Source organism: Misgurnus anguillicaudatus, chromosome 14 (genome assembly GCF_027580225.2).
Source record: "Misgurnus anguillicaudatus chromosome 14, ASM2758022v2, whole genome shotgun sequence".
NCBI lineage: Eukaryota > Metazoa > Chordata > Actinopteri > Cypriniformes > Cobitidae > Misgurnus > Misgurnus anguillicaudatus.
This window is the reverse complement of record NC_073350.2, coordinates 4,338,281-4,473,190: the sequence shown is the minus strand read 5'-3', so window position 1 is coordinate 4,473,190 and position 134,910 is coordinate 4,338,281. Positions and strand designations below refer to the sequence as shown.

Sequence of the window (134,910 nt, the reverse complement as noted above, 5' to 3'; positions counted from 1 at the left end):
ATGTAGACCATGTATCCCGGGATGAGGACCATGGATGAGAGGGCCATGCACCACCCAACACCCTGTCCCCACTTTGGGAACACATAATTATTCATTGTCAGCGGCACCATTTGAACAGCGCTGAAAAGAAAGACGCCCTGCGACAGAAAGAAGAAACAGTTTGTGATAAATTTGACCACTTTAGAGGCGCTTAATGCACAAAGACAGGTTGAGAAACTATTTACCGCCACAATCAAAGGGGTAAACGCAACCCAGCAGAGTTTCCACCAAATGCAGGGCTTGTAGCCAATCATCTCCTCGATATTGCCGTAGAACTTATTGACGCCTGCAGCAGGCACAACGTAAGAGAGTTACTGTTTGAGAATGCATTAGCGCTTCATTTTGTGTTATTGTTGGGCTGGGGACTGTTACGTGCGCCCTCTTGATGAATGCAAATAGAGAATCATGCAGTAGTTTGCATAATCAAGCCTGCCATGCAAAACAATTAAGATTCGACAGGTTCACGTTCATTCAAATGAAATGACTGTGGAAATGAGTCTGGCAGTCAGATTAGCATGAATTATAAAGATCTTTGATAATAATGAGCATGCGCTTTGCGTTACGTTTGGATGGGCATAGCAATAGAATGAGTGAATAACTGTAAAATACGTAGGCTAAATAGTGTTTTGGGAATAAAAATCTACGGTATAACAAAAGACTTAATAATGTTTCAAAACAAAAATAAAAATATAAAAATGTATATGAATGTATATAAGAAGGGGGTTATCTGTACTACTGTATCTGGTCACCATTTTATTTAGGTTTATCGCTATTTATTTTGAGCTACATATCATATGCTTGAAATTGCGGCAAGATTAACTTGATATTTACCATAGAACCAGGATATTGAGACGCATTCGAAGAACACCAGGAACAGCAGACACATTCCACTTGCAGAATAGTAGTCAAACAGTTTAAACACATATAGGCCACCCTGTAAATTAAGCAAAAATCACATAATTAGTAAAACATTTGATTCTTTTAGTCTATTATAGAAAGCTGTAATGCAGTTATATGGGAAATGCATGATCAAAAATATCTGGCTATGGTCAAAATAAAACCAACCAACAATCAAACCTGTCATCAACTGTACCATAAATTAGATCTTGTAAGCCATAATTGCATTAAAACACCATTTTCCGGTTGCTCCAGGTACACTTTTTACTGTTTACTTTTTGAAATGTAATGCTAGTATGCTAACTAGCTAAGCATAGTAATTTGTAAACACAGTAGCCATTGGATATTCGGGATGTTCAGGCTACTCTGTTGTTATATTAACTGTATTTCATGTGAAATTAGCATACTGATTATTCTAGCCTTGCGGAAGTCTACGGGGGGCTAGGGGGTATATCCCCCAAGGTTTTCCCTCTGCCCCCCTAAAAATGTCCAGCCACGCAGATTGCATCCCTTGATGGCAAACACTATTTATATTAGCTCCACCAGAGTCTGTTATATCTTGGCTTTATGTGAATTGATGCCACATATTGAACGTAGTTACCGCATTATCATATCTATACAATGTTGACATTAACACATACTTATACTGTTAGACTTAACTGTAATTTCTACAGTTACTTACAACAAAATGCCCAGTAAAATACCATCATTTTCTTTTCCAGTTCATTACTGTAATATGCATTGCATTATGGGTATTCAAATTTAATTTACAGTGATTTACTGTATATTTTGAATTTGCAGTAGACTGCTGTAAAACAACAGCAGTAGTGCTACTCTAGTTGAATAAAACAGCTAGTGTTATAAAAGCATATAAAATGGAAAAATAAAATATATCTATGAAATGAAATACATTTTATTTGCTATGCTTTTAGCAGTGAAGCAAATTTCAAAATGTGAATTGTTTTTCAGCAGTGTAAATAATTTATTGAGAATTGTAGATAGAAACAAGAAAGGGATTATGGATAAATGCTTGACCGTCAGATTTGAATTTGACCTCAAGACTTCAAAACACTAGTGACGCCAATATTTCACTCCTTGAAGTGTTGGGAGAGTGACAGAAGAGGCAACTTCAGGAGTGTAGCGAGTAACTTTTATTTAGTGACTCTGTGGCACTGTGGTGGTGTTACAGACCTATGACACAGGTGACCTGTTTGATTCCCCTTCAAGGCAGTATGTTTTTTAAAACTAGTTTACAGTAAGGGTATTATACTGTAAAATGGAACTGCGGTAAAGGCAGCATACTGTAAAAAACATGTACAGTTATGGTACTGTAATGGGACATTTACAGTAACAGTTACTGCATATATACAATAAAAAGTCTAACAGTGTAGGTGCATATTGTCACCTAGGTGACTTTTTAATATATGCCAAGCTACAGACGTACATCTTTCTTTATATTCAAAAACATACGTTTTTTGTGAATAATCTTATGATTTCTAGTGTTGTAAATGTGTTGACTGAGTAGTAGTGTACAAACTGTTAGACTAAACCACTGTGAATGATTTTCTTGGATTATCCTAAATGGTAATACTCCCCTTGACTTCTCCTTATCGTGACTATAATGTATGCTAGATAAATACATAAAGGGCTTAGATTTACTTTATTTTTAAAAGAAAAATAGCGGATCCTTGATCAAGAAGTTCAATGATATATACATTTTGTCGTATTCATTCTGAAAATAAAGTTTAAGTTGAAAACAATTTGTGCTAAGTTAAATACAAATAGGTTATGGATGGATTCAGGTTGTCTTTATGTTCATGACTGGCAACTGTATTTAAATGAATCATTTTTAGGTTTTTGTTTTCATTCTGCAGAGTTGTTTTATTCGCTTTCATAACAGTAATATGAAATATCTTGTTATCTATGCATGTTAGGATCATCACTGTCAGCCTCTTTCAGATGGCCATGTTAAAGATGACATCAAATCACTGGTGATGAACTGTAATAGGGAGAATAAGGTGTATTTACCTGGGTGATGTTTGACAGGCCAATCACATAAGACACAAAGCAGACAATGGCGATGAAGATCTCTCGTCTTCCTCGCAGCAAGCGAGGGAACTCATCCACCAGAGCCGTGATAAAGCCTTCCACAGTACAGAACTGAAAGATAGGTTTGAATTGAAAGATTACAGAGGGACTGGTTGTGCTTTATCAATCTTAAATGGTGCTTCTGATGATATAACAAAAACACTTACACTCGAAAATTATTATTTAGTATGAGCGATCTGTAAGATCAGGTAGAAATATGCACCAATTTGTTTTCCATTTAACAATGTGGTACATTTACATTTACTCATTATTAAGTAAACGACAATAAGAGAGCATTTAACATTTTATAAAACTTTGTTTTGGGGTACATATTTGCGGTTGGCCTTCTGTTTGATGTTTTGGTTTAGACATGAATGTACTTACAGACATAAGTATCTTAAAAGGAGATTTTATATCCATATGATGTTGTATCCATCAATTGCAAATTTGCCATCAAATAACTTATTTGTGCTAAATATTCGGTAAAATAATGTCTACTTCTAAGGGATGAATAACATATGTGGGCATAGTGTCTAAACCAGTATTAAGCTTTGAACCTCAGTGCAATGTGCTTTACCTGACTGTCAATGCCAAGCATAAGCAACATTGAGAAAAACAAAATTGCCCAAAGTGGTGAGACGGGCAACTGTGTGACTGCCTCTGGGTAGGCCAAGAACGCCAGCCCTGGCCCTGGGGATAAAAAAAACAACAAACATTAGTTTTCTAATATCTGTATTATGACATAAAATTGATTTGTTTTACTGTATATAATCTCACCTAACATTATAAAACGAGTATAAAAATTGAGTAATCTGCTAACATTAAAAACACAAATACTATACTGTATAATATTTTGGCATGTGGACTTAATAAATAAGTGTCATTCTTTGAATTTTACAGTTAAATTTTAGAGTTTGTAGCAGAACTGTTGTGATTTTACTGATATCCATCATAATTACCTGAGGCAGCCACATCTGCTATGGGTCGCTTTGTGATGTGGGCCATGAACCCTACGATAGAGAAAATGACAAATCCAGCGAACATACTGGTGAAAGAATTGATGCAGCAGACGATGATTGAGTCCCTGAGAAATAGATGAAAACACGTGATTGTTTAGTTATTAATCATTTATCTATTCTAAAGGTTACAAGAATATATATTATGTTTTAGATAAAACACTTTCAGACGTGCTTGACCAAATACCAAAAGAAAATTCAATAAAATTAATGAATTCGAAATCTTCAACCTTATGTTTTTGCTCAGGTATGTACAAAATTAAAAACATCATTCAAATGCCTCTTAAATCTTACAATTGCTGCATACTTGTAAACGTTATTGTTGAAGGGGTTGTAGCTCCCGAGGGCGATGAGAGAGCCCAGGCCCAGACCGTACGAGAAGAAGATCTGAGTGGCTGCGTCAAGCCACACCTACGAGGACAGAAGACACGATAAAAATTCACCAAATTACACGCCTGTGAACACATGTCTATTACCGTATGGTAATTACAAAGCGCTCTACCTCTGATTCTTTTAGTTTGCTGAACTCAGGCGTGACATAGAACAAAATGCCCTCTTTCGCTCCTGGCAGTGTCACTCCACGAATGAACAGAATAAATAGCATGAAGTACGGGTATGTGGCCGAGAAATACACCACCTGAAAAACAGATGACAAAAGCTTGTCAGATTTAGTTTTGGGCGTTCAAAGATTTTGATATTGTGCAGAATGCACTGTGGTTCTTTTTTTTCAAAATATCTTATTTTTTTTTTTTTTTTTGGGTTTAACGCATTTTGAAAACGACAGAGATTTTAATCCCGAAACCTTTCAACAGATTAGGTAGAGTAGTCACATCTTATATTTTTATAAGACTGCTTCCTTTATTGCTTTATTAAAATAGCTTTTTCCACATTCGTACCTTTCCAGTCCAACCTACACCCTTCCAGATACAAAAATAGACCAGAACCCAGGCAATAGCCAATGTTATTGCCAGTGGCAATCTTATCTCTCCTGGCTTTTCCAAACCGTCGGTCATCTGATGAACGTTACGTCTGAGGGAAGAAAGGAGAAAATATTAGAGAATCTAGGTCTAGATTTTTTATCTGTCAGACCACGTATCGCACAAACCATTCGAAGAGAGCTCATCTAATTGCTCATGCAAATCATTCAACTAAAGGGTTGTTTGCCAAAAATTCACAATAGCCGCATTTTTGTCAGACAACAGTGGTCCTTTTACACAGCCTAGGACAAAAGGCAGTGCCTGTATCTTGCTGGAATACGAATTTCTCAAGTGTTTCAAAAATAGATGCCCTTACTCCCAGAACTCCACGACGGCGCTTGTCATATTGGCGATGTTTGCCGTGCTGTAGTTTGAGAAACATTTGTCTGTATTCCAAGGGTTGTCGCAAGTTTTCCAGGGGAGCTCCTGAAACAGGACATTTAGAAAACAGCAATGTTGTATATGTTGTTTATTCTATTCTATGTTTCTTTTATTCTTGTTTTTAGCTATTTTACAGCCAAAGTGCAAAACGGTAGTGTACTTACTGTAGTGAGGGAGTTATAGAGATAGTAAATAGCCCATGCAATTATGACAATGTAGTAAATGTTAAGCCAGAAGGACAGGACTGCTGCTGCCAGGCCAACACCTATGAAAAGTATATACATTATAATAATTCCATGTAATTTTTTTTACAGACTAAACATTGGGCTGACAAAATGACACAGTTACTTAAATTTACATAATTCAAAATTATTCATTGATGCTATTATTGGTCCAGTCTATCAAAACGACAATGATTATTTTAACAGTTGTAAGTGCGATACATGTTTATATATGGTTACCTTTAAACATAGGAGCAAGTTTCCACACTCCAAGACCACCAATAGACGTGTATTGACCGAGGGACGTTTCCAGAAGAAACAACGGGACCCCGGCAAATATAAGGGTCAAAAAGTAAGGAATCAAGAAGGCCCCTAAACAGACAGAAGAGTAATAAATGTGAAAATGAGACATTAAAAAAGCTTTTCGGTTTTTACATCCAAGATTAGGGTTATATTCAGGGTCCAGTGAATGCGTACTGCCCACAGACCGGAGCAGAAATATACATTTATGTGAATACGGTGCTCAATCAGCAGACAGGCTTTCGTCCATTTAGAGATTTTTAAACTCCTTTATTTTCAGGGAAACATGTAACTGCTGCGATTCGTCTTTACCTCCTCCGTTTTTCCCGCACAGATAAGGAAATCTCCAGACATTGCCAAGTCCAATGGCATATCCAACACAAGACAGAAGAAAGTCGAATTTTCCCTTCCAATTTTCCCTTTCCGGAATCTCCTTCTTTTGAACTTTAACCACTAGAGTTTTTGGTTTGTCGTTGGCAGTGGGCGCTTCGTTGACCTCTGTTAAAACGTGTCCATCGGAGGCTTTCGTGCCGTTCGTGGCCATGTCTCTGGGTTTGGTCCTTGCGGTCGGACGGGAGAGATCAGCACCGGTCCACGTAGACAGCAGCTTCGCGGTTCGGTTAACCAAATACTAGAGGCAAACGACCCTTGACAACGACCTAGGGATGAAGATAAGTAAGTAGGTCGTTACTTTCATGTTAGCATAAATTTAGATACATTAGAAAACTTTTTGACACTCACCATAAGGTGGAAAGGTGTCCCAATTTACCAAAAACGTACCATAAATTCTGTTAATTTGTAATAATAATAATGATAACTAGAACAATTATTCAGAAATTATTAAACATAACAATTAAACAAACATAAAAACACAAATTGGCGCACGTTTAACGCACGGCATAACAGGTAAATAGTTTGATCGTGTTTTGTTCACATTGTTTGCGAAGATTAAATAAACACCTATGTTTATTTAAAATCGAAATGTTACTTATTAAAAGCTATTTAAACGTTAAATGATTTTAAATTGTTATTGAATTAAAATCAAAAAGTACCTTTTATATCCTTTCAGTCGAATAAAAAAAACTGTCCTCTATATGTTGCTCTATTTGATAGCAACAAACTTTTAAAATTGATATTTACATTACACTTATATTACATCTGCTTTGCTAACGACGCAACTCGACGCAGCTGTGTGCGCGCAGAAGTCCAGAACACCGAAGCGCGCGCGCCCCAACAATCGCGTGAAACTGTAAACTAAAGGCAACGCTTTTATTTGTCCACTTTGATATGATATTAAACGCAAATATCAAGTGCGCATGTTAGTTTTGGTGTTAAGTGAAACCACAAAGGACTGTAGACGTAGGCCTACTACAAATTAAGTGAATTTATTGCGGTCAAATGTCAAGAAGTTGATAATCAGAAGTAAACGAACACTTTTGAATAAAATATAAAATGCACATACGGCAGATGTCGAAAACCGAATTTATTCAAAACGGTCATCTGGAAAACAAAACTTTTTCGGTGCGTTACCGGCGCTGGATTCAAAATTCTTTAAAAAAAATCCTAAAAGATTATTTGTCTGTATGTATGGTTCCAAATAGAACCGTTCTGCAGCACAAAATGTTATTTGTAGTGGAATAAAGGTTTTAAATAGTATAAAAGGGTAAAAAAAGTGTGTTGACTGAAAGGTTTTTGACGAACCAAAAATGGTTCTTTTATGGCATCTCCGCGCAAACCCCTTATGCCACCTTTATTTTTAAGAGCATATAACTGCTTACAAATCTCATGCTTTACTCACAATGGAATAGTTTATCCTGCCAGAACGGTTGTGACGGTGTATCCGTTGGTTCCGCTCCAAGATGAACACTTGTAAATTTACTTGTCCAAACCAGTGCAAAATGTTTCCATAAAGTCAAGTGAAGTAAAGAGCTATCCTGAGGGTAAAGGTGAAGGAGGGTCTGAATGCCTGCTGCTGTCCAAAGCCGTGGTGCTGAAGGGGGAAAGAGACACGAGCAGCTCCGTTTACCATGTGCGTCCAGCAATGTTCCTCAATCTCAATGTCAGCTTAAAGTCCAGCCTCCCCGAACACAACATCTCCACCACTGAGATCCCAGACACTGAGCATCAACTCTCCTCAACGCTTTTTATATGCTTTCGGTTTTTTCCACCGACGTTGCGTTTGTCTCTGTGTGAGAGGGATTATGTGCGCTTTGTCAATTGACGCTTTCTCTTGTTTTAATTTGTCCGTTTTAATTGCGCATCAACTCTTTATTATAAAATAACCGAGTTGTGTGAAAAAATGGTAAACTAATTAAAGTAAAGCAAAATAGGTCTACTACACTCTTAGGAAAGAAAAACGACAAAAGCTGTCAATGGGGAGGTATAAAAAGTACACCATTGTACCTACAGTAATGAGTGAATATTAGTATCTCAAAGGTAGGCTAGACATTTGTACAAAATGTGCACATATCTTTACGTAAATAGGACTTTATATACCAGTGATAGCTTTATTTGATAGCATGATACAGTATTTTGATTTACGCACACATTCATGTAATAATTTTTTATTTGCAAAGGTGCGAAATGTGAGTTATGTTGAAAAATTAATTGTCATATGATTTCAGAAATTTGCATCAAATTTTCTCTCACTAAGAAAAACCATTGTAAAATGCCGATAAAAGCATAACTGTGATTGTATATTATTGACAGCAAACAGTCTAAAGTTAGTATAATGTGTTTTTGACAGTATGACAGTGTGTTTTTTCCATGGCTAAGGGGTGAAATGACGTACTGCCTGTCCTGTTTTTTTTATTTATTTATTTTTATATCCACCATTGTTTACCCTGCTCTCTGGATATCTGTAACATCTTTAGATTTTGAAAAAAAAACATATATAACCTACAGTATCAATGATGAGTTTATTACATGTGATAATGATTATGTGTGGCAGTATAAGGCCTATTAATAATAATAATAATATAAATGTAGCCATTAGAATGAATTACTGTATATATTAAATGCATATTCTCCTTATGTGTATTGTCTGTTCATACTTGCATATACAATAGTCATTTAACGTAAGACCTAACAGGGTATTTTGCCCTGTAGTCAATTATTTTCATTGTGTTTTCATCGTCTGATTCAATAGATTAAACAATATAGCAAACAAGTTTTGGGTCGAAACAGCCTGAACTCATTTACTCTCCGAAAACTAGCGGTTTCCAAAATGTCAGATTGGGATGACGATGCCAGTCATTCTCTGGAATCTGGAAAACAGTGATAAGAAAGTCAGTCAATAAGAAGAGTCTGGGGGTGGGAGATAAATTGAAAACTGGTCTTATAATCTTCTTAGCTGACTGTCTGCCGAAATAAAATACCCTTGTGGGGAGACCTAAAGAAGCACAACAGTTAACTCTAATACAATGATAAAATGTAGTAGTCTTTAATTATACTGTAATGCATTTACAGATGGAGGTCTTCATATGAGGATCAATGATTACAGATGACAGTCAAAAAAGCAGAAGCTACTGCATCTACAAGATCTCTTACATCCAGCAGTGATGTTTTGCATGCAATGTGCAGGTAAATCACTATATAAGAACACCTGTCAAGGCTTTTGACTATTCAGTCCACAAAACCATTTTAATAATTAGCAATAATTGTACCTGAATTTTAAAGGTGCACTTGAAATGAGCCTCTCATAAAAAGGTTATTCTGAAAGTATTTCTTAAAGATGTATACTGGTCTAATTGGTTGTTAGTGGTTTTAGTGCAGGTTGGTCGTTCAAGAGTATAATTTTCATTTCTAAAGTTAAAACAACTAGATCGCTTAGTAATCTAATACTAAAAATGTGCTTGCTGTAATGTTTAGGTCATGCTCAGAAATGGTTTCTGGATTGGTGTCAACACAAGATGGCTCAAGGTGTCATGGCAGCATCACAATTTAACGGTGGCAGTTTAAAAAAATCAGGATGATGTTTTTGCCTTAATGAACATATCAGTTCGTACATACTTTAGTGCTGACACTCTCACAAGAATTCGTACATATTTTACGAGTTGGCTAATTTTGTATTAATTCATACGACTACATTCGTAAGTTTTGGTACGATTTGCCTTGACCCCTGTGAATTTGGGGTTAGGGATTCGGTTTTGTTGTTTCTTTCATGATAATCGTACGTTTTTGCACGATTAACTTTTTACAAATTCATACGAATTAGCCATCTCATAAAAAATGTGTACGAATTCTTGTGAGATCAGGCTGGACACTCTTAAGTGCATTATTAAACTTTAAAGTGAGTCATAATGTAAGCCATTGTAATAAATCCTCCCAACCAAACATTTATTTTGTGTCCCACAAAAGAAAGTCAATTTTAGGGATATAAGTAAATAGTATGAGAATTTCAGCCTGATCTTACGAGAATTCGTACAAATTTTACAAGTTGGCTTATTTGTATGAATTTGTAAGAAGTGAATCGTACAAAAGCATACGGTTATCATAAAATCCCCAGCCCATAACTCCAATGTCACAGAGGCATAAGGAAATCAAAATGATCTCACAAAGTTCCGTGGGATAGTCACATATTTTTTCGTGGCATTCTCACAAATCTCCGAATTTTTTCGTGGCATTCTCACGGATTAATTACTCAACTGCTATTTTCAAACCATTGACGCTTCGGTTTAGATTTGGTGTTTGCGTTAGTATGTCACTTAAAGGTGCAGTGTGTAATTTTTAGCGGCATCTAGGGGTGAGGTTGCGAATTGCAAACAACGGCTTAGTCCACTGCCCCTCACTTTTGAAACACATAGAGAAGCAACGGTAGCCACCGGACAAACATGTCATCGTCGGAGACAACTTAGTAAAAAAATTGTCCGTTAAGGGCTTCTGTAGAAAAATGGCGGCACAAAATGGCGACTTCCATTTAAGGGATGTATGTAGATAAAAAGGTCTCATTCTAAGGTAATACACATAACGGTTCATTATGAAAGGTCGTTATACACCCCTGATAATATAGTTTTGTATATTATTTTGCATTTCTGTCAAGAGATCCTTCTAAAAATTACACAGTGCACCTTTAAGTATTGGTTTATAAAAAAAATTCTGCTTTATTCTTTTATATTTTCTAAACTTTAAACAATTCTGGCGTTGGGGTTAGAGTTGGGTTTGGGTAGCGATGTCATTTTATGTAAATCTTACCATGAAAAAGAAAGTCTATGGCATGGCCACAGAAAAATGCGGAGATCCGTGAGAATGTCACGAAAAAATAAGCAAAAAATTATGTGACTATGCCATGGAAATTCGTGAGATCAGGTTAAAGGAAATTATACGAAAATGTACGAATGTGGCTATGCGAATTAGCCACCTTGTAAAATACGTACAAATTGCCATGAGATAGCCCTGAGAATGACACTGAAAGCAAAGCAGAGAGCAAAGTCGTCTATGTGTGTTATCTCATTCTTTGTAAATGTATCATAATAATTAATAAAGTGTGAATATATATATCACAGTGATGTTATGGAGAAACATCTGTATCTGCAACTAAACAACTAAAGGTATAGTTCACTTTTATATAAACATGTTTCTTTTCTGGAACACAAGAATCAAATCTCAAAGAATATTGATGCTGCTCTTATGCAATGTAAGGAAATAGTGACTGATGGCCGAATTAAGATTTCATTAACATACTCAATTAATTGGCAGAATTATGCTAATTCAATAACTGGCCCTTGTTCATACCGTAGGGTCTCGTTAAAATATAACGATACATTCATGAATGATATTAAACAGATGTACAATCTGACCACCAACCCTTTGTTTCTAGCGGAATGACTTTATAACAAAGTCCACATTATCTTGTTCCACTTCACTAACACCATGTCACAGAAATCGTCGGTGTCTTTGAGAGGCATCAAAGCTAAGGATCAAACTTGTCGGCTTCAACTGCAGTGTAGTGGAGGGATGAATAGCCTGACTTGATGGCAGATGGTAAGCCAATGAGGGGTGAACTAACCTACTAATGATACAAAATGAAATTTTGCATTTAGAGCCCCATCTGGTTTATTGAGCCTCTGGGGACAAAGACACGCGCTTGTGTGGCCCTGTGGTGAGAATCTGAATGTCTGGCAATTGTTGGTGGCACACATGATTACTCAACTGTGCACTGGATCTCAAAACAGCAAAAGGTGGCAGTCATTTCCACATTCTGGACCAGGCTATCTCTGTACATCGTCGACCATTGAGTTACTTTACAATGGAAAAATGTCCCTGTTAAGTCAGATATTAAATGTTCAAACATTAAAGCAGTTTGTCACACCACAGAAAATACACAGACCAATAGCCACACAGACAAATTTGAATGATAAATAAGCATCAATTACATAAAATAAGTTATCAAAACCTTGGAAAAATATGCAGGATTCTCTGCTGTCAAATGGTGGGAGCGTGTCCACCAGAAATGCAACAATACCGTTAGTCCACGGTTCAATACGTATCTCGTTTACGGTTTGGTTTTAGAACTTTAATAAGTGTTTTTACTTTAGGCAACAGGAACAGAGATGCAATTGCTGGGTACACACCAAAAGTTAATCGGGCTGATTTTGGGCCAATTTCCCCCCTTCCGACAATCCTAGCTATGTCCCGATTATCTTGATGGTTCTAAAATTTTTCTTATAAGATTTTCCCTTGGTGTGAGGTGTGTTAAGAGTGTCCGAACCTGATCGGAAGAACTTCGGAGCCTCCCCAATCACGAATTGTAAATATTAAACATGTGTAATATTTACGATCAGAAATCTTGATGTGTGGGGAGAACCCAGAGGACATACGCGCGAATGCTCTTGAGATTATCACGTGAAACGAAACAATATCCAATCAGAAAGCTAGCTGATGGAAGACAAAACCATAACAACTACAGTCATGGCACAGCAGGCACAGTCCAAAGTGAGATAAACATCAGAGATGTTCAAAATCACATTTTATGTCATTTCTTTATACCCGTTGTTCGTCATGTTTGTTTACCGTGAAGTCATGTTTGGCCATGAGAAACAATCGCAAGATCTCAGTGAGATTTCCTGTGTTCACAGTTGAGACTCTGATTAAAAAATCTGTTCATGTGGGGTGTGCTGTCTTTGACACATCATGGCACGCCACACACTAAATCTAGGATTTTTTATCCTCATGTTTGTGGCCTATCACATTTTGAAAATCTTATACGATTTTTTGGCGTGTACCCAGCATAAAAAGAAAACAATACTTTAAAATGCGTAAATGCAAAATCTACTTTTGATCAATTTATAAAATAAACATACATGAAACTTAAAATGTACTGGAGTACAGTAGCTTTCATTTAAATGTGAAATGTGACACCAGCATCGCAAGCATAGTTAGCCGCCTGTAGCCCATAGTAAACTAATATTTACTGGCGGGAAGGCGCATGGATTTGCAGACAAAGGAACAGATGCACCGGGAATAATAAAACGGATGGATTTGGATGCATAAACCGAAAAGTCGGTATGTGTTTATTGAACCGGTTCGATATCATATTAAGAATTGTGGCATCCTCAGTTTCCACTGTCTGCGCTGAAACCATGCCCACTCGCTAGAAAGCTGCCATCTCTCTCAACTTTCAAATACCGCTAGACCCTGAATGGATGCCATGCTCGGTGGCTCCGGTGCGTCATATAATAATCCTGAACTTAGATATGAGGAAAACGGTGTACTCCACAATTCAGTAATACATGGTTCACAGTCTTTATAGCATGTTTCAGCAATACATTTCTAACATTTATGATGAGTTTAGAAACAATTGTCGAAATTGACTTTACCTAGTATTTAATGTTTCATCAATACATACTGTACAGTTAGTGTACTCCACTTCGCGTCGTGCCACATTACCACTTTAGGTGTGCATTATTTTTGAATAATTCAACGGCCCGTCATCAATTATTCCTTACATAACCACCAAAGTGATGGTAGAACGGTTTTGACTGAAATTTGGACATATCACGCTGGCCCGAGAATTTCAGGTGTTTGTTGTATCAGCCCCCACATCTACAATGGCTGCACTGGAACAATCCTTACTAAAATGCATTAAACTTTCGTTTACAAAGACGTGAAGCTCACTGAGTGGTCAGGGGTGTTCACTGATATGCTCTGACTTGTATTAGATGTGCTGTGAGGTACGGTATTACTCCGCGCTAGGAACGTTGTTTGTATTCCTTCAATTGGCAAAGGTGGATCCCTTACGAAAATTAACCATGGTTTTTCTACAGTTAAAACCAAAAAACCATGGTTACTGTAGTAAAACCATAGTAACTACAAAATTACCATGGTTGTAGTAAAACCATGGTTATGCTGATAGTAATCAATACACCAAAAAAACATGGTTACTACACTTTTACCACAATAAAACCATGGTTAGTTTTCTTAAGGGATTATTCCACCAACTGGTCTGGAGTGTTTATTATTCAAGCTCTCAACGGAATAATGTACGAGTGTGAGGCGTTTGGAAAAATAGGTCCCAAAGTTAACAACGAATGCTAAAACAGCTGTTGGAAAGCATCTTTTGCAGTGATTTTTGTGTGAGCTTATCAGTGAACACCCCTGACCACTCAGTGAGTTTCACGTCTTTGTAAACGAAAGTTTAATGCACTTTAGGAAGGATTGTTCCAGTGCACCTATATAGCCATTGTAGAGGTGGGGGGGGGGGGGGGGGTGATACAACAGAAACCGAAAATTATCGGGCCAGCATGTCCAAATTTCAGTCAAAACCATTCTATTTCATCATAAACAATCTGAAAACAGGGCTTTAAGTGTAAAATACCCAACTTGTCCTTTAAATAAAAATGTACCCTGGCATAGACCGTAACTGTAACACAGATGGACTGGCCAGCTATTTAAAATGTATTATAGCTGAGCATATGACATTTTGTGTTCAGCTTTGTATTAGATATTGATTTTAGAATATTTGTAATCAGTGCTTTAAGTGGGCCAGTACGCTCCGGTACACAGTACCGCCACTTCCAAATATAGCTCTTGAGCGTACCACCACCTCTCCGTGTGCCCAAAACATGCTTTTAGCAACCCGGAACGCTCATTTGCACATCTGTTTAAATCAGAGGTTTAATTTAATCCTTTAGCTGTGCTAACACTTTTCAGAGAGCCCTTCACAATGCACGCTTCCTAATACGTCCCACCGAGAGCAGAAACTACATTACCCATACACCCTTGAGTTTTACAAGTTAAAAGCGCATGCGTCTCTTTTGCTGCTGTCAGTGTCAACGTGGTCTGGAGAGGTATGCATTTGTGTGTGAAACGCGCAACCATAGCTGCTCGGTTAAAATGAAAATACAATGAACACTTAATATGGCCTCCTGGTTTTAGACTCTGAGTAGTAAAATTACAAGGTCAGAATCAAAGGGGTTGCACACCGGACGCGCAGCTCAGCTCAGCGCCGTGAAGCACCGTTTTAAAAAAATCGAACACATTGTTTTCTATGAGTTTACGCACACAGGCGCCGACAGGTGGCCACTCACATAGTTTAACATTAAATAACATCATATTTGTCCCAAATCATTAACGATTAACAATGGCTGCTAACGTATATTTTGCATTTTGAAGTAGACGCTATCTGACTAAGCTCGCACTATTTAATGTGCACTTCCGGTTTATGATACCTCCGAGTTGTCCAAGACGCGACTCGATGCGGCGGACTCGCTGGCTGACATCCCACCAAGCCAGAATGATATAGCTGCAGGTCAGACGCAGCTTTTTCCAATACCCTTTTGTAGGTACGTGATAATATCCGCTGTCGCGGCTGTCAGTTTGGTTCCCCTTGACGCAACTTCGGATTTCCTCAGGCGATGTGCGCAGTAAAAACATTATTGAAATTGTAATATACATTTAGTTTAATTGCTAAACTACAAGTGAATGAAATATCAATGAATTTGACGAAAAGCGCACAGGAGTTTTACCACCCGCAAAACGGAAAACAATGGGACAAAGTAAAATTATGACTTTCTAGTTTGAAATGGCCAGTATTTTGTTATTCTTGAACCCATAGACATTTTAAAGTTTTTTTCAAGCTCTTTCTATCTAAACAATTAGTTTTAGCATTTAACCATGTTGAAAATTTTACTTGCACATTTTATTTCTTTTCAATAGCTCTTTCTACAGTAGCTCTTTCTAAGGGTAATTTTTCAAAATCCTTCTGCACATTTTATTTATGTTCAGTAGCTATTTCTAGCTCAAGCAAATCCTCAAACTTATGAAAGTTTTTTTTACAAGGTCGTCTGTTGACTGCTGTATATAAACCCCATGCTTGACGAAAATAGATTTACTTACTGTGTTTTAATGTTTAAAAAAAATGCTTTCAGAAAGACAAGCCCCTGAAAATCAATTCCGGGAAAAATTGCTCAATGAATGCTCAATGAGGTGAAGAAGAATCCTAGAGTGTCAGCTAAAGACTTACAGAAATCTCTGGCACATGCTAACATTTTTGTTGACAAATCTACAATAAGGAAAACATTAACCAAGAATGGACTTCATGGGAGGACACCACAGAGGAAGCCTCTGCTGTCCAAAAAAAAAAAAAAACGTTGCAGCACGTTTGAAGTTTGCAAAAGAGCACCTGGATGTTCCACAGCACTACTGGCAAAACATTCTGTGGACAGATGAAACCAAAATTGAGTTGTTTGGAAAGAACACACAACGCTATGTGTGGAGAACAAAAGGCAAAGCACACCAACATCAAAACCTTATCCCAACTGTGAAATATGGTGGAGGGACCATCATGGTTTGGGGCTGCTTTGCTGCCTCAGCCCCTGGACGGATTACTGTCATCGATGGAAAAATGAAATCCAAAGTTTATCAAGACATTTTGCAGGAAAACTTAAGACCATCTGTCCGCCAACTGAAGCTTAACAGAGGATGGACGATGCAACAGGACAACGACCCAAAGCATAGAAGTAAGTCAACCAGTTATTAAACCCAAAGGTTCACATACTTCTTCCACCCTGCACTATGAATGTTTACATGTTGTGTTCAATAAAAACATGAAAACGTATAATGTTTGTGCGGTATTAGTTTAAGCAGACTGTGTTTCTCTATTGTTGTGACTTAGATGAAGATCAGAACACATTTTATGACCAATTTATGAAGAAATCCAAGTAAGCCCAAAGGGTTCACATACTTTTTGTTTCAACTGTATGTTTGTAAAGTCTGCATGGGGACCCGATCCAGACCACATTATTTCTTTCCTTCATTCAGGCAGAGAAAAGAAGGCTTGAGATGTCACATCTATTTATGTGTGACACCCCAGGCCTCAGAATGTGGACTCCCCTCATTGGTAGGACAGTCAGGTAGCCTGTATTGGGTCTTGAAGAAGAGGCTCAGAGCTGGGTTTCCGCTTTAGCTGAAAGACCGGGGACAGACTGGCGTGTCTGTTGCCGGGTGATCAACAAGGTGCTCAGGGGTCGGTTCAATGGAAGGAAAAACTGGGAATGGGCACAAAACAAACAGATACCTCTTCCCACAATGCCAGAATAGAAATGGGAATATGAGTGCAACGGGAAACTTGGTGTCAAGATGTTTTTCTTTTGACTTTGGGATGTTATACACAATTGCATATGCAAAATGGACATGCAGAGTATTTTCATCACCCGTGGCTATGCAGTGTGTGACCTCACAGTAAATGAAAACAGAGAGATAAAGACAATATTCAAAAGTCATTAACAATACCGTCCAACCATTACCATACCTTATGGTATATACATAAAAGGCAATGTATATATAGATAGATATAGATGTATTGGATATGATAAAAATGTCCTGCTCTTTGAAGGGTTAATGCAAATGTAATGTAAATGTAATGCTAATGAGCATGTGCTAATGAACTGTTTCCTTTTGTATGTTCTTTTCACAGTACCCTAAAATATAACAGACACTGATAATAGACTCATTTACCCTTGATAAAAGAAATAAAGACTTATTACATGGCTGTTCAGTCAAGAAAGGAAGATATGATGTTGTCAGCGTAAATCTATCATGTAAGCACACAGACACACTCCTTATAGGTTAGTAAGTGTACAATATAACTAAAAATGAATTAGTCATTTTTGCTGGTGTTGAAGGAAGGGAAGCTTGAAAGGCAAGATTGTCTGTTTCAATTTATTTTACTGTTTAAATGAAGCCCCTGTTTGTATATAATTTTTCAATGACCTGAAGCTAGTGTATCTCTTCAGATGTGGTCAGAGGTACATGAACCCAAACATATTTGACCTTGTACTTTTTTGAAACAGCTCTGACTCCCAGTGCACAGGGCGTATGATGAGGTTAGGCAAAGCTGCATGAAGTAAAATAGGTAGTTTTAAACATCCTGACAGCACTATGACTTCTATGGTTCCTTTAACTATACAGGTACATCACTGCTTATAAGGTAACAACAAGAAGAAAGAACTTGGTAGTAGGTGCAAATACTAAGCTATCTATTAAACACATACTTTGCCAAGAGAAACACTTGTACTGCATCCGAAATTACATACTGTGACAGTTATCAACCGTTAAAACAGCACAATCTATAGTATGAATATGGGTATTATTCAAAAATTTGTACTACAGCCGCCATTGATGCATTATGTGACATACGTCACATATATATACGTCACATATAGTAAAGTGTCCATCCAATGCACACTTTAAAATCTTGCTGGAAGTAGTAGGTCATCCGGGTACTTTTCGCCTACTGTTTTTTCAATACTATGGAACCTTAAAGGTAGGGTAACACATTTTGAAAAATGCTAACGGTAGCAATGAAATCCCGATCCCACCCTTGAGTAAAATCGCCATCCAAAGTCACGCCTCTTTCCAAAAACATGAACACGCACAGATCACACGGTCACATCTCATGTCTCATTCACCAGTGAGAAAACTTTGCAGTACAAAGTGAATAACACTTCCAAAAAAAAAAAAAACATAAACAACTGGTTTACATCAGAATTAGTTTAAGCACACGTTCGGTTGTGTAGAAGTAGTAACTATATTGTTACGCTAATCCGTAAACGAACACAAATTTCATAAGCAACACAATGTTTCATCAAAGTAGAATATCTGAATCTATCTCAATACAAACATATCGCGTACCTACCTTACCAAAATAAACAGTGCAACGACCCTTTCAGACCCTTTGCCTCCTACAGCTGTTTGCATCTCGTGGTAAAGCAATAAAGTTACTGATGTTCATTTGGGTTTTTGCTCTTTGCTGATCCAGGCAGTTTTTGCTGTTGTTATTATAAAAGATGTCTTTAGTTTTGTTGCTCCTGTACAGGTTGTCAATTCAGCAGAAAAGTTTGCCATTCTCACTGTTTACAGACAGGAGGTGAGCACAGGGGAACGCGCCGATGACGTATGGTGTCTGCGTGGACTCGCTGCGCGGTGGGCATTCAAATTACGCTTACGTATGAGGAACAAAAAAGGAAACGTCCGTTCTGACCGAAATCTATGATTTGTTGAACATTTTTTGGTCCTACGCCTTTCACAGATGACATAAATTTCTACAAATACATTTAAACAACTTAAAGGCATTCCATGCAGTTTGACGTTTTTGTCAAACAGCGACCCCTAGAGTCACTGGGGAAAACTTGCAACTGTCGTAATTTGCACCCCCACTCTGTACGTACCTGTAAGGATAGTGTTGGGCGTGAATATGCAGAGATGGACTCCGAAGATAATGACCAGGGAATGTTTCACAATTTCATACAAATATTAGGCTACTGCATGTCTACTAAACTACAGATGATGGTAATAGGATAATAAGAAGTTTATGCCAAGTGTAGAGTAGGCATATAATAATAAAGTAGCCTACCGCGTTTGCTGGCTTATTACGTTTTTATAAGATTGCAGCTTAATCACAAGTAAACAGTCTATAGTCTAACGTTATGTCTACTGTATAATTTCATTTGTTATTTAATTGTAAACATTACAAAATGCATTGACAAAGTTAATTGTAATGTATACGTTGCATTATTTCATAACATTGGCCGTTATTCGTTGGCCATAAGAAATCGAAATTAGACAAATGACTACGTACACATCACAACACAACACTTGAGTTTAGATGGCAAAAAAAAAACATGTAAGAGAAACGAGTGTTTGTTATCAAGTCTGCTAAATGCTCTTATGATCGTAAGCTAGCTAGACCCATGTTGAAGTTATTTTACTGGTCTAAGTATCAACACTGGATGAATGAACAGCTTAGTAAAAAAATACACACTACAAGCAAGCGCAACCACATACAACATAGACCGCAAACAAATTTACAAATAAGAGATTTACTTACTTGTCCATCAACAAGATCGCCAGATCAGCATCCCTTTTGCATCAAGTGCTGTCTATTAGCTCACGCCAACGAGTAAAAACCTGACCGAGTGGGACTCTTGTCCAGTTCCTATCTCGGTCAGATTCTCTTTTTCGCTTTCTACTCTCTTCCGAACGGGTTTTCTTAGCTGTTTCCCTCATCGAGCATCACGTCTCAAATGCGCACGTGCAGTTGTTGTTACAGGCTTGTTTGACTTCATGCAGCGCTGCAGGAACCGGCAGCCGGATGACGTCAAAGTGCCGTCTTGGATCATTCTCGCGGTACTTTTACGTCATCCGACTGCCGGTTCTTGCAGCGCTGCACGAAGTCGAACAAGCCTAACGTGTGTGACGTCGTTGCCGTAAAGCAAGTCGTGATTCTCGCGAGATTTGTCAGGGGCGGTTCTCTCAAGCTTGCATTGGTGGTTTTACTAGCAGCGTCCTTCCCGAGCTTCAACAGAAGGATGATTCGCCATACTATGACTTCGTTTACCATCGAAATGACTTTGAAGCTGTTATATTAAGGTAAAATAACTGCATAGTGTGTCTTTAACACAGTGATTGTTATCAGGATGTGAGGAGACTTTTAACCAGCATAACTAAAAATGTTTCAGGATCAAATCTGTTACTCTACCTTTAAGGCAAGTCGTGGTATAGTCTCGAAATATTGGATTTATATATTCATGTTCATGGACATGCTTTTTCACCTTTTTCGTGCCATTGAGCACAAACCTCTATAAATAGTTCTTCGTGTTTGTGTCGCTTGGGGTTAGAACCACTTTCTGTTACATTTCAGACATCCTTACCCCAACTCTAATCCCAACCCCAAGTGAAAATAAAAAAATCTGACAAAAAAACATGTAGAAACCAATACATAAAATTACATCCTAACCCAAACCCCAAATCTAAACCCAAGCGACAGTGATTTTAAAAATAGGAAAAAACAATGAGAACACCAAATATAAAATGAAACAAAAAAGAAAGTTGTGTAACGGATAAGAAGAACTATTTATAGAAATTTGTGCTGAATGAGATGAAAAAGACATTCATGCTCAATGGCACAAAAACGGAAAATTGTCTCCAAGAACACAAATAAATAAATCAAATATTTTGTGACTATACCACGACTTACCTTGAGATTGTATTGGAATTCGGACATACTACTCGCCTCGCCTACTGCTTTTCCCCTACTATATAGTATGTAAGTATACGGTTTCGAACGCAACATTGGTCATTTATTCAAATACACCCTACTGTTTATATTGTTAAAGTCTGCATGAAATCAAAACTGACAATTCTTTTTTTATCTAATATTGCTCTGTTTATTATGAAAATGTCTGTGTGGGTCATTACTCTTTTAAAAATTCTTGTGTTTTCATAAACTTTAATTAAAATCTAATAGTGTACGCCCTCTTGTGGCGATCCTTTTCTGGCTGCCTTTCCATTACCATTTAAATTGACATTGCGAATTGAAAATACGGCCAATGGAAACATGTCAATTTCACAAAAACTCCCATATATCGGCAAAAACTTTATAGCCTTGCATGAGGTGGTTTTGCAGGCAATTCGGAAAAGGCGCATTTTACAAAACTGCAATGCAAACAGTTTATTTGCATTCAGATTATATGAAGATGAAGCGGTATGTACTAAAACCTTTCAGAAACACCTCAATACATGTCTTCTCCCAAAAATAATAATGTTTTGATAACACTCCTTTATCTCGTTAATAATGTACTATTACCTCCAAGAAACACTTATAAGTTGCCTTGATCTCCTAAGTATAGGGGCTTTCCTTGCAATTAATGTTTGGATAATACCTCTACGTCTCTTTTGGTTCAAAATAATGCCTAGTTTGATGGATGTAATATTAGTAAACCTACCAACATCAGTCGACGTAAAGTGGAATAACTTATTGTGAGAGGAAAAACATGCCATCATTTTTCACTAGTCTTTTGTCTACATTTAGAAAACAATGCTAAAGTTTTGGACAAATCTGCAATGGAAAAGGAGCAAGTGATGATGTCAGCTAGACACTTGGGCAGTACATTCGTTAACCCCGCCTTCTCCAAATGTCAGTCTGCTATGAGTTCCATTTCTGAATGAAACACCCATTTATATATCCAATTAATTCACAGTTGAAAAAACAATCCACACCAAACATTTTTCTTGTGTTCTATAGAGGGTATGTATGTTTTGTCTTATGTCATGTTCATGTCTTTTATTATGAAGCTCCATGTTTCTCATGTTCATGTCTTTTTTTATATTGCCATTGCCATGTTTGTCTTTTGTTTTATGTGTCTTGTTCCCATTGGTTTCCTGTCCATCTGCAGATTTTGTGGGTGCAGTTTTACATGCTGCCATACCCTTTGATGGCAAGTCTATCATGCCAGAGACCGTTCATGTCATGCCTGTTATACCACATGCCTGCTATACCAGAGCAGTGTTGCCCATGTTACTTTAAAAAAGTAATTAGTCATAGTTACTAGTTACTTCTCAAAAATAGTAACTGAGTTAGTAACTGCGTTCCATCATTATAAAAGTAACTAATTACCAGGCAAAGTAACTATTGCGTTACTTCGCCAAATACGCCAGAAAAGATCGCTAGATTTGTCCTAAGCACTATTCGGACGGGATTAGTTTTCCAAACGACATTTCAGTTTCAACGTGTCCCCCAGGACTTCTGTAATTTTATGTACCGATTCGGACGGGATTAAAATGATGCAGGCTATTCCAGAGATGGGATTGTCTGTTTCATGCATTTGGGCGTTGCAGTAGAACGTGCTCTGGATACGCATGTTTGTAATGTTTCATATTTTGCTTTAAATGTAAAATTATGACAGAACATGTAATTTATTAATTTAATTTTAACAAATAAAATAAAATATACAAATCCTACTAAAGTAACGTTAGCCTACGTGTTTTATATAACTGTCTGCTTATAATAAACACAAAGAAATTAAGGAATAATGATTAATAAAAATGTATTATCTTTATTAATTAACATAACCATTCCGGAGTTGAACAACTTTGAACGGAGTTTCTTAAAACGTTAATGATATTACAGTGTTTTAACAGTGTTTGATATTCAGCTCGTCTTGATTTAATTATTTTATTTTGCCGAATGCGAAAAAACATCCATATCTGAATGAATGGGACTCAGGAAATACAATATACGCGCATTAGTAAGACCTTACAGCAGATCACGTTGGCCAGAACACGAAATGAACCGCGTTTTCAAAAGATATTGCGGGCAAACACAGACATTTGCATTCGAACGGGATTAAATTTCTCAGAGGACCTCTGAGTTCGGCGAAAAACAGTAGGTAAATTGCTCTGGAATTCTTACGAAGGTCGTCAGAGAAAAACACAGACATGGCCGATTCGGACGGGATTAAAAACACAGAGGACCTCTGAGAAGCACGATTTTCTCAGAGGTCCCCCTGTAATACTAATCCCGTCCAAATAGGGCTCTAGTCTCTTTTTGTAAATAAAGTCGTTAAAGGAACATGCCCACATTTTGGGAATTTAGCTTATTCACGGTATCCCCCAGAGTTAGATAAGTCCATACATAACTTTCTCATCTCCGTGTGTGCTGTGGCTCTGTCTGACGCAGCCCCCCGCTGGCTTGGCTTGGCACAAAGACTGGAGGTGGATGGCTCCAGCTAGCAGACTGCTCTCAATGAGTGGCAAAGTGATGCAGACATTTTCCTGTTTGTGTGTTGTGATTTGTGTAGTCACAGCGTGTACAAATAACAAGGTGATATGAGACACAGCCATCTTTTAACAGTATACATACTGGGGACTATATTCTCAGAAGACGAAGCACTGCTACTTGGGCGGAGTGATTTACACAACTCTGACCGAACTCTCTGCTCCTCACCAGGGGGTTTCTCGGGTGCTGCGAACAGGTCGCTCTGCCCAAGTAGCAGTGCTTCGCCTTCTGAGAATATAGTTCCAAGTATATATATTGTTAAAAGATCGCTGTACATTAAAAGACCTTACATAATGAACTGTATTGCTTTTATTACCATAGAATGAGCCGTTTTTATCTACATACAATTACTTCCATGTAATGCAGGGGTGGGTCCTGGAGGGCCACTGTTATGCAAAGTTTAGCTTTAACCCTAATAAAACACACCTGAAAGTCATTTCCAAGTCATCCTGCTGCCTTTGATTAGATTTTTCAGGTGTGTTTGATTAGGGTTGAAGCTAAACTTTGCAGGACAGTGGCCCTCCAAGACCAGGAATGCTCACCCCTGCCTTACATGGAAGTCACCATCTACCCTAAATGGACAAACTACTCTAAATACCATGTTTTGTCCCTACGTTGTCTCAAATGATGACACGTTTGTCCCTTGGCAGCTATTACTGTATTTGCGTTTTGAAATGCTGCTTTGAGCTGTTGGATGCAATTTTCAATCTCACCACTAAATCCTGCTAAATTTTGTTATTTGCCCTACTTTTGATAAAATCTAAAGCTGCAATCTGTAATGTTTTCATGTAATATAAACAAAAATTAGTTATTGAGTAAATACATAAAAATATGTGTTCAAAACTGTTTCCTTACACCGATTTGCAACAGTAAGGGGGCGTGCACATCAAAGCTTTTACTCCCATGGCCGGCGCATGTTTTTAAATGTTTGCAATGGAAGCTCAGCGTTTTTTTTTCAGCGCTGAAAACCGGCTGAGCACTGAGAGTTGAAAAATATTCAAGTTTGCCTGAAATGCTCCGCTCGTCAATATCAGTTCTCACACGGCTGTCCAATCATAGTGAAGGAGGGGCAGGACATTACCACAGCAACCAACTGGCTCACAGCTGAAATATCAGAGCTACCAAAGAGCTCAGCTGAAAGAAAGCTGGCACTCAACTGAAAAACAGCTGACATTCGGTGTTCCCCAGGCGTTTTCAGTCACGTTTAAAAGTTTTGGTGTGCACAACCCCTAAGCTTATAATAATGATTTATAATTTGCATGATCGGGTTGTGTTTTGCAGAAAATATAACTTTTTGAACTTATTTGAATGATTGCGTCACATCCATCACAACAGTAAGAAAATAACCTGACTACATCATCACATGTGTGTATGCTGCAGATTGAAAGCTTGTAGCTTGTTCAACAGTTGCTTAATTTTTAAACTTGTCATCCAGATGATCTGTACTTTAAATTTTAAGCAATGATTATCTGAAAAATATGATGTAAACATGTCAATTTTTTACGTTCTTACATCTGTGGAATCATTTACAGCTACATGACTGCATCCTTTTAACATAACGTAATTTATGCTAAAACATTTACACTTTCATTTAGTCTGAACAAACGCGTCAGATATATTACTTGTTTAGATTACTTTTTTTTCAGATATTTGTCTTTCAGGATGTACTTCTGACTGTTATGATGGCAACAGAGAGGCAAAAGTTGCTGTGTGCACTCTTGAGAAATTAAAAGTGAGATGAGTTGAGGAGGGGTGCTGATCTTACATCTTACAGGTTAATGAATAAAATAACCATAACTCTTGAGCAATCAGCAACAGAATGATGTTTTAGAATGTCATATGAAACTTTGAAAAGGAAACAATGTCATATATGTTGATATGTCGAAAGTATATGCATAGCAGCCTTTTTTACAAGCAAAACCTCAAGCTAAGATGTTCTGTATTTTTTTTATCAAGCATTTGTAAGACTCATGAATCATTGTCAGTCTAACTCAGCGGTCCTATGGTGTCAATCATCACAATTCATCATGCTGTTTGTCAGAACAACAGTCATGTTACTTCTCTACACTTCAACTCACAGCAGGGCAAAATGATTTCAGCTTAGGACACCCAACTGTGATGTAATAGTTTAAATATTCAAATGATCATCTGATCTTTTCAACGAACCACGAAACTGAATGGAGACAACATTTTAGGTTATTTCAAATGTAGCTAATATAAAAGACACATATGAAAGGACCCATAAAGGATAAACACATTAAATTAAATTTATAATGATGCTATTATGTAAAATGTTTACATTCATTTATGTTTTTTGTTTCACTGTGTTCTTATTGTAAATTGTGATTCATTGTTTACTAAAAACAACATTGAATTCTATAGCATATAAATATGGACTTAAATACTGCACCAGTACAATATTTATTTAATATCTTGTCCGTGTTCTAGTTCTGGATGTGACAAGTTAATGGGTTCCCGGGATGACCACGATTGTTGTGTCTCGTGTCTGGGTATACTGCACGCTGATGCAGCGTTCGTGGAGGTAGGGTTGCGGAGCTCGTGTTTGACCCTGAGATTGCGGCTATGCTCGCTTGGGTGGTGTCGGCGGTTGGCTTGGTGTGGACTCAACCTCCCCGCCCAAACCGTTTCGCCTCAACTATTGGTACTTTGGGGCTGCCCACACATTGCAGTCCCACCACCTGTGCCATTCTTCCCCGAGGTGCATGATGAGCTGACTCAATCGTGGAACACCCCATTTTCCTTCCAGAAAGAACTGTATCAGCCCTCTCCCCTCACCTCTCTCGACAGCAGAGTTTTTAAGGGTTATGCTGGTATCCCAAGGGACCAGCTGACTCTTCCCTTACGAGCCTGCAGTCTCTCGTCAGCTCTACGCTGGGCTGATAACCCATCTCTGACGGGGTCTGGCTACCGGGCTTGTGGGGAGGCAGCTTCTGCCCTGCACGTTTTAGAGTTGTTGCAGGTTCATCAGGCTTATGCCTCTGAGAGACCTGCTTGAGGGAGGTCAATACCTGCCAGTCTTTTCTGACTTCTGTGCGGCTAATGACGTGGTGGTTCGTGCGCCCAAATCATCACACAAGCTGTTGGTCGTGCGATGTCCACCCTGATGGTCCTAGAACACTACATCTAGCTGTGTCTTGTGGACATGAAGGAGGTTGACAAGATTCGTCTCCTGAATTTTCCAATTTCTTAGACTGGCCTTTTCGGCAATGCAGCTGAGAGCATCATTCAACTTCTTTGCCGCCCACCTAACTGTTCCCTCCGCTACCCCTCAGCCTGCTCCTCACTGAGGGCGTCCTGCAACAGCCATTTTTGTTCCTCCATCCTGGCAGTGTAGAGGAACCCCGCCACACACACACCGGTGATCACCTCTGCTCCCCTTGCTGTGGGTACACCAGTAGTGCTTTTAGTCACTCTTGCAGGGTATCTGGGGGCGTGGAAACAGCTTCACAGCCCATTGCGCTATCAGTTGTTTTTTTCTGTCATCCAGTTAACCTCCTTAGGAGATGCCTTCCGCAGTGTTCCTAGTTCCGCCCAGACTAGGTCGCTTCCCCAGTTTGCTGGTTCACTATTGTGAGTTAAGGAACATGTAGTGACTGGCCTTCTGCAGTAAACGTTAGGTTCTGCCCCTTACGTGAAGCGTAAAAGCTTATGCAGGCATTGGAAGGGTCCAGCTTCAGTGGCGCTTTGGTAGGGATTTCCAATTCGTCGGAGTGACCAACTGAAAGGGAACATCTCAGTTACAGATGTAACCCTTGTTCCCTGAAGGAAGGGAACGAAGATGTCACGTCCCGTCGCCAGAGTTTGCTGTTACATTGCTGTTACCAGGCCGGGCACTGATTCTTGGCTTTCTCATCAAATAATATAGCTGATTTGGTAATGCACCTTCTCCGCATTAAATAACCGCAGGGCAGAGCGGCACCAGCAGCAATATCATTGATAATACTTACAGTGGTGTGAAAAGTGTTGGCCCCCTTCCTGATTTTTTTTGCATGTTTGTCACACTTTAATGTTTCAGACCATAAAACAAATTTACATATTAATCAAATAACCAAATCGAAAACCACTGCTGAGCAAATGAAACATTAAGGCTTGTCTCACTTTTGCCAAAAAACATCTTGATGATTTTCAAGAAATTTGGGAAAATTCTCTGTGGACAGATGTGACAAAACTTAAATTTTTTGGAAGGTGTCTGTCTGGTGTAGAAGTAACACAGCATTTCAGAAAAAGGACATCATACCAACAGTAAAATATAGTGGTGGTAGTGTGATGGTATGGGTCTGTTTTGCTGATTCATGACCAGGAAGATTGCTGTGATAAATGTAACCATAAATTCTGCTGTTCTACCACATTCTACCAAAAATTCCTGATGGATAATAACCAACCATCTGTTCGTAACCTCAAGCTGAAGCAAACTTTGGTTTTGCACACCAGCAAAACACACCAGCAAATCCACTGCTGAATGGATGAAGAAAACAGAATGAAGACTTTGGAGTGGCCAATGTCATGACCTCAATCCTATTCAAAAGGCGGTTCATGCTAGAAAACCCTCCAGTGTGGCTGAATTACAACAATTCTGCAGAGATGAGCACTGTAACAGACTCATTGGAAGTTATCGCAAATGCTTGATTGCTGTTGTTGCTGCTAAGGGTGGCCCAATCAATTTTTAGGTTTAGAGAAACCTGGGGTCTCATTTATAAATCTGTGCGTAGAATCCTTACTAAAAGTCTACGTACGCACAAAAGCAAAAAATGGCATATGCCCAAAACTATTAAGGCTTATAAAACAAAGCAATTCCCTTTATAAAAGTTCCCTTTATACTTCAAAGATCACCTGCAAGTGTGTGTACACGAATCATCCTCAGATCCCACCCTGCAAGCCCATTAAGTTTGTTTTTTATAAATCACAACTTTGCGTGGAAACTGGCATATGCACGTTTCCAGCCCCGTTTTGTGCGTACGCACGTTTTATAAATAAGACCCCTGGTCATAAGGCTCCCCTAAGGAACCTAATGACCAGGTTGTGCTGACCAACTGACCTACTTTCTATTAGGTCATGGCTAGCAGAAATGGCAGTGATGTATACTTTAATGGTGGAGGGGGACAGCCTCCTCACCAACCGATGCTGCAGAAAAGATAGCACGACATTGATCGGGCATTTATGGGGGTGTTCTCGAAGAGAAGAACACCACTTCGACAAACAAGTTCCACCTCGGCGCATAAGCTTGTCTCAAAGACAGTGCTCGCTCCGAAATTATTTTGTTAACTACCTCCTTGGGTAAATCACTTAGAACCTCTGCGTCCCATCCAAAGGCCACACATGGAGTTTCCAGAGGTCCCGACGTGGGTGCCATATAGTGCCTCCTCCATGAGAAAGAAGGTCCTTCCTCAGGGGAATCGGCCAGGTAGGGGCTAACCCGGGGAGCATGAGTTCTGACAGGCCAATAAGGAGCCACTAGTAACACCTGCTCGTCATCCTCTCTGACTTTGTCTGTGCAATTAGGCTCACTGGAGAAAATGCATATTTGCAAAGGACTCGAGACCAGCTGTGTGCCAGCTTATCTGTACCAAGTGTTCCCTTAGTCAGAGAATAAAATAGATGGCAGTGAGACACCTTCGGAGACGCAAACAGGTCTATCTGTCCGGTACCGAAGCGTCTCCAAATCGGCTGGACCATCTGGAGGTGTAGTTCCCATTCGCCGGGGTGCGCTGCTCATGACAACGCACTGGCTGCACAATTGAGCGTGCCCGGTATGTGAATGGCAACAAAGTCACCTTAGATGCTTCTGACTTCACAGGTAGAGATGACGGGCAAGTTGGACATGCAACGCGAGTGCATACCACCTTGATGCTTGAAAATAATTTTGGTGGAAGCACCATCTTTCATTTGAATAAATTTAAGCAGTTCAGCACCAACTGTGCACATTCCTGTGTGAGGCATGCCATTAGTTTGACTGAATCCTGTTCCATACAGAGAAAAGAGATCTTCTGCACTGGACAGAGTTTGATGTAAAACCACCCGTGGACACGAGAGAGTGCTGTTTTTAAAAAGACGGACAATCAGCTCATGCCTGCACTTAATAAAGCATACAGAAATACACAGCGATCCGCACACTCAATGAACAGAAGATTGAGATGACCGCTGCTGCGCCTTAACATCAGAGAAGTCTCATCTCGCTCTCATCCAAACACACACTTCTCACAAGCAGATGTCTGCTGGCTTTGGAAGCAAAAAAGCTGATTGTGCAGTGCACCTGCTGCTTATTTTATACTCGGGTGGCGAGGCGGTGCTATCAGATTTAAATTGGCTCTTTTACATACACTCGAAGCGGATTTGTCCCTCTAAGAGAATACGTTGGTCATAGACATGACGTCGAAGTGATCGACTGAAAGGGAAAATTACTGTTTTTTTATGATAATCCAGCCTGATCTCACAAGAATTTGTACATATTTTATGAGTTAGCTAATTGGTATGAATTCATACGAAGTGAATCATACAAAAACATTTGATTATCATAAAAAAAAACTATAAGGAAACCCCACCCCTATAGGGCCGTTCACATTATAACATTAACTATAAAAATATAGTTTTAAAAATGGTTTTATGTTAAAAAGAATAGTGGAGTTCACACCACAACTATAACGATAAAGATACAGGGAACAATATTGTTGGGATCACTTGCTGAGCATTTTTTTCCAACTGATGAACGATAAACCAATGACAGCCAATCAAATCTATTTGAATCTAAAGTGCATGCCATTTGAAATGACAGATGACACTGTGGAGACCCCTCCATTACATATACACATATATACTGTGCATTTATTATTTGACTACACTGACTATGCCAATAGGTAAGATATTAGATTACACAAGCTAAATTCACTGTTTAGAGATACACAAAACGCAATTTGTTGAGGACATCTGCTGGTTATATCATCTGTAAATGCAACAAGAACAGCATATTTATACATTTAATGAGATAGCGTTGGATAATCATATGTTTTTGTACGATTCACTTCATACGGATATGAATTAGCCAACTTCTAAAATATGTATGAATTCTTTTGAGATCAAGTTGGTTCATCTTATCACAGCTCTGATGTATATTGCGAGTCTATAATATAAATGAGTCTATAATATACAGGACCATGTGCATCTTTTGGGACGAAAAAAACATGAGTTTTACATGAGTTTTACTCTTTTTTTTTTTTTATCTATCCATGTGCACTCCTATATAGCTTAGTGGTAACACATTGCATAAGCAATGCAAAAAGGTCACATGAAAAAAAAATGTATACGTGTTAAGTGTCAGCCAAAATGCAGAAATGTAAATTATCCAATATATCAGAAAGGTCCTCCCAGACAAACAACATTCCTCTTTTTTATTTTATTTACATGAAAGTGTGTGCACATTTGATTGGTTGACACAAAGCTCCCTGTGGGTGAGTCTTGCCTGGTTTCTGTATTTGTGGTAATGGATGTGGACACAAATGAATTCACCAGTCAAGGCGAATATCAGGAGTTAATGACTTTGTCTAGATCCAACACTACATACACCTGCCCTCACAGCTTGATAAACATACAGAGTGAACTGGGATGCTGCTCTTTTTTACTTATATTATTCTCAAAGAATATTATATTATAAATATTAGTACAATTATATATATTTTATATTTTAAACAATATGTACAATAAATATAATACATCTGTATATCTGTTACGATCTGTACTGAATCACTACACTCACACAAATCAATTTCTTTCTGTTTGTTTTGGATCCAAAACTTTATGTGCTTACTTGAATCAAAATGTAAACATTAACGATCAAAATCAAGACTTGAATCTAGACATGGCCCATTAGAAATATTTGTGAATGGGTTGCTAGGCAACAGAGCACTCGATGTGATGTCTATGGCCTCCCGTGGTCGCTCTCTAGTGCAGCTGCTCAGATGGCTTCATTAAGTTTGATAGAATTCCACTAAATGCTGAGATTAAAGCTCAGAGGTTAATACACATCCAGACAAGCCCTTGCTCTTTCTTTTATAGTGTATTGACACATATGTACATCTACCTGTGATTCATTCTCCTCAAGATATGCATTAAAGTAATGTTGGAAATCCAAAAGAAAGACAGATTCATGGAGGTTTGAATATTATCTGCTTTCTTTCAATTAGAAGTATTTTGCTTTGAAACTGTCCTGTACTAAGGTTTTAATATTAATGATGATAATAAATCATTTTAGATAATTCACAAAACAAAACACAGCCGGCTTGTGTTCAAATCTGTTGCTGCGAAAGATGGTCAGTGCTTCAGTGCAGATCTTATACTGCTTACAAAGTGTCTGTATCCAAAATCGCATAGTGTGACAATAGGTACTGAATTAGATGAAGTTAAAACGGTATAATTTATAGTATGAATATGGATAGTATGAATGAATTCAGATGTACTAAATCCACCATATTGATACATCAGCTGACATACGTCGTCATAAAAACAAGTTAGTCATTAACTGGAATGGCGTTAAACAAGCGTCATTTGAACAGCTGTTTAATATATGTATTTGCATTTGAATAGAGCTGTGTTATACTTTCGGGCATTTTTGAATAAAACTACGCCCCTCTTCTTCTTGGTTGGATAACTCCTCTCTCAGGGGCTCTTGGGATAGTAAAGTGTGCATCGAATGAACACTTTGGGATTTTTCCGGAAGTAGTAGGCTATCCGGGTACTTTTCGACCTTCTGTTTGTCGAATACTGTGAAAACGGACATACTACTCGCCTCGCCTACTGCTTTTCACCTACTATATAGTATGGTATAGTTTCAGATGCAGCCTGTCACTTTAGGCCTCTATTTAACATCAACATTGTGCACAGTGGTTCAGCGGGTAGCACTGTTACCTCACAGCAAGAAGGTCCCCGATCCGATTCCTGGCTAGGGCAGGTGGCCTTTCTGTGTGGAGTTTGCATGTTCTCCCTTTGTTTACGTGGGGTACTCCGTTTTCCTCTCATAGGTCAAAAACACAAGTTAGGCAAAGTAGAGATGCCAAATTGTCCCTCCCCCAACCTGTGAATGGACCAACTTGTCTGAATAAAACTTGTGTATGGATTAATTGGTTCTTGCCATGAATATAGCTGTAGATGCTGACATGGCATAAAGAAAGAAGTCGTTGTCTTGTATAGACGGTTTCAGCAGTAACAACATAAACAAACTGCATGGAACAAACATAACTTCTGGTAAGAATCAATAATCAGATGCGTAACTGCGACAATGCACTTGTGTCTGATGAAACCGTCTATATAGGAATTAATATGGTTTGAAAAATAATAAACTTAAATTTTGTTCTTAATAAGAAGTAAACTCTATTCATGTTTATCTTTCTTATTTAATGTCAGTAGTCATCATAGCTCCCTCTGCTCATTCATCCTACCACCAGGTTGCACCCTCTCCACAAACCAGACATTGGACACTCACTCTGCTTTTGCTTTTCCTGTTCTTTGTGTATATAACCATGCCACTTACTCATTCACATTTCAAAGTATTGTCAGTTGTAACCTGGACTACCAAGCCTTGCCATTGTTTGTGTCATTGTTTCATGTTGCCTTGTTTTTTGTTATGACCTGTTTGCCGAATGTTGGATTACGTCTTTGGATTACCCTTTTGTCTTGTTTGTCTGGCTCTATTAATAAACTTCTGCACTTGGTTTCTACCACAAGTCTTAGCATGTTACAGAATACTTCGCCCAACATCCAGCGGAAGTTTCAACAGTCATGGACCCAGCAGCTTTGATTTGCCCTATAGAGGATTATGTTCAGGATTTCCTGTGTCTGAGTAACCAGCTGGACTTCAATGATGCTGCACTCAAAGACGTCTTGGACTCAATGAAAGGATTTCGTGTCTTTATGCCATGGGGTTTTGAGGTAAAGGCTTTATTGGAATTCATAGATATTGCCTTGTTGTTAAGTGGCTCTCGTTTTACTGTTGGAACTGTGGATGAGGAGCTCCACAGTCCCACAGTGATTTCCACACCTGAGCCTCCACACATCGTAACTGCTCAACCTGAGCCTACTCATGTCATGCCTGTACTACCTGAATCTCTTCATACAATGCCTGCCCTGTTCCCAAGATGGCCGCAGCCATACCTGCATCTGTTTCTAAGATGGCTGTCACCATGTCTGTTCCTGTTTTTAAGTTGGCTAACGCCATACCGCCACCTGTAGTTAAGAAGGCTGTCACCGCGAGCACACCTGCTCTTCAGAGAGCCATCATCACACCTGCACCTAATCTCACCAACCTCGCCAGTTTATGTCAGGACCCAACGGTTGATGTCTAGTCTGGTGGATACCCAGATGATATCTGTATGGGCGGCTGGAATCCTAAGTCCAGTTATGTCTAATTCTATGGTCCCTATGGTATCAGAGGTATGTCCTTTGAATTCTGTGCTCCCTGTATTTGCCATGGCCCTGTGGTATGCGTGATCTGTTTTCTGCTCTTCTATTTCACGTGATGATTCTCAAGCCCATGAAACTGAGTCCTGTGAATCGCCAGAGTCACGTGAGTTCTCTGCACTTCCTATTTCTGCTGAGGGGTTAGAATCAGAGTCCTCTGAGCTTATCGTCTCAACCAAGTCTGCTGAGCCTAAGTTTCCTGAATTTCCTGTCATGACCATAAGCCCAGCTAGAAATAAAAAGTTCTAAGAACGTTCCCTGAAAGTTCCCGAATGTTCCCAAAAACATTCTGCCAACGTCAAAAGCGGCCAGCTCTGTTTCAAGTTCTACGAACGTTTCCGCTGTCTGAACGCTAGAGCAATGCCACACCTCACCACTCCCAAACGCTATGACAATGTCACGCTTCAATGCTCACACAATGTTCAAAACAACAACTGTTTATTATATTGACTTGTTTGATTGTTATGTAAATGATAGAGAAACATTGCATTTTATTATTTTATAAAACATTATTTCTGTATGCAGTAAATATATTGCTGTAGAAAACACAACACTAGGTTTAGATGTTGATGTTTGTTTCATTCCAAGTCACCCTCATTGTGATTAGTGTTTGTTCTAGTTGGACTCTTGACACTTGACTTTTGGCTTGCTGGTTTTTTCCTGGTTGTGTTGGCTTTGTGTTGGTGCACAACATTTGTTATGAACATGCCAAGTTAATAGTGTTATTCTGCGGTTGTTGGCACACAATGGCAAAGATCATCACCCAATCCATTCACCAATCAAAAGTCCATTCTCTGTCAAAAATGCAAATGAGATCCAGTGCTTTCACAGCAGTTTGTCATTAAGGAGTTTTAGAAACTTTGGACAAAAAATATCTGCTGTAAAACTGGGATGCACAAACATCAAGAATCAGACTATGAATCTCAATCATGGTGACAATTAAATGATAAACTTCATGCTGCAATGCATGCTGGGTATTAACAAATTACAAACCTCATTCAGGACTCCCAGCATGCACTGCAGCATGGATAAATAAGGATTTTTTTAACAATTTTAATTGTCACCATGGTTGAGATTCATAGTCTGATTCTTGATGTTTGGGCATCCCAACTATACAGCGTATATTTTTTGTCCAAAATTTCTAAAACTCCTTAATGACAAACTGCTGTGAAGGAGTTGGATCTGGTATACAGTATTGGCAGAGAATAAACTTTTGATTGGTGGATGAATAGGGTGATGATCTTTGCCATTGTGTACCAACAACCACAGAAATACACTAATAACTTTTCAAAACAAATGTGGTGCATTACCACAAAGTTAACACAACCAGGAAAAAACTAGTAGGCAAAAAGTCAAGTGTCAAGAGACCAACTAAAACAAACACGGATCACAATAAGGGTGACTTAGAATGAAGCAAAACATCAACATCTAAACCTAGGAAGTTAATTGAGTTTTCTACAGCGGTGTATTTGCTGAACATTCAGAAATAATGTTTTCTAAAATAATATAATGCAATGTTTCTATATCATTTACATAACAATCAAACAAGTCAATATAATAAACAGCTGTTGTTTTAAACATTGTGTGAACATTAAAACATGACATTGTCATAACGTTTAAAAATGGTAAAATGTAACATTACTCTAACGTTCAGACAACAGAAACGTTCCTAGAACTTAAAAAAAACTGGACGCTTTTGGCGTCGGCAGAATGTTTTTGGGGGCGTTGGGAACTTTCAGGGAATGTTCTTAGAACTTTTTATTTCTAGCTGGGAGGCCTGTTTCTAAGTTCCCTGAGATTCCTGTAGAGGCTGAGATGATTACCCCTGAGTTCCCTGTGTCCTGTAGGTCAGCTAATATGGTCACTCCCAAGCTCCATAGACTCTCTGCCCTTGCCAAAATGGCCGCGCATGACTCCCATGGACTCTGGCTGAATCAGAAATTGCATACTTACTGAGTAGGTACTGGATTTCACTGAGTACCTACTTAACGTGGGCAAAGGCAGTATGTACGTTTGCGTTACTATGGACAGCATCCGCCATGTTGATGTTATCATGTGACCTCTGACGTAGTAAACTTGTTCAAGTTCATGCGGAACCACAAGAACTGACAGGAGGACGATATCACAATACTGCGAGAGCGACTCGAAATTAGACTTCTCCGTATGATTTCTGGAATTGCTCTCATGGTACTTTGATGTCATCCGCTTGTTGGTTCTTGCAGCAGTGCATGAATTCACACAAACCTGATAACAGGCATGAAAACGTATGCGTTTGTATAAGGGACAGGTGCACTAATACCTGATTGCATCAGTAACTTGACAACTCTACTACGGTCTCTGTCAGTGTTACAGATATTATATACACATTATTTTTTAGTGGACAAAAATAAGTAAAACAAGCAGACTGTAATTTTATATGTATTGCCAGATGACAGCTGTTCTTGGATACAAACAAGATAATGCAGGCCATGTGATTATATACTTTTTAGTGAAGCAATGATGCTCTTGTATCTACTTAAAACAACAGGAAACATGAAAAAAATGAATGAATAAAACCATCACTATAAATCAAAACATATAGAAGTGAAGACTATATGAAACAAAACATTATTCAAATGTATTTTTGTAACAAACTATCACATATTTACTGCCATCTCAACACAGCTTTGACAATTATGCAGCTTTTTTTCCATGAATCAGCTGAGCACTTTGTGGGATATCTTTTTGTCTGGAATCCACTCCTAGGGGTGGGGATCTGTCAGTAGTCATCATGGCTCCCTCTGCTCATTCATCCTACCACCAGGTGGCACCCTCTCCACAAACCAGACATTGGACACTCACTCTGCTTCTACTTTCACTTTCTGTTCTTTGTGTATATAACCATGCCACTTACTCATTCACATTGCAAAGTATTGTCCGTTGTAACCTGCACTACCAAGCCGATGTAGTGGCATTGTTTGTGTCATTGTTTCATGTTGCCTTGTTTTTTGTTATGATCTTTTTGCCTGTATATTGGATTACGCCTTTGGATTACCCTTTTGTCTTGTTTGCCTGGCCTTATTAATAAACTTCTGCACTTGAATTCTACCACAAGTCTCTGCACGTTACATTCAATATTTTTCTTTGTTTAAGCATAAACTCATTTAGTTTAGATCTTAATATCTTCAATTGTTTTGTGTCTCAAGTAAAAAGATTGTTATTGTAATCTGTATCGTAACCCCCTCTTTAAAGCAGCCATGGTACCTAGACTTTCAGTAGGAGAGGCTACATGAGACTAGGGAGACCCTGGTAAAGAGTTTACGTGTGAATTTAGTCTTAGGAAAAACTTCATTCGAACTTGTGATACAGTGTGTATGGAACCGAACTGAACTACTAGTTGTTGATGGTAAGAACATACCAGTGTATTGTCAAGCAGCTAGTTTTTACCCCAGATTTGGCAGAATGGTGGAGAGAGGTATATTTGTGGAGTGACCAAGAAACAAAATGATTGATTTTTATGGTGACCATACGTGCCATTCTTCCCGGACGTGTCCTGTCCAGGATTTCGGGTGTGTCTTCCAGAAGTAATATTTTTCGACCACATATATCATTGAGGTTTATTATTTCAGGTTCTATTTCAGAAAAGCAACCATTACATTTTAAGGTAAGAATGAAACTACGATTGTATGTCTTATGTTTTTAACTGAAATGTGAGAACTTTGATGACGGGTGCGGTCGACAAATACAACTTTCGGAAGACACACCCGAAATCTTGTCAAGGACCCGTCCGGGAAGAATGTCACATATGTTCACCCTATTGATTTTAGTATGGGCCAGCAGAGGTAAGCAGAAAGAAATAGATCTGATGACGGAGTATGAATATAAATGTATCCATCATAACAGATGCAGAGTCTGCAATAGGATGTTTGTTATAATAGAACCATTTATAAACCATTAGGTCCATTGAGGTGTACGTCACTTTATTACCGTCATTTAAAAACGCTTGTTGCCTGATTAATGTGTCTTAAGTTTCATTCTGTTTAAGATGTCATCTTTCCCACCCCTTAATTGCCATTTTAAAACCTTTAAAGATGATAATGTGTTGCATGAACAAAGCTTTTATATGCATTTGAAGTTTTAACTTTAAACACATGCTGTTTGACTTAATGTCAAAGAATCATTATTGATCACTTTCATATTTCGTCCATTCAATCTGATACATGCATGGGCAGCTATTTGATGGTTTTCTTTTTGTAAGTATGGTTAATTGGTCGTGTAATGATTTAACCTGACCTTGTTTCACAGATCAGATCCACAGAGGGCAAACCAGATGAACCAAAGACCCGGCCTTCAACATCAGAAAGACGCAAATGAAATAATGCTGACCAAAACAGTTCTTCTGCAATTTTTTTTATAACTGATCTGCGTCATAATTACATAGAGTAACCACCAGAATATATACATACATAACGTAACCAGCATATAGTGAAAACACACTATATTGCAATTATAGTCTTTTTTCATACACAGGTGTCAGCAATCTGTCCCTCACTCTCCAGCACTCAACCTCTGCTCAACCCATTCATCACTATGGAAACGGGCTGGATGGATCCCTTCATTGCTCTCTGATTGGTGTGACATCACAAATGACAGTGTATGAAACATGACATGGTACATTCAGCATTTAAAGAACCAGAGAGTAAACCAAAATACCACAGCTCATAAAAAGCACATTTATCTTGGTAAAGTGTGCACCATGATCTCCGAGCATGTTGTTGTTTTGTTTTTGTTTAAATGATTAATTAAATCCAATTTTGTGAGGTTTAGTTTCAAAATATGTAGAAAAAATGCTCATATGTGTATTAAAGTGATGAGAATCTTAATAAAAATATGGTAAACTTTTACAATAGAATTCCATTTATTAGCATTATTTAATGCTAATTTTAGCAAAAATGTATTAATAGTATTTGTTAATCTTAAAGAACTAGTTCACCAGAATTTGAAAATTCACTCATAATTTACTCACTCTTGTGGTAACCTAGCTGTTATGACTTAATTTCTTCACCCAATCAGTTATATTAAACGCAGATAGGGAGGTCTAATGGTTCACTTAGACATTATCATGACAGCTTTAACTGTGAAGTATAACACATGATGCTTTTTCAATTCTTTAGCCACGTGTATTTCATAGGGGGTATAGCCAGGGGTGCAAATAACTTTTTTGTCCTGGTTCTCAAAGGAGCACCTGGAGATGCTGCCGGGTGCTCACACTATTCATAGCACCGACATCTTACGTGCTGTCATCATCACTAATCTCCTGACTACTCTCTTCGCCATATCACTGTGGTTTAAACATGATAGACGATGTTGTATATATTATAAAATATCCCTGGTTATTGTTTTAAACCCATGTAACATTGACTGCTAACTCATAAATTTCAGATATTGTTAAGTAAATGGTCAGAAAAAAAATTATGAGCAATACCACAAATAAATGCAATAGAACAAACATACAAATGAAATAAACAGTGCTGTTAATGTTTTCAGGCTGGTCTGTAATTTTCACACATTTTTTTCTCAACTGCTTGTATTTATTTAATGTGTAAAAGACTTTTACTACTATAATCACAGCATTTTGAGATGATTTTGTTTTAAAATGTCCGCTCAAGTTCAAGAAAAAAAACTCAGGCCTGCTGTCAGTTACTAGCAAGCTATCTGAAACTTTGAGATGTGGATCGTGCTTGCACAAGAGGTGCGCGCAAACAAAACTTATCAAACAACACGTGAGTGAAGAGATCGTGTGAGATCTGTTTCACGTCTTGTTGTGCTTAAATATCTAAATTGGCCAAACTGGCCAGTGACTATTGCACCTCTGCTAACACACATTAATGTTAACACGTTTGTAATAATTATCTTACCAATGATGGATGTAGCAATCCCTGAAGTTCCAGCAGTACGCAAAAGCACCTTTTAGAGTAGTGTCTGGTGCGCATTTTTTCTTTTAATCCCCCATGAGCAACTGCGCACCAGTTATGTGCACCCCTGGGTATAGCTCAGTGGTAAAGCATTTGACTGCAGTTGAAGAGGTCTCCGGTTCAAAGCTGGATGCTTCTTGGCTGTAAGCCTGTGTCTGTAGCCTTTTCCGGTACCATGTCAACAGCGGGTGACGCCTGTGGATGTGGCTGCAATAAAGATAATGAAGTCAGCCAGGAAAAACGGTACTCTCTTTACTTCAATGCAGATTATATAAACAGGCAATACTTGTTTTCGATTATAATTAAAAGTTTAAAAGTAGACATTTCAGGCTTTCTTTGGATATGTGTATCATGTTTGTGTGATGAGTATTCGCAGAGTTTCAACTGGTTACGTGTTTTAAGAGACAGCTGGTGGAGACAGAAATGTCTGGATGCGCACCCTGCTTATTTTCTTTATTTGACAAAAACACAAAGATCTGTTGTTATTGTGAATGTACACAAATTAAAGAAGACCCTTCACAGTTTCAAATGATGTCAAACACGCAAGTCTATGATTATTAATGATGGAGTATTTTAAGTTGATTCTACTATTATAAGGAGAAAACAAGTCAAAACGCGGTGCGCATTTTTGGACCCCTGGGGGTTAATCAGGGTTGGATATTAAATCTGCAGGACTGCAGCACTTCAGGACTGGCGTTGCCTACCCCTGTTCTAATGCTAAAGACGAGCATACACTGTGCCATTTCAGCACAGTCGTGGCTAAATGCCAACGTACACTCAACGAGTAAAACCCATGCGACGTGAAGCCAAAGCTCACGACTTGTCTGCTCACACTATACCAGTGATCTCCGACCCTGCTCCTGCTGAGCATCCGCCCTGCAGATTTTAGCTCCAAGCCCAATGAAACGTAGTTTCAGAAGAAGCGAAATGTCCAAAGGCCGGGTTTCCGAGGAAGTTTGGCATGATGAGGTGGCTGAGTGGTTAAGGCGATGGACTGCAAATCCATTGTGCTCTGCACACGTGGGTTCAAATCCCATCCTCGTAGTCTGTCGTTGTGATGTTGAACTGTCTTTGCCGCAGATTACGTTGTTTCATACGCCTCTAGGGGTGGTCTGCCACCCAGTAGAGAAAGCAATGTGTTTTCTTTGCACCAGTTTTGAAGTGCTTACAATACAGAGTCTCTGGGGGACACTTGAGTGTTTTCAGACTCTAAAGTCCGTGCTATGTGCCAGCTGTCTAGAAAGTGGGAAAGACTGGGTTGAGCAGTTACCTTTGTTGATGTTTGCTGTAAGAGGAACACATAACATCATAACAATTGAAAAACATTAGCGGAATGATTGAAAACATACGTTGGCTCTAGCACAATTGTTGTAGGTCAGCGCTAGAGCGTTTAAACGCAGATAGGGAGGTCTAACGATTCACTTGGACATAATCACCACAGCTTTAACAGTGGTAACACATGATGCTTTTTCAATTCTCCAGCCACGTGTCTTCACATAGGGGTATAGCTCAGTGGTAGAGCATTTGACTGCAGATCCGGGTGCCCCCTTGGCTCTAAGCCTGTGTGTCTGTAGTTTGCCGCTCTAATATTTCTGACTCAAAGTTTATCCTGGATCCTTTTAACGTAGGGGTAGGCAAACGTCGGTCCTGGAGTGCAGCAGCCCTGCAGAGTTTAGCTTCAGCTCAAATCAAGCACACATGAACAGGCTAACCAAGGTCGAAAGGGTCACCTGAGAACTACAGGTGGATGAGATTTAATTTAATCCCTTACACTATACCAGGGTTCTCCGACCCTGCTCCTGGTGAGCTTCCGCCCTGCAGATTTTAGCTCCAACCCCAACGTAGCTGAAGCAGCTAATCAAGGTATTCAGCTTGATAATTACAGACAGGTGTGTTGGAGGTGGGTTGAAACTGAAGTCTACTATTCGGTCAGATCGCAGAGCTGCAACTTGACTGCTCACACTTCACGTCTGAAACAAATCGGTGAGATACCCGAACTAAGAAGTGTGTGGCTGTTTGCCAGTTTCAGAAGAAGCATCCATGCATTCCTGGGAAATGCGCCGCCTTTCTCATACAGTTTGAGCGGTTCCTTCAAACAATCGCAAAAAATGTGACAAAATCGGTTAATAACACCAAGTGTCAGAGCGTGCAGGTTTCTGTAGTGTAGTGGTTATCACGTTCACCTAACACGCGAAAGGTCCTCGGTTCGCAACTGAGTATTCGCTTCACGCATGAAAGGTGGCCAGTTCGCAAGTGGGCGAAAAAGCATAGCCCCTTTGAGGAGTGTTGCACAGACGGAATATGTGTGGCCAAATCCATCAAAATAACCAAAAAAATCCAAACAAACAGGTTTCTGTGGTGATGTGGTTATCACAAAAAGTCCTCAGTTCGACTGAAACAAACACTTTCTTGCAGATATGACAGGGTTTTGGTCATGTTGATTTAGTTAACTCAACAGTTACATCAGTTTGATGCACGTTATTGTAAACCTGATCGTCGGTTAGTGTTAGTTGAACGTACGGCAGGTAAATGTACTGAGGTTTAGTCAACATTACCCAGCCAGTTGACTGTGTAGATAAGCCAATGAAAACCTCTTGTTCCCTTTACATAAAGTCTTGAATGTCTCGTTTGGTTTTTGCCTGTTTCATGTTGAAATCCGTTGAAAACCATTTTGAAAAAGAACCCCAATCAATTAAAGGTCAGTCCTTGATTTTATTTCTAAACATGTCTAAGGCGATGGATTGCTCATGCACAGTTCTCTTCAGGCGTTTACCTTCCGTTAGGCCAAAATGAACCCTTTCTAAAAGATAACGTTTAATTACATCAACAAAGGAAACCATTTGATGCAGGCTACAGTGTACTTGCTGGTAATTTAGGAATCGCAAAATCCCCAACGGCCGGGGTTCCGAGTAAGTTTCACGTGACGAGGTGGCCGAGTGGTTAAGGCGATGGACTGCTAATCCATTGTGCTCTGCACGCGTGGGTTCGAATCCCATCCTCGTCGTCTGTCGTTGTGATGTTGAACTGTCTGTGCCGCAGGTTACGTTGTTCCATACGCCTCTAGGCGTGGTCTGCCGCCCAGTAGAGAAAGCAACGTGTTTTCTTTGCACCAGTTTTGAAGTGCTTACAATCCAGAGTCTCTGGGGGACACTTGAGTGTTTTCAGACTCTAAAGTCCGTGCTATGTGCCAGCTGTCTAGAAAGTGGGAAAGACTGGGTTGAGCGGTTACCTTTGTTGATGTTTGCTGTAAGAGGAACACATAACATCATAACAACTGAAAAACATTAGCGGAATGGTTGAAAACATACGTTGGATCTAGCGCAATTGTTGTAGGTCAGCGCTAGAGCGTTTAAACGCAGATAGGGAGGTCTAACGATTCACTTGGACATAATCACCACAGCTTTAACAGTGGTGAAGTATAACACATGATGCTTTTTCAATTCTCCAGCCACGTGTCTTCACATAGGGGGCATAGCTCAGTGGTAGAGCATTTGACTGCAGATCAAGAGGTCTCCGGTTCAAATCCGGGTGCCCCCTTGGCTCTAAGCCTGTGTGTGTGTAGTTTGGCGCTCTAATATTTCTGACTCAAAGTTTATCCTGGATCCTTTTAACGTAGGGGTAGGCAAACGTCGGTCCTGGAGTGCAGCAGCCCTGCAGAGTTTAGCTTCAGCTCAAATCAAGCACACATGAACAGGCTAACCAAGGTCTAAAGGGTCACCTGAGAACTACAGGTGGATGAGATTTAATCAGGGTTGGAAATAAAATCTGCAGGACTGTGGCACTTCAGGACCGGCGTTGCCTACCCCTGTTCTAATGCTAAAGACGAGCATACACTGTGCCATTTCAGCACAGTCGTGGCTAAATGCCAACGTACACTCAACGAGTAAAACCCATGCGACGTGAAGCCAAAGCTCACGAATTGTGTGCTTACACTATACCAGGGGTCTCCGACCCTGCTCCTGGTGAGCTTCCGCCCTGCAGATTTTAGCTCTAACCCCAACGTAGCTGAAGCAGCTAATCAAGGTATTCAGCTTGATAATTACAGACAGGTGTGTTGGAGGTGGGGTGAAACTGAAGTCTACTATTCTGGCAGATCGCAGAGCTGCAACTTGACTGCTCACACTTCACGTCTGAAACAAATCGGTGAGATACCCGAACTAAGAAGTGTGTGGCTGTTTGCCAGTTTCAGAAGAAGCATCCATGCATTCCTGGGAAATGCGCCGCCTTTCTCATACAGTTTGAGCGGTTCCTTCAAACGATCGCAAAAAATGTGACAAAATCCGTTAATACAACCAAGTGTCAGAGCGTGCAGGTTTCTGTAGTGTAGTGGTTATCACGTTCGCCTAACACGCGAAAGGTCCTCGGTCCGAAACCGGGCAGAAACAGCACGGTCCTTTTGATACGCTGCGAGTTAAATGCCTTTCTTGAGACACGTTACTCCTTGTGTCATGAAGCACTTTTAAAGTTACACACAGTTCCGCCTGTCACATTCGCTTCACGCATGAAAGGTGGCCAGTTCGCAAGTGGGCGAAAAAGCATAGCCCCTTTGAGGAGTGTTGCACAGACAGAAAATGTGTGGCCAAATCCATCAAAATAACCAAAAAAATCCAAACAAACAGGTTTCTGTGGTGATGTGGTTATCACAAAAAGTCCTCAGTTCAACTGAAACAAACACTTTGTTGCAGATATGACAGGGTTTTGGTCATGTTGATTTAGTTAACTCAACAGTTACATCAGTTTGATGCACGTTATTGTAAACCTGATCGTCGGTTAGTGTTAGTTGAACGTATGGCAGGTAAATGTACTGAGGTTTAGTCAACATTACCCAGCCAGTTGACTGTGTAGATAAGCCAATGAAAACCTCTTGTTCCCTTTACATAAAGTCTTGAATGTCTCGTTTGGTTTTTGCCTGTTTCATGTTGAAATCCGTTGAAAACCATTTTGAAAAAGAACCCCAATCAATTAAAGGTCAGTCCTTGATTTTATTTCTAAACATGTCTAAGGCGATGGATTGCTCATGCACAGTTCTCTTCAGGCGTTTACCTTCCGTTAGGCCAAAATGAACCCTTTCTAAAAGATAACGTTTAATTACATCAACAAAGGAAACCATTTGATGCACGCTACAGTGTACTTGCTGGTAATTTAGGAATCGCAAAATCCCCAACGGCCGGGGTTCCGAGGAAGTTTCACTTGACGAGGTGGCCGAGTGGTTAAGGCGATGGACTGCTAATCCATTGTGCTCTGCACGCGTGGGTTCGAATCCCATCCTCGTCGTCTGTCGTTGTGATGTTGAACTGTCTGTGCCGCAGGTTACGTTGTTCCATACGCCTCTAGGCGTGGTCTGCCGCCCAGTAGAGAAAGCAACGTGTTTTCTTTGCACCAGTTTTGAAGTGCTTACAATCCAGAGTCTCTGGGGGACACTTGAGTGTTTTCAGACTCTAAAGTCCGTGCTATGTGCCAGCTGTCTAGAAAGTGGGAAAGACTGGGTTGAGCGGTTACCTTTGTTGATGTTTGCTGTAAGAGGAACACATAACATCATAACAACTGAAAAACATTAGCGGAATGGTTGAAAACATACGTTGGATCTAGCGCAATTGTTGTAGGTCAGCGCTAGAGCGTTTAAACGCAGATAGGGAGGTCTAACGATTCACTTGGACATAATCACCACAGCTTTAACAGTGGTGAAGTATAACACATGATGCTTTTTCAATTCTCCAGCCACGTGTCTTCACATAGGGGGCATAGCTCAGTGGTAGAGCATTTGACTGCAGATCAAGAGGTCTCCGGTTCAAATCCGGGTGCCCCCTTGGCTTTAAGCCTGTGTGTCTGTAGTTTGGCACTCTAATATTTCTGACTCAAAGTTTATCCTGGATCCTTTTAACGTAGGGGTAGGCAAACGTCGGTCCTGGAGTGCAGCAGCCCTGCAGAGTTTAGCTTCAGCTCAAATCAAGCACACATGAACAGGCTAACCAAGGTCTAAAGGGTCACCTGAGAACTACAGGTGGATGAGATTTAATCAGGGTTGGAAATAAAATCTGCAGGACTGTGGCACTTCAGGACCGGCGTTGCCTACCCCTGTTCTAATGCTAAAGACGAGCATACACTGTGCCATTTCAGCACAGTCGTGGCTAAATGCCAACGTACACTCAACGAGTAAAACCCATGCGACGTGAAGCCAAAGCTCACGAATTGTGTGCTTACACTATACCAGGGGTCTCCGACCCTGCTCCTGGTGAGCTTCCGCCCTGCAGATTTTAGCTCTAACCCCAACGTAGCTGAAGCAGCTAATCAAGGTATTCAGCTTGATAATTACAGACAGGTGTGTTGGAGGTGGGGTGAAACTGAAGTCTACTATTCTGGCAGATCGCAGAGCTGCAACTTGACTGCTCACACTTCACGTCTGAAACAAATCGGTGAGATACCCGAACTAAGAAGTGTGTGGCTGTTTGCCAGTTTCAGAAGAAGCATCCATGCATTCCTGGGAAATGCGCCGCCTTTCTCATACAGTTTGAGCGGTTCCTTCAAACGATCGCAAAAAATGTGACAAAATCCGTTAATACAACCAAGTGTCAGAGCGTGCAGGTTTCTGTAGTGTAGTGGTTATCACGTTCGCCTAACACGCGAAAGGTCCTCGGTCCGAAACCGGGCAGAAACAGCACGGTCCTTTTGATACGCTGCGAGTTAAATGCCTTTCTTGAGACACGTTACTCCTTGTGTCATGAAGCACTTTTAAAGTTACACACAGTTCCGCCTGTCACATTCGCTTCACGCATGAAAGGTGGCCAGTTCGCAAGTGGGCGAAAAAGCATAGCCCCTTTGAGGAGTGTTGCACAGACAGAAAATGTGTGGCCAAATCCATCAAAATAACCAAAAAAATCCAAACAAACAGGTTTCTGTGGTGATGTGGTTATCACAAAAAGTCCTCAGTTCAACTGAAACAAACACTTTGTTGCAGATATGACAGGGTTTTGGTCATGTTGATTTAGTTAACTCAACAGTTACATCAGTTTGATGCACGTTATTGTAAACCTGATCGTCGGTTAGTGTTAGTTGAACGTATGGCAGGTAAATGTACTGAGGTTTAGTCAACATTACCCAGCCAGTTGACTGTGTAGATAAGCCAATGAAAACCTCTTGTTCCCTTTACATAAAGTCTTGAATGTCTCGTTTGGTTTTTGCCTGTTTCATGTTGAAATCCGTTGAAAACCATTTTGAAAAAGAACCCCAATCAATTAAAGGTCAGTCCTTGATTTTATTTCTAAACATGTCTAAGGCGATGGATTGCTCATGCACAGTTCTCTTCAGGCGTTTACCTTCCGTTAGGCCAAAATGAACCCTTTCTAAAAGATAACGTTTAATTACATCAACAAAGGAAACCATTTGATGCACGCTACAGTGTACTTGCTGGTAATTTAGGAATCGCAAAATCCCCAACGGCCGGGGTTCCGAGGAAGTTTCACTTGACGAGGTGGCCGAGTGGTTAAGGCGATGGACTGCTAATCCATTGTGCTCTGCACGCGTGGGTTCGAATCCCATCCTCGTCGTCTGTCGTTGTGATGTTGAACTGTCTGTGCCGCAGGTTACGTTGTTCCATACGCCTCTAGGCGTGGTCTGCCGCCCAGTAGAGAAAGCAACGTGTTTTCTTTGCACCAGTTTTGAAGTGCTTACAATCCAGAGTCTCTGGGGGACACTTGAGTGTTTTCAGACTCTAAAGTCCGTGCTATGTGCCAGCTGTCTAGAAAGTGGGAAAGACTGGGTTGAGCGGTTACCTTTGTTGATGTTTGCTGTAAGAGGAACACATAACATCATAACAACTGAAAAACATTAGCGGAATGGTTGAAAACATACGTTGGATCTAGCGCAATTGTTGTAGGTCAGCGCTAGAGCGTTTAAACGCAGATAGGGAGGTCTAACGATTCACTTGGACATAATCACCACAGCTTTAACAGTGGTGAAGTATAACACATGATGCTTTTTCAATTCTCCAGCCACGTGTCTTCACATAGGGGGCATAGCTCAGTGGTAGAGCATTTGACTGCAGATCAAGAGGTCTCCGGTTCAAATCCGGGTGCCCCCTTGGCTTTAAGCCTGTGTGTCTGTAGTTTGGCACTCTAATATTTCTGACTCAAAGTTTATCCTGGATCCTTTTAACGTAGGGGTAGGCAAACGTCGGTCCTGGAGTGCAGCAGCCCTGCAGAGTTTAGCTTCAGCTCAAATCAAGCACACATGAACAGGCTAACCAAGGTCTAAAGGGTCACCTGAGAACTACAGGTGGATGAGATTTAATCAGGGTTGGAAATAAAATCTGCAGGACTGCGGCACTTCAGGACCGGCGTTGCCTACCCCTGTTCTAATGCTAAAGACGAGCATACACTGTGCCATTTCAGCACAGTCGTGGCTAAATGCCAACGTACACTCAACGAGTAAAACCCATGCGACGTGAAGCCAAAGCTCACGAATTGTGTGCTTACACTTTACCAGGGGTCTCCGACCCTGCTCCTGGTGAGCTTCCGCCCTGCAGATTTTAGCTCCAACCCCAACGTAGCTGAAGCAGCTAATCAAGGTATTCAGCTTGATAATTACAGACAGGTGTGTTGGAGGTGGGGTGAAACTGAAGTCTACTATTCTGGCAGATCGCAGAGCTGCAACTTGACTGCTCACACTTCACGTCTGAAACAAATCGGTGAGATACCCGAACTAAGAAGTGTGTGGCTGTTTGCCAGTTTCAGAAGAAGCATCCATGCATTCCTGGGAAATGCGCCGCCTTTCTCATACAGTTTGAGCGGTTCCTTCAAACGATCTCAAAAAATGTGACAAAATCCGTTAATACAACCAAGTGTCAGAGCGTGCAGGTTTCTGTAGTGTAGTGGTTATCACGTTCGCCTAACACGCGAAAGGTCCTCGGTCCGAAACCGGGCAGAAACAGCGCGGTCCTTTTGATACGCTGCGAGTTAAATGCCTTTCTTGAGACACGTTACTCCTTGTGTCATGAAGCACTTTTAAAGTTACACACAGTTCCGCCTGTCACATTCGCTTCACGCATGAAAGGTGGCCAGTTCGCAAGTGGGCGAAAAAGCATAGCCCCTTTGAGGAGTGTTGCACAGACAGAAAATGTGTGGCCAAATCCATCAAAATAACCAAAAAAATCCAAACAAACAGGTTTCTGTGGTGATGTGGTTATCACAAAAAGTCCTCAGTTCGACTGAAACAAACACTTTGTTGCAGATATGACAGGGTTTTGGTCATGTTGATTTAGTTAACTCAACAGTTACATCAGTTTGATGCACGTTATTGTAAACCTGATCGTCGGTTAGTGTTAGTTGAACGTACGGCAGGTAAATGTACTGAGGTTTAGTCAACATTACCCAGCCAGTTGACTGTGTAGATAAGCCAATGAAAACCTCTTGTTCCCTTTACATAAAGTCTTGAATGTCTCGTTTGGTTTTTGCCTGTTTCATGTTGAAATCCGTTGAAAACCATTTTGAAAAAGAACCCCAATCAATTAAAGGTCAGTCCTTGATTTTATTTCTAAACATGTCTAAGGCGATGGATTGCTCATGCACAGTTCTCTTCAGGCGTTTACCTTCCGTTAGGCCAAAATGAACCCTTTCTAAAAGATAACGTTTAATTACATCAACAAAGGAAACCATTTGATGCACGCTACAGTGTACTTGCTGGTAATTTAGGAATCGCAAAATCCCCAACGGCCGGGGTTCCGAGGAAGTTTCACTTGACGAGGTGGCCGAGTGGTTAAGGCGATGGACTGCTAATCCATTGTGCTCTGCACGCGTGGGTTCGAATCCCATCCTCGTCGTCTGTCGTTGTGATGTTGAACTGTCTGTGCCGCAGGTTACGTTGTTCCATACGCCTCTAGGCGTGGTCTGCCGCCCAGTAGAGAAAGCAACGTGTTTTCTTTGCACCAGTTTTGAAGTGCTTACAATCCAGAGTCTCTGGGGGACACTTGAGTGTTTTCAGACTCTAAAGTCCGTGCTATGTGCCAGCTGTCTAGAAAGTGGGAAAGACTGGGTTGAGCGGTTACCTTTGTTGATGTTTGCTGTAAGAGGAACACATAACATCATAACAACTGAAAAACATTAGCGGAATGGTTGAAAACATACGTTGGATCTAGCGCAATTGTTGTAGGTCAGCGCTAGAGCGTTTAAACGCAGATAGGGAGGTCTAACGATTCACTTGGACATAATCACCACAGCTTTAACAGTGGTGAAGTATAACACATGATGCTTTTTCAATTCTCCAGCCACGTGTCTTCACATAGGGGGCATAGCTCAGTGGTAGAGCATTTGACTGCAGATCAAGAGGTCTCCGGTTCAAATCCGGGTGCCCCCTTGGCTCTAAGCCTGTGTGTCTGTAGTTTGGCGCTCTAATATTTCTGACTCAAAGTTTATCCTGGATCCTTTTAACGTAGGGGTAGGCAAACGTCGGTCCTGGAGTGCAGCAGCCCTGCAGAGTTTAGCTTCAGCTCAAATCAAGCACACATGAACAGGCTAACCAAGGTCTAAAGGGTCACCTGAGAACTACAGGTGGATGAGATTTAATCAGGGTTGGAAATAAAATCTGCAGGACTGCGGCACTTCAGGACCGGCGTTGCCTACCCCTGTTCTAATGCTAAAGACGAGCATACACTGTGCCATTTCAGCACAGTCGTGGCTAAATGCCAACGTACACTCAACGAGTAAAACCCATGCGACGTGAAGCCAAAGCTCACGAATTGTGTGCTTACACTATACCAGGGGTCTCCGACCCTGCTCCTGGTGAGCTTCCGCCCTGCAGATTTTAGCTCCAACCCCAACGTAGCTGAAGCAGCTAATCAAGGTATTCAGCTTGATAATTACAGACAGGTGTGTTGGAGGTGGGGTGAAACTGAAGTCTACTATTCTGGCAGATCGCAAAGCTGCAACTTGACTGCTCACACTTCACGTCTGAAACAAATCGGTGAGATACCCGAACTAAGAAGTGTGTGGCTGTTTGCCAGTTTCAGAAGAAGCATCCATGCATTCCTGGGAAATGCGCCGCCTTTCTCATACAGTTTGAGCGGTTCCTTCAAACGATCGCAAAAAATGTGACAAAATCCGTTAATACAACCAAGTGTCAGAGCGTGCAGGTTTCTGTAGTGTAGTGGTTATCACGTTCGCCTAACACGCGAAAGGTCCTCGGTCCGAAACCGGGCAGAAACAGCGCGGTCCTTTTGATACGCTGCGAGTTAAATGCCTTTCTTGAGACACGTTACTCCTTGTGTCATGAAGCACTTTTAAAGTTACACACAGTTCCGCCTGTCACATTTGCTTCACGCATGAAAGGTGGCCAGTTCGCAAGTGGGCGAAAAAGCATAGCCCCTTTGAGGAGTGTTGCACAGACAGAAAATGTGTGGCCAAATCCATCAAAATAACCAAAAAAATCCAAACAAACAGGTTTCTGTGGTGATGTGGTTATCACAAAAAGTCCTCAGTTCGACTGAAACAAACACTTTGTTGCAGATATGACAGGGTTTTGGTCATGTTGATTTAGTTAACTCAACAGTTACATCAGTTTGATGCACGTTATTGTAAACCTGATCGTCGGTTAGTGTTAGTTGAACGTACGGCAGGTAAATGTACTGAGGTTTAGTCAGCATTACCCAGCCAGTTGACTGTGTAGATAAGCCAATGAAAACCTCTTGTTCCCTTTACATAAAGTCTTGAATGTCTCGTTTGGTTTTTGCCTGTTTCATGTTGAAATCCGTTGAAAACCATTTTGAAAAAGAACCCCAATCAATTAAAGGTCAGTCCTTGATTTTATTTCTAAACATGTCTAAGGCGATGGATTGCTCATGCACAGTTCTCTTCAGGCGTTTACCTTCCGTTAGGCCAAAATGAACCCTTTCTAAAAGATAACGTTTAATTACATCAACAAAGGAAACCATTTGATGCACGCTACAGTGTACTTGCTGGTAATTTAGGAATCGCAAAATCCCCAACGGCCGGGGTTCCGAGGAGGTTTCACGTGACGAGGTGGCCGAGTGGTTAAGGCGATGGACTGCTAATCCATTGTGCTCTGCACGCGTGGGTTCGAATCCCATCCTCGTCGTCTTTCGTTGTGATGTTCAACTGTCTGTGCCGCAGGTTACGTTGTTCCATACGCCTCTAGGCGTGGTCTGCCGCCCAGTAGAGAAAGCAATGTGTCTTCTTTGCACCAGTTTTGAAGTGCTTACAATCCAGAGTCTCTGGGGGACACTTGAGTGTTTTCAGACTCTAAAGTCTGTGCTATGTGCCAGCTGTCTAGAAAGTGGGAAAGACTGGGTTGAGGGGTTACCTTTGTTGATGTTTGCTGTAAGAGGAACACATAACATCATAACAACTGAAAAACATTAGCGGAATGGTTGAAAACATACGTTGGATCTAGCGCAATTGTTGTAGGTCAGCGCTAGAGCGTTTAAACGCAGATAGGGAGGTCTAACGATTCACTTGGACATAATCACCACAGCTTTAACAGTGGTGAAGTATAACACATGATGCTTTTTCAATTCTCCAGCCACGTGTCTTCACATAGGGGGCATAGCTCAGTGGTAGAGCATTTGACTGCAGATCAAGAGGTCTCCGGTTCAAATCCGGGTGCCCCCTTGGCTCTAAGCCTGTGTGTCTGTAGTTTGGCGCTCTAATATTTCTGACTCAAAGTTTATCCTGGATCCTTTTAACGTAGGGGTAGGCAAACGTCGGTCCTGGAGTGCAGCAGCCCTGCAGAGTTTAGCTTCAGCTCAAATCAAGCACACATGAACAGGCTAACCAAGGTCTAAAGGGTCACCTGAGAACTACAGGTGGATGAGATTTAATCAGGGTTGGAAATAAAATCTGCAGGACTGCGGCACTTCAGGACCGGCGTTGCCTACCCCTGTTCTAATGCTAAAGACGAGCATACACTGTGCCATTTCAGCACAGTCGTGGCTAAATGCCAACGTACACTCAACGAGTAAAACCCATGCGACGTGAAGCCAAAGCTCACGAATTGTGTGCTTACACTATACCAGGGGTCTCCGACCCTGCTCCTGGTGAGCTTCCGCCCTGCAGATTTTAGCTCCAACCCCAACGTAGCTGAAGCAGCTAATCAAGGTATTCAGCTTGATAATTACAGACAGGTGTGTTGGAGGTGGGGTGAAACTGAAGTCTACTATTCTGGCAGATCGCAGAGCTGCAACTTGACTGCTCACACTTCACGTCTGAAACAAATCGGTGAGATACCCGAACTAAGAAGTGTGTGGCTGTTTGCCAGTTTCAGAAGAAGCATCCATGCATTCCTGGGAAATGCGCCGCCTTTCTCATACAGTTTGAGCGGTTCCTTCAAACGATCGCAAAAAAATGTGACAAAATCCGTTAATACAACCAAGTGTCAGAGCGTGCAGGTTTCTGTAGTGTAGTGGTTATCACGTTCGCCTAACACGCGAAAGGTCCTCGGTCCGAAACCGGGCAGAAACAGCGCGGTCCTTTTGATACGCTGCGAGTTAAATGCCTTTCTTGAGACACGTTACTCCTTGTGTCATGAAGCACTTTTAAAGTTACACACAGTTCCGCCTGTCACATTCGCTTCACGCATGAAAGGTGGCCAGTTCGCAAGTGGGCGAAAAAGCATAGCCCCTTTGAGGAGTGTTGCACAGACAGAAAATGTGTGGCCAAATCCATCAAAATAACCAAAAAAATCCAAACAAACAGGTTTCTGTGGTGATGTGGTTATCACAAAAAGTCCTCAGTTCGACTGAAACAAACACTTTGTTGCAGATATGACAGGGTTTTGGTCATGTTGATTTAGTTAACTCAACAGTTACATCAGTTTGATGCACGTTATTGTAAACCTGATCGTCGGTTAGTGTTAGTTGAACGTACGGCAGGTAAATGTACTGAGGTTTAGTCAACATTACCCAGCCAGTTGACTGTGTAGATAAGCCAATGAAAACCTCTTGTTCCCTTTACATAAAGTCTTGAATGTCTCGTTTGGTTTTTGCCTGTTTCATGTTGAAATCCGTTGAAAACCATTTTGAAAAAGAACCCCAATCAATTAAAGGTCAGTCCTTGATTTTATTTCTAAACATGTCTAAGGCGATGGATTGCTCATGCACAGTTCTCTTCAGGCGTTTACCTTCCGTTAGGCCAAAATGAACCCTTTCTAAAAGATAACGTTTAATTACATCAACAAAGGAAACCATTTGATGCACGCTACAGTGTACTTGCTGGTAATTTAGGAATCGCAAAATCCCCAACGGCCGGGGTTCCGAGGAAGTTTCACTTGACGAGGTGGCCGAGTGGTTAAGGCGATGGACTGCTAATCCATTGTGCTCTGCACGCGTGGGTTCGAATCCCATCCTCGTCGTCTGTCGTTGTGATGTTGAACTGTCTGTGCCGCAGGTTACGTTGTTCCATGCGCCTCTAGGCGTGGTCTGCCGCCCAGTAGAGAAAGCAACGTGTTTTCTTTGCACCAGTTTTGAAGTGCTTACAATCCAGAGTCTCTGGGGGACACTTGAGTGTTTTCAGACTCTAAAGTCCGTGCTGTGTGCCAGCTGTCTAGAAAGTGGGAAAGACTGGGTTGAGCGGTTACCTTTGTTGATGTTTGCTGTAAGAGGAACACATAACATCATAACAACTGAAAAACATTAGCGGAATGGTTGAAAACATACGTTGGATCTAGCGCAATTGTTGTAGGTCAGCGCTAGAGCGTTTAAACGCAGATAGGGAGGTCTAACGATTCACTTGGACATAATCACCACAGCTTTAACAGTGGTGAAGTATAACACATGATGCTTTTTCAATTCTCCAGCCACGTGTCTTCACATAGGGGGCATAGCTCAGTGGTAGAGCATTTGACTGCAGATCAAGAGGTCTCCGGTTCAAATCCGGGTGCCCCCTTGGCTCTAAGCCTGTGTGTCTGTAGTTTGGCGCTCTAATATTTCTGACTCAAAGTTTATCCTGGATCCTTTTAACGTAGGGGTAGGCAAACGTCGGTCCTGGAGTGCAGCAGCCCTGCAGAGTTTAGCTTCAGCTCAAATCAAGCACACATGAACAGGCTAACCAAGGTCTAAAGGGTCACCTGAGAACTACAGGTGGATGAGATTTAATCAGGGTTGGAAATAAAATCTGCAGGACTGCGGCACTTCAGGACCGGCGTTGCCTACCCCTGTTCTAATGCTAAAGACGAGCATACACTGTGCCATTTCAGCACAGTCGTGGCTAAATGCCAACGTACACTCAACGAGTAAAACCCATGCGACGTGAAGCCAAAGCTCACGAATTGTGTGCTTACACTATACCAGGGGTCTCCGACCCTGCTCCTGGTGAGCTTCCGCCCTGCAGATTTTAGCTCCAACCCCAACGTAGCTGAAGCAGCTAATCAAGGTATTCAGCTTGATAATTACAGACAGGTGTGTTGGAGGTGGGGTGAAACTGAAGTCTACTATTCTGGCAGATCGCAGAGCTGCAACTTGACTGCTCACACTTCACGTCTGAAACAAATCGGTGAGATACCCGAACTAAGAAGTGTGTGGCTGTTTGCCAGTTTCAGAAGAAGCATCCATGCATTCCTGGGAAATGCGCCGCCTTTCTCATACAGTTTGAGCGGTTCCTTCAAACGATCGCAAAAAATGTGACAAAATCCGTTAATACAACCAAGTGTCAGAGCGTGCAGGTTTCTGTAGTGTAGTGGTTATCACGTTCGCCTAACACGCGAAAGGTCCTCGGTCCGAAACCGGGCAGAAACAGCGCGGTCCTTTTGATACGCTGCGAGTTAAATGCCTTTCTTGAGACACGTTACTCCTTGTGTCATGAAGCACTTTTAAAGTTACACACAGTTCCGCCTGTCACATTCGCTTCACGCATGAAAGGTGGCCAGTTCGCAAGTGGGCGAAAAAGCATAGCCCCTTTGAGGAGTGTTGCACAGACAGAAAATGTGTGGCCAAATCCATCAAAATAACCAAAAAAATCCAAACAAACAGGTTTCTGTGGTGATGTGGTTATCACAAAAAGTCCTCAGTTCGACTGAAACAAACACTTTGTTGCAGATATGACAGGGTTTTGGTCATGTTGATTTAGTTAACTCAACAGTTACATCAGTTTGATGCACGTTATTGTAAACCTGATCGTCGGTTAGTGTTAGTTGAACGTACGGCAGGTAAATGTACTGAGGTTTAGTCAACATTTCCCAGCCAGTTGACTGTGTAGATAAGCCAATGAAAACCTCTTGTTCCCTTTACATAAAGTCTTGAATGTCTCGTTTGGTTTTTGCCTGTTTCATGTTGAAATCCGTTGAAAACCATTTTGAAAAAGAACCCCAATCAATTAAAGGTCAGTCCTTGATTTTATTTCTAAACATGTCTAAGGCGATGGATTGCTCATGCACAGTTCTCTTCAGGCGTTTACCTTCCGTTAGGCCAAAATGAACCCTTTCTAAAAGATAACGTTTAATTACATCAACAAAGGAAACCATTTGATGCACGCTACAGTGTACTTGCTGGTAATTTAGGAATCGCAAAATCCCCAACGGCCGGGGTTCCGAGGAAGTTTCACTTGACGAGGTGGCCGAGTGGTTAAGGCGATGGACTGCTAATCCATTGTGCTCTGCACGCGTGGGTTCGAATCCCATCCTCGTCGTCAGTCGTTGTGATGTTGAACTGTCTGTGCCGCAGGTTACGTTGTTCCATACGCCTCTAGGCGTGGTCTGCCGCCCAGTAGAGAAAGCAACGTGTTTTCTTTGCACCAGTTTTGAAGTGCTTACAATCCAGAGTCTCTGGGGGACACTTGAGTGTTTTCAGACTCTAAAGTCCGTGCTGTGTGCCAGCTGTCTAGAAAGTGGGAAAGACTGGGTTGAGCGGTTACCTTTGTTGATGTTTGCTGTAAGAGGAACACATAACATCATAACAACTGAAAAACATTAGCGGAATGGTTGAAAACATACGTTGGATCTAGCGCAATTGTTGTAGGTCAGCGCTAGAGCGTTTAAACGCAGATAGGGAGGTCTAACGATTCACTTGGACATAATCACCACAGCTTTAACAGTGGTGAAGTATAACACATGATGCTTTTTCAATTCTCCAGCCACGTGTCTTCACATAGGGGGCATAGCTCAGTGGTAGAGCATTTGACTGCAGATCAAGAGGTCTCCGGTTCAAATCCGGGTGCCCCCTTGGCTCTAAGCCTGTGTGTCTGTAGTTTGGCGCTCTAATATTTCTGACTCAAAGTTTATCCTGGATCCTTTTAACGTAGGGGTAGGCAAACGTCGGTCCTGGAGTGCAGCAGCCCTGCAGAGTTTAGCTTCAGCTCAAATCAAGCACACATGAACAGGCTAACCAAGGTCTAAAGGGTCACCTGAGAACTACAGGTGGATGAGATTTAATCAGGGTTGGAAATAAAATCTGCAGGACTGCGGCACTTCAGGACCGGCGTTGCCTACCCCTGTTCTAATGCTAAAGACGAGCATACACTGTGCCATTTCAGCACAGTCGTGGCTAAATGCCAACGTACACTCAACGAGTAAAACCCATGCGACGTGAAGCCAAAGCTCACGAATTGTGTGCTTACACTATACCAGGGGTCTCCGACCCTGCTCCTGGTGAGCTTCCGCCCTGCAGATTTTAGCTCCAACCCCAACGTAGCTGAAGCAGCTAATCAAGGTATTCAGCTTGATAATTACAGACAGGTGTGTTGGAGGTGGGGTGAAACTGAAGTCTACTATTCTGGCAGATCGCAGAGCTGCAACTTGACTGCTCACACTTCACGTCTGAAACAAATCGGTGAGATACCCGAACTAAGAAGTGTGTGGCTGTTTGCCAGTTTCAGAAGAAGCATCCATGCATTCCTGGGAAATGCGCCGCCTTTCTCATACAGTTTGAGCGGTTCCTTCAAACGATCGCAAAAAATGTGACAAAATCCGTTAATACAACCAAGTGTCAGAGCGTGCAGGTTTCTGTAGTGTAGTGGTTATCACGTTCGCCTAACACGCGAAAGGTCCTCGGTCCGAAACCGGGCAGAAACAGCGCGGTCCTTTTGATACGCTGCGAGTTAAATGCCTTTCTTGAGACACGTTACTCCTTGTGTCATGAAGCACTTTTAAAGTTACACACAGTTCCGCCTGTCACATTCGCTTCACGCATGAAAGGTGGCCAGTTCGCAAGTGGGCGAAAAAGCATAGCCCCTTTGAGGAGTGTTGCACAGACAGAAAATGTGTGGCCAAATCCATCAAAATAACCAAAAAAATCCAAACAAACAGGTTTCTGTGGTGATGTGGTTATCACAAAAAGTCCTCAGTTCGACTGAAACAAACACTTTGTTGCAGATATGACAGGGTTTTGGTCATGTTGATTTAGTTAACTCAACAGTTACATCAGTTTGATGCACGTTATTGTAAACCTGATCGTCGGTTAGTGTTAGTTGAACGTACGGCAGGTAAATGTACTGAGGTTTAGTCAACATTACCCAGCCAGTTGACTGTGTAGATAAGCCAATGAAAACCTCTTGTTCCCTTTACATAAAGTCTTGAATGTCTCGTTTGGTTTTTGCCTGTTTCATGTTGAAATCCGTTGAAAACCATTTTGAAAAAGAACCCCAATCAATTAAAGGTCAGTCCTTGATTTTATTTCTAAACATGTCTAAGGCGATGGATTGCTCATGCACAGTTCTCTTCAGGCGTTTACCTTCCGTTAGGCCAAAATGAACCCTTTCTAAAAGATAACGTTTAATTACATCAACAAAGGAAACCATTTGATGCACGCTACAGTGTACTTGCTGGTAATTTAGGAATCGCAAAATCCCCAACGGCCGGGGTTCCGAGGAAGTTTCACGTGACGAGGTGGCCGAGTGGTTAAGGCGATGGACTGCTAATCCATTGTGCTCTGCACGCGTGGGTTCGAATCCCATCCTCGTCGTCTGTCGTTGTGATGTTGAACTGTCTGTGCCGCAGGTTACGTTGTTCCATACGCCTCTAGGCGTGGTCTGCCGCCCAGTAGAGAAAGCAACGTGATTTCTTTGCACCAGTTTTGAAGTGCTTACAATCCAGAGTCTCTGGGGGACACTTGAGTGTTTTCAGACTCTAAAGTCCGTGCTATGTGCCAGCTGTCTAGAAAGTGGGAAAGACTGGGTTGAGCGGTTACCTTTGTTGATGTTTGCTGTAAGAGGAACACATAACATCATAACAACTGAAAAACATTAGCGGAATGGTTGAAAACATACGTTGGATCTAGCGCAATTGTTGTAGGTCAGCGCTAGAGCGTTTAAACGCAGATAGGGAGGTCTAACGATTCACTTGGACATAATCACCACAGCTTTAACAGTGGTGAAGTATAACACATGATGCTTTTTCAATTCTCCAGCCACGTGTCTTCACATAGGGGGCATAGCTCAGTGGTAGAGCATTTGACTGCAGATCAAGAGGTTTCCGGTTCAAATCCGGGTGCCCCCTTGGCTCTAAGCCTGTGTGTCTGTAGTTTGGCGCTCTAATATTTCTGACTCAAAGTTTATCCTGGATCCTTTTAACGTAGGGGTAGGCAAACGTCGGTCCTGGAGTGCAGCAGCCCTGCAGAGTTTAGCTTCAGCTCAAATCAAGCACACATGAACAGGCTAACCAAGGTCTAAAGGGTCACCTGAGAACTACAGGTGGATGAGATTTAATCAGGGTTGGAAATAAAATCTGCAGGACTGCGGCACTTCAGGACCGGCGTTGCCTACCCCTGTTCTAATGCTAAAGACGAGCATACACTGTGCCATTTCAGCACAGTCGTGGCTAAATGCCAACGTACACTCAACGAGTAAAACCCATGCGACGTGAAGCCAAAGCTCACGAATTGTGTGCTTACACTATACCAGGGGTCTCCGACCCTGCTCCTGGTGAGCTTCCGCCCTGCAGATTTTAGCTCCAACCCCAACGTAGCTGAAGCAGCTAATCAAGGTATTCAGCTTGATAATTACAGACAGGTGTGTTGGAGGTGGGGTGAAACTGAAGTCTACTATTCTGGCAGATCGCAGAGCTGCATCTTGACTGCTCACACTTCACGTCTGAAACAAATCGGTGAGATACCCGAACTAAGAAGTGTGTGGCTGTTTGCCAGTTTCAGAAGAAGCATCCATGCATTCCTGGGAAATGCGCCACCTTTCTCATACAGTTTGAGCGGTTCCTTCAAACGACCGCAAAAAATGTGACAAAATCCGTTAATACAACCAAGTGTCAGAGCGTGCAGGTTTCTGTAGTGTAGTGGTTATCACGTTCGCCTAACACGCGAAAGGTCCTCGGTCCGAAACCGGGCAGAAACAGCGCGGTCCTTTTGATACGCTGCGAGTTAAATGCCTTTCTTGAGACACGTTACTCCTTGTGTCATGAAGCACTTTTAAAGTTACACACAGTTCCGCCTGTCACATTCGCTTCACGCATGAAAGGTGGCCAGTTCGCAAGTGGGCGAAAAAGCATAGCCCCTTTGAGGAGTGTTGCACAGACAGAAAATGTGTGGCCAAATCCATCAAAATAACCAAAAAAATCCAAACAAACAGGTTTCTGTGGTGATGTGGTTATCACAAAAAGTCCTCAGTTCGACTGAAACAAACACTTTGTTGCAGATATGACAGGGTTTTGGTCATGTTGATTTAGTTAACTCAACAGTTACATCAGTTTGATGCACGTTATTGTAAACCTGATCGTCGGTTAGTGTTAGTTGAACGTACGGCAGGTAAATGTACTGAGGTTTAGTCAACATTACCCAGCCAGTTGACTGTGTAGATAAGCCAATGAAAACCTCTTGTTCCCTTTACATAAAGTCTTGAATGTCTCGTTTGGTTTTTGCCTGTTTCATGTTGAAATCCGTTGAAAACCATTTTGAAAAAGAACCCCAATCAATTAAAGGTCAGTCCTTGATTTTATTTCTAAACATGTCTAAGGCGATGGATTGCTCATGCACAGTTCTCTTCAGGCGTTTACCTTCCGTTAGGCCAAAATGAACCCTTTCTAAAAGATAACGTTTAATTACATCAACAAAGGAAACCATTTGATGCACGCTACAGTGTACTTGCTGGTAATTTAGGAATCGCAAAATCCCCAACGGCCGGGGTTCCGAGGAAGTTTCACTTGACGAGGTGGCCGAGTGGTTAAGGCGATGGACTGCTAATCCATTGTGCTCTGCACGCGTGGGTTCGAATCCCATCCTCGTCGTCTGTCGTTGTGATGTTGAACTGTCTGTGGCGCAGGTTACGTTGTTCCATACGCCTCTAGGCGTGGTCTGCCGCCCAGTAGAGAAAGCAACGTGTTTTCTTTGCACCAGTTTTGAAGTGCTTACAATCCAGAGTCTCTGGGGGACACTTGAGTGTTTTCAGACTCTAAAGTCCGTGCTATGTGCCAGCTGTCTAGAAAGTGGGAAAGACTGGGTTGAGCGGTTACCTTTGTTGATGTTTGCTGTAAGAGGAACACATAACATCATAACAACTGAAAAACATTAGCGGAATGGTTGAAAACATACGTTGGATCTAGCGCAATTGTTGTAGGTCAGCGCTAGAGCGTTTAAACGCAGATAGGGAGGTCTAACGATTCACTTGGACATAATCACCACAGCTTTAACAGTGGTGAAGTATAACACATGATGCTTTTTCAATTCTCCAGCCACGTGTCTTCACATAGGGGGCATAGCTCAGTGGTAGAGCATTTGACTGCAGATCAAGAGGTCTCCGGTTCAAATCCGGGTGCCCCCTTGGCTCTAAGCCTGTGTGTCTGTAGTTTGGCGCTCTAATATTTCTGACTCAAAGTTTATCCTGGATCCTTTTAACGTAGGGGTAGGCAAACGTCGGTCCTGGAGTGCAGCAGCCCTGCAGAGTTTAGCTTCAGCTCAAATCAAGCACACATGAACAGGCTAACCAAGGTCTAAAGGGTCACCTGAGAACTACAGGTGGATGAGATTTAATCAGGGTTGGAAATAAAATCTGCAGGAATGCGGCACTTCAGGACCGGCGTTGCCTACCCCTGTTCTAATGCTAAAGACGAGCATACACTGTGCCATTTCAGCACAGTCGTGGCTAAATGCCAACGTACACTCAACGAGTAAAACCCATGCGACGTGAAGCCAAAGCTCACGAATTGTGTGCTTACACTATACCAGGGGTCTCCGACCCTGCTCCTGGTGAGCTTCCGCCCTGCAGATTTTAGCTCCAACCCCAACGTAGCTGAAGCAGCTAATCAAGGTATTCAGCTTGATAATTATAGACAGGTGTGTTGGAGGTGGGGTGAAACTGAAGTCTACTATTCTGGCAGATCGCAGAGCTGCAACTTGACTGCTCACACTTCACGTCTGAAACAAATCGGTGAGATACCCGAACTAAGAAGTGTGTGGCTGTTTGCCAGTTTCAGAAGAAGCATCCATGCATTCCTGGGAAATGCGCCGCCTTTCTCATACAGTTTGAGCGGTTCCTTCAAACGATCGCAAAAAATGTGACAAAATCCGTTAATACAACCAAGTGTCAGAGCGTGCAGGTTTCTGTAGTGTAGTGGTTATCACGTTCGCCTAACACGCGAAAGGTCCTCGGTCCGAAACCGGGCAGAAACAGCGCGGTCCTTTTGATACGCTGCGAGTTAAATGCCTTTCTTGAGACACGTTACTCCTTGTGTCATGAAGCACTTTTAAAGTTACACACAGTTCCGCCTGTCACATTCGCTTCACGCATGAAAGGTGGCCAGTTCGCAAGTGGGCGAAAAAGCATAGCCCCTTTGAGGAGTGTTGCACAGACAGAAAATGTGTGGCCAAATCCATCAAAATAACCAAAAAAATCCAAACAAACAGGTTTCTGTGGTGATGTGGTTATCACAAAAAGTCCTCAGTTCGACTGAAACAAACACTTTGTTGCAGATATGACAGGGTTTTGGTCATGTTGATTTAGTTAACTCAACAGTTACATCAGTTTGATGCACGTTATTGTAAACCTGATCGTCGGTTAGTGTTAGTTGAACGTACGGCAGGTAAATGTACTGAGGTTTAGTCAACATTACCCAGCCAGTTGACTGTGTAGATAAGCCAATGAAAACCTCTTGTTCCCTTTACATAAAGTCTTGAATGTCTCGTTTGGTTTTTGCCTGTTTCATGTTGAAATCCGTTGAAAACCATTTTGAAAAAGAACCCCAATCAATTAAAGGTCAGTCCTTGATTTTATTTCTAAACATGTCTAAGGCGATGGATTGCTCATGCACAGTTCTCTTCAGGCGTTTACCTTCCGTTAGGCCAAAATGAACCCTTTCTAAAAGATAACGTTTAATTACATCAACAAAGGAAACCATTTGATGCACGCTACAGTGTACTTGCTGGTAATTTAGGAATCGCAAAATCCCCAACGGCCGGGGTTCCGAGGAAGTTTCACTTGACGAGGTGGCCGAGTGGTTAAGGCGATGGACTGCTAATCCATTGTGCTCTGCACGCGTGGGTTCGAATCCCATCCTCGTCGTCTGTCGTTGTGATGTTGAACTGTCTGTGGCGCAGGTTACGTTGTTCCATACGCCTCTAGGCGTGGTCTGCCGCCCAGTAGAGAAAGCAACGTGTTTTCTTTGCACCAGTTTTGAAGTGCTTACAATCCAGAGTCTCTGGGGGACACTTGAGTGTTTTCAGACTCTAAAGTCCGTGCTATGTGCCAGCTGTCTAGAAAGTGGGAAAGACTGGGTTGAGCGGTTACCTTTGTTGATGTTTGCTGTAAGAGGAACACATAACATCATAACAACTGAAAAACATTAGCGGAATGGTTGAAAACATACGTTGGATCTAGCGCAATTGTTGTAGGTCAGCGCTAGAGCGTTTAAACGCAGATAGGGAGGTCTAACGATTCACTTGGACATAATCACCACAGCTTTAACAGTGGTGAAGTATAACACATGATGCTTTTTCAATTCTCCAGCCACGTGTCTTCACATAGGGGGCATAGCTCAGTGGTAGAGCATTTGACTGCAGATCAAGAGGTCTCCGGTTCAAATCCGGGTGCCCCCTTGGCTCTAAGCCTGTGTGTCTGTAGTTTGGCGCTCTAATATTTCTGACTCAAAGTTTATCCTGGATCCTTTTAACGTAGGGGTAGGCAAACGTCGGTCCTGGAGTGCAGCAGCCCTGCAGAGTTTAGCTTCAGCTCAAATCAAGCACACATGAACAGGCTAACCAAGGTCTAAAGGGTCACCTGAGAACTACAGGTGGATGAGATTTAATCAGGGTTGGAAATAAAATCTGCAGGACTGCGGCACTTCAGGACCGGCGTTGCCTACCCCTGTTCTAATGCTAAAGACGAGCATACACTGTGCCATTTCAGCACAGTCGTGGCTAAATGCCAACGTACACTCAACGAGTAAAACCCATGCGACGTGAAGCCAAAGCTCACGAATTGTGTGCTTACACTATACCAGGGGTCTCCGACCCTGCTCCTGGTGAGCTTCCGCCCTGCAGATTTTAGCTCCAACCCCAACGTAGCTGAAGCAGCTAATCAAGGTATTCAGCTTGATAATTACAGACAGGTGTGTTGGAGGTGGGGTGAAACTGAAGTCTACTATTCTGGCAGATCGCAGAGCTGCAACTTGACTGCTCACACTTCACGTCTGAAACAAATCGGTGAGATACCCGAACTAAGAAGTGTGTGGCTGTTTGCCAGTTTCAGAAGAAGCATCCATGCATTCCTGGGAAATGCGCCGCCTTTCTCATACAGTTTGAGCGGTTCCTTCAAACGATCGCAAAAAATGTGACAAAATCCGTTAATACAACCAAGTGTCAGAGCGTGCAGGTTTCTGTAGTGTAGTGGTTATCACGTTCGCCTAACACGCGAAAGGTCCTCGGTCCGAAACCGGGCAGAAACAGCGCGGTCCTTTTGATACGCTGCGAGTTAAATGCCTTTCTTGAGACACGTTACTCCTTGTGTCATGAAGCACTTTTAAAGTTACACACAGTTCCGCCTGTCACATTCGCTTCACGCATGAAAGGTGGCCAGTTCGCAAGTGGGCGAAAAAGCATAGCCCCTTTGAGGAGTGTTGCACAGACAGAAAATGTGTGGCCAAATCCATCAAAATAACCAAAAAAATCCAAACAAACAGGTTTCTGTGGTGATGTGGTTATCACAAAAAGTCCTCAGTTCGACTGAAACAAACACTTTGTTGCAGATATGACAGGGTTTTGGTCATGTTGATTTAGTTAACTCAACAGTTACATCAGTTTGATGCACGTTATTGTAAACCTGATCGTCGGTTAGTGTTAGTTGAACGTACGGCAGGTAAATGTACTGAGGTTTAGTCAACATTACCCAGCCAGTTGACTGTGTAGATAAGCCAATGAAAACCTCTTGTTCCCTTTACATAAAGTCTTGAATGTCTCGTTTGGTTTTTGCCTGTTTCATGTTGAAATCCGTTGAAAACCATTTTGAAAAAGAACCCCAATCAATTAAAGGTCAGTCCTTGATTTTATTTCTAAACATGTCTAAGGCGATGGATTGCTCATGCACAGTTCTCTTCAGGCGTTTACCTTCCGTTAGGCCAAAATGAACCCTTTCTAAAAGATAACGTTTAATTACATCAACAAAGGAAATTGATGCACGCTACAGTGTACTTGCTGGTAATTTAGGAATCGCAAAATCCCCAACGGCCGGGGTTCCGAGGAAGTTTCACGTGACGAGGTGGCCGAGTGGTTAAGGCGATGGACTGCTAATCCATTGTGCTCTCCACGCGTGGGTTCGAATCCCATCCTCGTCGTCTGTCGTTGTGATGTTGAACTGTCTGTGGCGCAGGTTACGTTGTTCCATACGCCTCTAGGCGTGGTCTGCCGCCCAGTAGAGAAAGCAACGTGTTTTCTTTGCACCAGTTTTGAAGTGCTTACAATCCAGAGTCTCTGGGGGACACTTGAGTGTTTTCAGACTCTAAAGTCCGTGCTATGTGCCAGCTGTCTAGAAAGTGGGAAAGACTGGGTTGAGCGGTTACCTTTGTTGATGTTTGCTGTAAGAGGAACACATAACATCATAACAACTGAAAAACATTAGTGGAATGGTTGAAAACATACGTTGGATCTAGCGCAATTGTTGTAGGTCAGCGCTAGAGCGTTTAAACGCAGATAGGGAGGTCTAACGATTCACTTGGACATAATCACCACAGCTTTAACAGTGGTGAAGTATAACACATGATGCTTTTTCAATTCTCCAGCCACGTGTCTTCACGTAGGGGGCATAGCTCAGTGGTAGAGCATTAGTAGTACGTACGGCAGGTAAATGTACTGAGGTTTAGTCAACATTACCCAGCCAGTTGACTGTGTAGATAAGCCAATGAAAACCTCTTGTTCCCTTTACATAAAGTCTTGAATGTCTCGTTTGGTTTTTGCCTGTTTCATGTTGAAATCCGTTGAAAACCATTTTGAAAAAGAACCCCAATCAATTAAAGGTCAGTCCTTGATTTTATTTCTAAACATGTCTAAGGCGATGGATTGCTTATGCACAGTTCTCTTCAGGCGTTTACCTTCCGTTAGGCCAAAATGAACCCTTTCTAAAAGATAACGTTTAATTACATCAACAAAGGAAACCATTTGATGCACGCTACAGTGTACTTGCTGGTAATTTAGGAATCGCAAAATCCCCAACGGCCGGGGTTCCGATGAAGTTTCACGTGACGAGGTGGCCGAGTGGTTAAGGCGATGGACTGCTAATCCATTGTGCTCTGCACGCGTGGGTTCGAATCCCATCCTCGTCGTCTGTCGTTGTGATGTTGAACTGTCTGTGGCGCAGGTTACGTTGTTCCATACGCCTCTAGGCGTGGTCTGCCGCCCAGTAGAGAAAGCAACGTGTTTTCTTTGCACCAGTTTTGAAGTGCTTACAATCCAGAGTCTCTGGGGGACACTTGAGTGTTTTCAGACTCTAAAGTCCGTGCTATGTGCCAGCTGTCTAGAAAGTGGGAAAGACTGGGTTGAGCGGTTACCTTTGTTGATGTTTGCTGTAAGAGGAACACATAACATCATAACAACTGAAAAACATTAGTGGAATGGTTGAAAACATACGTTGGATCTAGCGCAATTGTTGTAGGTCAGCGCTAGAGCGTTTAAACGCAGATAGGGAGGTCTAACGATTCACTTGGACATAATCACCACAGCTTTAACAGTGGTGAAGTATAACACATGATGCTTTTTCAATTCTCCAGCCACGTGTCTTCACGTAGGGGGCATAGCTCAGTGGTAGAGCATTTGACTGCAGATCAAGAGGTCTCCGGTTCAAATCCGGGTGCCCCCTTGGCTCTAAGCCTGTGTGTCTGTAGTTTGGCGCTCTAATATTTCTGACTCAAAGTTTATCCTGGATCCTTTTAACGTAGGGGTAGGCAAACGTCGGTCCTGGAGTGCAGCAGCCCTGCAGAGTTTAGCTTCAGCTCAAATCAAGCACACATGAACAGGCTAACCAAGGTCTAAAGGGTCACCTGAGAACTACAGGTGGATGAGATTTAATCAGGGTTGGAAATAAAATCTGCAGGACTGCGGCACTTCAGGACCGGCGTTGCCTACCCCTGTTCTAATGCTAAAGACGAGCATACACTGTGCCATTTCAGCACAGTCGTGGCTAAATGCCAACGTACACTCAACGAGTAAAACCCATGCGACGTGAAGCCAAAGCTCACGAATTGTGTGCTTACACTTTACCAGGGGTCTCCGACCCTGCTCCTGGTGAGCTTCCGCCCTGCAGATTTTAGCTCCAACCCCAACGTAGCTGAAGCAGCTAATCAAGGTATTCAGCTTGATAATTACAGACAGGTGTGTTGGAGGTGGGGTGAAACTGAAGTCTACTATTCTGGCAGATCGCAGAGCTGCAACTTGACTGCTCACACTTCACGTCTGAAACAAATCGGTGAGATACCCGAACTAAGAAGTGTGTGGCTGTTTGCCAGTTTCAGAAGAAGCATCCATGCATTCCTGGGAAATGCGCCGCCTTTCTCATACAGTTTGAGCGGTTCCTTCAAACGATCGCAAAAAATGTGACAAAATCCGTTAATACAACCAAGTGTCAGAGCGTGCAGGTTTCTGTAGTGTAGTGGTTATCACGTTCGCCTAACACGCGAAAGGTCCTCGGTCCGAAACCGGGCAGAAACAGCGCGGTCCTTTTGATACGCTGCGAGTTAAATCCCTTTCTTGAGACACGTTACTCCTTGTGTCATGAAGCACTTTTAAAGTTACACACAGTTCCGCCTGTCACATTCGCTTCACGCATGAAAGGTGGCCAGTTCGCAAGTGGGCAAAAAAGCATAGCCCCTTTGAGGAGTGTTGCACAGACAGAAAATGTGTGGCCAAATCCATCAAAATAACCAAAAAAATCCAAACAAACAGGTTTCTGTGGTGATGTGGTTATCACAAAAAGTCCTCAGTTCGACTGAAACAAACACTTTGTTGCAGATATGACAGGGTTTTGGTCATGTTGATTTAGTTAACTCAACAGTTACATCAGTTTGATGCACGTTATTGTAAACCTGATCGTCGGTTAGTGTTAGTTGAACGTACGGCAGGTAAATGTACTGAGGTTTAGTCAACATTACCCAGCCAGTTGACTGTGTAGATAAGCCAATGAAAACCTCTTGTTCCCTTTACATAAAGTCTTGAATGTCTCGTTTGGTTTTTGCCTGTTTCATGTTGAAATCCGTTGAAAACCATTTTGAAAAAGAACCCCAATCAATTAAAGGTCAGTCCTTGATTTTATTTCTAAACATGTCTAAGGCGATGGATTGCTCATGCACAGTTCTCTTCAGGCGTTTACCTTCCGTTAGGCCAAAATGAACCCTTTCTAAAAGATAACGTTTAATTACATCAACAAAGGAAACCATTTGATGCACGCTACAGTGTACTTGCTGGTAATTTAGGAATCGCAAAATCCCCAACGGCCGGGGTTCCGAGGAAGTTTCACTTGACGAGGTGGCCGAGTGGTTAAGGCGATGGACTGCTAATCCATTGTGCTCTGCACGCGTGGGTTCGAATCCCATCCTCGTCGTCTGTCGTTGTGATGTTGAACTGTCTGTGGCGCAGGTTACGTTGTTCCATACGCCTCTAGGCGTGGTCTGCCGCCCAGTAGAGAAAGCAACGTGTTTTCTTTGCACCAGTTTTGAAGTGCTTACAATCCAGAGTCTCTGGGGGACACTTGAGTGTTTTCAGACTCTAAAGTCCGTGCTATGTGCCAGCTGTCTAGAAAGTGGGAAAGACTGGGTTGAGCGGTTACCTTTGTTGATGTTTGCTGTAAGAGGAACACATAACATCATAACAACTGAAAAACATTAGCGGAATGGTTGAAAACATACGTTGGATCTAGCGCAATTGTTGTAGGTCAGCGCTAGAGCGTTTAAACGCAGATAGGGAGGTCTAACGATTCACTTGGACATAATCACCACAGCTTTAACAGTGGTGAAGTATAACACATGATGCTTTTTCAATTCTCCAGCCACGTGTCTTCACATAGGGGGCATAGCTCAGTGGTAGAGCATTTGACTGCAGATCAAGAGGTCTCCGGTTCAAATCCGGGTGCCCCCTTGGCTCTAAGCCTGTGTGTCTGTAGTTTGGCGCTCTAATATTTCTGACTCAAAGTTTATCCTGGATCCTTTTAACGTAGGGGTAGGCAAACGTCGGTCCTGGAGTGCAGCAGCCCTGCAGAGTTTAGCTTCAGCTCAAATCAAGCACACATGAACAGGCTAACCAAGGTCTAAAGGGTCACCTGAGAACTACAGGTGGATGAGATTTAATCAGGGTTGGAAATAAAATCTGCAGGACTGCGGCACTTCAGGACCGGCGTTGCCTACCCCTGTTCTAATGCTAAAGACGAGCATACACTGTGCCATTTCAGCACAGTCGTGGCTAAATGCCAACGTACACTCAACGAGTAAAACCCATGCGACGTGAAGCCAAAGCTCACGAATTGTGTGCTTACACTATACCAGGGGTCTCCGACCCTGCTCCTGGTGAGCTTCCGCCCTGCAGATTTTAGCTCCAACCCCAACGTAGCTGAAGCAGCTAATCAAGGTATTCAGCTTGATAATTACAGACAGGTGTGTTGGAGGTGGGGTGAAACTGAAGTCTACTATTCTGGCAGATCGCAGAGCTGCAACTTGACTGCTCACACTTCACGTCTGAAACAAATCGGTGAGATACCCGAACTAAGAAGTGTGTGGCTGTTTGCCAGTTTCAGAAGAAGCATCCATGCATTCCTGGGAAATGCGCCGCCTTTCTCATACAGTTTGAGCGGTTCCTTCAAACGATCGCAAAAAATGTGACAAAATCCGTTAATACAACCAAGTGTCAGAGCGTGCAGGTTTCTGTAGTGTAGTGGTTATCACGTTCGCCTAACACGCGAAAGGTCCTCGGTCCGAAACCGGGCAGAAACAGCGCGGTCCTTTTGATACGCTGCGAGTTAAATGCCTTTCTTGAGACACGTTACTCCTTGTGTCATGAAGCACTTTTAAAGTTACACACAGTTCCGCCTGTCACATTCGCTTCACGCATGAAAGGTGGCCAGTTCGCAAGTGGGCGAAAAAGCATAGCCCCTTTGAGGAGTGTTGCACAGACAGAAAATGTGTGGCCAAATCCATCAAAATAACCAAAAAAATCCAAACAAACAGGTTTCTGTGGTGATGTGGTTATCACAAAAAGTCCTCAGTTCGACTGAAACAAACACTTTGTTGCAGATATGACAGGGTTTTGGTCATGTTGATTTAGTTAACTCAACAGTTACATCAGTTTGATGCACGTTATTGTAAACCTGATCGTCGGTTAGTGTTAGTTGAACGTACGGCAGGTAAATGTACTGAGGTTTAGTCAACATTACCCAGCCAGTTGACTGTGTAGATAAGCCAATGAAAACCTCTTGTTCCCTTTACATAAAGTCTTGAATGTCTCGTTTGGTTTTTGCCTGTTTCATGTTGAAATCCGTTGAAAACCATTTTGAAAAAGAACCCCAATCAATTAAAGGTCAGTCCTTGATTTTATTTCTAAACATGTCTAAGGCGATGGATTGCTCATGCACAGTTCTCTTCAGGCGTTTACCTTCCGTTAGGCCAAAATGAACCCTTTCTAAAAGATAACGTTTAATTACATCAACAAAGGAAATTGATGCACGCTACAGTGTACTTGCTGGTAATTTAGGAATCGCAAAATCCCCAACGGCCGGGGTTCCGAGGAAGTTTCACGTGACGAGGTGGCCGAGTGGTTAAGGCGATGGACTGCTAATCCATTGTGCTCTCCACGCGTGGGTTCGAATCCCATCCTCGTCGTCTGTCGTTGTGATGTTGAACTGTCTGTGGCGCAGGTTACGTTGTTCCATACGCCTCTAGGCGTGGTCTGCCGCCCAGTAGAGAAAGCAACGTGTTTTCTTTGCACCAGTTTTGAAGTGCTTACAATCCAGAGTCTCTGGGGGACACTTGAGTGTTTTCAGACTCTAAAGTCCGTGCTATGTGCCAGCTGTCTAGAAAGTGGGAAAGACTGGGTTGAGCGGTTACCTTTGTTGATGTTTGCTGTAAGAGGAACACATAACATCATAACAACTGAAAAACATTAGTGGAATGGTTGAAAACATACGTTGGATCTAGCGCAATTGTTGTAGGTCAGCGCTAGAGCGTTTAAACGCAGATAGGGAGGTCTAACGATTCACTTGGACATAATCACCACAGCTTTAACAGTGGTGAAGTATAACACATGATGCTTTTTCAATTCTCCAGCCACGTGTCTTCACGTAGGGGGCATAGCTCAGTGGTAGAGCATTTGACTGCAGATCAAGAGGTCTCCGGTTCAAATCCGGGTGCCCCCTTGGCTCTAAGCCTGTGTGTCTGTAGTTTGGCGCTCTAATATTTCTGACTCAAAGTTTATCCTGGATCCTTTTAACGTAGGGGTAGGCAAACGTCGGTCCTGGAGTGCAGCAGCCCTGCAGAGTTTAGCTTCAGCTCAAATCAAGCACACATGAACAGGCTAACCAAGGTCTAAAGGGTCACCTGAGAACTACAGGTGGATGAGATTTAATCAGGGTTGGAAATAAAATCTGCAGGACTGCGGCACTTCAGGACCGGCGTTGCCTACCCCTGTTCTAATGCTAAAGACGAGCATACACTGTGCCATTTCAGCACAGTCGTGGCTAAATGCCAACGTACACTCAACGAGTAAAACCCATGCGACGTGAAGCCAAAGCTCACGAATTGTGTGCTTACACTTTACCAGGGGTCTCCGACCCTGCTCCTGGTGAGCTTCCGCCCTGCAGATTTTAGCTCCAACCCCAACGTAGCTGAAGCAGCTAATCAAGGTATTCAGCTTGATAATTACAGACAGGTGTGTTGGAGGTGGGGTGAAACTGAAGTCTACTATTCTGGCAGATCGCAGAGCTGCAACTTGACTGCTCACACTTCACGTCTGAAACAAATCGGTGAGATACCCGAACTAAGAAGTGTGTGGCTGTTTGCCAGTTTCAGAAGAAGCATCCATGCATTCCTGGGAAATGCGCCGCCTTTCTCATACAGTTTGAGCGGTTCCTTCAAACGATCGCAAAAAATGTGACAAAATCCGTTAATACAACCAAGTGTCAGAGCGTGCAGGTTTCTGTAGTGTAGTGGTTATCACGTTCGCCTAACACGCGAAAGGTCCTCGGTCCGAAACCGGGCAGAAACAGCGCGGTCCTTTTGATACGCTGCGAGTTAAATCCCTTTCTTGAGACACGTTACTCCTTGTGTCATGAAGCACTTTTAAAGTTACACACAGTTCCGCCTGTCACATTCGCTTCACGCATGAAAGGTGGCCAGTTCGCAAGTGGGCAAAAAAGCATAGCCCCTTTGAGGAGTGTTGCACAGACAGAAAATGTGTGGCCAAATCCATCAAAATAACCAAAAAAATCCAAACAAACAGGTTTCTGTGGTGATGTGGTTATCACAAAAAGTCCTCAGTTCGACTGAAACAAACACTTTGTTGCAGATATGACAGGGTTTTGGTCATGTTGATTTAGTTAACTCAACAGTTACATCAGTTTGATGCACGTTATTGTAAACCTGATCGTCGGTTAGTGTTAGTTGAACGTACGGCAGGTAAATGTACTGAGGTTTAGTCAACATTACCCAGCCAGTTGACTGTGTAGATAAGCCAATGAAAACCTCTTGTTCCCTTTACATAAAGTCTTGAATGTCTCGTTTGGTTTTTGCCTGTTTCATGTTGAAATCCGTTGAAAACCATTTTGAAAAAGAACCCCAATCAATTAAAGGTCAGTCCTTGATTTTATTTCTAAACATGTCTAAGGCGATGGATTGCTCATGCACAGTTCTCTTCAGGCGTTTACCTTCCGTTAGGCCAAAATGAACCCTTTCTAAAAGATAACGTTTAATTACATCAACAAAGGAAACCATTTGATGCACGCTACAGTGTACTTGCTGGTAATTTAGGAATCGCAAAATCCCCAACGGCCGGGGTTCCGAGGAAGTTTCACTTGACGAGGTGGCCGAGTGGTTAAGGCGATGGACTGCTAATCCATTGTGCTCTGCACGCGTGGGTTCGAATCCCATCCTCGTCGTCTGTCGTTGTGATGTTGAACTGTCTGTGGCGCAGGTTACGTTGTTCCATATGCCTCTAGGCGTGGTCTGCCGCCCAGTAGAGAAAGCAACGTGTTTTCTTTGCACCAGTTTTGAAGTGCTTACAATCCAGAGTCTCTGGGGGACACTTGAGTGTTTTCAGACTCTAAAGTCCGTGCTATGTGCCAGCTGTCTAGAAAGTGGGAAAGACTGGGTTGAGCGGTTACCTTTGTTGATGTTTGCTGTAAGAGGAACACATAACATCATAACAACTGAAAAACATTAGCGGAATGGTTGAAAACATACGTTGGATCTAGCGCAATTGTTGTAGGTCAGCGCTAGAGCGTTTAAACGCAGATAGGGAGGTCTAACGATTCACTTGGACATAATCACCACAGCTTTAACAGTGGTGAAGTATAACACATGATGCTTTTTCAATTCTCCAGCCACGTGTCTTCAAATAGGGGGCATAGCTCAGTGGTAGAGCATTTGACTGCAGATCAAGAGGTCTCCGGTTCAAATCCGGGTGCCCCCTTGGCTTTAAGCCTGTGTGTCTGTAGTTTGGCACTCTAATATTTCTGACTCAAAGTTTATCCTGGATCCTTTTAACGTAGGGGTAGGCAAACGTCGGTCCTGGAGTGCAGCAGCCCTGCAGAGTTTAGCTTCAGCTCAAATCAAGCACACATGAACAGGCTAACCAAGGTCTAAAGGGTCACCTGAGAACTACAGGTGGATGAGATTTAATCAGGGTTGGAAATAAAATCTGCAGGACTGCGGCACTTCAGGACCGGCGTTGCCTACCCCTGTTCTAATGCTAAAGACGAGCATACACTGTGCCATTTCAGCACAGTCGTGGCTAAATGCCAACGTACACTCAACGAGTAAAACCCATGCGACGTGAAGCCAAAGCTCACGAATTGTGTGCTTACACTATACCAGGGGTCTCCGACCCTGCTCCTGGTGAGCTTCCGCCCTGCAGATTTTAGCTCCAACCCCAACGTAGCTGAAGCAGCTAATCAAGGTATTCAGCTTGATAATTACAGACAGGTGTGTTGGAGGTGGGGTGAAACTGAAGTCTACTATTCTGGCAGATCGCAGAGCTGCAACTTGACTGCTCACACTTCACGTCTGAAACAAATCGGTGAGATACCCGAACTAAGAAGTGTGTGGCTGTTTGCCAGTTTCAGAAGAAGCATCCATGCATTCCTGGGAAATGCGCCGCCTTTCTCATACAGTTTGAGCGGTTCCTTCAAACGATCGCAAAAAATGTGACAAAATCCGTTAATACAACCAAGTGTCTGAGCGTGCAGGTTTCTGTAGTGTAGTGGTTATCACGTTCGCCTAACACGCGAAAGGTCCTCGGTCCGAAACCGGGCAGAAACAGCGCGGTCCTTTTGATACGCTGCGAGTTAAATGCCTTTCTTGAGACACGTTACTCCTTGTGTCATGAAGCACTTTTAAAGTTACACACAGTTCCGCCTGTCACATTCGCTTCACGCATGAAAGGTGGCCAGTTCGCAAGTGGGCGAAAAAGCATAGCCCCTTTGAGGAGTGTTGCACAGACAGAAAATGTGTGGCCAAATCCATCAAAATAACCAAAAAAATCCAAACAAACAGGTTTCTGTGGTGATGTGGTTATCACAAAAAGTCCTCAGTTCGACTGAAACAAACACTTTGTTGCAGATATGACAGGGTTTTGGTCATGTTGATTTAGTTAACTCAACAGTTACATCAGTTTGATGCACGTTATTGTAAACCTGATCGTCGGTTAGTGTTAGTTGAACGTACGGCAGGTAAATGTACTGAGGTTTAGTCAACATTACCCAGCCAGTTGACTGTGTAGATAAGCCAATGAAAACCTCTTGTTCCCTTTACATAAAGTCTTGAATGTCTCGTTTGGTTTTTGCCTGTTTCATGTTGAAATCCGTTGAAAACCATTTTGAAAAAGAACCCCAATCAATTAAAGGTCAGTCCTTGATTTTATTTCTAAACATGTCTAAGGCGATGGATTGCTTATGCACAGTTCTCTTCAGGCGTTTACCTTCCGTTAGGCCAAAATGAACCCTTTCTAAAAGATAACGTTTAATTACATCAACAAAGGAAACCATTTGATGCACGCTACAGTGTACTTGCTGGTAATTTAGGAATCGCAAAATCCCCAACGGCCGGGGTTCCGATGAAGTTTCACGTGACGAGGTGGCCGAGTGGTTAAGGCGATGGACTGCTAATCCATTGTGCTCTGCACGCGTGGGTTCGAATCCCATCCTCGTCGTCTGTCGTTGTGATGTTGAACTGTCTGTGGCGCAGGTTACGTTGTTCCATACGCCTCTAGGCGTGGTCTGCCGCCCAGTAGAGAAAGCAACGTGTTTTCTTTGCACCAGTTTTGAAGTGCTTACAATCCAGAGTCTCTGGGGGACACTTGAGTGTTTTCAGACTCTAAAGTCCGTGCTATGTGCCAGCTGTCTAGAAAGTGGGAAAGACTGGGTTGAGCGGTTACCTTTGTTGATGTTTGCTGTAAGAGGAACACATAACATCATAACAACTGAAAAACATTAGTGGAATGGTTGAAAACATACGTTGGATCTAGCGCAATTGTTGTAGGTCAGCGCTAGAGTGTTTAAACGCAGATAGGGAGGTCTAACGATTCACTTGGACATAATCACCACAGCTTTAACAGTGGTGAAGTATAACACATGATGCTTTTTCAATTCTCCAGCCACGTGTCTTCACGTAGGGGGCATAGCTCAGTGGTAGAGCATTTGACTGCAGATCAAGAGGTCTCCGGTTCAAATCCGGGTGCCCCCTTGGCTCTAAGCCTGTGTGTCTGTAGTTTGGCGCTCTAATATTTCTGACTCAAAGTTTATCCTGGATCCTTTTAACGTAGGGGTAGGCAAACGTCGGTCCTGGAGTGCAGCAGCCCTGCAGAGTTTAGCTTCAGCTCAAATCAAGCACACATGAACAGGCTAACCAAGGTCTAAAGGGTCACCTGAGAACTACAGGTGGATGAGATTTAATCAGGGTTGGAAATAAAATCTGCAGGACTGCGGCACTTCAGGACCGGCGTTGCCTACCCCTGTTCTAATGCTAAAGACGAGCATACACTGTGCCATTTCAGCACAGTCGTGGCTAAATGCCAACGTACACTCAACGAGTAAAACCCATGCGACGTGAAGCCAAAGCTCACGAATTGTGTGCTTACACTTTACCAGGGGTCTCCGACCCTGCTCCTGGTGAGCTTCCGCCCTGCAGATTTTAGCTCCAACCCCAACGTAGCTGAAGCAGCTAATCAAGGTATTCAGCTTGATAATTACAGACAGGTGTGTTGGAGGTGGGGTGAAACTGAAGTCTACTATTCTGGCAGATCGCAGAGCTGCAACTTGACTGCTCACACTTCACGTCTGAAACAAATCGGTGAGATACCCGAACTAAGAAGTGTGTGGCTGTTTGCCAGTTTCAGAAGAAGCATCCATGCATTCCTGGGAAATGCGCCGCCTTTCTCATACAGTTTGAGCGGTTCCTTCAAACGATCGCAAAAAATGTGACAAAATCCGTTAATACAACCAAGTGTCAGAGCGTGCAGGTTTCTGTAGTGTAGTGGTTATCACGTTCGCCTAACACGCGAAAGGTCCTCGGTCCGAAACCGGGCAGAAACAGCGCGGTCCTTTTGATACGCTGCGAGTTAAATCCCTTTCTTGAGACACGTTACTCCTTGTGTCATGAAGCACTTTTAAAGTTACACACAGTTCCGCCTGTCACATTCGCTTCACGCATGAAAGGTGGCCAGTTCGCAAGTGGGCAAAAAAGCATAGCCCCTTTGAGGAGTGTTGCACAGACAGAAAATGTGTGGCCAAATCCATCAAAATAACCAAAAAAATCCAAACAAACAGGTTTCTGTGGTGATGTGGTTATCACAAAAAGTCCTCAGTTCGACTGAAACAAACACTTTGTTGCAGATATGACAGGGTTTTGGTCATGTTGATTTAGTTAACTCAACAGTTACATCAGTTTGATGCACGTTATTGTAAACCTGATCGTCGGTTAGTGTTAGTTGAACGTACGGCAGGTAAATGTACTGAGGTTTAGTCAACATTACCCAGCCAGTTGACTGTGTAGATAAGCCAATGAAAACCTCTTGTTCCCTTTACATAAAGTCTTGAATGTCTCGTTTGGTTTTTGCCTGTTTCATGTTGAAATCCGTTGAAAACCATTTTGAAAAAGAACCCCAATCAATTAAAGGTCAGTCCTTGATTTTATTTCTAAACATGTCTAAGGCGATGGATTGCTCATGCACAGTTCTCTTCAGGCGTTTACCTTCCGTTAGGCCAAAATGAACCCTTTCTAAAAGATAACGTTTAATTACATCAACAAAGGAAACCATTTGATGCACGCTACAGTGTACTTGCTGGTAATTTAGGAATCGCAAAATCCCCAACGGCCGGGGTTCCGAGGAAGTTTCACTTGACGAGGTGGCCGAGTGGTTAAGGCGATGGACTGCTAATCCATTGTGCTCTGCACGCGTGGGTTCGAATCCCATCCTCGTCGTCTGTCGTTGTGATGTTGAACTGTCTGTGGCGCAGGTTACGTTGTTCCATATGCCTCTAGGCGTGGTCTGCCGCCCAGTAGAGAAAGCAACGTGTTTTCTTTGCACCAGTTTTGAAGTGCTTACAATCCAGAGTCTCTGGGGGACACTTGAGTGTTTTCAGACTCTAAAGTCCGTGCTATGTGCCAGCTGTCTAGAAAGTGGGAAAGACTGGGTTGAGCGGTTACCTTTGTTGATGTTTGCTGTAAGAGGAACACATAACATCATAACAACTGAAAAACATTAGCGGAATGGTTGAAAACATACGTTGGATCTAGCGCAATTGTTGTAGGTCAGCGCTAGAGCGTTTAAACGCAGATAGGGAGGTCTAACGATTCACTTGGACATAATCACCACAGCTTTAACAGTGGTGAAGTATAACACATGATGCTTTTTCAATTCTCCAGCCACGTGTCTTCACATAGGGGGCATAGCTCAGTGGTAGAGCATTTGACTGCAGATCAAGAGGTCTCCGGTTCAAATCCGGGTGCCCCCTTGGCTTTAAGCCTGTGTGTCTGTAGTTTGGCACTCTAATATTTCTGACTCAAAGTTTATCCTGGATCCTTTTAACGTAGGGGTAGGCAAACGTCGGTCCTGGAGTGCAGCAGCCCTGCAGAGTTTAGCTTCAGCTCAAATCAAGCACACATGAACAGGCTAACCAAGGTCTAAAGGGTCACCTGAGAACTACAGGTGGATGAGATTTAATCAGGGTTGGAAATAAAATCTGCAGGACTGCGGCACTTCAGGACCGGCGTTGCCTACCCCTTTTCTAATGCTAAAGACGAGCATACACTGTGCCATTTCAGCACAGTCGTGGCTAAATGCCAACGTACACTCAACGAGTAAAACCCATGCGACGTGAAGCCAAAGCTCACGAATTGTGTGCTTACACTATACCAGGGGTCTCCGACCCTGCTCCTGGTGAGCTTCCGCCCTGCAGATTTTAGCTCCAACCCCAACGTAGCTGAAGCAGCTAATCAAGGTATTCAGCTTGATAATTACAGACAGGTGTGTTGGAGGTGGGGTGAAACTGAAGTCTACTATTCTGGCAGATCGCAGAGCTGCAACTTGACTGCTCACACTTCACGTCTGAAACAAATCGGTGAGATACCCGAACTAAGAAGTGTGTGGCTGTTTGCCAGTTTCAGAAGAAGCATCCATGCATTCCTGGGAAATGCGCCGCCTTTCTCATACAGTTTGAGCGGTTCCTTCAAACGATCGCAAAAAATGTGACAAAATCCGTTAATACAACCAAGTGTCTGAGTGTGCAGGTTTCTGTAGTGTAGTGGTTATCACGTTCGCCTAACGCGCGAAAGGTCCTCGGTCCGAAACCGGGCAGAAACAGCGCGGTCCTTTTGATACGCTGCGAGTTAAATGCCTTTCTTGAGACACGTTACTCCTTGTGTCATGAAGCACTTTTAAAGTTACACACAGTTCCGCCTGTCACATTCGCTTCACGCATGAAAGGTGGCCAGTTCGCAAGTGGGCGAAAAAGCATAGCCCCTTTGAGGAGTGTTGCACAGACAGAAAATGTGTGGCCAAATCCATCAAAATAACCAAAAAAATCCAAACAAACAGGTTTCTGTGGTGATGTGGTTATCACAAAAAGTCCTCAGTTCGACTGAAACAAACACTTTGTTGCAGATATGACAGGGTTTTGGTCATGTTGATTTAGTTAACTCAACAGTTACATCAGTTTGATGCACGTTATTGTAAACCTGATCGTCGGTTAGTGTTAGTTGAACGTACGGCAGGTAAATGTACTGAGGTTTAGTCAACATTACCCAGCCAGTTGACTGTGTAGATAAGCCAATGAAAACCTCTTGTTCCCTTTACATAAAGTCTTGAATGTCTCGTTTGGTTTTTGCCTGTTTCATGTTGAAATCCGTTGAAAACCATTTTGAAAAAGAACCCCAATCAATTAAAGGTCAGTCCTTGATTTTATTTCTAAACATGTCTAAGGCGATGGATTGCTCATGCACAGTTCTCTTCAGGCGTTTACCTTCCGTTAGGCCAAAATGAACCCTTTCTAAAAGATAACGTTTAATTACATCAACAAAGGAAACCATTTGATGCACGCTACAGTGTACTTGCTGGTAATTTAGGAATCGCAAAATCCCCAACGGCCGGGGTTCCGAGGAAGTTTCACGTGACGAGGTGGCCGAGTGGTTAAGGCGATGGACTGCTAATCCATTGTGCTCTGCACGCGTGGGTTCGAATCCCATCCTCGTCGTCTGTCGTTGTGATGTTGAACTGTCTGTGGCGCAGGTTACGTTGTTCCATACGCCTCTAGGCGTGGTCTGCCGCCCAGTAGAGAAAGCAACGTGTTTTCTTTGCACCAGTTTTGAAGTGCTTACAATCCAGAGTCCCTGGGGGACACTTGAGTGTTTTCAGACTCTAAAGTCCGTGCTATGTGCCAGCTGTCTAGAAAGTGGGAAAGACTGGGTTGAGCGGTTACCTTTGTTGATGTTTGCTGTAAGAGGAACACATAACATCATAACAACTGAAAAACATTAGCGGAATGGTTGAAAACATACGTTGGATCTAGCGCAATTGTTGTAGGTCAGCGCTAGAGCGTTTAAACGCAGATAGGGAGGTCTAACGATTCACTTGGACATAATCACCACAGCTTTAACAGTGGTGAAGTATAACACATGATGCTTTTTCAATTCTCCAGCCACGTGTCTTCACATAGGGGGCATAGCTCAGTGGTAGAGCATTTGACTGCAGATCAAGAGGTCTCCGGTTCAAATCCGGGTGCCCCCTTGGCTCTAAGCCTGTGTGTCTGTAGTTTGGCGCTCTAATATTTCTGACTCAAAGTTTATCCTGGATCCTTTTAACGTAGGGGTAGGCAAACGTCGGTCCTGGAGTGCAGCAGCCCTGCAGAGTTTAGCTTCAGCTCAAATCAAGCACACATGAACAGGCTAACCAAGGTCTAAAGGGTCACCTGAGAACTACAGGTGGATGAGATTTAATCAGGGTTGGAAATAAAATCTGCAGGACTGCGGCACTTCAGGACCGGCGTTGCCTACCCCTGTTCTAATGCTAAAGACGAGCATACACTGTGCCATTTCAGCACAGTCGTGGCTAAATGCCAACGTACACTCAACGAGTAAAACCCATGCGACGTGAAGCCAAAGCTCACGAATTGTGTGCTTACACTTTACCAGGGGTCTCCGACCCTGCTCCTGGTGAGCTTCCGCCCTGCAGATTTTAGCTCCAACCCCAACGTAGCTGAAGCAGCTAATCAAGGTATTCAGCTTGATAATTACAGACAGGTGTGTTGGAGGTGGGGTGAAACTGAAGTCTACTATTCTGGCAGATCGCAGAGCTGCAACTTGACTGCTCACACTTCACGTCTGAAACAAATCGGTGAGATACCCGAACTAAGAAGTGTGTGGCTGTTTGCCAGTTTCAGAAGAAGCATCCATGCATTCCTGGGAAATGCGCCGCCTTTCTCATACAGTTTGAGCGGTTCCTTCAAACGATCGCAAAAAATGTGACAAAATCCGTTAATACAACCAAGTGTCTGAGCGTGCAGGTTTCTGTAGTGTAGTGGTTATCACGTTCGCCTAACACGCGAAAGGTCCTCGGTCCGAAACCGGGCAGAAACAGCGCGGTCCTTTTGATACGCTGCGAGTTAAATGCCTTTCTTGAGACACGTTACTCCTTGTGTCATGAAGCACTTTTAAAGTTACACACAGTTCCGCCTGTCACATTCGCTTCACGCATGAAAGGTGGCCAGTTCGCAAGTGGGCGAAAAAGCATAGCCCCTTTGAGGAGTGTTGCACAGACAGAAAATGTGTGGCCAAATCCATCAAAATAACCAAAAAAATCCAAACAAACAGGTTTCTGTGGTGATGTGGTTATCACAAAAAGTCCTCAGTTCGACTGAAACAAACACTTTGTTGCAGATATGACAGGGTTTTGGTCATGTTGATTTAGTTAACTCAACAGTTACATCAGTTTGATGCACGTTATTGTAAACCTGATCGTCGGTTAGTGTTAGTTGAACGTACGGCAGGTAAATGTACTGAGGTTTAGTCAACATTACCCAGCCAGTTGACTGTGTAGATAAGCCAATGAAAACCTCTTGTTCCCTTTACATAAAGTCTTGAATGTCTCGTTTGGTTTTTGCCTGTTTCATGTTGAAATCCGTTGAAAACCATTTTGAAAAAGAACCCCAATCAATTAAAGGTCAGTCCTTGATTTTATTTCTAAACATGTCTAAGGCGATGGATTGCTCATGCACAGTTCTCTTCAGGCGTTTACCTTCCGTTAGGCCAAAATGAACCCTTTCTAAAAGATAACGTTTAATTACATCAACAAAGGAAACCATTTGATGCACGCTACAGTGTACTTGCTGGTAATTTAGGAATCGCAAAATCCCCAACGGCCGGGGTTCCGAGGAAGTTTCACTTGACGAGGTGGCCGAGTGGTTAAGGCGATGGACTGCTAATCCATTGTGCTCTGCACGCGTGGGTTCGAATCCCATCCTCGTCGTCTGTCGTTGTGATGTTGAACTGTCTGTGGCGCAGGTTACGTTGTTCCATACGCCTCTAGGCGTGGTCTGCCGCCCAGTAGAGAAAGCAACGTGTTTTCTTTGCACCAGTTTTGAAGTGCTTACAATCCAGAGTCTCTGGGGGACACTTGAGTGTTTTCAGACTCTAAAGTCCGTGCTATGTGCCAGCTGTCTAGAAAGTGGGAAAGACTGGGTTGAGCGGTTACCTTTGTTGATGTTTGCTGTAAGAGGAACACATAACATCATAACAACTGAAAAACATTAGCGGAATGGTTGAAAACATACGTTGGATCTAGCGCAATTGTTGTAGGTCAGCGCTAGAGCGTTTAAACGCAGATAGGGAGGTCTAACGATTCACTTGGACATAATCACCACAGCTTTAACAGTGGTGAAGTATAACACATGATGCTTTTTCAATTCTCCAGCCACGTGTCTTCACATAGGGGGCATAGCTCAGTGGTAGAGCATTTGACTGCAGATCAAGAGGTCTCCGGTTCAAATCCGGGTGCCCCCTTGGCTTTAAGCCTGTGTGTCTGTAGTTTGGCACTCTAATATTTCTGACTCAAAGTTTATCCTGGATCCTTTTAACGTAGGGGTAGGCAAACGTCGGTCCTGGAGTGCAGCAGCCCTGCAGAGTTTAGCTTCAGCTCAAATCAAGCACACATGAACAGGCTAACCAAGGTCTAAAGGGTCACCTGAGAACTACAGGTGGATGAGATTTAATCAGGGTTGGAAATAAAATCTGCAGGACTGCGGCACTTCAGGACCGGCGTTGCCTACCCCTTTTCTAATGCTAAAGACGAGCATACACTGTGCCATTTCAGCACAGTCGTGGCTAAATGCCAACGTACACTCAACGAGTAAAACCCATGCGACGTGAAGCCAAAGCTCACGAATTGTGTGCTTACACTATACCAGGGGTCTCCGACCCTGCTCCTGGTGAGCTTCCGCCCTGCAGATTTTAGCTCCAACCCCAACGTAGCTGAAGCAGCTAATCAAGGTATTCAGCTTGATAATTACAGACAGGTGTGTTGGAGGTGGGGTGAAACTGAAGTCTACTATTCTGGCAGATCGCAGAGCTGCAACTTGACTGCTCACACTTCACGTCTGAAACAAATCGGTGAGATACCCGAACTAAGAAGTGTGTGGCTGTTTGCCAGTTTCAGAAGAAGCATCCATGCATTCCTGGGAAATGCGCCGCCTTTCTCATACAGTTTGAGCGGTTCCTTCAAACGATCGCAAAAAATGTGACAAAATCCGTTAATACAACCAAGTGTCAGAGCGTGCAGGTTTCTGTAGTGTAGTGGTTATCACGTTCGCCTAACACGCGAAAGGTCCTCGGTCCGAAACCGGGCAGAAACAGCGCGGTCCTTTTGATACGCTGCGAGTTAAATGCCTTTCTTGAGACACGTTACTCCTTGTGTCATGAAGCACTTTTAAAGTTACACACAGTTCCGCCTGTCACATTCGCTTCACGCATGAAAGGTGGCCAGTTCGCAAGTGGGCGAAAAAGCATAGCCCCTTTGAGGAGTGTTGCACAGACAGAAAATGTGTGGCCAAATCCATCAAAATAACCAAAAAAATCCAAACAAACAGGTTTCTGTGGTGATGTGGTTATCACAAAAAGTCCTCAGTTCGACTGAAACAAACACTTTGTTGCAGATATGACAGGGTTTTGGTCATGTTGATTTAGTTAACTCAACAGTTACATCAGTTTGATGCACGTTATTGTAAACCTGATCGTCGGTTAGTGTTAGTTGAACGTACGGCAGGTAAATGTACTGAGGTTTAGTCAACATTACCCAGCCAGTTGACTGTGTAGATAAGCCAATGAAAACCTCTTGTTCCCTTTACATAAAGTCTTGAATGTCTCGTTTGGTTTTTGCCTGTTTCATGTTGAAATCCGTTGAAAACCATTTTGAAAAAGAACCCCAATCAATTAAAGGTCAGTCCTTGATTTTATTTCTAAACATGTCTAAGGCGATGGATTGCTCATGCACAGTTCTCTTCAGGCGTTTACCTTCCGTTAGGCCAAAATGAACCCTTTCTAAAAGATAACGTTTAATTACATCAACAAAGGAAACCATTTGATGCACGCTACAGTGTACTTGCTGGTAATTTAGGAATCGCAAAATCCCCAACGGCCGGGGTTCCGAGGAAGTTTCACGTGACGAGGTGGCCGAGTGGTTAAGGCGATGGACTGCTAATCCATTGTGCTCTCCACGCGTGGGTTCGAATCCCATCCTCGTCGTCTGTCGTTGTGATGTTGAACTGTCTGTGGCGCAGGTTACGTTGTTCCATACGCCTCTAGGCGTGGTCTGCCGCCCAGTAGAGAAAGCAACGTGTTTTCTTTGCACCAGTTTTGAAGTGCTTACAATCCAGAGTCTCTGGGGGACACTTGAGTGTTTTCAGACTCTAAAGTCCGTGCTATGTGCCAGCTGTCTAGAAAGTGGGAAAGACTGGGTTGAGCGGTTACCTTTGTTGATGTTTGCTGTAAGAGGAACACATAACATCATAACAACTGAAAAACATTAGTGGAATGGTTGAAAACATACGTTGGATCTAGCGCAATTGTTGTAGGTCAGCGCTAGAGCGTTTAAACGCAGATAGGGAGGTCTAACGATTCACTTGGACATAATCACCACAGCTTTAACAGTGGTGAAGTATAACACATGATGCTTTTTCAATTCTCCAGCCACGTGTCTTCACGTAGGGGGCATAGCTCAGTGGTAGAGCATTTGACTGCAGATCAAGAGGTCTCCGGTTCAAATCCGGGTGCCCCCTTGGCTCTAAGCCTGTGTGTCTGTAGTTTGGCGCTCTAATATTTCTGACTCAAAGTTTATCCTGGATCCTTTTAACGTAGGGGTAGGCAAACGTCGGTCCTGGAGTGCAGCAGCCCTGCAGAGTTTAGCTTCAGCTCAAATCAAGCACACATGAACAGGCTAACCAAGGTCTAAAGGGTCACCTGAGAACTACAGGTGGATGAGATTTAATCAGGGTTGGAAATAAAATCTGCAGGACTGCGGCACTTCAGGACCGGCGTTGCCTACCCCTGTTCTAATGCTAAAGACGAGCATACACTGTGCCATTTCAGCACAGTCGTGGCTAAATGCCAACGTACACTCAACGAGTAAAACCCATGCGACGTGAAGCCAAAGCTCACGAATTGTGTGCTTACACTTTACCAGGGGTCTCCGACCCTGCTCCTGGTGAGCTTCCGCCCTGCAGATTTTAGCTCCAACCCCAACGTAGCTGAAGCAGCTAATCAAGGTATTCAGCTTGATAATTACAGACAGGTGTGTTGGAGGTGGGGTGAAACTGAAGTCTACTATTCTGGCAGATCGCAGAGCTGCAACTTGACTGCTCACACTTCACGTCTGAAACAAATCGGTGAGATACCCGAACTAAGAAGTGTGTGGCTGTTTGCCAGTTTCAGAAGAAGCATCCATGCATTCCTGGGAAATGCGCCGCCTTTCTCATACAGTTTGAGCGGTTCCTTCAAACGATCGCAAAAAATGTGACAAAATCCGTTAATACAACCAAGTGTCAGAGCGTGCAGGTTTCTGTAGTGTAGTGGTTATCACGTTCGCCTAACACGCGAAAGGTCCTCGGTCCGAAACCGGGCAGAAACAGCGCGGTCCTTTTGATACGCTGCGAGTTAAATGCCTTTCTTGAGACACGTTACTCCTTGTGTCATGAAGCACTTTTAAAGTTACACACAGTTCCGCCTGTCACATTCGCTTCACGCATGAAAGGTGGCCAGTTCGCAAGTGGGCGAAAAAGCATAGCCCCTTTGAGGAGTGTTGCACAGACAGAAAATGTGTGGCCAAATCCATCAAAATAACCAAAAAAATCCAAACAAACAGGTTTCTGTGGTGATGTGGTTATCACAAAAAGTCCTCAGTTCGACTGAAACAAACACTTTGTTGCAGATATGACAGGGTTTTGGTCATGTTGATTTAGTTAACTCAACAGTTACATCAGTTTGATGCACGTTATTGTAAACCTGATCGTCGGTTAGTGTTAGTTGAACGTACGGCAGGTAAATGTACTGAGGTTTAGTCAACATTACCCAGCCAGTTGACTGTGTAGATAAGCCAATGAAAACCTCTTGTTCCCTTTACATAAAGTCTTGAATGTCTCGTTTGGTTTTTGCCTGTTTCATGTTGAAATCCGTTGAAAACCATTTTGAAAAAGAACCCCAATCAATTAAAGGTCAGTCCTTGATTTTATTTCTAAACATGTCTAAGGCGATGGATTGCTCATGCACAGTTCTCTTCAGGCGTTTACCTTCCGTTAGGCCAAAATGAACCCTTTCTAAAAGATAACGTTTAATTACATCAACAAAGGAAACCATTTGATGCACGCTACAGTGTACTTGCTGGTAATTTAGGAATCGCAAAATCCCCAACGGCCGGGGTTCCGAGGAAGTTTCACTTGACGAGGTGGCCGAGTGGTTAAGGCGATGGACTGCTAATCCATTGTGCTCTGCACGCGTGGGTTCGAATCCCATCCTCGTCGTCTGTCGTTGTGATGTTGAACTGTCTGTGGCGCAGGTTACGTTGTTCCATATGCCTCTAGGCGTGGTCTGCCGCCCAGTAGAGAAAGCAACGTGTTTTCTTTGCACCAGTTTTGAAGTGCTTACAATCCAGAGTCTCTGGGGGACACTTGAGTGTTTTCAGACTCTAAAGTCCGTGCTATGTGCCAGCTGTCTAGAAAGTGGGAAAGACTGGGTTGAGCGGTTACCTTTGTTGATGTTTGCTGTAAGAGGAACACATAACATCATAACAACTGAAAAACATTAGCGGAATGGTTGAAAACATACGTTGGATCTAGCGCAATTGTTGTAGGTCAGCGCTAGAGCGTTTAAACGCAGATAGGGAGGTCTAACGATTCACTTGGACATAATCACCACAGCTTTAACAGTGGTGAAGTATAACACATGATGCTTTTTTAATTCTCCAGCCACGTGTCTTCACGTAGGGGGCATAGCTCAGTGGTAGAGCATTTGACTGCAGATCAAGAGGTCTCCGGTTCAAATCCGGGTGCCCCCTTGGCTTTAAGCCTGTGTGTCTGTAGTTTGGCACTCTAATATTTCTGACTCAAAGTTTATCCTGGATCCTTTTAACGTAGGGGTAGGCAAACGTCGGTCCTGGAGTGCAGCAGCCCTGCAGAGTTTAGCTTCAGCTCAAATCAAGCACACATGAACAGGCTAACCAAGGTCTAAAGGGTCACCTGAGAACTACAGGTGGATGAGATTTAATCAGGGTTGGAAATAAAATCTGCAGGACTGCGGCACTTCAGGACCGGCGTTGCCTACCCCTGTTCTAATGCTAAAGACGAGCATACACTGTGCCATTTCAGCACAGTCGTGGCTAAATGCCAACGTACACTCAACGAGTAAAACCCATGCGACGTGAAGCCAAAGCTCACGAATTGTGTGCTTACACTATACCAGGGGTCTCCGACCCTGCTCCTGGTGAGCTTCCGCCCTGCAGATTTTAGCTCCAACCCCAACGTAGCTGAAGCAGCTAATCAAGGTATTCAGCTTGATAATTACAGACAGGTGTGTTGGAGGTGGGGTGAAACTGAAGTCTACTATTCTGGCAGATCGCAGAGCTGCAACTTGACTGCTCACACTTCACGTCTGAAACAAATCGGTGAGATACCCGAACTAAGAAGTGTGTGGCTGTTTGCCAGTTTCAGAAGAAGCATCCATGCATTCCTGGGAAATGCGCCGCCTTTCTCATACAGTTTGAGCGGTTCCTTCAAACGATCGCAAAAAATGTGACAAAATCCGTTAATACAACCAAGTGTCTGAGCGTGCAGGTTTCTGTAGTGTAGTGGTTATCACGTTCGCCTAACACGCGAAAGGTCCTCGGTCCGAAACCGGGCAGAAACAGCGCGGTCCTTTTGATACGCTGCGAGTTAAATGCCTTTCTTGAGACACGTTACTCCTTGTGTCATGAAGCACTTTTAAAGTTACACACAGTTCCGCCTGTCACATTCGCTTCACGCATGAAAGGTGGCCAGTTCGCAAGTGGGCGAAAAAGCATAGCCCCTTTGAGGAGTGTTGCACAGACAGAAAATGTGTGGCCAAATCCATCAAAATAACCAAAAAAATCCAAACAAACAGGTTTCTGTGGTGATGTGGTTATCACAAAAAGTCCTCAGTTCGACTGAAACAAACACTTTGTTGCAGATATGACAGGGTTTTGGTCATGTTGATTTAGTTAACTCAACAGTTACATCAGTTTGATGCACGTTATTGTAAACCTGATCGTCGGTTAGTGTTAGTTGAACGTACGGCAGGTAAATGTACTGAGGTTTAGTCAACATTACCCAGCCAGTTGACTGTGTAGATAAGCCAATGAAAACCTCTTGTTCCCTTTACATAAAGTCTTGAATGTCTCGTTTGGTTTTTGCCTGTTTCATGTTGAAATCCGTTGAAAACCATTTTGAAAAAGAACCCCAATCAATTAAAGGTCAGTCCTTGATTTTATTTCTAAACATGTCTAAGGCGATGGATTGCTTATGCACAGTTCTCTTCAGGCGTTTACCTTCCGTTAGGCCAAAATGAACCCTTTCTAAAAGATAACGTTTAATTACATCAACAAAGGAAACCATTTGATGCACGCTACAGTGTACTTGCTGGTAATTTAGGAATCGCAAAATCCCCAACGGCCGGGGTTCCGATGAAGTTTCACGTGACGAGGTGGCCGAGTGGTTAAGGCGATGGACTGCTAATCCATTGTGCTCTGCACGCGTGGGTTCGAATCCCATCCTCGTCGTCTGTCGTTGTGATGTTGAACTGTCTGTGGCGCAGGTTACGTTGTTCCATACGCCTCTAGGCGTGGTCTGCCGCCCAGTAGAGAAAGCAACGTGTTTTCTTTGCACCAGTTTTGAAGTGCTTACAATCCAGAGTCTCTGGGGGACACTTGAGTGTTTTCAGACTCTAAAGTCCGTGCTATGTGCCAGCTGTCTAGAAAGTGGGAAAGACTGGGTTGAGCGGTTACCTTTGTTGATGTTTGCTGTAAGAGGAACACATAACATCATAACAACTGAAAAACATTAGTGGAATGGTTGAAAACATACGTTGGATCTAGCGCAATTGTTGTAGGTCAGCGCTAGAGTGTTTAAACGCAGATAGGGAGGTCTAACGATTCACTTGGACATAATCACCACAGCTTTAACAGTGGTGAAGTATAACACATGATGCTTTTTCAATTCTCCAGCCACGTGTCTTCACGTAGGGGGCATAGCTCAGTGGTAGAGCATTTGACTGCAGATCAAGAGGTCTCCGGTTCAAATCCGGGTGCCCCCTTGGCTCTAAGCCTGTGTGTCTGTAGTTTGGCGCTCTAATATTTCTGACTCAAAGTTTATCCTGGATCCTTTTAACGTAGGGGTAGGCAAACGTCGGTCCTGGAGTGCAGCAGCCCTGCAGAGTTTAGCTTCAGCTCAAATCAAGCACACATGAACAGGCTAACCAAGGTCTAAAGGGTCACCTGAGAACTACAGGTGGATGAGATTTAATCAGGGTTGGAAATAAAATCTGCAGGACTGCGGCACTTCAGGACCGGCGTTGCCTACCCCTGTTCTAATGCTAAAGACGAGCATACACTGTGCCATTTCAGCACAGTCGTGGCTAAATGCCAACGTACACTCAACGAGTAAAACCCATGCGACGTGAAGCCAAAGCTCACGAATTGTGTGCTTACACTTTACCAGGGGTCTCCGACCCTGCTCCTGGTGAGCTTCCGCCCTGCAGATTTTAGCTCCAACCCCAACGTAGCTGAAGCAGCTAATCAAGGTATTCAGCTTGATAATTACAGACAGGTGTGTTGGAGGTGGGGTGAAACTGAAGTCTACTATTCTGGCAGATCGCAGAGCTGCAACTTGACTGCTCACACTTCACGTCTGAAACAAATCGGTGAGATACCCGAACTAAGAAGTGTGTGGCTGTTTGCCAGTTTCAGAAGAAGCATCCATGCATTCCTGGGAAATGCGCCGCCTTTCTCATACAGTTTGAGCGGTTCCTTCAAACGATCGCAAAAAATGTGACAAAATCCGTTAATACAACCAAGTGTCAGAGCGTGCAGGTTTCTGTAGTGTAGTGGTTATCACGTTCGCCTAACACGCGAAAGGTCCTCGGTCCGAAACCGGGCAGAAACAGCGCGGTCCTTTTGATACGCTGCGAGTTAAATCCCTTTCTTGAGACACGTTACTCCTTGTGTCATGAAGCACTTTTAAAGTTACACACAGTTCCGCCTGTCACATTCGCTTCACGCATGAAAGGTGGCCAGTTCGCAAGTGGGCAAAAAAGCATAGCCCCTTTGAGGAGTGTTGCACAGACAGAAAATGTGTGGCCAAATCCATCAAAATAACCAAAAAAATCCAAACAAACAGGTTTCTGTGGTGATGTGGTTATCACAAAAAGTCCTCAGTTCGACTGAAACAAACACTTTGTTGCAGATATGACAGGGTTTTGGTCATGTTGATTTAGTTAACTCAACAGTTACATCAGTTTGATGCACGTTATTGTAAACCTGATCGTCGGTTAGTGTTAGTTGAACGTACGGCAGGTAAATGTACTGAGGTTTAGTCAACATTACCCAGCCAGTTGACTGTGTAGATAAGCCAATGAAAACCTCTTGTTCCCTTTACATAAAGTCTTGAATGTCTCGTTTGGTTTTTGCCTGTTTCATGTTGAAATCCGTTGAAAACCATTTTGAAAAAGAACCCCAATCAATTAAAGGTCAGTCCTTGATTTTATTTCTAAACATGTCTAAGGCGATGGATTGCTCATGCACAGTTCTCTTCAGGCGTTTACCTTCCGTTAGGCCAAAATGAACCCTTTCTAAAAGATAACGTTTAATTACATCAACAAAGGAAACCATTTGATGCACGCTACAGTGTACTTGCTGGTAATTTAGGAATCGCAAAATCCCCAACGGCCGGGGTTCCGAGGAAGTTTCACTTGACGAGGTGGCCGAGTGGTTAAGGCGATGGACTGCTAATCCATTGTGCTCTGCACGCGTGGGTTCGAATCCCATCCTCGTCGTCTGTCGTTGTGATGTTGAACTGTCTGTGGCGCAGGTTACGTTGTTCCATATGCCTCTAGGCGTGGTCTGCCGCCCAGTAGAGAAAGCAACGTGTTTTCTTTGCACCAGTTTTGAAGTGCTTACAATCCAGAGTCTCTGGGGGACACTTGAGTGTTTTCAGACTCTAAAGTCCGTGCTATGTGCCAGCTGTCTAGAAAGTGGGAAAGACTGGGTTGAGCGGTTACCTTTGTTGATGTTTGCTGTAAGAGGAACACATAACATCATAACAACTGAAAAACATTAGCGGAATGGTTGAAAACATACGTTGGATCTAGCGCAATTGTTGTAGGTCAGCGCTAGAGCGTTTAAACGCAGATAGGGAGGTCTAACGATTCACTTGGACATAATCACCACAGCTTTAACAGTGGTGAAGTATAACACATGATGCTTTTTCAATTCTCCAGCCACGTGTCTTCACATAGGGGGCATAGCTCAGTGGTAGAGCATTTGACTGCAGATCAAGAGGTCTCCGGTTCAAATCCGGGTGCCCCCTTGGCTTTAAGCCTGTGTGTCTGTAGTTTGGCACTCTAATATTTCTGACTCAAAGTTTATCCTGGATCCTTTTAACGTAGGGGTAGGCAAACGTCGGTCCTGGAGTGCAGCAGCCCTGCAGAGTTTAGCTTCAGCTCAAATCAAGCACACATGAACAGGCTAACCAAGGTCTAAAGGGTCACCTGAGAACTACAGGTGGATGAGATTTAATCAGGGTTGGAAATAAAATCTGCAGGACTGCGGCACTTCAGGACCGGCGTTGCCTACCCCTTTTCTAATGCTAAAGACGAGCATACACTGTGCCATTTCAGCACAGTCGTGGCTAAATGCCAACGTACACTCAACGAGTAAAACCCATGCGACGTGAAGCCAAAGCTCACGAATTGTGTGCTTACACTATACCAGGGGTCTCCGACCCTGCTCCTGGTGAGCTTCCGCCCTGCAGATTTTAGCTCCAACCCCAACGTAGCTGAAGCAGCTAATCAAGGTATTCAGCTTGATAATTACAGACAGGTGTGTTGGAGGTGGGGTGAAACTGAAGTCTACTATTCTGGCAGATCGCAGAGCTGCAACTTGACTGCTCACACTTCACGTCTGAAACAAATCGGTGAGATACCCGAACTAAGAAGTGTGTGGCTGTTTGCCAGTTTCAGAAGAAGCATCCATGCATTCCTGGGAAATGCGCCGCCTTTCTCATACAGTTTGAGCGGTTCCTTCAAACGATCGCAAAAAATGTGACAAAATCCGTTAATACAACCAAGTGTCTGAGTGTGCAGGTTTCTGTAGTGTAGTGGTTATCACGTTCGCCTAACACGCGAAAGGTCCTCGGTCCGAAACCGGGCAGAAACAGCGCGGTCCTTTTGATACGCTGCGAGTTAAATGCCTTTCTTGAGACACGTTACTCCTTGTGTCATGAAGCACTTTTAAAGTTACACACAGTTCCGCCTGTCACATTCGCTTCACGCATGAAAGGTGGCCAGTTCGCAAGTGGGCGAAAAAGCATAGCCCCTTTGAGGAGTGTTGCACAGACAGAAAATGTGTGGCCAAATCCATCAAAATAACCAAAAAAATCCAAACAAACAGGTTTCTGTGGTGATGTGGTTATCACAAAAAGTCCTCAGTTCGACTAAAACAAACACTTTGTTGCAGATATGACAGGGTTTTGGTCATGTTGATTTAGTTAACTCAACAGTTACATCAGTTTGATGCACGTTATTGTAAACCTGATCGTCGGTTAGTGTTAGTTGAACGTACGGCAGGTAAATGTACTGAGGTTTAGTCAACATTACCCAGCCAGTTGACTGTGTAGATAAGCCAATGAAAACCTCTTGTTCCCTTTACATAAAGTCTTGAATGTCTCGTTTGGTTTTTGCCTGTTTCATGTTGAAATCCGTTGAAAACCATTTTGAAAAAGAACCCCAATCAATTAAAGGTCAGTCCTTGATTTTATTTCTAAACATGTCTAAGGCGATGGATTGCTCATGCACAGTTCTCTTCAGGCGTTTACCTTCCGTTAGGCCAAAATGAACCCTTTCTAAAAGATAACGTTTAATTACATCAACAAAGGAAACCATTTGATGCACGCTACAGTGTACTTGCTGGTAATTTAGGAATCGCACAATGCGCAAGTGCAGGGGTTCCGAGATAGTTTCACGTGACGAGGTGGCTGAGTGGTTAAGGCGATGGACTGCTAATCCATTGTGCTCTGCACGCGTGGGTTCGAATCCCATCCTCGTCGTCTGTCGTTGTGATGTTGAACTGTCTGTGGCGCAGGTTACGTTGTTCCATACGCCTCTAGGCGTGGTCTGCCGCCCAGTAGAGAAAGCAACGTGTTTTCTTTGCACCAGTTTTGAAGTGCTTACAATCCAGAGTCCCTGGGGGACACTTGAGTGTTTTCAGACTCTAAAGTCCGTGCTATGTGCCAGCTGTCTAGAAAGTGGGAAAGACTGGGTTGAGCGGTTACCTTTGTTGATGTTTGCTGTAAGAGGAACACATAACATCATAACAACTGAAAAACATTAGCGGAATGGTTGAAAACATACGTTGGATCTAGCGCAATTGTTGTAGGTCAGCGCTAGAGCGTTTAAACGCAGATAGGGAGGTCTAACGATTCACTTGGACATAATCACCACAGCTTTAACAGTGGTGAAGTATAACACATGATGCTTTTTCAATTCTCCAGCCACGTGTCTTCACATAGGGGGCATAGCTCAGTGGTAGAGCATTTGACTGCAGATCAAGAGGTCTCCGGTTCAAATCCGGGTGCCCCCTTGGCTCTAAGCCTGTGTGTCTGTAGTTTGGCGCTCTAATATTTCTGACTCAAAGTTTATCCTGGATCCTTTTAACGTAGGGGTAGGCAAACGTCGGTCCTGGAGTGCAGCAGCCCTGCAGAGTTTAGCTTCAGCTCAAATCAAGCACACATGAACAGGCTAACCAAGGTCTAAAGGGTCACCTGAGAACTACAGGTGGATGAGATTTAATCAGGGTTGGAAATAAAATCTGCAGGACTGCGGCACTTCAGGACCGGCGTTGCCTACCCCTGTTCTAATGCTAAAGACGAGCATACACTGTGCCATTTCAGCACAGTCGTGGCTAAATGCCAACGTACACTCAACGAGTAAAACCCATGCGACGTGAAGCCAAAGCTCACGAATTGTGTGCTTACACTTTACCAGGGGTCTCCGACCCTGCTCCTGGTGAGCTTCCGCCCTGCAGATTTTAGCTCCAACCCCAACGTAGCTGAAGCAGCTAATCAAGGTATTCAGCTTGATAATTACAGACAGGTGTGTTGGAGGTGGGGTGAAACTGAAGTCTACTATTCTGGCAGATCGCAGAGCTGCAACTTGACTGCTCACACTTCACGTCTGAAACAAATCGGTGAGATACCCGAACTAAGAAGTGTGTGGCTGTTTGCCAGTTTCAGAAGAAGCATCCATGCATTCCTGGGAAATGCGCCGCCTTTCTCATACAGTTTGAGCGGTTCCTTCAAACGATCGCAAAAAATGTGACAAAATCCGTTAATACAACCAAGTGTCTGAGCGTGCAGGTTTCTGTAGTGTAGTGGTTATCACGTTCGCCTAACACGCGAAAGGTCCTCGGTCCGAAACCGGGCAGAAACAGCGCGGTCCTTTTGATACGCTGCGAGTTAAATGCCTTTCTTGAGACACGTTACTCCTTGTGTCATGAAGCACTTTTAAAGTTACACACAGTTCCGCCTGTCACATTCGCTTCACGCATGAAAGGTGGCCAGTTCGCAAGTGGGCGAAAAAGCATAGCCCCTTTGAGGAGTGTTGCACAGACAGAAAATGTGTGGCCAAATCCATCAAAATAACCAAAAAAATCCAAACAAACAGGTTTCTGTGGTGATGTGGTTATCACAAAAAGTCCTCAGTTCGACTGAAACAAACACTTTGTTGCAGATATGACAGGGTTTTGGTCATGTTGATTTAGTTAACTCAACAGTTACATCAGTTTGATGCACGTTATTGTAAACCTGATCGTCGGTTAGTGTTAGTTGAACGTACGGCAGGTAAATGTACTGAGGTTTAGTCAACATTACCCAGCCAGTTGACTGTGTAGATAAGCCAATGAAAACCTCTTGTTCCCTTTACATAAAGTCTTGAATGTCTCGTTTGGTTTTTGCCTGTTTCATGTTGAAATCCGTTGAAAACCATTTTGAAAAAGAACCCCAATCAATTAAAGGTCAGTCCTTGATTTTATTTCTAAACATGTCTAAGGCGATGGATTGCTCATGCACAGTTCTCTTCAGGCGTTTACCTTCCGTTAGGCCAAAATGAACCCTTTCTAAAAGATAACGTTTAATTACATCAACAAAGGAAACCATTTGATGCACGCTACAGTGTACTTGCTGGTAATTTAGGAATCGCAAAATCCCCAACGGCCGGGGTTCCGAGGAAGTTTCACTTGACGAGGTGGCCGAGTGGTTAAGGCGATGGACTGCTAATCCATTGTGCTCTGCACGCGTGGGTTCGAATCCCATCCTCGTCGTCTGTCGTTGTGATGTTGAACTGTCTGTGGCGCAGGTTACGTTGTTCCATATGCCTCTAGGCGTGGTCTGCCGCCCAGTAGAGAAAGCAACGTGTTTTCTTTGCACCAGTTTTGAAGTGCTTACAATCCAGAGTCTCTGGGGGACACTTGAGTGTTTTCAGACTCTAAAGTCCGTGCTATGTGCCAGCTGTCTAGAAAGTGGGAAAGACTGGGTTGAGCGGTTACCTTTGTTGATGTTTGCTGTAAGAGGAACACATAACATCATAACAACTGAAAAACATTAGCGGAATGGTTGAAAACATACGTTGGATCTAGCGCAATTGTTGTAGGTCAGCGCTAGAGCGTTTAAACGCAGATAGGGAGGTCTAACGATTCACTTGGACATAATCACCACAGCTTTAACAGTGGTGAAGTATAACACATGATGCTTTTTCAATTCTCCAGCCACGTGTCTTCACATAGGGGGCATAGCTCAGTGGTAGAGCATTTGACTGCAGATCAAGAGGTCTCCGGTTCAAATCCGGGTGCCCCCTTGGCTTTAAGCCTGTGTGTCTGTAGTTTGGCACTCTAATATTTCTGACTCAAAGTTTATCCTGGATCCTTTTAACGTAGGGGTAGGCAAACGTCGGTCCTGGAGTGCAGCAGCCCTGCAGAGTTTAGCTTCAGCTCAAATCAAGCACACATGAACAGGCTAACCAAGGTCTAAAGGGTCACCTGAGAACTACAGGTGGATGAGATTTAATCAGGGTTGGAAATAAAATCTGCAGGACTGCGGCACTTCAGGACCGGCGTTGCCTACCCCTTTTCTAATGCTAAAGACGAGCATACACTGTGCCATTTCAGCACAGTCGTGGCTAAATGCCAACGTACACTCAACGAGTAAAACCCATGCGACGTGAAGCCAAAGCTCACGAATTGTGTGCTTACACTATACCAGGGGTCTCCGACCCTGCTCCTGGTGAGCTTCCGCCCTGCAGATTTTAGCTCCAACCCCAACGTAGCTGAAGCAGCTAATCAAGGTATTCAGCTTGATAATTACAGACAGGTGTGTTGGAGGTGGGGTGAAACTGAAGTCTACTATTCTGGCAGATCGCAGAGCTGCAACTTGACTGCTCACACTTCACGTCTGAAACAAATCGGTGAGATACCCGAACTAAGAAGTGTGTGGCTGTTTGCCAGTTTCAGAAGAAGCATCCATGCATTCCTGGGAAATGCGCCGCCTTTCTCATACAGTTTGAGCGGTTCCTTCAAACGATCGCAAAAAATGTGACAAAATCCGTTAATACAACCAAGTGTCTGAGCGTGCAGGTTTCTGTAGTGTAGTGGTTATCACGTTCGCCTAACACGCGAAAGGTCCTCGGTCCGAAACCGGGCAGAAACAGCGCGGTCCTTTTGATACGCTGCGAGTTAAATGCCTTTCTTGAGACACGTTACTCCTTGTGTCATGAAGCACTTTTAAAGTTACACACAGTTCCGCCTGTCACATTCGCTTCACGCATGAAAGGTGGCCAGTTCGCAAGTGGGCGAAAAAGCATAGCCCCTTTGAGGAGTGTTGCACAGACAGAAAATGTGTGGCCAAATCCATCAAAATAACCAAAAAAATCCAAACAAACAGGTTTCTGTGGTGATGTGGTTATCACAAAAAGTCCTCAGTTCGACTGAAACAAACACTTTGTTGCAGATATGACAGGGTTTTGGTCATGTTGATTTAGTTAACTCAACAGTTACATCAGTTTGATGCACGTTATTGTAAACCTGATCGTCGGTTAGTGTTAGTTGAACGTACGGCAGGTAAATGTACTGAGGTTTAGTCAACATTACCCAGCCAGTTGACTGTGTAGATAAGCCAATGAAAACCTCTTGTTCCCTTTACATAAAGTCTTGAATGTCTCGTTTGGTTTTTGCCTGTTTCATGTTGAAATCCGTTGAAAACCATTTTGAAAAAGAACCCCAATCAATTAAAGGTCAGTCCTTGATTTTATTTCTAAACATGTCTAAGGCGATGGATTGCTCATGCACAGTTCTCTTCAGGCGTTTACCTTCCGTTAGGCCAAAATGAACCCTTTCTAAAAGATAACGTTTAATTACATCAACAAAGGAAACCATTTGATGCACGCTACAGTGTACTTGCTGGTAATTTAGGAATCGCAAAATCCCCAACGGCCGGGGTTCCGAGGAAGTTTCACGTGACGAGGTGGCCGAGTGGTTAAGGCGATGGACTGCTAATCCATTGTGCTCTGCACGCGTGGGTTCGAATCCCATCCTCGTCGTCTGTCGTTGTGATGTTGAACTGTCTGTGGCGCAGGTTACGTTGTTCCATACGCCTCTAGGCGTGGTCTGCCGCCCAGTAGAGAAAGCAACGTGTTTTCTTTGCACCAGTTTTGAAGTGCTTACAATCCAGAGTCCCTGGGGGACACTTGAGTGTTTTCAGACTCTAAAGTCCGTGCTATGTGCCAGCTGTCTAGAAAGTGGGAAAGACTGGGTTGAGCGGTTACCTTTGTTGATGTTTGCTGTAAGAGGAACACATAACATCATAACAACTGAAAAACATTAGCGGAATGGTTGAAAACATACGTTGGATCTAGCGCAATTGTTGTAGGTCAGCGCTAGAGCGTTTAAACGCAGATAGGGAGGTCTAACGATTCACTTGGACATAATCACCACAGCTTTAACAGTGGTGAAGTATAACACATGATGCTTTTTCAATTCTCCAGCCACGTGTCTTCACATAGGGGGCATAGCTCAGTGGTAGAGCATTTGACTGCAGATCAAGAGGTCTCCGGTTCAAATCCGGGTGCCCCCTTGGCTCTAAGCCTGTGTGTCTGTAGTTTGGCGCTCTAATATTTCTGACTCAAAGTTTATCCTGGATCCTTTTAACGTAGGGGTAGGCAAACGTCGGTCCTGGAGTGCAGCAGCCCTGCAGAGTTTAGCTTCAGCTCAAATCAAGCACACATGAACAGGCTAACCAAGGTCTAAAGGGTCACCTGAGAACTACAGGTGGATGAGATTTAATCAGGGTTGGAAATAAAATCTGCAGGACTGCGGCACTTCAGGACCGGCGTTGCCTACCCCTGTTCTAATGCTAAAGACGAGCATACACTGTGCCATTTCAGCACAGTCGTGGCTAAATGCCAACGTACACTCAACGAGTAAAACCCATGCGACGTGAAGCCAAAGCTCACGAATTGTGTGCTTACACTTTACCAGGGGTCTCCGACCCTGCTCCTGGTGAGCTTCCGCCCTGCAGATTTTAGCTCCAACCCCAACGTAGCTGAAGCAGCTAATCAAGGTATTCAGCTTGATAATTACAGACAGGTGTGTTGGAGGTGGGGTGAAACTGAAGTCTACTATTCTGGCAGATCGCAGAGCTGCAACTTGACTGCTCACACTTCACGTCTGAAACAAATCGGTGAGATACCCGAACTAAGAAGTGTGTGGCTGTTTGCCAGTTTCAGAAGAAGCATCCATGCATTCCTGGGAAATGCGCCGCCTTTCTCATACAGTTTGAGCGGTTCCTTCAAACGATCGCAAAAAATGTGACAAAATCCGTTAATACAACCAAGTGTCAGAGCGTGCAGGTTTCTGTAGTGTAGTGGTTATCACGTTCGCCTAACACGCGAAAGGTCCTCGGTCCGAAACCGGGCAGAAACAGCGCGGTCCTTTTGATACGCTGCGAGTTAAATGCCTTTCTTGAGACACGTTACTCCTTGTGTCATGAAGCACTTTTAAAGTTACACACAGTTCCGCCTGTCACATTCGCTTCACGCATGAAAGGTGGCCAGTTCGCAAGTGGGCGAAAAAGCATAGCCCCTTTGAGGAGTGTTGCACAGACAGAAAATGTGTGGCCAAATCCATCAAAATAACCAAAAAAATCCAAACAAACAGGTTTCTGTGGTGATGTGGTTATCACAAAAAGTCCTCAGTTCGACTGAAACAAACACTTTGTTGCAGATATGACAGGGTTTTGGTCATGTTGATTTAGTTAACTCAACAGTTACATCAGTTTGATGCACGTTATTGTAAACCTGATCGTCGGTTAGTGTTAGTTGAACGTACGGCAGGTAAATGTACTGAGGTTTAGTCAACATTACCCAGCCAGTTGACTGTGTAGATAAGCCAATGAAAACCTCTTGTTCCCTTTACATAAAGTCTTGAATGTCTCGTTTGGTTTTTGCCTGTTTCATGTTGAAATCCGTTGAAAACCATTTTGAAAAAGAACCCCAATCAATTAAAGGTCAGTCCTTGATTTTATTTCTAAACATGTCTAAGGCGATGGATTGCTCATGCACAGTTCTCTTCAGGCGTTTACCTTCCGTTAGGCCAAAATGAACCCTTTCTAAAAGATAACGTTTAATTACATCAACAAAGGAAACCATTTGATGCACGCTACAGTGTACTTGCTGGTAATTTAGGAATCGCAAAATCCCCAACGGCCGGGGTTCCGAGGAAGTTTCACTTGACGAGGTGGCCGAGTGGTTAAGGCGATGTACTGCTAATCCATTGTGCTCTGCACGCGTGGGTTCGAATCCCATCCTCGTCGTCTGTCGTTGTGATGTTGAACTGTCTGTGCCGCAGGTTACGTTGTTCCATACGCCTCTAGGCGTGGTCTGCCGCCCAGTAGAGAAAGCAACGTGTTTTCTTTGCACCAGTTTTGAAGTGCTTACAATCCAGAGTCTCTGGGGGACACTTGAGTGTTTTCAGACTCTAAAGTCCGTGCTATGTGCCAGCTGTCTAGAAAGTGGGAAAGACTGGGTTGAGCGGTTACCTTTGTTGATGTTTGCTGTAAGAGGAACACATAACATCATAACAACTGAAAAACATTAGCGGAATGGTTGAAAACATACGTTGGATCTAGCGCAATTGTTGTAGGTCAGCGCTAGAGCGTTTAAACGCAGATAGGGAGGTCTAACGATTCACTTGGACATAATCACCACAGCTTTAACAGTGGTGAAGTATAACACATGATGCTTTTTCAATTCTCCAGCCACGTGTCTTCACATAGGGGGCATAGCTCAGTGGTAGAGCATTTGACTGCAGATCAAGAGGTCTCCGGTTCAAATCCGGGTGCCCCCTTGGCTCTAAGCCTGTGTGTCTGTAGTTTGGCGCTCTAATATTTCTGACTCAAAGTTTATCCTGGATCCTTTTAACGTAGGGGTAGGCAAACGTCGGTCCTGGAGTGCAGCAGCCCTGCAGAGTTTAGCTTCAGCTCAAATCAAGCACACATGAACAGGCTAACCAAGGTCTAAAGGGTCACCTGAGAACTACAGGTGGATGAGATTTAATCAGGGTTGGAAATAAAATCTGCAGGACTGCGGCACTTCAGGACCGGCGTTGCCTACCCCTGTTCTAATGCTAAAGACGAGCATACACTGTGCCATTTCAGCACAGTCGTGGCTAAATGCCAACGTACACTCAACGAGTAAAACCCATGCGACGTGAAGCCAAAGCTCACGAATTGTGTGCTTACACTATACCAGGGGTCTCCGACCCTGCTCCTGGTGAGCTTCCGCCCTGCAGATTTTAGCTCCAACCCCAACGTAGCTGAAGCAGCTAATCAAGGTATTCAGCTTGATAATTACAGACAGGTGTGTTGGAGGTGGGGTGAAACTGAAGTCTACTATTCTGGCAGATCGCAGAGCTGCAACTTGACTGCTCACACTTCACGTCTGAAACAAATCGGTGAGATACCCGAACTAAGAAGTGTGTGGCTGTTTGCCAGTTTCAGAAGAAGCATCCATGCATTCCTGGGAAATGCGCCGCCTTTCTCATACAGTTTGAGCGGTTCCTTCAAACGATCGCAAAAAATGTGACAAAATCCGTTAATACAACCAAGTGTCAGAGCGTGCAGGTTTCTGTAGTGTAGTGGTTATCACGTTCGCCTAACACGCGAAAGGTCCTCGGTCCGAAACCGGGCAGAAACAGCGCGGTCCTTTTGATACGCTGCGAGTTAAATGCCTTTCTTGAGACACGTTACTCCTTGTGTCATGAAGCACTTTTAAAGTTACACACAGTTCCGCCTGTCACATTCGCTTCACGCATGAAAGGTGGCCAGTTCGCAAGTGGGCGAAAAAGCATAGCCCCTTTGAGGAGTGTTGCACAGACAGAAAATGTGTGGCCAAATCCATCAAAATAACCAAAAAAATCCAAACAAACAGGTTTCTGTGGTGATGTGGTTATCACAAAAAGTCCTCAGTTCGACTGAAACAAACACTTTGTTGCAGATATGACAGGGTTTTGGTCATGTTGATTTAGTTAACTCAACAGTTACATCAGTTTGATGCACGTTATTGTAAACCTGATCGTCGGTTAGTGTTAGTTGAACGTACGGCAGGTAAATGTACTGAGGTTTAGTCAACATTACCCAGCCAGTTGACTGTGTAGATAAGCCAATGAAAACCTCTTGTTCCCTTTACATAAAGTCTTGAATGTCTCGTTTGGTTTTTGCCTGTTTCATGTTGAAATCCGTTGAAAACCATTTTGAAAAAGAACCCCAATCAATTAAAGGTCAGTCCTTGATTTTATTTCTAAACATGTCTAAGGTGATGGATTGCTCATGCACAGTTCTCTTCAGGCGTTTACCTTCCGTTAGGCCAAAATGAACCCTTTCTAAAAGATAACGTTTAATTACATCAACAAAGGAAACCATTTGATGCCCGCTACAGTGTACTTGCTGGTAATTTAGGAATCGCAAAATCCCCAACGGCCGGGGTTCCGAGGAAGTTTCACTTGACGAGGTGGCCGAGTGGTTAAGGCGATGGACTGCTAATCCATTGTGCTCTGCACGCGTGGGTTCGAATCCCATCCTCGTCGTCTGTCGTTGTGATGTTGAACTGTCTGTGCCGCAGGTTACGTTGTTCCATACGCCTCTAGGCGTGGTCTGCCGCCCAGTAGAGAAAGCAACGTGTTTTCTTTGCACCAGTTTTGAAGTGCTTACAATCCAGAGTCTCTGGGGCACACTTGAGTGTTTTCAGACTCTAAAGTCCGTGCTATGTGCCAGCTGTCTAGAAAGTGGGAAAGACTGGGTTGAGCGGTTACCTTTGTTGATGTTTGCTGTAAGAGGAACACATAACATCATAACAACTGAAAAACATTAGCGGAATGGTTGAAAACATACGTTGGATCTAGCGCAATTGTTGTAGGTCAGCGCTAGAGCGTTTAAACGCAGATAGGGAGGTCTAACGATTCACTTGGACATAATCACCACAGCTTTAACAGTGGTGAAGTATAACACATGATGCTTTTTCAATTCTCCAGCCACGTGTCTGCACATAGGGGGCATAGCTCAGTGGTAGAGCATTTGACTGCAGATCAAGAGGTCTCCGGTTCAAATCCGGGTGCCCCCTTGGCTCTAAGCCTGTGTGTCTGTAGTTTGGCGCTCTAATATTTCTGACTCAAAGTTTATCCTGGATCCTTTTAACGTAGGGGTAGGCAAACGTCGGTCCTGGAGTGCAGCAGCCCTGCAGAGTTTAGCTTCAGCTCAAATCAAGCACACATGAACAGGCTAACCAAGGTCTAAAGGGTCACCTGAGAACTACAGGTGGATGAGATTTAATCAGGGTTGGAAATAAAATCTGCAGGACTGCGGCACTTCAGGACCGGCGTTGCCTACCCCTGTTCTAATGCTAAAGACGAGCATACACTGTGCCATTTCAGCACAGTCGTGGCTAAATGCCAACGTACACTCAACGAGTAAAACCCATGCGACGTGAAGCCAAAGCTCACGAATTGTGTGCTTACACTTGTAGCGAATTTGCGGGAGGAGGGAAATAACGTTATTTGAAACACTATGAACCTCCGACCGAAACACTACGGGGATTCCCAAGGGAATCTTAGATTTTAGCTCAAAAGGGAATATGTATAATTAACTGTAATTAATTATACAAGTTTATCAGGTTTTACCTGGCGTAGCAGAATTAATAATAACAATTAATTAATATGTTCGTCCACCGAAGACATATATCCATAATCGTATATTAACGTCTAAGAAATGTTAATTTCATGGCCTTTAAAATTAACCTTCTCACTGATATACAGTGCTACTCGCAGCGTGTAGCTGGATCAAAAGGCAGAAATAGTGACTTTAATTTCGTGAGCATTGAACACAGAAACAATTCAATTGTGAAAATGCAAACCGGTTTATTAACTATAAAATGAAGTACACATAACGACTAACTAAACATACACACATACCATAACATAAAACATAGATGAGAAAGAAAAGATTGAAAGAGCTAGAGAGAGAGAGTAAAAGATTGGCAAAGCACTATTGCTTAACATCTGCACAAACCATCGGAAAATCTCTAAGTAGCGCCTTAATTTTATAAGGGGTAAAGCTTAAACATCAGCGAGTAAGACAAGTTTATACTTGCATTTGGCTCTTTGTGTTTTCGTTGCGAAGTTTCTGCTGCACGCGGTGCGAGCAAGGAGAGAGAGAGAGTCCAGATGTGTTCGTAAGATGTAGTCCGTTAAGTTGTTTCGTAGGGCGGATTGGTCCGCGTGGTTTTCCGAACTCTAGCGCAAAGTGCAAGCCAGGAAGACTGTCCCGAAGAAAGACAGGGCTCAGAGAAAAGATGATGAATCCGAGGGACTCTGGTTGAGTCTCAGCGAGTTTCCAAACTGCGCTGGCGGGTTACCTAAGTAACCGGGCGATTGAGCGCTCATGAGTGAACTAAGCCACTGACTGAGATACTGAGTGAATCAGCGATTGAGAGATTGAGCGAACATCAATGAGCAATGAGCAATGATGGCTTGGGCGATAGGCCGTTTTGACCTTTCACACGCCCAGCCCATTTTGGGTGTTTGACCAATGCGTGAAGTGTTCGGTCGCGCGGGGAAACAAGCCTTTGTTCTTTCAGACATCACATTTGCGTAATTGCATAAGGATAAAACTTTGTTTCCATAACTCTTCAAATCGATATGACATTGATGCGGCTTATGGTAATATGATACATAGAAATGATTGGGAAATAAAGAGTAGATTAATTCGATACTAAACAAGACATGGATTTAAGATCACGTTGAATAATAATTTCATACCTAAGATATGAAACATGCTACAGTGAACAAAATCTAACTAAAGTGTTAACACACAGTTACATCACACATACATAATCATGCAGTAAAGGGATATAACATATATATACATTTAAACAGCTCATTGTGATTTTTAAACGTGGTTTAATCAGAGACATATCGTCTGTGCCCCCCTGCTGTGTCTCTGGCGATCGTCATTCGAACAAAGAAGGTTTCTCTGGTGGGGTTCCTTTGAACCTCCTTTTACGACGGCATTTGTTTTAATTGTCGCCCACTTTACAGCCTTGATAGGTGATAGAGGAGACAGGGTTATCTAATTATCACAATTTTAGGGCTGTTGAAATCCAGATGCCCAATGGCCTCTATTTGACTCCGAGCCATTTGCTACATATCCCCCCTTCATGGCCACCAGGGTCTTGAGAGACTTTGGTGGGCGATGGTTCAATAGGCGATGGTTGGAGAGGTCATTTGGTCTGGATGGCAGGTGTATCTTAATTTTCTGCAGCGCTTCGGCGTGCCTGCAGAGGGGTGATTTCGATGAGGTTGGGCTCTTGCTCGGCTTGTGTGTCTTGCTTCCCACGGTTCCGCTTGAAGGCTCGAGGGACGGCAGCTGTGCACTTGTTCACTGTTTCCTGCATCCCGCTGACTCTTCGGTACAGGATGAAAGTGAGGCCAAGAGTAAGGGCGTATCCTACTCCTGTGGAGAGGCACAGTACCGTGTCAGCGGCGGTCCAGGCTCGGACAACAGGGAGGCTGTGCATAGCTGGCATGCGAGCAAGTGCCTGGAGGGCAGTGTCGATGGGCGTGACATCAATTAGTTGGGTCCCCCCTTCTGCAATCCTCATCTCCAATTCAGGGTCTAAAGTGAAGTTGTGGTCCCTGAAGAAAGTTGAAAATTCCAGTTCGGTGTGGTACTCCTCACTGGGAAGGTGATAGAGTGCGAGTTCATCGATGTGAAGAATCGCATCTTTTGGAACTTGAATCCACATCATCTGGTTTGGTAGACTGATGCGGGTGGCTGTGTCGTGTTGGTCGTAGGTCAAAGTGGCCGTGCTGGCTGGGGTGTTGACCAGCCATCGGTCACCTACGATTTCAGCTTGGGTGTTAGTGACCTCGGCTCGTGGTTTAGCTGAGGCAGGACAACGAGAGTCAGTCTTCATGGGCCGCAGCCCACAGATGCCGTCAGTGTTGTCCTGAAGGAAAGGTTTGCTGGGGCAGAGATAATTAATGTCTTCAGTGAGGCTGCACATGTGCAGGTTTGGTGCAAGGTACAGCTGTTCATTGCTGTCATGGTAAGCCACCACCGTGGGGGTGCGTATTCTGATGTGGGTGTTTCCCTGCCAGAAGCCAACATTGACAATGTCTTTGAGTCTGTAGATGTTGTGTGACTCGATGATTGGCAGGTTTATCAGAAAAGCAAGTTCGCCTTGTTCAGGGGCTATGCTTAGTGAGATTGCGCTACCTAGGGAGTAGGCCAGATGTGCCTGCAGGGTGTCTGTTGGGCCTGCAGTGACAGAGGATAAAATGGTCTGTACCAGGCTGAGGGGTACCAGGCAGGGTGAAATGGCTGCTGCGGCAGCTCCGAGTAGGGCTCCCCGGAACCGCTTGGGACGCTTGGTTTGTCCGCCAAGACCTGCCTGTGGGACAGTCATCTTCTGAAGTTGGTACAGCATGTGTTTGATGTCAGCCTCTGCGTGAATCATAGCGTTCTGCGCCCATCGTTCTCCTGCCCAACTGGTTTCTGGTGCTGATGCTGTGTAGTGTGCTCTGTAGACATCGCGGGGGTTGAGTCGGACGTAGACCTTTTGGCTATGTGTTCTGCAGTTTGTGATTAGGAGTCCAGGTTGCTCTTTTAGGGCGATGCCTGAGGCTGGACCCGGTGACACGATTTCAGGTTGCGACCATCCCCCATGTAGGCTGATGTACAGAACAGTGATCCACAGCAGCATCCTGGTGACAGAGAGGGAGAGAGAGAAAGAACAATAGGCGAGCGCTACAGGTCCTTGTTTGGTCAGGACAGTTCTCTTTCTTTTCATTGGCGGCTGTTCCCTAGGTGGCAGAGTTTTAGTGATGAGGCAGTGTGGAGAAGTTTGGTTCGTCCCCCCTTTACTATCATGCCATAATGTTGAGTGTCTCTTGACTTGGTTCTGATGGACCCATCTGGAAAATGGTTCCTTCTGACTCCTGCCCATCTTGATCTGGTATGCAATGGGGGAGAGTTTGTCCACAATCTCATGAGGTCCTGTCCAGTGTGGCAGAAATTTCTTTGACAGCAGTCGGTGAGCTGTCTGAATTGGCGGGGCGAAACTGTAGGACCAGATCTTGGTTGTTCGAAAAGCGAAGGTCGTTCCCGGATGAAGTTCATCCAGATACTGGTGAGTGGTGTCATTGGGTGCTGGAAAGCATTCTGCCAACTTTGTGAATTGGCAGATGACCGTGAGAAGGTGTTTGTTGCCCCTCGTTGGCCTGGGTAATGGTCCAACCCAGTCTATCTGGAGGTCTGACACTGAAAAGTTGACACCTCTTTTTTGAAGTGGTGCTCCATGGTTTGGCTTAGCCGGTTGGAACTGGCAGCAAACCAGACATTTCTTGATGTGTTCTGCTACATCGTGCTGCATTCCAGGCCAGTATGCCACCTGTTTTCGTGTTTCATACGTGGCTTTTGTGCGGTGGTGTGCGGCACATGCTGTGTCATGCGCATACATTAGTATGACCCCCCTATGGGCCTGAGGAACCACAAGCGCAGGTGTAGTGCGGTCATCAGGGACATACCCGAGGATGTTGTGTTGTATGCGCAGCAGGTGCCTGACATCGTTGAGACGTTTGCGGGTTGGAGCAGCAGACAGGTCAGAGTTTGTGATAGGGTAGGTGGAGGGGTCTGAGAGGTGGTTTAACATAGCTTGGGTAGCGATGTTAAAGGCTTGTAGTTTCTGATGATCTGCATCATCCTGCATGGCATCTGCATCTTTTAAATTTTGTTGAACTTGTGTGTCAAGTTCTGGGTATGGCTCTGAGTCTTTGGCTGGATGCAGAGTGCAGAGCAGTGAAATTTTGAAGTTTAGGTCTGAGACGAAGTTCCCGCGGCTGGCTGGGGGGTCGTCCATGACCTGTGTGACCTGGCAGTTTACCTTAGATGATCTGGCTGATTGAAAGGGTAAAGGTTCTCGCACTTGAGCCCAAATTTTTAACTGTTTAAAGTCCATTAAGGGTTCAAAGCGGTCTAGCAAGTCTTTGCCAATGAGGAGAGGGTATGAGTCCATTGGTGAGATGTACACAGGGTGTATGATGCTCATAGGACCGATCGTCAGGTGGATGGGAATCACCTGTTGCAGTTGAACTTCAGTCTGGCTGTAAGACTGCACATTCAGCATACACCTTTGGGGTTTAAGGGTCAAATTTTGGGCCTTAGCTCTGTTCTGGAGTCTGGTGAAAAGCTGAGATGACATCAGCGTTAGGTCAGCTCCGGTGTCGACGAGGGCTTCTAGTTCAACCTCATTTTCCAAGGTGATGGATAGATATAGCTTTTTAGCTTCTGCTCTTTCGATCAGGTTTCCCAGGAGGCTTGGTACTGGGGCTGTTGTATTAATGGGAAGGCAGTTAAGGCCGGTTTCCTGTGACTCTGTAGGGAAAGAGACACTTAACACAGCACTCTCTGGTACTTGCAGGCTTTGATTGGTTGGTGTTTGAGATATTGTTTGTATGCCAAAGTCTTTGAATAAGGAGTCGGGTTTGTCTTCGTGGTCCTCCTTGTGGGGCCTCTTTTGGATTAACTCCTTCAATATTCTCAGAATCTCTGCTGTCTCAGACGTGTCTGTGTCACACTGTTTCGGGGGTAGTTCAGATTTGCTCTGTGTGTATCGAGACTGATCTCTCTGTTGACTGTTACCAGTATTTGATCTGCCAGGTGCAGGACGGTTACCTCTAGGTCGTCGGCCAGGTTCCCACGAGCCGCCACCCTTCTGGTTGTCTGATGAGTTTGGCCGGCTCCATGACCTCTTGGCGCGTCCCATTTGGTGCTTGGGACGAGCCCCTACATGGCCGTACCATTCCTGGCTGGCTGTAAAGTCTCTTGACCCTCTTGGCCCTCTGTTAAAAGGTCTTTCACTGTGGCGTTGTCGTGCGCCGTCCAGTGGTAGTTCAGGGTACAGTTCAGAGACAGGGAGAATGACAGGGTTTTTAACAGTCTTTTCAGAGGCCGCTCTTTGTTTACTATAAGCTTTATGGGCCAAGTCCCGCAGCTGCCTGGTTGTCATCGTGCGAGGGCAGGCCATAACCCCTAAGTGTTGGCTTACTGTGAAGTGAAGATTTCGCAGGAAGAGGGTCCTGAAGTTAAAGTCCTCCTCCATTCCTGGCTCATTCCGTGAGCCAAAGTAAGCTCGCCTGAGTCTGTTGTAGTAGGCCTGTGGAGTTTCGTTTCGGCTCTGTTTGAGGTCCATCGCCGTAACAAGTCCTTGTTCTGACTCTGGATCCGAAAACTCTTCTATTAAGGCCTTTTGCAGCTGCTCGTAATCCATCTCGACGTTTTCTGGCTGCCGGTCAAGGAAACTCCTCACTTCACGACTGGAAGTAACCCGTAGCAGATACAGTTTGTCTCTTGTGGTTACATTTGGCAGTGTTTGCAAATAAAAGTCAATGTCCTGCAGGTAAGAGTGGATATCATGGCCACCTGCAGGCTCTGGGGTAAATGTTGGGATATTTCTAGCCAGCTTGTCGAGGTCTTTGGGTGCCACGCCGGGCATGTCTGCAGGTGACCTCGGGAAATTCGTCTGTCCCCACCCCCCTATGGTAGTGAGAGGTTCTGGGATGCTGGCTGATGTCTTTAACAGTGGGCTCCCGCCCCCCTTTTCAACAGAAAAGCTTTGGTGGGGGGGTGCAGGCTCACTGGTTGAATGAAAGGGAAAGGTTGCTTTTTCCCTTACTTGTTCAGCTTGCAGTTTATAGGCATAAATGAGTTCTCTTTGGGCGGAGTCAAGGTCGTCCCTCGCCTGGTCTCGTTGCTGAGCCAGAGCTCGACCTTCATCTCGAGCCGCTCGCAGGTGATTCTCACAGGCCTTCAGCTTGGCATCACGTTCCTTCAGTTCTGCCTTTGCTCTCACCAGAAGATGTTCAGCCTGCTGGAGCTTTCCAGACAGCTCTTCTCTGGCTGTCTTTTCCTGTTGCTCCTTGTGCTCTGTGTCTGTGCGGAGTTTTGACAAGGCCTCTTGGAGTTGTCCAATCTCGTCCTTTAGCCTCCAGTGTTTCTCCTCCATCGATGGGTGTTGATCCTCTAATCCCTGTGTCAGCTGATCTAGACGATTCTGCGCGTCCTCCTGATTCCTCCGTGCCTCTGCCGCTTGGAGCTGTAGAGCTGCTGCATCCTGTTCCAGTTGGGCGATGTTCCTTTCGCCCAGTTTAAGCTGGATGATGAGGTTGTGAGCGATGGCACCTGTGATCTTGGCTATATCCTTGTGACTGTAGCTCCTCGTTGGGTCGTGGGCTATGAACTTGTCCAGGGTGCCGTCGAGTTGCTCTCTTTCCAGGTGTTGCAGTTCATTGGCGATGTTGGGCAGGAGTTCAGATGTCACAGCGCTGAGCCAGGCCTCTAGCTGGTCCCAGTGGTTGACAGGGCTTGGTAATCTGGACATGTTGACACACTGGTAGAAGAGAAAACACAAAGAGCCAATGCGAGTCCGCACAGTTCAGCGAGCTACGGCAATAAAATATATATATGTGGGCTATAAGCTTATTATCAGGGCCTTTCTCCGGCGGCACAGATAATCAGTGTGGGGAAATAAGGGAAAAAATTTTAGTAATTTGTCGCTTTGTTAAAACCTATAGGTCGCCTTGGACATTTGGTTATTCGAGCGTATTACTAATGAATTCTCCTAATGGTTTGTGCAGTTTTGCTCTTTCAGCCCAAAATAAAATGAATCAAAATAATTAAAATTAATTAATTATAATGATAAAAATAATAAAATAAAACACACAAAATAAAGAATGAGGAGGATAGGTTGCTGGAAATGTAATGAAACAGGAAAGGAAAAGAGAGGAAAAACAAATAAATGATAATAAAATAATAAAATAAAATAAATAAAAATAATAAAATAAACTGAAAATGTGAATTGAGACAGCCAACAGACGAAAGTCCTAAGGCTGGGGGAATGAAGAGGATAGGAGGTGGAAAAAGGGGTTTCCTGTTTCAGCTTAGCAGGTTCTCTACCCTAAATTTGATGACAGGGCCTTACAGGGAGAGGGCACTATGGAGTCATGCGAGTTAGGGGAGTGGCTTAGCTAGATTGGCTGGGTTAGACCCAACCTGATAGGGATCTGGTGCCTCTAGTGGCTATAGAGGGGAGAAAAGTGCATCTCTTTTACACCAACACTCGTTGACTATTTAAGGAAACCCAGGGTGGAACACAGAGACAAGGCGCTTCCCTGAGCACGCAGCCAAGAGTGCCGGGCCTTCTGCCCTCCCCACCTCGACCGCTCAACAGTCACACCCTTCACACCGCCGGGCCGCACTCAAAGGTGTCACCCACCAACTGGCACTGCCGCTAGGGCTTTTGTGTGTCAGCTGGCAAGGTTAGCGATTGGAGTGCCCGGTGGCAGAGGTTGCACTGTGTCTTGCTGCCTAAGGTGCTAAAGGAGGGAGCTACCGCAGCACCCCGACTGTACACACTCGAGTCAGTTCAGCGGGACCGGTCTCTTGTAGAACTCACCGCTGGCGAAGCCTCTGATTCATCTATCAAGTGTTAGCTTTCAAGAGATGCACAGGGGCTTATCCTATTGCACCAGTTAAAACATAAATGAATTCACTGAGAATGGGACTTATGGGGCTGAATTCTATTCACAGTAAAGAATTGATTCAATTAAAATTTAAAATAAATCAAACTGCATTGAATTTAAATTTAAACTTAATTAAAATACAATCTCTACAATAGAAAAGAGAACAGGAGAGTAAGGAGTGAGAGAGACCAGCAAAAAAATGAAATAAAATAAAAATAAAACAAATCAAAATAAAATAAAAATTAAATAAAGAAATAATAAATTAATAAAGCCACAGCAATATTAATTATTATTTATAATTTAAGACCATAACATTCAATATGTAGGAAATAAAACTACAACGTAGTAGAATAACCTAGTTATTGAAGTAAGGTAAAAAAATCCAAGTTTGATTTCTGTCATACACTCCCAAAAGAGTTTATGAGAGGACCAAACGAGCTTTTCCCACTAGATGGCGATATTTCGCCCAACAAACAAAGAAAGCGGAAGTCAGACGTAGAGTAATGGAGAAGAAGAAGTGTTAGACACTCAAGACTGACATCTAGTGTTAGAACTAGGTAGTACGCTTTAAACTGACAAAGATTCGCTTCTATACAGTAATTACATCGGCGGCCGCTGCGTTGCTAAGACGACGGATGTAATTTGCTCGTGTTCAGCCGGTACCTCTTTTGGCTTACGTTACCGGGACACGAAATAAACAAGAATCCAACGTGCTTTATCATACGTTGTGACTATAAATACTTGATCAAGTTTTTATCTCCTTTAAAATTGAAAAGTCTTACCCTCGGTGCTTACAATTTTAAAAATCCACGTACGTGAATAAAATGGAAAAATACAATAGACAGCTTCTCTAATTGTAAATCATTTCCTGGAGATTTAACAAAAAGGCCTTATCAGATGGGAGTGCTCACTCGACCACCGCTTCGCTCTAAATAAAGGAATTCTACTCTTTATTAGGCGGAATCAGACGGTAATGCAGCGTATTTTTTTAATACGGTTACCTTAAAGACTGCAGTTAACTATACATAACAGGGGCGCGAGTCTGTTACGTCCTGAAAATGATACAGGAAAATACATTTTCATTCATACAAAGAAAGAACGAAATCAGTTATAGCTGATAGTTCTTTTTCATTCACACAATGCAAAAACACATTTGATTTGTAACTGGTTTGCTCAGAAAATAATGTTTAAATCTGCCCGCGCGTTCTCCACCATTATATGTAGCGAATTTGCGGGAGGAGGGAAATAACGTTATTTGAAACACTATGAACCTCCGACCGAAACACTACGGGGATTCCCAAGGGAATCTTAGATTTTAGCTCAAAAGGGAATATGTATAATTAACTGTAATTAATTATACAAGTTTATCAGGTTTTACCTGGCGTAGCAGAATTAATAATAACAATTAATTAATATGTTCGTCCACCGAAGACATATATCCATAATCGTATATTAACGTCTAAGAAATGTTAATTTCATGGCCTTTAAAATTAACCTTCTCACTGATATACAGTGCTACTCGCAGCGTGTAGCTGGATCAAAAGGCAGAAATAGTGACTTTAATTTCGTGAGCATTGAACACAGAAACAATTCAATTGTGAAAATGCAAACCGGTTTATTAACTATAAAATGAAGTACACATAACGACTAACTAAACATACACACATACCATAACATAAAACATAGATGAGAAAGAAAAGATTGAAAGAGCTAGAGAGAGAGAGTAAAAGATTGGCAAAGCACTATTGCTTAACATCTGCACAAACCATCGGAAAATCTCTAAGTAGCGCCTTAATTTTATAAGGGGTAAAGCTTAAACATCAGCGAGTAAGACAAGTTTATACTTGCATTTGGCTCTTTGTGTTTTCGTTGCGAAGTTTCTGCTGCACGCGGTGCGAGCAAGGAGAGAGAGAGAGTCCAGATGTGTTCGTAAGATGTAGTCCGTTAAGTTGTTTCGTAGGGCGGATTGGTCCGCGTGGTTTTCCGAACTCTAGCGCAAAGTGCAAGCCAGGAAGACTGTCCCGAAGAAAGACAGGGCTCAGAGAAAAGATGATGAATCCGAGGGACTCTGGTTGAGTCTCAGCGAGTTTCCAAACTGCGCTGGCGGGTTACCTAAGTAACCGGGCGATTGAGCGCTCATGAGTGAACTAAGCCACTGACTGAGATACTGAGTGAATCAGCGATTGAGAGATTGAGCGAACATCAATGAGCAATGAGCAATGATGGCTTGGGCGATAGGCCGTTTTGACCTTTCACACGCCCAGCCCATTTTGGGTGTTTGACCAATGCGTGAAGTGTTCGGTCGCGCGGGGAAACAAGCCTTTGTTCTTTCAGACATCACATTTGCGTAATTGCATAAGGATAAAACTTTGTTTCCATAACTCTTCAAATCGATATGACATTGATGCGGCTTATGGTAATATGATACATAGAAATGATTGGGAAATAAAGAGTAGATTAATTCGATACTAAACAAGACATGGATTTAAGATCACGTTGAATAATAATTTCATACCTAAGATATGAAACATGCTACAGTGAACAAAATCTAACTAAAGTGTTAACACACAGTTACATCACACATACATAATCATGCAGTAAAGGGATATAACATATATATACATTTAAACAGCTCATTGTGATTTTTAAACGTGGTTTAATCAGAGACATATCGTCTGTGCCCCCCTGCTGTGTCTCTGGCGATCGTCATTCGAACAAAGAAGGTTTCTCTGGTGGGGTTCCTTTGAACCTCCTTTTACGACGGCATTTGTTTTAATTGTCGCCCACTTTACAGCCTTGATAGGTGATAGAGGAGACAGGGTTATCTAATTATCACAATTTTAGGGCTGTTGAAATCCAGATGCCCAATGGCCTCTATTTGACTCCGAGCCATTTGCTACACACTATACCAGGGGTCTCCGACCCTGCTCCTGGTGAGCTTCCGCCCTGCAGATTTTAGCTCCAACCCCAACGTAGCTGAAGCAGCTAATCAAGGTATTCAGCTTGATAATTACAGACAGGTGTGTTGGAGGTGGGGTGAAACTGAAGTCTACTATTCTGGCAGATCGCAGAGCTGCAACTTGACTGCTCACACTTCACGTCTGAAACAAATCGGTGAGATACCCGAACTAAGAAGTGTGTGGCTGTTTGCCAGTTTCAGAAGAAGCATCCATGCATTCCTGGGAAATGCGCCGCCTTTCTCATACAGTTTGAGCGGTTCCTTCAAACGATCGCAAAAAATGTGACAAAATCCGTTAATACAACCAAGTGTCAGAGCGTGCAGGTTTCTGTAGTGTAGTGGTTATCACGTTCGCCTAACACGCGAAAGGTCCTCGGTCCGAAACCGGGCAGAAACAGCGCGGTCCTTTTGATACGCTCCGAGTTAAATGCCTTTCTTGAGACACGTTACTCCTTGTGTCATGAAGCACTTTTAAAGTTACACACAGTTCCGCCTGTCACATTCGCTTCACGCATGAAAGGTGGCCAGTTCGCAAGTGGGCGAAAAAGCATAGCCCCTTTGAGGAGTGTTGCACAGACAGAAAATGTGTGGCCAAATCCATCAAAATAACCAAAAAAATCCAAACAAACAGGTTTCTGTGGTGATGTGGTTATCACAAAAAGTCCTCAGTTCGACTGAAACAAACACTTTGTTGCAGATATGACAGGGTTTTGGTCATGTTGATTTAGTTAACTCAACAGTTACATCAGTTTGATGCACGTTATTGTAAACCTGATCGTCGGTTAGTGTTAGTTGAACGTACGGCAGGTAAATGTACTGAGGTTTAGTCAACATTACCCAGCCAGTTGACTGTGTAGATAAGCCAATGAAAACCTCTTGTTCCCTTTACATAAAGTCTTGAATGTCTCGTTTGGTTTTTGCCTGTTTCATGTTGAAATCCGTTGAAAACCATTTTGAAAAAGAACCCCAATCAATTAAAGGTCAGTCCTTGATTTTATTTCTAAACATGTCTAAGGCGATGGATTGCTCATGCACAGTTCTCTTCAGGCGTTTACCTTCCGTTAGGCCAAAATGAACCCTTTCTAAAAGATAACGTTTAATTACATCAACAAAGGAAACCATTTGATGCACGCTACAGTGTACTTGCTGGTAATTTAGGAATCGCAAAATCCCCAACGGCCGGGGTTCCGAGGAAGTTTCACTTGACGAGGTGGCCGAGTGGTTAAGGCGATGGACTGCTAATCCATTGTGCTCTGCACGCGTGGGTTCGAATCCCATCCTCGTCGTCTGTCGTTGTGATGTTGAACTGTCTGTGCCGCAGGTTACGTTGTTCCATACGCCTCTAGGCGTGGTCTGCCGCCCAGTAGAGAAAGCAACGTGTTTTCTTTGCACCAGTTTTGAAGTGCTTACAATCCAGAGTCTCTGGGGGACACTTGAGTGTTTTCAGACTCTAAAGTCCGTGCTATGTGCCAGCTGTCTAGAAAGTGGGAAAGACTGGGTTGAGCGGTTACCTTTGTTGATGTTTGCTGTAAGAGGAACACATAACATCATAACAACTGAAAAACATTAGCGGAATGGTTGAAAACATACGTTGGATCTAGCGCAATTGTTGTAGGTCAGCGCTAGAGCGTTTAAACGCAGATAGGGAGGTCTAACGATTCACTTGGACATAATCACCACAGCTTTAACAGTGGTGAAGTATAACACATGATGCTTTTTCAATTCTCCAGCCACGTGTCTTCACATAGGGGGCATAGCTCAGTGGTAGAGCATTTGACTGCAGATCAAGAGGTCTCCGGTTCAAATCCGGGTGCCCCCTTGGCTTTAAGCCTGTGTGTCTGTAGTTTGGCACTCTAATATTTCTGACTCAAAGTTTATCCTGGATCCTTTTAACGTAGGGGTAGGCAAACGTCGGTCCTGGAGTGCAGCAGCCCTGCAGAGTTTAGCTTCAGCTCAAATCAAGCACACATGAACAGGCTAACCAAGGTCTAAAGGGTCACCTGAGAACTACAGGTGGATGAGATTTAATCAGGGTTGGAAATAAAATCTGCAGGACTGCGGCACTTCAGGACCGGCGTTGCCTACCCCTGTTCTAATGCTAAAGACGAGCATACACTGTGCCATTTCAGCACAGTCGTGGCTAAATGCCAACGTACACTCAACGAGTAAAACCCATGCGACGTGAAGCCAAAGCTCACGAATTGTGTGCTTACACTATACCAGGGGTCTCCGACCCTGCTCCTGGTGAGCTTCCGCCCTGCAGATTTTAGCTCCAACCCCAACGTAGCTGAAGCAGCTAATCAAGGTATTCAGCTTGATAATTACAGACAGGTGTGTTGGAGGTGGGGTGAAACTGAAGTCTACTATTCTGGCAGATCGCAGAGCTGCAACTTGACTGCTCACACTTCACGTCTGAAACAAATCGGTGAGATACCCGAACTAAGAAGTGTGTGGCTGTTTGCCAGTTTCAGAAGAAGCATCCATGCATTCCTGGGAAATGCGCCGCCTTTCTCATACAGTTTGAGCGGTTCCTTCAAACGATCGCAAAAAATGTGACAAAATCCGTTAATACAACCAAGTGTCTGAGCGTGCAGGTTTCTGTAGTGTAGTGGTTATCACGTTCGCCTAACACGCGAAAGGTCCTCGGTCCGAAACCGGGCAGAAACAGCGCGGTCCTTTTGATACGCTGCGAGTTAAATGCCTTTCTTGAGACACGTTACTCCTTGTGTCATGAAGCACTTTTAAAGTTACACACAGTTCCGCCTGTCACATTCGCTTCACGCATGAAAGGTGGCCAGTTCGCAAGTGGGCGAAAAAGCATAGCCCCTTTGAGGAGTGTTGCACAGACAGAAAATGTGTGGCCAAATCCATCAAAATAACCAAAAAAATCCAAACAAACAGGTTTCTGTGGTGATGTGGTTATCACAAAAAGTCCTCAGTTCGACTGAAACAAACACTTTGTTGCAGATATGACAGGGTTTTGGTCATGTTGATTTAGTTAACTCAACAGTTACATCAGTTTGATGCACGTTATTGTAAACCTGATCGTCGGTTAGTGTTAGTTGAACGTACGGCAGGTAAATGTACTGAGGTTTAGTCAGCATTACCCAGCCAGTTGACTGTGTAGATAAGCCAATGAAAACCTCTTGTTCCCTTTACATAAAGTCTTGAATGTCTCGTTTGGTTTTTGCCTGTTTCATGTTGAAATCCGTTGAAAACCATTTTGAAAAAGAACCCCAATCAATTAAAGGTCAGTCCTTGATTTTATTTCTAAACATGTCTAAGGCGATGGATTGCTCATGCACAGTTCTCTTCAGGCGTTTACCTTCCGTTAGGCCAAAATGAACCCTTTCTAAAAGATAACGTTTAATTACATCAACAAAGGAAACCATTTGATGCATGCTACAGTGTACTTGCTGGTAATTTAGGAATCGCAAAATCCCCAACGGCCGGGGTTCCAAGGAGGTTTCACGTGACGAGGTGGCCGAGTGGTTAAGGCGATGGACTGCTAATCCATTGTGCTCTGCACGCGTGGGTTCGAATCCCATCCTCGTCGTCTTTCGTTGTGATGTTGAACTGTCTGTGCCACAGGTTACGTTGTTCCATACGCCTCTAGGCGTGGTCTGCCGCCCAGTAGAGAAAGCAATGTGTTTTCTTTGCACCAGTTTTGAAGTGCTTACAATCCAGAGTCTCTGGGGGACACTTGAGTGTTTTCAGACTCTAAAGTCTGTGCTATGTGCCAGCTGTCTAGAAAGTGGGAAAGACTGGGTTGAGCGGTTACCTTTGTTGATGTTTGCTGTAAGAGGAACACATAACATCATAACAACTGAAAAACATTAGCGGAATGGTTGAAAACATACGTTGGATCTAGCGCAATTGTTGTAGGTCAGCGCTAGAGCGTTTAAACGCAGATAGGGAGGTCTAACGATTCACTTGGACATAATCACCACAGCTTTAACAGTGGTGAAGTATAATACATGATGCTTTTTCAATTCTCCAGCCACGTGTCTTCACGTAGGGGGCATAGCTCAGTGGTAGAGCATTTGACTGCAGATCAAGAGGTCTCCGGTTCAAATCCGGGTGCCCCCTTGGCTCTAAGCCTGTGTGTCTGTAGTTTGGCGCTCTAATATTTCTGACTCAAAGTTTATCCTGGATCCTTTTAACGTAGGGGTAGGCAAACGTCGGTCCTGGAGTGCAGCAGCCCTGCAGAGTTTAGCTTCAGCTCAAATCAAGCACACATGAACAGGCTAACCAAGGTCTAAAGGGTCACCTGAGAACTACAGGTGGATGAGATTTAATCAGGGTTGGAAATAAAATCTGCAGGACTGCGGCACTTCAGGACCGGCGTTGCCTACCCCTGTTCTAATGCTAAAGACGAGCATACACTGTGCCATTTCAGCACAGTCGTGGCTAAATGCCAACGTACACTCAACGAGTAAAACCCATGCGACGTGAAGCCAAAGCTCACGAATTGTGTGCTTACACTATACCAGGGGTCTCCGACCCTGCTCCTGGTGAGCTTCCGCCCTGCAGATTTTAGCTCCAACCCCAACGTAGCTGAAGCAGCTAATCAAGGTATTCAGCTTGATAATTACAGACAGGTGTGTTGGAGGTGGGGTGAAACTGAAGTCTACTATTCTGGCAGATGGCAGAGCTGCAACTTGACTGCTCACACTTCACGTCTGAAACAAATCGGTGAGATACCCGAACTAAGAAGTGTGTGGCTGTTTGCCAGTTTCAGAAGAAGCATCCATGCATTCCTGGGAAATGCGCCGCCTTTCTCATACAGTTTGAGCGGTTCCTTCAAACGATCGCAAAAAATGTGACAAAATCTGTTAATACAACCAAGTGTCAGAGCGTGCAGGTTTCTGTAGTGTAGTGGTTATCACGTTCGCCTAACACGCGAAAGGTCCTCGGTCCGAAACCGGGCAGAAACAGCGCGGTCCTTTTGATACGCTGCGAGTTAAATGCCTTTCTTGAGACACGTTACTCCTTGTGTCATGAAGCACTTTTAAAGTTACACACAGTTCCGCCTGTCACATTCGCTTCACGCATGAAAGGTGGCCAGTTCGCAAGTGGGCGAAAAAGCATAGCCCCTTTGAGGAGTGTTGCACAGACAGAAAATGTGTGGCCAAATCCATCAAAATAACCAAAAAAATCCAAACAAACAGGTTTCTGTGGTGATGTGGTTATCACAAAAAGTCCTCAGTTCGACTGAAACAAACACTTTGTTGCAGATATGACAGGGTTTTGGTCATGTTGATTTAGTTAACTCAACAGTTACATCAGTTTGATGCACGTTATTGTAAACCTGATCGTCGGTTAGTGTTAGTTGAACGTACGGCAGGTAAATGTACTGAGGTTTAGTCAGCATTACCCAGCCAGTTGACTGTGTAGATAAGCCAATGAAAACCTCTTGTTCCCTTTACATAAAGTCTTGAATGTCTCGTTTGGTTTTTGCCTGTTTCATGTTGAAATCCGTTGAAAACCATTTTGAAAAAGAACCCCAATCAATTAAAGGTCAGTCCTTGATTTTATTTCTAAACATGTCTAAGGCGATGGATTGCTCATGCACAGTTCTCTTCAGGCGTTTACCTTCCGTTAGGCCAAAATGAACCCTTTCTAAAAGATAACGTTTAATTACATCAACAAAGGAAACCATTTGATGCACGCTACAGTGTACTTGCCAACGGCCGGGGTTCCGAGGAAGTTTCACGTGACGAGGTGGCCGAGTGGTTAAGGCGATGGACTGCTAATCCATTGTGCTCTGCGCGCGTGGGTTCGAATCCCATCCTCGTCGTCTGTCGTTGTGATGTTGAACTGTCTGTGCCGCAGGTTACGTTGTTCCATACGCCTCTAGGCGTGGTCTGCTGCCCAGTAGAGAAAGCAACGTGTTTTCTTTGCACCAGTTTTGAAGTGCTTACAATCCAGAGTCTCTGGGGGACACTTGAGTGTTTTCAGACTCTAAAGTCCGTGCTATGTGCCAGCTGTCTAGAAAGTGGGAAAGACTGGGTTGAGCGGTTACCTTTGTTGATGTTTGCTGTAAGAGGAACACATAACATCATAACAACTGAAAAACATTAGCGGAATGGTTGAAAACATACGTTGGATCTAGCGCAATTGTTGTAGGTCAGCGCTAGAGCGTTTAAACGCAGATAGGGAGGTCTAACGATTCACTTGGACATAATCACCACAGCTTTAACAGTGGTGAAGTATAACACATGATGCTTTTTCAATTCTCCAGCCACGTGTCTTCACATAGGGGGCATAGCTCAGTGGTAGAGCATTTGACTGCAGATCAAGAGGTCTCCGGTTCAAATCCGGGTGCCCCCTTGGCTCTAAGCCTGTGTGTCTGTAGTTTGGCGCTCTAATATTTCTGACTCAAAGTTTATCCTGGATCCTTTTAACGTAGGGGTAGGCAAACGTCGGTCCTGGAGTGCAGCAGCCCTGCAGAGTTTAGCTTCAGCTCAAATCAAGCACACATGAACAGGCTAACCAAGGTCTAAAGGGTCACCTGAGAACTACAGGTGGATGAGATTTAATCAGGGTTGGAAATAAAATCTGCAGGACTGCGGCACTTCAGGACCGGCGTTGCCTACCCCTGTTCTAATGCTAAAGACGAGCATACACTGTGCCATTTCAGCACAGTCGTGGCTAAATGCCAACGTACGCTCAATGAGTAAAACGTGAGTTAGTTGAACGTACGGCAGGTAAATGTACTGAGGCTTAGTCAACATTGTCGTCTGTCATTGTGATGTTGTACGGTCTTTAAGATGCAACGTTGCCGCAGGTTATTTGACCCTGTCAGCTAGGACAAAAGTAAAACATATGTGAGTCAAAAGTAACACAACAAAACAAGATAGTTTTTTTGTGTTACACTTGTTTGTATTAAATATACATGACTTTGACCTAATTAATATGTAACTGCAAACGTATTTTGTCATTTATCTTTGTTTAAAATAATGAAATTATATTCTTATTTTAAATTTCTGTTTTATCAAATGTTTCAAAATCAACCAACAGTACCAACTTAAATTGTCAACAGTTTGAACACTATGAAAATAAAATAAAATTAGAATAATATACATTTTTAACATATACAACAGTATTAGCAGCGGGGCAAAAGTGACAAGTGTTACTTTCGTCCCAAAAGGATCTCCTCACATTTAAACCCGATTTACTTTTATTTTGAAAAACTCTGAGAACTAAAACTTAAGGATGTGTTAGAGCACTAAATAACCTGTAGATTGATCAGTATTGAAACACATGAAACAAGAAACACAATGCATTTATTTTATCGTGACGTGACTATTAAAACACGTTATGAGATATCACCACTGATATATTTATAAGCAACATGCAAAAAACATCTCTCTGACACTTATAAAAAACTATAATTTTTAATAGTACTGACAAGAACAAAGTCTAATAACAAGCGAGTGCTCGTATCGCGTTAACCCATTTGTGCCCAAATTTTTCTGAATGGTTTCATGCATATAATTGTGTTAATAGTGTCCTCTGTAAACATGTTCTGCATTTATTTTCCCCATTTTTAGTTTTATTTTTTTGAAAATCGTATTTGAATGTGCGGCAACTATAGTTGCCGGTGGGCAAAAAGGTTCTATGCACTCCTTTAATGTCAAATTTTAATACATTTGGCATCTTACTCAAAATAACGGCTTTCAACAGATCAACCTTTATTCATAAACACATTTATTATGTATAACAGTCAAAGAACATTCAATGCGAACCCCCCCCCCCCAAATAAAAATGCATCTAGCTTATAATCTCTTGTTCAATTCAATTCAATTTTATTTATATAACGCTTTTCACAATTGTTAATTGTTGCAAAGCAGATTTACATGAGTACATGTAAAGGAGAACACAGAAAATCAATAGATAATATAAGAAGTAGAATATAGCAGCTAAGGATAAACTGTACAAGCGAGCGTATTGATAATGTAACGTATACAGTAAAGTGCTTAGTTAAGCCAAAGTTGGCTGACTCTCTCGGGGACGAAAACCCCCCTAGGAGAAAACGCTGTGGGAAAAACTCCTAGAAGGACAAAAACCCTTGGGAGAAATTAATATATATATTTATATATATAAACAGGGTAGGGATAGGAGGCGGGTAAGAGGATTAAACTGGTTCAGCCGGTGGTCGCGCATCGGCTGGACATCACGTTGAAGGACAGCCAGTAGATCAGTGGTGTGATGACCTTCACAGCAACAGGACATGGGTCTGTTTGTCCCATTGTCCTCGGGGTCGAGGACAAGACAGGGAGAGAGAAACAGAATTCTATTAGCGTAGGGGCCGGTCGCATGAAACGCAAGTGTCATGCAGTATTGTAATTTAAAAATGCTCGGTTCCAGACAGGCTACCTATTGCAGCAATATTATATTACCCATATGAGGTATGTGAGTGCTTTGTTCTAGACAAAATAACTATTGCGGGACAAGTACAATTACTGGACATTTTATGTGAATGCTTTGTTAAAGAAGAATGTCTTAAGTTTAGATTTACGAACGCGTGCTAAGTGATATAAACTGTGACTTGTTCAGGTTTTTTATTATTATTATTTTTTTTTTTCTCTGTTGCATTCAGTGCTTTCTTCCAGAAACAACGGACCATATGTCAGCTCCAAATCAGTTCATATCACTCAGTTCATATCACTTAGCACATCGTTCGTGGCTCGACTTGTCGAGTCTGTTTTTCAAGATGTCTGCTGTCTGAATACGCGTAATGTGCTGCCTTTATAAAGTAGCTTCTTATTAAACTGTTTGTACACTTACAAAGTTCTCAATGCTTCGGTTTGCATGTAAGGACCCTTATTATGCTACTGTGGTAGTGTGAGGCTATTTTGAGCCTTGTTAGTGGTATTAACTAGCGATTTACTTGTACTTACTCTTTGCCCCATATACTAGCGCTATACGCTAATCTGTTTTTATTGATAAAAAACTCTTTACATTCGATTATCATGAAAACGCATCCCAGAGAACGATCTACTCGGTCACCATGTGTTTATTACCCCTAGGTTCATTTTTCACCGGAGTTGTCCTTTAATGAAAATAATATGAAAATCAATCAATAAAATGGGCAACCAGTCTTTGAATGACCCTCTTTAAATGACCTGTATGAATGGATTTTATTCCCTATCAAATTAAGGTCTAATGGACAGTAGATATGTTAGTTAAAGGGTTTTAGGTATGATATTATGAAAGAAAAAAGCACTAAAAAGACCAATAACCTTGATTATTAACCTATGACACAGTATACACCATTTCCCCATGATATATCTACTTACAAGGCATTTGCCCACCGGCAACTATAGTTGCCGCTTGGACTTTTGACTAAGTATATAAAAAACTCTAGATCTCTTGTAAGATTTGTTTTGTTTGAATTACTCTAGAGACCTTCATGATTATGTAGATACATAAATGTCAACCAAAAATACTTGTTAGTAAAATGAAAATTACCTTTCTTTGGGAGGGTTTGCCTTCGCCATGTTTCTTGGAAGAAGAGGTAAGAAGTTGACAGCCTCATGTGACAGGAAGGAGATAAATACCTTTTCTTTCTTTGAGTATACGGGGAAGTACACTGGGCTCTTGGCTTCGGGCGTACAGGTGAATATACAGGGCGGTACACTGGGCTCTTGGCTTTGGGCGTACAGGTGAGTATACAGGGCGATACACTGGGCTCTTAGCTTTGGGCGTACAGGTGAGTATACAGGGCGATACACTGGGCTCTTAGCTTTGGGAGTACAGGTGGGTATATTAGGCTTAAAACAGATGTAACTCACAGACCCATAGATAGACAGACGTCAGGCTTTAGCCCTTAGGTTGCTGGAGAGGACGTATATACACACGGCGAACTTCTAGCCTTTCTCGCTAGGACGGACTTCCAATGCAACACTTGAACGTTGACTTTCAATACGTTGTTGAACAGTCCCACGTCAACGCCCTTGGCTCAATCCTGCAGACTGACAGCAGACACACACACAAAGTCTCTTCAACAATACACTACTGCAGTGAATATGTAGGGTGAGATACAACACCTCTTGACTTCGAACAAACGAACAGATGGAGGGGCAGGCCGAGGCTGCTGCACGTGAGGCCCAACACGGCCACGGATGAAATCATAGACAGTGGGTAGAATGGAATAGGACGCCATACCAGGTGATGTACTGTACGAGTGGGCCTATCGCTTCCCCTTCCTCTCTTCCAACAGCGTGACAAGAGATCTAGACAGGGGCAGGCATCTGCAAACACTCAACGGGCGTATAATCATACACCAAAACAGCACATGTACTTTCTTCCACACAGCAGCCAATTAAAGTTCTCCCTCTTTCCAATACTTCACACAATATTCACAGCAATACTCTTACTTCTCACAGTTGGTACGCCACCACCCGGTTGGGGGAAGGGATTACGAGTCACAGTCGGGTTGTATAATAGACGTATCAGTCGTCCACCGACACCAGCTCACTTCCTTCAATCCAGGGCTCTCCTCTTCGGCCCAGTGAGTGATCGCTGACAACATGGACACAGCACAACACTACAATTCTTCAAGTGTACACACGTCAAAAGAGTCACAGCACGCCACACACACTCATGGTGAATTAAGGTCTGATCACTTCGTTGGGCCGGGAATTGGTCCTGAACAGCAGAAAGGGGTTGATACAGAGGATGACCAAATGGAGACGTCACATCCACAACTTGTGACCACACTCTTACCTCTTCGTAGCTAGCTTCGGCTTGCCCACCACTCCTGTCTACGGGTGGGGCCGTATACACGCTGAGCGAGCACTTAGAAGATGCACTAAGACACACAGTTAGCAAAAGATGTCACTGGCAAAACAACAACTCCACATACTCACAGTTTGTTGACACTCGACGTTTCCATCTCTCTTCCAGAGGAATAGCGTATACAAGGTTGCTTGTAACACACTCCTTCGTTCCTTTCAATGTATTTCACGATGACTCAGCACAGGTCAACAGAATTACTTCGGCAGGAATTTCCTAAGTACTTAGCTTCGTTTTCCTTCGGCCCAATCCTCCACTTTGTCTTCGCCCAGTCTGCAATCTCCACAATAATACGCCTCTCCAACACAACAAACACTTCCGTCTCCCCTACAACGCTTGCTGGAATAAACTTCATCTTCCTGTTTTCCTGATGCTCTATTTATACTCCTTCTCTTCTCTGAACTGCCCAATCGCCACGCTTGATAAGCACACCTGATGCCGATATCGCCTGATTACGGTTGCTCGGAGTTAACGGAGCTGGCCGGGTTTTTTCGGTGAAAATGGTCCGGGCGGAACTACGTCCACCATTTTAGTTCCGCCCTATTTTTAGTTCTGCCGCTTACAGTCACTCCGTGACATATATATATATAATGTGTTTAATAATTGTCTTTTCATGCTTTATTAATGATCAATTCATCATTTCTAAAATAAGTATTACCTTATTTACAGACCAGTTATTAAGATGTTGTCAGTGGTTCATAAGATCATGTAGGAAGTAAATAAATGACTAATAAACTATTTAAACATTCATTTATACATCTTATTTAGACATATAGTAATAAGTTAGTCAGTGTGTTATAATAATGAATAAATGCTTCATTAACACATATTCCTACTGTAATTCATGATTAATTCAGGTAGTTATAAAACATTTAGAAGTGGTCAGTTAACTATTTTTGTGAGCTCATCTAAAGTGAGGACTATTTATGCTTTGTAAAGCTTTTATAAAGGAGATTTAAGGTCTCAGTTATCTTTTAAAAAGGAAACAAACACAACACAGAGTAATACAGAACATAAAACATATTTATTTCAAGATGCAAAAATTAAACTGTACAACTGTACAATTCCAAAGTGATCTCATGAGAATGCATGTGTATTTTTACGTTTCAGTGGGGTTGTACAATATGTACATTTACTTAAGTTTAAAATACCTGTGTCCGTGTGGACTAGGCCCCACACACCAAAGACACAGCCAACACAACACTCATCAAAACACCATACAGAGAAAAAAACTCAAAATTATACAAAATCCACAGTTCAACAATGTCCAACCCAAAATACAAAGTATTATTATTATTCCACACATATATCTCAAAAAGGTACAAAGTCCAATTCTCCATTTTAACCTGGAAATGTTGTTGCTTTCAACGTATATATCCAAAAGGACTCTCTTTGTAAAAGCCTTTTAACCCTTTAATCTCCTCCTCTTGTCATTCTAGGAACATGTTCTATGCCGATAATCTTTAATGTGCTCGGACTACCATGATTTGCATTTTTATAATGTTGAGCCATTGGGTAAAGCGGATTACAAACTCTAATTGCATTTTTATGTTCTGATAATCTGATCCTTAATTTCCTCGTAGTCATCCCTATATAGAAGCAACCACACAGGCATTCCAACCTATACACCACAAACGAGGTATTGCAATTAATAAATGATCTTATTTTAAATTCAACTCCTGAGGTTAAATCTTTAAACATATTTGTCTTCAACATATTATCACAATGATTGCAGTTGCCATATTTGTAATATCCTGCACTTTACCAGGTGTATGGTCTCTTAGATGGAAGGTGACTTCTCACTAATTTGTCTTTTATTGTAGGTGCCCTTTGAAACACAATGGAAGGAGACTCAGGCATAACTTCCCTAAGATAAGGATCACTCAGCACAATTTCCCAATTACGTTTTATAATGTTCTTAATTCTGTTCGCCTCTGTGCTATATTGTGTCACGAAATAAACAGAAATATCTGAATCCTGTGATTTGCGTTTTTGTACTAACAACCCACGTAGAAGGTGACGTTCTCGCGACCTTTCGCAACGTTCTCTAAAAGTTCTCTAAAGGGGACGAAAAGACCTGAACCTTTAGAGAACATTAGGTACATTCCTAAAACGTCCTTTGTTGGTTATAAAAGTCTTGCAGTTCAAGGTTCCTCATGTGACTTTAGGGGGACGCCCGAGACATTTACAGAACATTCCCACCTGGTACTATTTTGGTCAGATAAAAACGTTTCCTGATATGACTGTAGGAAGACGTTCCATATTGGTTATCCTGTGGTCACATAAGAACGTTACAGAGAGGACATTTGGAACATTAACAGAACATTCCCACATGGTACTATTTCGGTCAGATAAAAACGTTCTCGAAATGACTGTAGGAAGACGTTCCATATTGGTTATCCTGTGGTCACATAAGAACGTTACAGAAAGGACATATGGAACATTAACAGAACATTCCGACATGGTACTATTTTGGTCGTATCATAACGTTCCTGATATGACTGTAGGATGACGTTCCATATTGGTTATTCTGTGGTCACATAAGAACGTTACAGATTGGACACCTGAGACATTAACAGAACATTCCCACATGGTACTATTTTGGTTATATCATAACGTTCCTGATATGACTGTAGGAAGACGTTCCATATTGGTTATCCTGTGGTCACATAAGAACGTTACAAAAAGGACATTTGGAACATTAACAGAACATTTCCACATGGTACTATTTTGGTCGTATCATAACGTTCCTGATATGACTGTAGGATGACGTTCCATATTGGTTATCCTGTGGTCACATAAGAACGTTACAGAAAGGACATTTGGAACATTAACAGAACATTCCGACATGGTACTATTTTGGTCGTATCATAACGTTCCTGATATGACTGTAGGATGACGTTCCATATTGGTTATCCTGTGGTCACATAAGAACGTTACAGAAAGGACATTTGGAATATTAACAGAACATTCCGACATGGTACTATTTTGGTCGTATCATACACTCTAAAAAACAAACGGTGCTATATAACACCAAAACAGTTGCTTTGGATCGTAACGATAGAAGAACCATTTTTAGTGCCATATAGCACCGGTGAAGCACCAGTGAAGCACCTGTGTAGAACCATATAGTGCTATGTAGAACCATATGTGGTGCCATAGTGGTGCTATATGGCCCCTATATGGTTCTACACTGGTGCTTCACTGGCGCCTCACCGGTGGTTCACCGGTGCTACATGGCACCAAAATGGTTCCTCCATCGCTACGATCCAAAGCAACTGTTTTGGTGCTATATAGCACTGTTTGTTTTTTTAGAGTGTAACGTTCCTGATATGACTGTAGGATGACGTTCCATATTGGTTATCCTGTGGTCACATAAGAACGTTACAGAAAGGACATATGGAACATTAACACAACATTCCGACATGGTACTATTTTGGTCGTATCATAACGTTCCTGATATGACTGTAGGATGATGTTCCATATTGGTTATCCTGTGGTCACATAAGAACGTTACAGATAGGACACCTGAGACATTAACAGAACATTCCCACATGGTACTATTTTGGTTATATCATAACGTTCCTGATATGACTGTAGGATGACGTTCCATATTGGTTATCCTGTGGTCACATAAGAACGTTACAGAAAGGACTTTTGGAACATTTACAGAACCATCCTACATGGTCCTCTGTTGGTCATATAATATTGTTCCTGATATGACTTTAGGGGGACGTCCCATATTGGTTATCCTGTGGTCACATGGCAACGTTACAAAGAGGACATTTGGAACATTAATAGAATGTTCTCACATGGTCCTCTGTTGGTCATTTAATAATGTTCCTGATATCACTAGGAGGACAAAATATGAAATTACAGTTAGAGGATTTTATTTTTATAGGCAGTTAATAAAAAGGATGTGTCAATGTGCAGTGGACCATACAAACAAAGTAATAAATGATTTCAGAATGAAGAAAAATAAATGACTGATTCAGTCTGCACTATCGTACATCAGACAAAGACAAATAGTAATTAAATAAGACTTTACATTACATTGTGTTAACAAGCACAAAAAATACTAGTAAATAATACTATACTAATATGTATTATGTTGTACTCTCTGAATATAATGATGTAGATTGCAATGCATCTTGGAAACAGTAGTCAGTTAACAGCAAAGCGTTCAATCCGCTTTATGAAAAGAACTACCTTTCCCATAATGCAACAGCTTACAAGAGGACCCGGAAGTCACATGAAATTCAAACTGCCACACTTGACGACGCGTGATCTTTGTTTTGTCTTTATATAATACTGTAAGGTAAGTTAAGATACTTTTCTTTTTAAATAGATTTCACTCGTTGTTCTACAGCGAGTTACATAAATGTTTTTTCTGTTTATTTGCTATTCTTTTCTGTGATGTTTTTTATTTCTATGTTAGGCTATATATTCTTATTTGCCATTTAAAGTATAATGATAAACATGCAGGCTTACAGTGAGCTAAACAATTTTCATAAAGAGGATGTTAAAAAAATCTTTAAGATGTTCGATCTTTACAAAACAAATTAATGCTCAGCCCACAAAGAAGCCAACCAAAGATCAAATGATTTGTGTACAAAACAAAAAATCAACACTTTTTGGAAATACTTTTGTAAAGGAATTTAATACCTAAGAATCATAAATTAGCGTTTGTCTTACAAAAAAAATGTAATCATTATTGTGCTTTGTTTGCAGAAGTCATGTACCACACATTGTCAAACCTGAAGAAGTGTATCTTCCTGCAATCTGGGTAAAGAAGGTGTAACTTTAATACACATTATTTAAAAACATAAGAGTCATGTTCATTATTTATCTTTGTGTAATTTGATTTAAATTACAATATTGAATGTATTGAATTTGTTAAATTTTGTATGAGGTAATTTCTTGTATGGGTTAATTTGCCTAATATTAGTATTAGATACAAAAGCACAAGTGTTTTGGCTTAAAAGTGACAGCATGTTTTAAAAATGTTTCAGGTACTGGGGCTTGGATTGTTTGAAGTAGTAAAGAATAATGGCAAATAATGAAGCAGGCAATAAAAAATACTTGACCAAGAAGTTTTGGAGCTTAAAATTTTTGTAGTTTGTAATTGCTTTTTTCTTAAAGTTGGTAATTTGAAAATCTTTCTGGAAGTCTGAAATCTTCCTACATATTTTTTTCACATCTCGATTTGAATGTTAAAAATCTTAGTTCTTGGATTTGTGATGTTTTGTAATATGTGTTTTTGCCCTTACTTATGCATTTTATGTAAATATATTTTTAACTGGATTTGTATTTGTATGCTCTTATTCTGCAGGCTCCAGACCTGGGGCCTATAACATGAAGCTGGTTTAGTTGGTTAGCCAGCTTTGTTTAGGATTAGTTTGTGCAAATCCTGGGTTTTGGGTACCATGAAAATAGCTTTTACCAACAAGGCCTGCACATTGGCTTGGTTTTGTCAACCTGAAACTAATCCGGTAACCCTGAGTTTGTTTAACCATTTTCATGGTACGGGCCCCTGGAGATTGAAGTTCCTAAAGGTTGATGTTTATCAAGCTTGTGACCTTATCACATGGTGTTATTTTTTTACATTTATATATCTAATACACATTTGCAAAACTGTAAACATAAATTTAATATTTTGTGGGCTATTTTTTATTTTATTTAACCAGTTGTTGTATATTGAAATATGTTACATTTTATGCACTCCAAATGTAAATGTTTTGTTTTAATTGCATCTTTATTGTTTAAAACAATTTAATTAATGTGGGTTTTTGTTAGCTTTTATGTTATTCTTGTATTTTTTGGCTATTTATTTGTTTTTGTTTTTTATTATCCTTCTGTTAATTTGCCAGATTTTGAACTTCTATTTGTTTTTTCTGTAATCTCACTTCAATTATTTTCTGTGTTTCTCAATGATGCATTTTTGTCACAGTCCCAATTTGTTCCTGCTTGTTTCTCCACTGTCAGGTGAGGATAATAACAAACACAGTTCAGGTGAGAGAGTGAAAAGGATTATGGGAAATAAAGTCCAAATGGATGATGAACGAGGAACTGTTCATCATCCATTTGGACTTCATTTCCCATAATCCTTTTCACTCTCTCACCTGAACTGTGTTTGTTATTATCCTCACCTGACAGTCATCCCCCTCATCACTCCATTGTCTAAATACCCTGCTTTTACCTTTGTCTAGGTCAGTTCTTGTTTATAGTGATGTGTTGTGTGTTTTGCTGTTTACCAGTTTCCATGTTCCTTGTTTTATATTAATTAAAGATTATCATTTTGGATTCGTCATGATCTCCATCTCATCCTTTATCCTCCACCACACCAACCGTATCAATTTCACAGTATAATTATATATTGTTTGAGTTATGGCTATGTTCTGGGGGTTCTGGATAAGTTGTGGGTGAGTCTCAAATGTTCTGGGAACTTTACTAGGCAATGTCCTTAACACCAGCGGTGTCGTTCTGGGAACATAAAATTTCTACATAAAATATGGTTCCCTTAACAATTCCAGAACGTCCTGAATGTTCCGTGGAGGTCTGCCAAATAACGTCCTTCAACCTTTTAAAGAACTCCACATCACGTCAGTCTTGGAACGTTCTGGGAACTTTACTGGGCAACGTCCTTAACACCAGTGAGGTCGTTCTAAGAACATTATGGGAACGTAAAGTGTACATAAAATATGGTTCCCTTAACATTTCCAGAACGTCCTGAATGTTCCGTGGAGGTCTGCCAAATAACGTCCTCCAACCCTTTAGGGAACTCCACAACACGTCCGTCTCATAACGTTCTGGGAACTTTACTGGGCAACGTCCTTAACACCAGCGGGGTCGTTCTAAGAACATTATGGGAACGTAAAGTGTACATAAAATATGGTTCCCTTAACATTTCCAGAACGTCCTGAATGTTCCATGGAGGTCTGCCAAATAACGTCCTCCAACCCTTTAGGGAACTCCACAACACGTCCGTCTCATAACGTTCTGGGAACTTTACTGGGCAACGTCCTTAACACCAGCGGGGTCGTTCTAAGAACATTATGGGAACGTAAAGTGTACATAAAATATGGTTCCCTTAACATTTCCAGAACGTCCTGAATGTTCCGTGGAGGTCTGCCAAATAACGTCCTCCAACCCTTTAGGGAACTCCACAACACGTCCGTCTCATAACGTTCTGGGAACTTTACTGGGCAACGTCCTTAACACCAGCGGGGTCGTTCTAAGAACATTATGGGAACGTAAAGTGTGCATAAAATATGGTCCCCTCAACATTTCCAGAACGTCCTGAATGTTCCGTGGAGGTCTGCCAAATAACGTCCTCCAACCCTTTAGGGAACTCCACAACACATCCGTCTCATAACGTTCTGGGAACTTTACTGGGCAACGTCCTTAACACCAGCGGGGTCGTTCTGAGAACGTTATGGGAACGTAAAGTGTACATAAACTATGGTCCCCTTAACATTTCCAGAACGTCCTGAATGTTCCGTGGAGGTCTGCCAAATAACTTCCTCCAACCCTTTAGGGAACTCCACAACACGTCCGTCTCATAACGTTCTGGGAACTTTACTGGGCAACGTCCTTAACACCAGCGGGGTTGTTCTGAGAACGTTATGGGAACGTAAAATTTCTAGGGGGGAACTCATCTCTACTGATATTTCTTACTCTATTATATGCTTTGTTGATCACACTATTTTTGTACCCTCGTTCCTGAAATCTTTGAGTCAGCTCTTGAGCAAAAGTGCCAGCACTGGGTCAAAAAGGGACAAACACAGCCTGGGTTGTAATTTAACCAAGCTGGGTTGTTTCAACTCAAAAGGCTGGGATGCCATCGTTGATTCAAATATAAACCAATAAACCAGCTTGACACCATATCCAGACAGGATTGTAGGGATTGTTCACCATAAAGAGCACATTTGAAAACTATCCCTTTAAAATATTTTTACAAGAAAACAGGACCCATATTAACATGGTTTTACTTGAAAATGCAAGCCTTTACAATTATTGAAGGGTTGAAAATGATAAGATTTGAGTGCTGTGATTTGTGCGGGGTCGATTACAGGTCTGTGTCATTGATTGATAAACTGTGGCAGAAGCAATTGAAGATCACAATGTAACAATCTAAGCCTACAGGATCTTACACGGCCAGCTGCAGTAATTAGCATGGGTGTAAAACACAGAAAAACGCTATCATCACCATTCATCAGCTGTCACAAAATCACTGTATAGTGAAGAACATCCTGCAGTAACTGCCAGTGGTGACATAAGTCAAGATTGATAGATGTTCATTGCCTTTATTCCACTTTTCTAGCAACTCGAGAGTAAGACGGATCTATAGCCAATGGGAAAGAAGAACCTCTCTGAAGAGTGATGTTTATGAAATGATTTACATGTCATCACCCAAAACATTCCTGACCCACAAATTTCTTGAATAAACCGATCTTTTTCTTGGTCGTATTGCATCCTCGTGGTCATTTTAAAATCATTTTCTGGGAACATGGATGTATATGCATGATGAACATTTCTGATTTCCCCTAAGAAAGTCATCTTTCATCAACAGCCCATACTGTGTGACAGAGGAATCGATTTCAAGTAACGTCATGTGCAGTGATGTCACGCATACATACATTATACAGTATACATGTAAGGAAAAATTGACGACGTGCCGTTGAATTATTCGAAAATAATGCACAACCAAGGTGGTAATGCAACACAAATTCAAATAATTCAAAGGGCCGAAGTCAATTATTCCTCT

The 134,910-nt window shown here is 42.7% G+C and overlaps 1 protein-coding gene and 91 non-coding genes across 92 annotated transcripts in view; 91 read left to right on the top strand and 1 right to left on the bottom strand.

Annotated features, from left to right (window-relative positions):
- Positions 1-8,041, bottom strand: part of slc6a1b (solute carrier family 6 member 1b) — a 10,622-nt gene extending 2,581 nt beyond the window's left edge. Inside the window, exons 1-14 of the mRNA XM_055183400.2 lie at positions 7,718-8,041; positions 6,232-6,578; positions 5,860-5,991; positions 5,563-5,663; positions 5,334-5,443; positions 4,937-5,069; positions 4,543-4,677; positions 4,348-4,451; positions 3,984-4,108; positions 3,602-3,714; positions 2,965-3,096; positions 871-973; positions 225-325; positions 1-137 (exon numbers count right to left, since the gene is read on the bottom strand). The exon at positions 1-137 is cut by the window's left edge and continues 31 nt beyond it. Coding sequence (XP_055039375.1) covers positions 1-137; positions 225-325; positions 871-973; positions 2,965-3,096; positions 3,602-3,714; positions 3,984-4,108; positions 4,348-4,451; positions 4,543-4,677; positions 4,937-5,069; positions 5,334-5,443; positions 5,563-5,663; positions 5,860-5,991; positions 6,232-6,463 — 1,658 coding nt within the window. The 5' untranslated portion in view covers positions 6,464-6,578; positions 7,718-8,041. The remainder of the gene's footprint in view (positions 138-224; positions 326-870; positions 974-2,964; positions 3,097-3,601; positions 3,715-3,983; positions 4,109-4,347; positions 4,452-4,542; positions 4,678-4,936; positions 5,070-5,333; positions 5,444-5,562; positions 5,664-5,859; positions 5,992-6,231; positions 6,579-7,717) is intronic.
- A 33,314-nt stretch (positions 8,042-41,355) lies between these two features.
- On the top strand, positions 41,356-41,440 carry trnas-gcu (transfer RNA serine (anticodon GCU)). The gene has a single exon. It is a non-coding gene; the product is annotated as a tRNA-Cys (tRNA).
- A 1,874-nt stretch (positions 41,441-43,314) lies between these two features.
- On the top strand, positions 43,315-43,396 carry trnas-gcu (transfer RNA serine (anticodon GCU)). Its single transcript has one exon. It is a non-coding gene; the product is annotated as a tRNA-Ser (tRNA).
- A 461-nt stretch (positions 43,397-43,857) lies between these two features.
- trnac-gca (transfer RNA cysteine (anticodon GCA)) lies at positions 43,858-43,929 on the top strand. The gene has a single exon. It is a non-coding gene; the product is annotated as a tRNA-Cys (tRNA).
- Positions 43,930-44,704: 775 nt separating this feature from the next.
- Positions 44,705-44,777, top strand: trnav-aac (transfer RNA valine (anticodon AAC)). The gene has a single exon. It is a non-coding gene; the product is annotated as a tRNA-Val (tRNA).
- An 807-nt stretch (positions 44,778-45,584) lies between these two features.
- trnas-gcu (transfer RNA serine (anticodon GCU)) lies at positions 45,585-45,666 on the top strand. The gene has a single exon. It is a non-coding gene; the product is annotated as a tRNA-Ser (tRNA).
- A 461-nt stretch (positions 45,667-46,127) lies between these two features.
- trnac-gca (transfer RNA cysteine (anticodon GCA)) lies at positions 46,128-46,199 on the top strand. The gene has a single exon. It is a non-coding gene; the product is annotated as a tRNA-Cys (tRNA).
- A 775-nt stretch (positions 46,200-46,974) lies between these two features.
- Positions 46,975-47,047, top strand: trnav-aac (transfer RNA valine (anticodon AAC)). The gene has a single exon. It is a non-coding gene; the product is annotated as a tRNA-Val (tRNA).
- Positions 47,048-47,854: 807 nt separating this feature from the next.
- trnas-gcu (transfer RNA serine (anticodon GCU)) lies at positions 47,855-47,936 on the top strand. The gene has a single exon. It is a non-coding gene; the product is annotated as a tRNA-Ser (tRNA).
- A 461-nt stretch (positions 47,937-48,397) lies between these two features.
- On the top strand, positions 48,398-48,469 carry trnac-gca (transfer RNA cysteine (anticodon GCA)). The gene has a single exon. It is a non-coding gene; the product is annotated as a tRNA-Cys (tRNA).
- Positions 48,470-49,244: 775 nt separating this feature from the next.
- On the top strand, positions 49,245-49,317 carry trnav-aac (transfer RNA valine (anticodon AAC)). Its single transcript has one exon. It is a non-coding gene; the product is annotated as a tRNA-Val (tRNA).
- Positions 49,318-50,124: 807 nt separating this feature from the next.
- Positions 50,125-50,206, top strand: trnas-gcu (transfer RNA serine (anticodon GCU)). Its single transcript has one exon. It is a non-coding gene; the product is annotated as a tRNA-Ser (tRNA).
- Positions 50,207-50,667: 461 nt separating this feature from the next.
- Positions 50,668-50,739, top strand: trnac-gca (transfer RNA cysteine (anticodon GCA)). Its single transcript has one exon. It is a non-coding gene; the product is annotated as a tRNA-Cys (tRNA).
- A 775-nt stretch (positions 50,740-51,514) lies between these two features.
- Positions 51,515-51,587, top strand: trnav-aac (transfer RNA valine (anticodon AAC)). Its single transcript has one exon. It is a non-coding gene; the product is annotated as a tRNA-Val (tRNA).
- Positions 51,588-52,394: 807 nt separating this feature from the next.
- Positions 52,395-52,476, top strand: trnas-gcu (transfer RNA serine (anticodon GCU)). Its single transcript has one exon. It is a non-coding gene; the product is annotated as a tRNA-Ser (tRNA).
- A 461-nt stretch (positions 52,477-52,937) lies between these two features.
- Positions 52,938-53,009, top strand: trnac-gca (transfer RNA cysteine (anticodon GCA)). Its single transcript has one exon. It is a non-coding gene; the product is annotated as a tRNA-Cys (tRNA).
- Positions 53,010-53,785: 776 nt separating this feature from the next.
- trnav-aac (transfer RNA valine (anticodon AAC)) lies at positions 53,786-53,858 on the top strand. Its single transcript has one exon. It is a non-coding gene; the product is annotated as a tRNA-Val (tRNA).
- Positions 53,859-54,665: 807 nt separating this feature from the next.
- trnas-gcu (transfer RNA serine (anticodon GCU)) lies at positions 54,666-54,747 on the top strand. Its single transcript has one exon. It is a non-coding gene; the product is annotated as a tRNA-Ser (tRNA).
- Positions 54,748-55,208: 461 nt separating this feature from the next.
- trnac-gca (transfer RNA cysteine (anticodon GCA)) lies at positions 55,209-55,280 on the top strand. Its single transcript has one exon. It is a non-coding gene; the product is annotated as a tRNA-Cys (tRNA).
- Positions 55,281-56,055: 775 nt separating this feature from the next.
- On the top strand, positions 56,056-56,128 carry trnav-aac (transfer RNA valine (anticodon AAC)). Its single transcript has one exon. It is a non-coding gene; the product is annotated as a tRNA-Val (tRNA).
- Positions 56,129-56,935: 807 nt separating this feature from the next.
- Positions 56,936-57,017, top strand: trnas-gcu (transfer RNA serine (anticodon GCU)). Its single transcript has one exon. It is a non-coding gene; the product is annotated as a tRNA-Ser (tRNA).
- A 461-nt stretch (positions 57,018-57,478) lies between these two features.
- Positions 57,479-57,550, top strand: trnac-gca (transfer RNA cysteine (anticodon GCA)). The gene has a single exon. It is a non-coding gene; the product is annotated as a tRNA-Cys (tRNA).
- Positions 57,551-58,325: 775 nt separating this feature from the next.
- trnav-aac (transfer RNA valine (anticodon AAC)) lies at positions 58,326-58,398 on the top strand. Its single transcript has one exon. It is a non-coding gene; the product is annotated as a tRNA-Val (tRNA).
- An 807-nt stretch (positions 58,399-59,205) lies between these two features.
- trnas-gcu (transfer RNA serine (anticodon GCU)) lies at positions 59,206-59,287 on the top strand. Its single transcript has one exon. It is a non-coding gene; the product is annotated as a tRNA-Ser (tRNA).
- A 461-nt stretch (positions 59,288-59,748) lies between these two features.
- Positions 59,749-59,820, top strand: trnac-gca (transfer RNA cysteine (anticodon GCA)). The gene has a single exon. It is a non-coding gene; the product is annotated as a tRNA-Cys (tRNA).
- A 775-nt stretch (positions 59,821-60,595) lies between these two features.
- On the top strand, positions 60,596-60,668 carry trnav-aac (transfer RNA valine (anticodon AAC)). Its single transcript has one exon. It is a non-coding gene; the product is annotated as a tRNA-Val (tRNA).
- Positions 60,669-61,475: 807 nt separating this feature from the next.
- Positions 61,476-61,557, top strand: trnas-gcu (transfer RNA serine (anticodon GCU)). Its single transcript has one exon. It is a non-coding gene; the product is annotated as a tRNA-Ser (tRNA).
- Positions 61,558-62,018: 461 nt separating this feature from the next.
- On the top strand, positions 62,019-62,090 carry trnac-gca (transfer RNA cysteine (anticodon GCA)). Its single transcript has one exon. It is a non-coding gene; the product is annotated as a tRNA-Cys (tRNA).
- A 775-nt stretch (positions 62,091-62,865) lies between these two features.
- Positions 62,866-62,938, top strand: trnav-aac (transfer RNA valine (anticodon AAC)). The gene has a single exon. It is a non-coding gene; the product is annotated as a tRNA-Val (tRNA).
- An 807-nt stretch (positions 62,939-63,745) lies between these two features.
- On the top strand, positions 63,746-63,827 carry trnas-gcu (transfer RNA serine (anticodon GCU)). The gene has a single exon. It is a non-coding gene; the product is annotated as a tRNA-Ser (tRNA).
- Positions 63,828-64,288: 461 nt separating this feature from the next.
- trnac-gca (transfer RNA cysteine (anticodon GCA)) lies at positions 64,289-64,360 on the top strand. The gene has a single exon. It is a non-coding gene; the product is annotated as a tRNA-Cys (tRNA).
- A 775-nt stretch (positions 64,361-65,135) lies between these two features.
- On the top strand, positions 65,136-65,208 carry trnav-aac (transfer RNA valine (anticodon AAC)). Its single transcript has one exon. It is a non-coding gene; the product is annotated as a tRNA-Val (tRNA).
- An 803-nt stretch (positions 65,209-66,011) lies between these two features.
- trnas-gcu (transfer RNA serine (anticodon GCU)) lies at positions 66,012-66,093 on the top strand. The gene has a single exon. It is a non-coding gene; the product is annotated as a tRNA-Ser (tRNA).
- Positions 66,094-66,995: 902 nt separating this feature from the next.
- Positions 66,996-67,077, top strand: trnas-gcu (transfer RNA serine (anticodon GCU)). Its single transcript has one exon. It is a non-coding gene; the product is annotated as a tRNA-Ser (tRNA).
- A 461-nt stretch (positions 67,078-67,538) lies between these two features.
- On the top strand, positions 67,539-67,610 carry trnac-gca (transfer RNA cysteine (anticodon GCA)). The gene has a single exon. It is a non-coding gene; the product is annotated as a tRNA-Cys (tRNA).
- Positions 67,611-68,385: 775 nt separating this feature from the next.
- trnav-aac (transfer RNA valine (anticodon AAC)) lies at positions 68,386-68,458 on the top strand. The gene has a single exon. It is a non-coding gene; the product is annotated as a tRNA-Val (tRNA).
- Positions 68,459-69,265: 807 nt separating this feature from the next.
- On the top strand, positions 69,266-69,347 carry trnas-gcu (transfer RNA serine (anticodon GCU)). Its single transcript has one exon. It is a non-coding gene; the product is annotated as a tRNA-Ser (tRNA).
- A 461-nt stretch (positions 69,348-69,808) lies between these two features.
- trnac-gca (transfer RNA cysteine (anticodon GCA)) lies at positions 69,809-69,880 on the top strand. The gene has a single exon. It is a non-coding gene; the product is annotated as a tRNA-Cys (tRNA).
- A 775-nt stretch (positions 69,881-70,655) lies between these two features.
- trnav-aac (transfer RNA valine (anticodon AAC)) lies at positions 70,656-70,728 on the top strand. The gene has a single exon. It is a non-coding gene; the product is annotated as a tRNA-Val (tRNA).
- Positions 70,729-71,531: 803 nt separating this feature from the next.
- On the top strand, positions 71,532-71,613 carry trnas-gcu (transfer RNA serine (anticodon GCU)). Its single transcript has one exon. It is a non-coding gene; the product is annotated as a tRNA-Ser (tRNA).
- Positions 71,614-72,074: 461 nt separating this feature from the next.
- trnac-gca (transfer RNA cysteine (anticodon GCA)) lies at positions 72,075-72,146 on the top strand. The gene has a single exon. It is a non-coding gene; the product is annotated as a tRNA-Cys (tRNA).
- Positions 72,147-72,921: 775 nt separating this feature from the next.
- trnav-aac (transfer RNA valine (anticodon AAC)) lies at positions 72,922-72,994 on the top strand. Its single transcript has one exon. It is a non-coding gene; the product is annotated as a tRNA-Val (tRNA).
- An 807-nt stretch (positions 72,995-73,801) lies between these two features.
- On the top strand, positions 73,802-73,883 carry trnas-gcu (transfer RNA serine (anticodon GCU)). Its single transcript has one exon. It is a non-coding gene; the product is annotated as a tRNA-Ser (tRNA).
- Positions 73,884-74,344: 461 nt separating this feature from the next.
- Positions 74,345-74,416, top strand: trnac-gca (transfer RNA cysteine (anticodon GCA)). Its single transcript has one exon. It is a non-coding gene; the product is annotated as a tRNA-Cys (tRNA).
- Positions 74,417-75,191: 775 nt separating this feature from the next.
- trnav-aac (transfer RNA valine (anticodon AAC)) lies at positions 75,192-75,264 on the top strand. Its single transcript has one exon. It is a non-coding gene; the product is annotated as a tRNA-Val (tRNA).
- An 807-nt stretch (positions 75,265-76,071) lies between these two features.
- Positions 76,072-76,153, top strand: trnas-gcu (transfer RNA serine (anticodon GCU)). The gene has a single exon. It is a non-coding gene; the product is annotated as a tRNA-Ser (tRNA).
- A 461-nt stretch (positions 76,154-76,614) lies between these two features.
- Positions 76,615-76,686, top strand: trnac-gca (transfer RNA cysteine (anticodon GCA)). The gene has a single exon. It is a non-coding gene; the product is annotated as a tRNA-Cys (tRNA).
- A 775-nt stretch (positions 76,687-77,461) lies between these two features.
- trnav-aac (transfer RNA valine (anticodon AAC)) lies at positions 77,462-77,534 on the top strand. Its single transcript has one exon. It is a non-coding gene; the product is annotated as a tRNA-Val (tRNA).
- An 807-nt stretch (positions 77,535-78,341) lies between these two features.
- trnas-gcu (transfer RNA serine (anticodon GCU)) lies at positions 78,342-78,423 on the top strand. The gene has a single exon. It is a non-coding gene; the product is annotated as a tRNA-Ser (tRNA).
- Positions 78,424-78,884: 461 nt separating this feature from the next.
- trnac-gca (transfer RNA cysteine (anticodon GCA)) lies at positions 78,885-78,956 on the top strand. Its single transcript has one exon. It is a non-coding gene; the product is annotated as a tRNA-Cys (tRNA).
- Positions 78,957-79,731: 775 nt separating this feature from the next.
- On the top strand, positions 79,732-79,804 carry trnav-aac (transfer RNA valine (anticodon AAC)). Its single transcript has one exon. It is a non-coding gene; the product is annotated as a tRNA-Val (tRNA).
- An 807-nt stretch (positions 79,805-80,611) lies between these two features.
- trnas-gcu (transfer RNA serine (anticodon GCU)) lies at positions 80,612-80,693 on the top strand. The gene has a single exon. It is a non-coding gene; the product is annotated as a tRNA-Ser (tRNA).
- Positions 80,694-81,154: 461 nt separating this feature from the next.
- On the top strand, positions 81,155-81,226 carry trnac-gca (transfer RNA cysteine (anticodon GCA)). The gene has a single exon. It is a non-coding gene; the product is annotated as a tRNA-Cys (tRNA).
- A 775-nt stretch (positions 81,227-82,001) lies between these two features.
- On the top strand, positions 82,002-82,074 carry trnav-aac (transfer RNA valine (anticodon AAC)). Its single transcript has one exon. It is a non-coding gene; the product is annotated as a tRNA-Val (tRNA).
- Positions 82,075-82,881: 807 nt separating this feature from the next.
- Positions 82,882-82,963, top strand: trnas-gcu (transfer RNA serine (anticodon GCU)). Its single transcript has one exon. It is a non-coding gene; the product is annotated as a tRNA-Ser (tRNA).
- A 461-nt stretch (positions 82,964-83,424) lies between these two features.
- Positions 83,425-83,496, top strand: trnac-gca (transfer RNA cysteine (anticodon GCA)). Its single transcript has one exon. It is a non-coding gene; the product is annotated as a tRNA-Cys (tRNA).
- A 775-nt stretch (positions 83,497-84,271) lies between these two features.
- Positions 84,272-84,344, top strand: trnav-aac (transfer RNA valine (anticodon AAC)). The gene has a single exon. It is a non-coding gene; the product is annotated as a tRNA-Val (tRNA).
- An 807-nt stretch (positions 84,345-85,151) lies between these two features.
- Positions 85,152-85,233, top strand: trnas-gcu (transfer RNA serine (anticodon GCU)). Its single transcript has one exon. It is a non-coding gene; the product is annotated as a tRNA-Ser (tRNA).
- Positions 85,234-85,694: 461 nt separating this feature from the next.
- trnac-gca (transfer RNA cysteine (anticodon GCA)) lies at positions 85,695-85,766 on the top strand. Its single transcript has one exon. It is a non-coding gene; the product is annotated as a tRNA-Cys (tRNA).
- A 775-nt stretch (positions 85,767-86,541) lies between these two features.
- trnav-aac (transfer RNA valine (anticodon AAC)) lies at positions 86,542-86,614 on the top strand. The gene has a single exon. It is a non-coding gene; the product is annotated as a tRNA-Val (tRNA).
- Positions 86,615-87,421: 807 nt separating this feature from the next.
- On the top strand, positions 87,422-87,503 carry trnas-gcu (transfer RNA serine (anticodon GCU)). The gene has a single exon. It is a non-coding gene; the product is annotated as a tRNA-Ser (tRNA).
- A 461-nt stretch (positions 87,504-87,964) lies between these two features.
- Positions 87,965-88,036, top strand: trnac-gca (transfer RNA cysteine (anticodon GCA)). The gene has a single exon. It is a non-coding gene; the product is annotated as a tRNA-Cys (tRNA).
- A 775-nt stretch (positions 88,037-88,811) lies between these two features.
- Positions 88,812-88,884, top strand: trnav-aac (transfer RNA valine (anticodon AAC)). Its single transcript has one exon. It is a non-coding gene; the product is annotated as a tRNA-Val (tRNA).
- Positions 88,885-89,691: 807 nt separating this feature from the next.
- trnas-gcu (transfer RNA serine (anticodon GCU)) lies at positions 89,692-89,773 on the top strand. Its single transcript has one exon. It is a non-coding gene; the product is annotated as a tRNA-Ser (tRNA).
- A 461-nt stretch (positions 89,774-90,234) lies between these two features.
- On the top strand, positions 90,235-90,306 carry trnac-gca (transfer RNA cysteine (anticodon GCA)). The gene has a single exon. It is a non-coding gene; the product is annotated as a tRNA-Cys (tRNA).
- A 775-nt stretch (positions 90,307-91,081) lies between these two features.
- trnav-aac (transfer RNA valine (anticodon AAC)) lies at positions 91,082-91,154 on the top strand. The gene has a single exon. It is a non-coding gene; the product is annotated as a tRNA-Val (tRNA).
- Positions 91,155-91,961: 807 nt separating this feature from the next.
- trnas-gcu (transfer RNA serine (anticodon GCU)) lies at positions 91,962-92,043 on the top strand. The gene has a single exon. It is a non-coding gene; the product is annotated as a tRNA-Ser (tRNA).
- A 461-nt stretch (positions 92,044-92,504) lies between these two features.
- Positions 92,505-92,576, top strand: trnac-gca (transfer RNA cysteine (anticodon GCA)). Its single transcript has one exon. It is a non-coding gene; the product is annotated as a tRNA-Cys (tRNA).
- Positions 92,577-93,351: 775 nt separating this feature from the next.
- On the top strand, positions 93,352-93,424 carry trnav-aac (transfer RNA valine (anticodon AAC)). Its single transcript has one exon. It is a non-coding gene; the product is annotated as a tRNA-Val (tRNA).
- Positions 93,425-94,231: 807 nt separating this feature from the next.
- trnas-gcu (transfer RNA serine (anticodon GCU)) lies at positions 94,232-94,313 on the top strand. Its single transcript has one exon. It is a non-coding gene; the product is annotated as a tRNA-Ser (tRNA).
- Positions 94,314-94,774: 461 nt separating this feature from the next.
- On the top strand, positions 94,775-94,846 carry trnac-gca (transfer RNA cysteine (anticodon GCA)). The gene has a single exon. It is a non-coding gene; the product is annotated as a tRNA-Cys (tRNA).
- Positions 94,847-95,621: 775 nt separating this feature from the next.
- On the top strand, positions 95,622-95,694 carry trnav-aac (transfer RNA valine (anticodon AAC)). Its single transcript has one exon. It is a non-coding gene; the product is annotated as a tRNA-Val (tRNA).
- Positions 95,695-96,501: 807 nt separating this feature from the next.
- On the top strand, positions 96,502-96,583 carry trnas-gcu (transfer RNA serine (anticodon GCU)). The gene has a single exon. It is a non-coding gene; the product is annotated as a tRNA-Ser (tRNA).
- Positions 96,584-97,044: 461 nt separating this feature from the next.
- On the top strand, positions 97,045-97,116 carry trnac-gca (transfer RNA cysteine (anticodon GCA)). Its single transcript has one exon. It is a non-coding gene; the product is annotated as a tRNA-Cys (tRNA).
- Positions 97,117-97,891: 775 nt separating this feature from the next.
- trnav-aac (transfer RNA valine (anticodon AAC)) lies at positions 97,892-97,964 on the top strand. Its single transcript has one exon. It is a non-coding gene; the product is annotated as a tRNA-Val (tRNA).
- Positions 97,965-98,771: 807 nt separating this feature from the next.
- On the top strand, positions 98,772-98,853 carry trnas-gcu (transfer RNA serine (anticodon GCU)). Its single transcript has one exon. It is a non-coding gene; the product is annotated as a tRNA-Ser (tRNA).
- Positions 98,854-99,314: 461 nt separating this feature from the next.
- Positions 99,315-99,386, top strand: trnac-gca (transfer RNA cysteine (anticodon GCA)). The gene has a single exon. It is a non-coding gene; the product is annotated as a tRNA-Cys (tRNA).
- Positions 99,387-100,161: 775 nt separating this feature from the next.
- On the top strand, positions 100,162-100,234 carry trnav-aac (transfer RNA valine (anticodon AAC)). The gene has a single exon. It is a non-coding gene; the product is annotated as a tRNA-Val (tRNA).
- An 807-nt stretch (positions 100,235-101,041) lies between these two features.
- On the top strand, positions 101,042-101,123 carry trnas-gcu (transfer RNA serine (anticodon GCU)). The gene has a single exon. It is a non-coding gene; the product is annotated as a tRNA-Ser (tRNA).
- A 461-nt stretch (positions 101,124-101,584) lies between these two features.
- trnac-gca (transfer RNA cysteine (anticodon GCA)) lies at positions 101,585-101,656 on the top strand. Its single transcript has one exon. It is a non-coding gene; the product is annotated as a tRNA-Cys (tRNA).
- Positions 101,657-102,431: 775 nt separating this feature from the next.
- trnav-aac (transfer RNA valine (anticodon AAC)) lies at positions 102,432-102,504 on the top strand. The gene has a single exon. It is a non-coding gene; the product is annotated as a tRNA-Val (tRNA).
- Positions 102,505-103,311: 807 nt separating this feature from the next.
- On the top strand, positions 103,312-103,393 carry trnas-gcu (transfer RNA serine (anticodon GCU)). The gene has a single exon. It is a non-coding gene; the product is annotated as a tRNA-Ser (tRNA).
- Positions 103,394-103,854: 461 nt separating this feature from the next.
- On the top strand, positions 103,855-103,926 carry trnac-gca (transfer RNA cysteine (anticodon GCA)). The gene has a single exon. It is a non-coding gene; the product is annotated as a tRNA-Cys (tRNA).
- Positions 103,927-115,664: 11,738 nt separating this feature from the next.
- trnav-aac (transfer RNA valine (anticodon AAC)) lies at positions 115,665-115,737 on the top strand. Its single transcript has one exon. It is a non-coding gene; the product is annotated as a tRNA-Val (tRNA).
- Positions 115,738-116,544: 807 nt separating this feature from the next.
- trnas-gcu (transfer RNA serine (anticodon GCU)) lies at positions 116,545-116,626 on the top strand. The gene has a single exon. It is a non-coding gene; the product is annotated as a tRNA-Ser (tRNA).
- A 461-nt stretch (positions 116,627-117,087) lies between these two features.
- On the top strand, positions 117,088-117,159 carry trnac-gca (transfer RNA cysteine (anticodon GCA)). Its single transcript has one exon. It is a non-coding gene; the product is annotated as a tRNA-Cys (tRNA).
- Positions 117,160-117,934: 775 nt separating this feature from the next.
- trnav-aac (transfer RNA valine (anticodon AAC)) lies at positions 117,935-118,007 on the top strand. Its single transcript has one exon. It is a non-coding gene; the product is annotated as a tRNA-Val (tRNA).
- An 807-nt stretch (positions 118,008-118,814) lies between these two features.
- Positions 118,815-118,896, top strand: trnas-gcu (transfer RNA serine (anticodon GCU)). The gene has a single exon. It is a non-coding gene; the product is annotated as a tRNA-Ser (tRNA).
- Positions 118,897-119,357: 461 nt separating this feature from the next.
- Positions 119,358-119,429, top strand: trnac-gca (transfer RNA cysteine (anticodon GCA)). The gene has a single exon. It is a non-coding gene; the product is annotated as a tRNA-Cys (tRNA).
- Positions 119,430-120,204: 775 nt separating this feature from the next.
- Positions 120,205-120,277, top strand: trnav-aac (transfer RNA valine (anticodon AAC)). Its single transcript has one exon. It is a non-coding gene; the product is annotated as a tRNA-Val (tRNA).
- Positions 120,278-121,058: 781 nt separating this feature from the next.
- trnas-gcu (transfer RNA serine (anticodon GCU)) lies at positions 121,059-121,140 on the top strand. Its single transcript has one exon. It is a non-coding gene; the product is annotated as a tRNA-Ser (tRNA).
- A 461-nt stretch (positions 121,141-121,601) lies between these two features.
- On the top strand, positions 121,602-121,673 carry trnac-gca (transfer RNA cysteine (anticodon GCA)). The gene has a single exon. It is a non-coding gene; the product is annotated as a tRNA-Cys (tRNA).
- The last annotated feature ends 13,237 nt before the right edge of the window (positions 121,674-134,910 follow it).